This window comes from Lithobates pipiens, unplaced genomic scaffold (assembly GCF_037356315.1).
Source record: "Lithobates pipiens isolate NorthernLeopardFrog02 unplaced genomic scaffold, aLitPip1_a1.2 Scaffold_18, whole genome shotgun sequence".
Taxonomy (NCBI): Eukaryota; Metazoa; Chordata; class Amphibia; order Anura; family Ranidae; genus Lithobates; species Lithobates pipiens.
Window position 1 is genome coordinate 143261758 of NW_027507758.1, and position 144179 is coordinate 143405936.

Here is a 144179-nt window from a genome sequence, read left to right on the forward strand (position 1 = left end):
ACAGGTTGGTGGTCAAGTATGAACAGAGAGAACAGAGAGATCTTGTGTTCCAGCTAAGCAGTACAGTAAAGACCCTTTCACACAGGGCTGTCCGTTTTCATGAGCTCTGCTTACTAGCAGGAATCGATCCGTTGATCCCTGATGAGCCAGCAGATGACAGGTCCGTCTCTGCTCACCTGTCAGAGCCCTGCTCTCCTCTATCGGGAGACTAGGGTTTCCATCCGTCTGATGTTAGCGGATCGGATGTCAGCGGACATATTACCACTGACATCCGACACTCCATAGAGGCGAATAGAGCGTCCATTCAGGTCCGCCTGAAAAACTGACAGGCAGACCTGAACGGTCCGCATGTGTGAAAGGCCCCTTACAGTGCATATTTTTAGCACTGATCACTGTAATAATGTCACTGGTTTCCAAAAAAAAGAGTCAGTTAGTGTCCAATTTGTCCGCCGCAATACCGCAGTCCTGCTAAAAATCACTGATCACCACCATTACTATTAAAAAAATAAATAAAAATGCCCTAAAAATATCCCATCATTTGTACACGCTATAACTTTTGCGCAAACCCATCAATATATGCTTATTGGGATTTTTTTTTTACCAAAAATATGTAGCAAAATACATATTAGCCTAAATTGATAAAGAAATGTGTTTTTTACATTTTTTTTATTGGATGTGTTTCATAGCAGAAAGTAAAAAAAAATATTTTTTTCTTCAAAATTGTCACTCTTTTTTTGTTTATAGCGCAAAAAATAAAAAAAAAGCACAGATGATCAAATACCACCAAAAGAAAGCTCTATTTGTGGGGAAAAAAAAGGACATCAAATTTGTTTGTACAGTGCACAACCACACAATTGTCAGGTAAAGTAACGCAAAAAATGGTCTGGTCAGGAAAGGGGTAAGACCTTCCGGGGCTGAAGTGGTTAAAGTGGATGTAAACCCTCTCCTATACCAAGTGAAGTTAACAGCCTCAGATGATACACAGGGGTAAAACAAATCTCCCTTCATAAGTTTTACATGTATATCTGCTGTCTTCAGCTTTCTATTTTCTTTGGAAAGTGCACAGCATGTACTTCCTCTTTCAACAGTGGGAGTATAGTCTTAGCATACACTGTATGACAGCTGATTGGAGGAAAAGCACCTAATCTATTTATAGCACCCTCCCCTACACAAATGTCCAGCTGCTTTTATCTCCTGTGACAGAGAACTTGTCAGAAGTTATCATGCTGATAACAGAGATACGAAGCAACAGAAAGACACAGGGCTTGGGGCTTTGGAAAGAGATAAGTAAACACTACTGATATATGTGCCTAGGTCAAATTTCATGAATCGTGTTTACATCCACTTTAAAGAGGAGGTCCAGCCCCCCTCCCCCCCCCACCAAAAAATTAAAAGTCAGCAGCTACAAATACTGTAGTTGCTAACTTTTAATATCAAGACACTTACCTGTCCAGGGATCCCGTGATGTCGGCACCCCAGCCAATTTCCTGTGTCAGCTCTTGGGTGCTGCCGCTGCTATATATGGTAAGGCAAAGCGTCAGCGAAGCCTTTTCGGCTTCACAGCTAGTTCCCTACTGCGCTTACGTGAAGTGCTCTGCGCGTTCTAACTGACCCAGCGGTGCCTGAAGGAGGAGTGGGGCAGAACTTCCTGTGGCGAGGTCTGCCGCGAGGTCTTTCCCGGAAATGGGGTGAGGTACCTATCAAAAACTGTAACTCCCTCTGAAAGGTCAACCTGTTGGTCAGCCAATAGAAACAAGTCCTGTACCACCTTAGAGAACTGAGAGACAAAAAATGGTAGTTTATTTTGAAGGCTTTCCATAACAATTTCACACAAAAAGGCAAAATAATTATGTTGTTGTACACAAGGGTGGAAAGAAAATATAATTAATCAATGGACATTTTGAGGGAGGGGATTTTTGAAATTGCAATAATTGTAATGCCCAGCCATATCCCTGTCTTTTTAACAGTGCCACAGCAGCCTCATAACTGTGCACCTGTGAAGCATAGGTGTCAGCTTGCTGTCTCTGTGTTAAAAGGACAGGAATATGGGGGGCATTGCAATGAGTGTTAGGTTCACACTAGCCAAAGCTCTGAAAAGCAATCTGCAATGGATCACTTTTCAGAGTGCACTTGTGACAAGTGGCCAAATTACAGTTTATAATTGTGTTAATGCACCACAACCACAAGCCAAGTGTTTGGCTAGCAGTTAGTTGTGGTGCGCCCTCCTTTACTTTAATGGCTGATTTGGTTGATAGTCTACTCAAAATACATTTTTGTGGCTGTGACACAAAGTGCCACAGCCATGGCATGTGAGTAGCCTCCTCTAGCTGTATTTTAGAGGTGGGCGGGTGGCCAGGGGGCAGTAAATGTAGAGCTCCCTCACCTGTTTTTACTGTCCCCTTGGCATTCAGGTGAAGGAGGGCTTAAAGGAATCAAATTATTTGTAAGCACTGAACATTTTAAGACCAGTATATGATGACACAGCGCATTTTGTACTTTATGTACTCCTGACCCATGCTTTTTGTACCTTACTTACTTACTACAGCATGTGTGGGGAAAAGAGCTCTGTGCTGGAATGTGGGAAGGGGGTTGAGCTTTGTACTGGGGGAGTACTTAGGAGTACACAGCACATTCCTCAGCTCTGCACTCAGTACATAGCGCACCCCTTAACCCTGCACTCAGTATGTAGCCCACCCCTCAACCCTGCAATCAGTAAGTAGTGCACCCCTCAACCCTGCACTCTGTATGTGTCACACCCATCAACCCTGCACTCTGTATGTATCACACCCCTCAATCCTCACTCTGTACCTAGTGCACCTCTCAACCCTGCACTCTGTACATAGTTCACCTCTCAACCTTGTACTCTACACACAGCGCACCCCTTAACCCTGCATTCTGTATGTAGCTTACTCCTCAACCCTGCAATCTGTACGCAGCACATCCTTCAGCCCTGCACTCTGTACGTAGCACACTCTTCAACCCTGCATTCTGTACATAGCACGCCCCTCAATCCTGCACTCTTTATGTAGTGCACCCCTCAACCCTGCAATCCCACTGCTAAGAGTTTGGCCACACCCACATTACGCACATCGCAGGTCACTTCCTCCTTCAAGTGTCCCTCATTCTGAAGTTCAAAATTTGAGAGGTATGTCACTGAGCTATAGGGACAGTGGGGCTTGCTTATTCACCTTCATCCATCTTACAGGATTGGCCATTAGGGGGTGGACTGCTAAGTCAAAGGACAATGTGGACGCTAGGTTTGAGTGAGAGGCCCAGAGCATTGCTGGATACCTCCCACTTGGCTAGGACAGAGTATGCGTTTGATTACCATGAGGAGGACATCTGCAGTATCAGTGTGCTGAGGTTTCTACATGTCTGCTAGTCTCTCACTTGTAGTACATGTAAATAAAGCATAATTTTGGGTACACAGACTATGGCATATGTTACTATGTACACAGTGAGTAGAGTCAAGTTTTAAGTGCCTTCCACTGTTAGTGCAATTTGCAATACCCACAATCTGTCACAGCGTGGCAGGTTCACTTATTTTTGTCTTCTGAGTCCCCAAGACTGAACCCCCTGGCTGGTTATACTGAAGTCAATTGATGGATCGACTTCAGTACAACAAGCCTACCCATAGATGGATCCAATCTACGCTGGTCCCTGCTGAACCGGCCCAGATTTGATCCATCTATGGCCAGCTTCAGATAGTGGTTGTCACTGGAACATGAAGAGTTTACCTCACTTGTTCTGGTGACAACTCTGTAATTTTGGATCAACAATGTTCACCAGGACAAACCCAGAGGCAGAATCTCATACAAAGCAATAATACCTGACAGAGCATGCCTCCTCCTTCTCATGCCCCCGGGGTAGTTCCTGCAATCTGTGAGGACCAGAGGAGGCTGGGTGCTTTGTGTGGGATACTCTGACTGTCGCATGACCGGGACAGATTGTGATCCTGATGCAAAAATCATCACTGCAGCTTAGATTTAGGGAGTCACTAGGCAAATATAATGTTTAATAACATTCAATTACAATATGACTTATGTCACGAGTGTATATGGTATATTATTCTTTTTTTCATTTGCCATTTTTTTCCCATGAAAGTGGAGTAACCCTTTAAATAGTGAGTGAAGCTGGTGAATCAATGGCCTGACTAGGACTATTTGTTAAAGTGTGTCTAAACCCAAAACAAAACATGTAATATATTATATTTTAGCTTACCAATCCTTAGATATGGTGACTAAATTTGTTTTCATTTTTTTTTTCCTTTATTTTCATTTTATGATCTGGTGAGTAACTTGTTTTAGGATTTTCTTACCACTTGCTACCACCTAGTGGCTTTATAGCAAAACTACACCTTCCAAGAATCTCTTGACATGGAGTTATAAGTATTTTATTCCCATAAAACTACGTTTTTTAGAACACAACTTTTTGAATGCCAGTTGTTGTAACATAACCAGTAATTAATCCTGGGGCCTAAACATTAGGGTGAGATTAATTCCTCAGTTTTAAGCAATTTCACCTGCTAATTCAATAATTTTTGTAGTATGCAGACTTTTTATCTTTAGAGTTGAAGTTCAGGGAAGTATATAGATGCACACTAGCATAGAAACAATACAAGCTTTATTTAAGAAAAGATTAATAATAGTTCATACATCCAATGAACAAACAGGCGTTACCAGCAAAGGGCCCAACAAGAGTCTTAGTCGAATTATACATGTAGAACCGGTTATACAGTGCATCCGGAAAGTATTCACAGCGCTTCACTTTTTTCACATTTTGTTATGTTACACCCTTATTCAAAATTCATAATTTTCTTCAAAATTCTACAAACAATATCCCATAATAACAACGTGAAAAAAGTTTGTTTGAAATCTTTGCAAATTTATTAAAAATAAAAACCAAAATAAATCACATGTACATAAATATAAACCTTTGCCATTTCGCTCAAAATTTAGCTCAGGTACATTCAATGATCATCCTTGAGATGTTTCTACAACTAGATTGGAGTCCACCTGTGGTAAATTCAGTTGATTGGACATAATTTGGAAAGGCACACACCTGTTTATATAAGGTTCCACAGTTAACAGTGCATGTCAGAGCACAAAACAAGCCATGAAGTCCAAGTAATTGTCTGTAGACCTCAGAGACAGGATTGTATCTAAGCACAGATCTGGGGAAGGGTACAGAAAAATTTCTGCAGCATTGAAGGTTCCCATGAGTACAGTGGCCTCTATCATCCGTAAATGGAAAAAGTTTGGAACCACCAGGACTCTTCCTAGAGTGGGCTCCCCGGCCAAATTTAGCGATCAGGGGAGAAGGGCCTTAGTCAGGGAGGTGACCAAGTATCTGATGGTCACTCTGACAGAGCTCCAGCATTTCACTGTGGAGAGAGGAGAACCTTCCAGAAGAACAACCATCTCTGCAGCACTCCACCAATCAGGCCTGAATGGTAGAGTGACCAGACGGAAGCCACTTATCAGTAAAAAGCACATGACAGCCCACCTGAAGTTTTTTGAAAGGTACCCGAAGGATTCTTCGACCATGAAAAACAAAATTCTCTGGTCTGATGAAACAAAGATTGAACTGATCATCATCTAGCCAATACTTTTCTTACAGTGAAGCATTGTGGTGGCAGCATCATATTGTGGGGATGTTTTTCAGTGGCAGGAACTGGGAGAATAGACAGGATTGAGGGAAAAATAAATGCAGCAATGTACAGAGACATGTTTGATGAAAACCTGCTCAAGAGCTCTTTGGACATCAGACTGGGGCAAAGGTGCATCTTCCAACAGTTCTAAGCACACAGCCAAGATAACAAAGGAGTGGCTACGGATCAACTCTGTAAATGTCCTTGAGCCAGAGCCCAGCCTTGAACCTGATTGAATATCTCTGGAGAGATCTGGAGAGATCTGAAAATGGCTGTGTACTGGCGCTCCCCATCTAACCTGAAGGCGCTTGAGAGGTCCTGCAAAGGAAAAATGGGAGAAACTGCCTAAAAAATAGGTGTGCCAAGCTTGTAGCATCATACTCAAAAAGACTTGAGGTTGTAATTGGTGCCAAAGGTGCTTCAGCAAAGTATTGAGCAAAGGCCATGAATACTTATGTAAATGTGATTTTATTATTTGTAGGGATGAGCCGAACACCTGTTCGCACCAGAACATGCAAACAGGCAAAAAAATTGTTTGAACACGTAAAGTCTATGGGACAGGAACATGAAAAATCAAAAGTGCTAATTTTAAAGGCTTATATGTATGGTATTGTCTTAAAAAGTGTTTGGGGTCCTGGGTCCTGCCCCAGGGGACATGTATAAATGCAAAAAAAAAGTTTTTTTGGGAGCAGGGATTTTAATAATGCTTTGTGTGAAACAATAAAAGTGTAATATTCTTTAAATTTCGTACCTGGGGGGTGTCTATAGTATGCCTGTAAAGTGGCGCATGTTTCCCGTGTTTAGAACAGTGTGACACCAAAATTACATTTCAAAAAAAGAAAAAAAGTAATTTAAAACTACTCGCGGCTATAATAAATTGTTGGTCTGGCAATACACATAAATGTTCATTGATGAAAATGGCATGGAAATCCCCCACAGGGGAAACCCGAACCAAAATTTTTTAAAAAAATGCGTGGGGGTCCCCTCAAATTCCATACCAGGCCCTTCAGGTCTGGTATGGATATTAATGGGAACCCCGTGCCAAAATTGAAAAAAAAAATGGCGTGGGGTCCTCCCAAAAATCCATACCAGACCCTTATCCGAGCATGCAACCTGGCAGGCCACAGGAAAAGAGGGGGGGACGTGAGAACGCCCCCCCTCCTGAACTGTACCAGGCCACATGCCCTCAACATTTGGTGTGTGCTTTGGGGTAGCAGTCCCCCCAAAAGCACCTTGTCCCATGTTGATGGGGAGAAGGACCTCATCCCCACAACCCTTTCCGGTGGTTGTGGGGGTCTGCGGGCGGAGGGCTTATCAGAATCTGGAAGCCCCTTTAACAAGGGGACCCCCAGATCCCAGCCCCCCTGTGTAAAATGGTAACGAGGTACAAATGTACCCCTACTATTTCATAAAAATGTGTGAAAATTGTAAAAAAAAAAAAAAAAAGAGAATACATGCCTTGGGACAAGTCCTTTATTAAAAAATAAAAAAATAAAACTGTCCCACAGATCTTCTTCTTCTCGTGCTCCGACGGACCAAAAAAAAAAAGCAAGCAGCAAGCCGCCTACGATCTGCCTCCATAGGATGACGGGCCTTTCAGGTGACAGTTTGTTTATAACTGAGGGAGGGGCCACATGATGACATCACCGGGTGACCCCGCCCCCCCTCTGACGTACGGGGACAGCCCTGTGTCTTTCCTGTAGCCTCAGAGGGGGTGGGCCACCCAGTTACATAACCGAGTGACCCCGCCCCCTCTGACGCTACAGGAAAGCCATAAGGATATTCCCTGTGTATCAAAGGGGAGGGGTCATCCCGCAATGTCATCATGTGGCCCCGCCCTCAGTTATAAAAGAACTGTCACCTGAGAGGCCTGTCATTACGGCAGGTGCCTCCCATGGAGGTAGATTGTAGGTGGCTTGCGGCTTTTTTTTCTTTTTCGGTCCCTCGGAGCACGTAAAGGAGAAGAAGAAGACTTTGTGGAACAGTTTTATTTTATTTTTTTTCTAAATAAAGGACTTGTCCCAGTGCATGTATTGTCTTTTTTTTTACCATTTTCACACATTTTTTGTGAAATGGTAGAGGTATATTTGTACCCGTTACCATTTCACACGGGGGGGCCTGATCTGGGGGTCTCCTTGTTAAAGGGGGCCTCCAGATTCTGATAAGCCCCCCGCCCGCAGACCCCCACAACCACCGGCAAGGGTTGTGGGGAGGAGGCCCTTCTCCCCATCAACATGGGGACAAGGTGCATTGGGGGGGCCGCTACTCCAAAGCACCCTCCCAATGTTGAGGGAAAATGGCCTGGTACGGTTCGGGAGGGAACGTGCTCTCTCATCTCCCCTCTTTTCCTGCGACCTGCCAGGTTGCATGCTCGGATAAGGGTCTGGTATGGATTTTTGGGGGGACCCCACGCCATTTTTTTTATATTTTGGCACAGGGTTCCCCTTAATATCCATAGCAGACCTTTGGGGGGACCCCCGCGCATTTTTTTTACATTTTGGTTCAGGATTCCCCTGTGGAAACATGCCGTTTTTATTAATGAACTTTTATGTGTATTGCCGGACCGACAATTCATTAAAGCCACGAGTAGTTTTAAATTACTTTTTTTCCTTTAGAAATGTAATTTTGCTGTCAGACTGTTCTAAACATGGGAAACATGCGCCACTTTACAGGCAAACTATAGACACCCCCCAGGTACAAAATTTAAAGGAATATTACACCCGGCAAGGGTTGTGGGGATGAGGTCCTTCTCCCCATCAACATGGGACAAGGTGCTTTTGGGGGGACTGCTACCCCAAAGCACACACCAAATGTTGAGGGCATGTGGCCTGGTACAGTTCAGGAGGGGGGGGGGCATTCTCACGTCCCCCCCTCTTTTCCTGCGGCCTGCCAGGTTGCATGCTCGGATAAGGGTCTGGTATGGATTTTTGGGAGGACCCCACGCCATTTTTTTTCAATTTTGGCACGGGGTTCCCATTAATATCCATACCAGACCTGAAGGGCCTGGTATGGAATTTGAGGGGACCCCCACACATTTTTTTTTTAATTTTGGTTTGGGTTTCCCCTGTGGGGAATTTCCATGCCATTTTCATCAATGAACATTTATGTGTATTGCCAGACCAACAATTCATTATAGCCGCGAGTAGTTTTAAATTACTTTTTTTCTTTTAGAAATGTCATTTTGCTGTCACACTGTTCTAAACACGGGAAACATGCGCCACTTTACAGGCAAACTATAGACACTCCCCAGGTACAAAATTTAAAGGAATATTACACCTTTATTGTTTCACTCATCATTATTAAAATCACTGCTCCCGAAAAAAACTGCCATTTTTAAAACTTTTTTTGCATTGATACATGTCCCCTGGGGCAGGACCCAGGTCCCCAAACACTTTTTATGACAATACAATGCATATAAACCTTTAAAATTAGCACTATTGATTTCTCCCATAGACTATTAAAGGGTGTTTTCCGCGGCTTTCGAATTTGCTGCGAACACCCCAAATTGTTTGCTATTCGGCGAACCCGATGTTCGAGTCGAACTTACGTTCAACTCGAACATCAGGACCATCCCTAATTATTTGTAATAAATTTGCAAAGATTTCAAAGAAACTTCTTTCATGTTGTCATTATGGGGTATTGTTTGTAGAATATTGGAATACGGCTGTAATATAACAAAATGTGGAATACTTTCTGGATGCACTGTATACAGTTAAATAATAGCGATGCTTCCAGATAAATTTTGCAGCAAAGTCCAAATGCAGGTACCCCTGAGGATGCTCATGATGTGGCGTTCGTCTTGGTGTCGGAGACTTCAACAAAAACCACACCCAATCCTACTAGGTCTGTATATGTGAATTTCTAAACTTTAAATGGATGGGGAGCCCTTCACAAGTTACAAAATACTACAAGCACAAAAAAGATAAATGGATATGGGTTCTACCCCTTACCTAGCATATCAGTATAAGTATGGCCCTTCACACAGGATTTATTTGGCTCAAAGACTAAACTAACCCCATAACCTATCAAATATTAAGTATGACAGCTGGGAGGCAAACCACAACCTCTAACTACCAGAAGTGGCCATCGGGTGCCTAACCTGGCTCTAGCCTATGCTGGTTATTGAGCCCTGAGCTAAAACTAGCTATAGAATCCCAGACCTATATATACCCAGGGTGGGCCTGCTGGGGCAGGAGTTGTCGGGTGGAAGAACTGAGTGATGGACCTTTCTGGGGGGTGACCTTGGGTCGGGGCTCTGAGAGCTGGGAAGAAACCCCTCCATATAACCCAAACCAAGGGTGTCCTGAACAGGAGCAGGAGAAGGACAGCGGGGAATATTGCTGGGCAAGTCATCAGGAGAGATTCATCTGATGTCGGTAAGTGACAGGCACAGTGAGAAGATCTGGGAGAGACATTCCAGCAGTGGATGTAGAGCCAGAGGGAAAGACTGTGATATTGCTGGGCTTAGAGACAGGCTGTTGCAGCCAGGAGGGTTGCACAGGATTAACTGGGACCAGTAGTTCACCTAGAACACAGCTAGCACAAAAAGTCTCTTTTCAGTTGCTGTTGGTTGCTACACCAAAGACATATTGTACCGGATTCCGTGGGACCGTCCCTCAATTTAAAGTAAGTCCTGCGGATCTTGGCTGCAGTTCCAGATTCCCAGCTCCTGACAGCTCTACCCCCCCTCCGGCTCCAGTGTAGGACAGCTCTGCCCCCACCTTCGGCTCCAGTTTCCTGCCTGTCAGTGTCTCCTGCCTGGTAAGCGGTGCTGTGTAATATCTTTGTTAAACTGCAGTGTATGATAGCTTCGCCCCCACTTCCAGTGCAGGACAACTCTGTCTCCGCCTCCAGTGCAGGACAGCTCCACCTCGCCTCCAGTGTAGGATAGCTCTGCCCCCCCTCCAGTGAAGGATTGCTCCATGGCCGCCTTCAGTAATGGACCGCTCCACTGGTGTCTCCAGTGATGGACCACTCAACTAGTGCCTCCAGTGATGGACCATTCCACCACCGACTTCAGCTCCACTGAATGAAGGCTCCGGGCTCCAGGTAATGACCACTCCCGCCTCCGGCTTTACTGAAGGACAGCTCCGTCCTCTGGCTCTGGATTCCTGCCTGTCAGCAGCTCCTACCTGGTGTTTAACTGCGCTCCTTAAGCCCATCCCACTGGTTAGACTTTGGCCACACCCTCACTTTGCCATGGCACGTGTAGCAGGTCACTCCTTCCCTCAAGTGTCCCTCATTCTAAAGTTCAAATGTTGGTAGATATGGACAAAGGGGACTAGCAAATGGCGAATTCAGAACTGTTGGGCCTTATTCAGAGTGGGGCCTAACCATGTGCTAGCTGTGCTAGGAATCAAGCATTGTGCAGTAGAGGAAGCAAAGATGACTCATAAGTGATGTGCTGGAGGAGTATGGAGATTTAGAGACTGCAAATACAGATTCCAAATATCTTTCATTCATTTAAAGTCTATTATCTGGGCATCCCATGTTCCCTTTTCCCCATCCAAGTTAAATCCCCTCAATAAAACAACAAAAACAAGCTGATGGACTGTTCATTGTTCAGTGAGGAGTGACTGTAAGTGAGTGCTGGGCTGAGTAGGGTGACAGGTGGAACTATTACACTCTGTGACTCCACGGGGCACCGCTATGTTTGGAGGTCCCATTGTCAGGGGTAACCTGCTAGCTGTCACCCCTAGCAACAGAAGAGAGGGAGATTATGCTTTGTTTTGCCATCATTGGGGATTACACCCAGGGAAAGGACCGTTGTCCATAGCAACCACCAAGGACTGTCATTTAATTGCTGTTCCTGGTACCCAGTTACCCCAACCAGTGCTGGGACTGACACTTGTACCAATTCTGCAATTCAGTGACTGTTATCATGTTCCATCATCTGTGGCAACCACGGCGGGCGATCGCGCAAATGGATTACAAATATGTCCAACGCTTTGTACCCCGTGGACATTCTATACTAACTTACAGGAATCTTGAACTTTGCTACAAACTCCTGCTTAAAGACAGTGTCCTCAAATGCACTACACAAGGAATCATGTTTGTGAGTGCCAGTGCGTGTGTGGGCATATGCACGTTCGTGTCTGGGTGCCAGACAAGCTATTTAAACAGGGCTTGTAAACAGAGCCAGTGCTGTCTGATCTGCAGCTTTCCTGTGACCCCTGCTACCTGTAACCTGCTTTAGAGATCTGTTCCTGTGTTTGACCCGGCTTGCCTTTGAGTCTTCCTGCCTTCTGCCTGCATCCGACTCCGGCTTGTCCTTGACTTTAAACCTGCTACGCTATCCACCTGTTACCAACCTGGCCTTTACCCCGACCTGCCTTGGCCTCTGCACTTGTCCTGACATCTCAAGCCTATGTATGACCCAGTGTGCCTGTGCCTGTCTGTGCTCCATATCCCTCAGGGCTGATCTGCTGTGGGCTACCGCTAGCATCTAGGTGTGTGGTGTCCTGATATCTGCTGATACAGCTCCAAGACTACCTGCTGTCCTTACCTCTCATCTCACTGGTCCTCATCCCTGTGGCATCAAGAATCCGAGAGTAGCTCCTCTGACAACCAACCTGCCAGGCACTCATACCATTCTGCACTCTCGGGTCCCCTGTCTACTCTATCAGGGGCCATGAGTCAGATACGTAAGGGAGGCCTTCCTCTGCATTATCAGGCTCATTTACAAGGTACGTGAGAACGTGACAGACAGTAAAGTGTGCCTGAGAATGTCTACTGCTGCCCTGGGTTATAGGAAGCAACCTGAGGGTGCCTGCGGACGGGACTTTGTCAAGTCAGTTATTTACAGGGAGGCATTGGCTGTCATCTTTATTGTTGCCACAGGCAACCACTGAATAATTAATCTGCTGTCTGTGTTTGGTCGCTTGGGCGCGCTCGGCGCTGAGCGACATGTCTGGGCAAATCCTGCTAGCATCAGCACGTCTGCAAACTTCAGTCTATTAAATAAGGGATTACAGCAGCATGCACATGAAGGAGCCTGCTTATCAGTTCCACAGTTGCCTGGCCATCAGAGAGCTGTAGGGCAGAACCACGGTCTGGAGGAGGGTCCAGAATCACCCCAAAGATACAGTTGAGGCCTGGCGACTCCCCCATGAAAATAAGGGACATACTAGAAGGAGGGACTGCCGTGAACTGTGGCCTGACCAGGGGCCTGGTGACTGAATGTGCTGTTGTGCAGGAGCCGGATGACATCCCTGAAGAGCCGGCCAGCCATAAGTCCCTTGCTGCCCCTGTCCAGAAGGAGCCTATGCCAGAGGGAGGTAAACTGGACGAGGTAAGTGAGGGCCGGGTCATAGATTTGGGTTCACCCAGAGTGCAAGCAGAGTTTGGGTCCGTGGAGAAGATAACAGAATGGTTGTCCCCTGAGGAAAGTACAGAAGAGGAGTGGGAGACCGGGTATCCCAAGTCCTTGAGCTAGGAAATGGACCAATGCCAGTGGTGAGATCTAAGCAAGCTGCAGGAACCCTGATAGAGAGCAGGTAGTCTTCAGAACCCAAGCTCACCACTACCCAGACGGGGAACCTTCTCAGAGGCAGTGGGTCAGTCGGGCCCTTACTGCATGTGTCCTGTCCGGAAAGGGGAACCCGAAGGAGTTGCCTAGGTTCTCTAGATTCCAGTGGATGGTGCAGAGGAGGGTGGCTCTGGAATGAGGCTTGGACTTTCCGTATGTCCCCTCTCAGATCATGGAGGAAATCAAGAGCTCCTGGGGTGGATGGGAGGATGACATGGTCGGGGAGTATCTATCCCCAAGCTGTTACGGGTGCCAGGTGGTGCGGCCTGGGCCAGGTTCCTGGAGATTAAAGAGGAATGGAGACTTAGAAGGACCATCTACAAGGGACGGGTGCTGATATGCAGAGCGGGTTGGCCTGCACAAAATTATTCGGTCCCCAGGGACAAAGGAGAGAAAGACTGGAAGACTAATAGACCCACGGTACTATGCCTAAAATCAGGGTAAATTTAACTGTGGGAGAGGCAGCCTGTGCCCTTTCTTGCTTATTTCCCTGACTTGCAGGAACAGACCACCCTGTGTGCCTGACAGAGGGACTGTCTGTTTCATGGACACTTTGGATGTAATTGCTCCTGCCCACCTCTTTTGGAACCTGTTGTCCGGGGAGGGGCCCCTCCCATCAGGAGCAAAAGAGGAACTGTTCACTGTTTAAGTATGTATATTTTGTTGTTGTTAGGTTATAGTTCCCTTCTGACAGAACAAAGCAAGGAAAATGTATGTGTTTGCTCATTATTCTTTGCTGGGAGGATACTAACTCCTTCCACCAGAGGTTGTGCAGTGTAAATTGACTTGTAAGTGTAGGATGTGTTTTCTTTTTGTGTCTTCTTTTAGGATCTTCAGCGATTGGAACGGCTGCCCTTCTCCATCGCTCTGGAGGACAAGAATGCCAGTGAGTCAGTATCTTTCCTGAGGGAGAAATGCTCAGGCTTAAAAATGTATATGTGTTTTTAGCTGCAGGGACCTGTAGTTAGAAGTGTTTGATTATGTTGTACAGATGTAAATACTCACCAAAAATGTATATATATATACATATATATAACTATTTTTGTACGTAATTTATTTGTACAGTTCCCCATCAAAGTTGTTTCCCTTTCCCCCATCCAACTTATTTAATGGTATGCCTTTGCTCCTGGGCCCAGGAGCCATTTTTCAAATGTTCCCAGCTGGGACCATCTGATTTCTGGTGGAGGTGAGTATGGCACCCTTTACCTTAGGTAGGTGCTAGTGTTAATTTATTTTTTTTGATCTTGAGGCTGGGAGTGGTTTTAGAGATGCAGCAGGTGACTGATATGTGACTCCATCTCTCTGGCACCTCCCTCTGGTTTCCAGAAGGTTCTGGAAAAGAGAGGATTGGAGTGGCATTCGGTGTATATGGGAGCCCTGACCAATTCCCAACTAGAACTGGCAGGGTGCAGGCCTCCTCTATATACTCAGGGTCAGCCTGCTGGGGGAGGAGTTTTCGGGTGGAAGAACTGAGTGATTCAGTGTTAGGCTGTTGTGGTCTTTGAGGGAGCCCCCTTTTTAGGGGGGGTGACCTTGGGCCAGGGCTCGGAGAGCTGGGGAGGAACCCCTCCATACAACCCAAAAGAGGGGTGTCCTGAACAGGAGCAGGAGGAGGACAGCGGGGAACATTGCTGGGCAAGTCATCAAGAAGGATCCATCCGGGGTCAGTGAGTGACAGGCACAGTGACAAGATCTGGGAGAGACATGCCAGGAGTGGATGTAGAGCCAGAGGGAAAGACTGTGATGTTGCTGAGCTTAGAGACAGGCTGCTGCAGCCAGGATGTTGGCAGAGTCTGCACAGGACTGATTGGGACCAGTAGTCCACCTAGAACACAGCTAGCACAAAAATACTCTTTTCAGTTGCCATTGGTTGCTACACCAAAAGGCACTGCAGACCCCTGCCAACAAATGGCAAATTCAGAACTGTTGGGAATTATTCAGAGTGCAGCCCAGCCATCTGCTAGCTGTCCCAAGAATAAAGCATTGTGCAGTAGAAGAGGCAAAACTGACTCATAAGTGATGTGCTGGAGGAGTATGGAGCTATAGAGACTGCAAATACAGATTCCAAATATCTTTCATTCGTCTAAAGGTCAATTATTTGGGCATCCCATGTTCCCTTTTCCCCATCCAAGTTAAATCCCCTCAATAAAAAAACAAAAACAAGCTGATGGACTGGTCACTGTTCTGTGAGGAATGACTGGAAGTGAGTGCTGGGCTGAGCAGGGTGACAGGGGGAACTACTACACTCAGCGACCCCATGGGAACATTGCTACACCTATTAATCCCTTCTGGTTTAGATTTAGCAATAGCTTTCCCATGTACAGAACATGTGGTCTCAGACTTTCGCTTTCTTTACTCCCTCCCTCTGGGGTTTTCAACCCAGATACACAGAGACAGGAAGTGATGTACACAAGCAACTCTGTGAACATTAAGCAGCACTGCCACTTACAGACAGTAGGGAACAGCAGATCCCTACACACTCCCCCAGTAAAAACTTTAAGTCTCGGTCAGATGAGAGGTCTGCCTGATCTGAAGTGTCATCTGAGACATCTTCATCACTGACTTGAAGAATAGGCTGCAAACTATTTCTATGCCATGGTTTGATCCTGCCTTCAGGTCCCTTTATCTTGTTTACTGGGATCCCAGGCAATTGTTCACCACTGTGAAAATCTACCATCTGTCGGCCAGCTTGTGCTTTCCAGATGCTCTTAAAGGGGTTGTAAAGGTAAATGTTTTTTCACCTTAATGCATTCTATGCATTAGGGTGAAAAAACATCTGACAGTCCCGGCGCCCCCAGCCCCCCCCCCACTTTATTTACCTCACCCCTCGAAAGTCCAGCGCTCGTCCCCCGACGTCCTTTCCACCGTTCAGCCTGGTCGCTGATTGGCTGGAGTGGATGGATGGAAAGCAGCACAGCCATTGGCTCGTGCTGCTGTCAATCACATCCACTGACGCGGAGCTTCGGGGGGCGGGGCCGTGTGATACAGCGAGCGGCTATAGCCGCCGGCTGTATCACGGGAGCGTGCCCGCAGATGCTTCTCACCATGCGAGGGAGCTCGCATGAACGTGAGAAACATCTGCGGGAGGAAGCCGAGACAGCCGCCGAGGGACCCCAGAAGAGCCGGTTCGGGGCCACTCTGTGCAAAACGAGCTGCACAGTGGAGGTAAGTATAACATGTTTGTTATTTTAAAAAAATAAAAAAAATCACTTTACAATACCTTTAAGTTCCATAGCAAGACTTGGTCACCTGGATTCAAATCTCTGTATCTCACATGAAGCTCAAACCTTCTTTGGTTCTCTTCATTTATTTTAGCTTTTTTTTCTGCAGCTAAACCTTAAGCATGGTCTTTGAGAAGACAAATAACATCAGTGAAAACTAATAAACAGGTTAGTGGGCAATCTAGGCTCCCTGAACATCAGGGAATTGGGGAAGAATCCTAATGCCGCGTACACATGACCGGACTCTCCAGCAGACTAGGTTTGACGGAATCAGTCCGTCGGACAATCCGATCATGTGTGAGCTAATCCGATCGTTTTTCACATAAAAAAATCAGACGGACCTAGAAATAGAACCTGTTTCAAATCTGTCCGACGGACTCAATTCCTATCGGGAAAACTGTTTGTCTGTATGCTGGTCCGACGGACCAAATACAACGTAAGGGAAGCTATTGTCTACTGGCTATTGAACTTCCTTTTTTAGTCCCGTCTTACGTCATCACGTTTAAAATGAACAAACTTTCGAACAGACTTAGTCCGTTCGTGTGTGGGCAAGTCAGAAGGTCAGTCGGATATCCACTGAAAGTCAGTTGGGAAGACCATTGGACCTAGACTGCGGGAAAGTCCGGTTGTGTGTACGCGGTCATGTTTACTCTCATGCCTGGTGCTGTTATTAGCATGGACCAAGGCTTCAACTGTGCAGTTCTGAATATGCTTGTCGTCAGCCTGAAGGGTACCTAGCATATAAACAAGGTCCTGTTTAATCTCTCAGGGAGAGCATTATTTTCAGGGTGATAAGGGGTTGGTCAACTTTTGTGAACAGCTGAAATAGTTCTTTCATTAGCTTGTCGATTGTGCAGCTTATCCTGCAGCGTGGTGATCATTAGTGTGATGTGTCAGTCTGACACACCCCATCACCAATCTCAGTAAAGAGCCTCTGACATAGGCTCTTTACCATGTGATCAGCTGTGTCCAATCAGGAAGAGCCGTTTATCGGCTTTTCCTCCACTCGCACTGACAGACGCGAGTAGAGTAGAGGAGAGCCAATCGGCTGCTCTCCTAACAAGTGGGGTCTGCACTGATTGATTATCAGTGCAGCCCCCCCCCCAAGGATGCCTACCTCTGCCCACCCAGGACCACTAGGTATTCCCACCCATGACCACCAGGGATGCCAATCAGTGCCCATTAGAGGTGCCAAACAGTGTCCATTAGAGTTGCCAATCAGTGCCCATAAGTAATGCCTGCCAGTGCCTCCTCATCAGTTCTGCCTATCATAGCCATCTATCAGCGTCCATCAGTGCCACCTATCAGTGCCCATCAGTTCTGCCTATAAGTGCCCATCAGTGCTCCCTATAAGTGCCTGTCAGTGCCACCTATAAGTGCCATTCAGTGTTGCCTATCAGTGCCCATCAGTGCCACCTATAAATGCCCATCAGTGCTGCATATCAGTGCCGCCTATCAGTGCCCATCAGTGCTGCATATGAGTGCCTCTGAATCAGTGCCAATCAGTGCCACCTCATTGGTGCCGCTTATCAGTGCCCATCAGTGCAGCTTCATCAGTGCCCATCAGTGAAGGAGAAAACATACTTATTTACAATATTTTATAACAGAAACAAAGAAGAAAACATATTTTTCCAAGATTTTTGGTATTTTTTTTGTTGTTTAACAAGAAACAAAAACTCCAGAGGTGATATATACCACTAAAAGAAAGCTCTGTTTGTGCGAACAAAATGATAAAAATTTATTTTGGGTTCAGTGTTGCACGACCGCGCAATTGTCATTTAAAATGAGACAGCGCTGGAAATTTCCCTGGGCAGCAAGGGGGGAAGGTGACCTGTATTGAAGCGGATAAGCATTCAGTCAATAATGTTGACCTTCTGAAAGGCAAACTCCATGTTTACTTTTATTTTAAATAGTTAGTTTGGGCCAAGCTGACCCAAACAAACTACAGTATTTCCCTTACTAATTGAGCCTCATATTTTTATTGATTAACACACGGCTTCCTTTGATTGACTGAGGTAGAGATTGTGATGTCATTCACCCGCCACTCCACCTCAACCAAACAGAGGAAGCCTTCTGTTCATTTATAAAATACAAGGCTTCCTGTGAATGAAGCACTCAGATTTTGTTCTGGCAGCAGATGGGAAGTCCCCTACCACTACACTGTTGTATACTGTATGTGGATGATGCAGGGCCCAAAGAAGCTGCCTCATGCTTGCCAACTACCCTGGTGTAAATTCCCTCATCTGCCCTATTGTTGTGTACAGATGACTCACCTGCCAAACCCTGTGTTTACATGTAAATACCGGCATTCATATGTAAATAGCGGCGTGGCTGGCAGCATTGATATGTATATCATGCCCCCCGAGGCCATATCCACAATAATCTCTAGCAACCAATCAACAAGCAGAAATCATGTGCTGTAACTTCTAACAACTAATCAGTGAGCCGTAATGTGTGCTGTAACTTCTAGAAACCAGTCAGTGAGCGGTAATGATACTGTAACCTCTGGCAACCAATCGCAATAGCTGCCTGATCTGATTTAGTAAACTGATTTAGTAAACTGATTCTAGCTGCTATTTATTGTATGTCCCAGAGCAGGTAGAGAGCAAAACTGCATGGGGGGGGGGGGGGGGGAAGAAAAGTTTTGCCCAGGGTCCAATAAATATTAAAGACGGTCCTGAGATGATGCAACACAGAGTCTATACAGTACTAGATTTAGCAAACAATTAACTAACAAATAACTATTGTAGTATAGGGGGTGGGGGGCAACTGCCAGGGTGGATTTAGAAATTTTCCTGGAGTTGGGCTTTAAGATGTATACTTCTGATACTACTCTTGCCTGTTAAACAGTGAAGAGTGTTAAACAGCAGACTGATGAGATCATCTTTCTTCTCACTCTCCCCCATCTGCATGTTTCTTGTCTGCAGAGTTGCATGCAGCACACCTGATTGGATGTTAGTTATGCCCCTCTCCCTCCCAATATGAATATTACGTCATAGGGGACTGCAAGAAGCTGATACAAAGTCCAATTGGGGTATTTATATTTAAACATTACAAAAAAATACAGTTAATGATTTATTCATGAATACAGAGCTGGCTTCATTTGTGCCTTTTATATCCTGCATGGAGTTTGTGACTCAGCACAGGATAATGATAACCATCATTGTAGCCCAAGAAAAAGGGCAGCCCCATATGTCTCTCCAAACAGGTTTTATTTAATCAGGGGATATACTGTAACTACTCTACAGTGACTCCAGATGGCGCTGAAACCTAGTGAAAGAAATTAGCGTGAACCAGCAATATTCTCTATTAGCAATATGTAACTTGTATGACTATTTCCTTGTATAGCACCAGAATGACGGCACTAGCTAAGCCCTTGTACACACGGTCGGACATTCCGACAACAAAATCCATCGGATTTTGTCCGAAACTTGTGTTGCATACACATGGTCGGACAAAGTTGTCGGAAAATCCGATCGTATATAACGTGATGACGTTATTTCGTTACGATTGGACTACGTTTAGGCTAGTAGCCAATAGCTTTGGTCTAGGAATTTGATCTGAGCATGCGTGGCACTTTGTCCAATCGGAACTCTCTACACACAATCGGACAAAGTCCGATCGGATCATGTTGTCGGAAAGTTTTATAGCCCAGCTCTAAAACTTTGTCGGTCGGATATTCTGACGGAAACAGTCCGATGGAGCCCACACACAGTCAGATTATCTGACAACATGGTCTGATCGGACATTTTGCGTCGGAATGTCCGACCGTGTGTACAAGGGCTTAAGCAGTCATTCTCAACCTTTTCAACACAGAGAAGCCCTTGAAATAACTTTCTGGTCTCAGGGAACTCCTGCTAAAAATTACTATAATTTTTACCTCATAAGACATTAGCATGGTGGTCAGTGGGAGGAATGCTACTTACACCTGTGGTCATTGGGAAGAATTACCATGTTACCAAGTAGCACTTGGTTGGCCAGTATATGCCCTATATTACAGGATAACCTCCCCTCCATACAGAAGCAGCTTTATCTGCTCCTCAATGAAGGTGGATTGTTATCCTTCACTGTGATATATTAATGAGCAGATTGTTTGAACACCGGCATTGTTCCTCTCCACTGATGTCAGTATCAGAGCTTAGGGATGTAACATTCTTTTTACCGGTTTCTCTCCTTACTGCCCTTCTATTCTAATCTATGCACAGTTTCTCCTAGATTCCCCCAGTGTATTTGGCATATTTTGTATTTTCATTCCTACACCGAATGCAGGTAGGTGCATTTTGGGAACTTTCCATTTTGCCAGCACTGTGGGTGGCGATTTGGACTTTCCAAAATGGCCGCCGTGCGCGAGTGACGACGGTTTACGTCACGTCGCGCATGCGCGGTACACCCCTCGGCCACTTCCGAGACCCAGTGCGGAAATTATTTTCGCCCGCCCAGCGTTGGGCGTTCCCAGACGCCGCCGACATGGGAGGAGGGCTTTAAAAGGCAGCAGCTGTCTGCCCTTATCGTATTCAGTGGAGGACAGGATACTTACCAGTTTGTATGTGATATCAGGTATGTTGCTGGATTCTTCTTGTTATTGAGGTTAATCCCTATTTCAGATACTAAACTTTTACTTAGCAGTTTGCTATAACTAATCCTTGGCTTTGTTTGCTGGTTTGTTTCTCCCTTACATGCACACCAGATTCGATAGCCTTGTGGTAATTTCAAGCACGTTCCTACCTGGTATGCAGGTGGATAGGATGATATCTCCCATTGCTTATTCTGGACACCTTTGATTTATTTCTGGCAGTTCCTGCTCCATTGACATGGGTTCAGGTTCTCTATTGTGGATCTGATCAGGTAACTTATCTTAATTGTGATTTCATTACTGAAACTTAATTTTAACTCATGCAGCTCTTATTGTTGCAAAATATGAGTGACTTTGTGTAATGCTTCAGCATTGATTTCCCAATTCATATTGGAAATCCTTTTCCTTTCCCTCCTATAGCATATATGGTAAACTGCTATTCGAAGCACCTCCTTGCAGGCTTCTATAGACTGGGTGCCTTTTCTCCCATTTTTCCACTTTTATTGAAGATCTTCACATTTTACTACAATATTTGATTTCTTTGAGATGTGTGAATACATATTAGGTGAGTGTATGATCCCTCAGTCTCCTAAACTATTGAACAATATTATTGAATTACTCTCCTTCCGTCTATATAAATATATTATTCAATTGCAGCAGTCAGATTTAACTGTTTGTTTTTTGTTTCTCTATTAGTTTATTGTAATATAACGATACATGTTTTATTTAATCACTATTCTGTGTATATTTCTATCCATGCAGTTTTACACTTAACAAAATACCCAAAGCTCCTGAAGAAACTCGCTTTATGAGTGAAACATGTCGAGCACCTCACTACTGTGACTGAATGTATTAGTGATCTCTCCTGATCCGAATGTATTGTATGGATATAATCATGTATTAATTGTGTTGTTTTAACAAAATTTGATATATTTTTTGTATAATAAAAATTGTTTCTATATGAAATAACTATTTCTTTTCAAAAAAAATTTTTTTTGATTGATCGCTATCTGATTCATTTTCTGGTTAATATATGATACCGTTAAAAGTCCCACAGAGGTTGGTCACCTCCCCCTTCGTTTCTCTTTTTAAATATTTCCTTGTATAGCACCAGAATGACGGCACTAGCTAAGCCCTTGTACACACGGTCGGACATTCCGACAACAAAATCCATCGGATTTTGTCCGAAACTTGTGTTGCATACACATGGTCGGACAAAGTTGTCGGAAAATCCGATCGTATATAACGTGATGACGTTTTTTCGTTACGATTGGACTACGTTTAGGCTAGTAGCCAATAGCTTTGGTCTAGGAATTTGATCTGAGCATGCGTGGCACTTTGTCCGATCGGAACTCTCTACACACAATCGGACAAAGTCCGATCGGATCATGTTGTCGGAAAGTTTTATAGCCCAGCTCTAAAACTTTGTCGGTCGGATATTCTGACGGAAACAGTCCGATGGAGCCCACACACAGTCAGATTATCTGACAACATGGTCTGATCGGACATTTTGCGTCGGAATGTCCGACCGTGTGTACAAGGGCTTAAGCAGTCATTCTCAACCTTTTCAACACAGAGAAGCCCTTGAAATAACTTTCTGGTCTCAGGGAACTCCTGCTAAAAATTACTATAATTTTTACCTCATAAGACATTAGCATGGTGGTCAGTGGGAGGAATGCTACTTACACCTGTGGTCATTGGGAAGAATTACCGTGTTATAGATAGCTAAAAAGATCATTAGTGTCAGTGGGAACTTAACCCGAGAGGCAGAAATTGCTAATTTCTCAAGGAACCCCTAGCAACCTCTAGAGGAACACTAGGGTTCCATGGAACCCTGGTTGAGAAACCATGATCTAACCCAGTGTTTCTCAACCTTTTTCCAGCAAAGACATCCTTGGAAATGATAGACAATCTCAAGGAAACCTCTAATGCCGCGTACACACGATCGGAATTCCGGCCAGAAAAAGACCGATGAGAGCTTTTCATTGGAAAATGCGACCGTGTGTATGCTCCATCGGAATTTAGCTGTCCGAATTTCCGCTAGCCAAAAATTGATAGCATGTTCTCAATTTTCCAGACGGAAAAACTTCCGATCGTTTGTACGCCAAAAATCAGTCATTCTCAGATTCAACTACGAGACAGAAGCTATTGGCTACTGGCTACTGAACTTCCTTTTTCTAGTCCTGTCTGTACGTGTTGTACGTCACTGCGTTCTAAATGATCGGAATTTGGTGTGACCGCGTGTAGGCAAGACAGCTTGATCAGAATTCCGTTGGAAAAACCATCAGAGCTTCTTCCGACGAGAATTCCGATCGTGTGTACGCAACATAAAATGTATAAAACTAAACTAATAGTTTTACATATTGCAGCAACATCCACACATGTGTGACACCCAACATTAGAGGTAATTTCTACTTTTAAAGGAAATACACTTTTGCACACTGGTACTGACTAGAGTTCCAGCATTTCCTCTTCCTCAGTTTCTCTCCCTCACACAGCAGTGGCCCTCTGAGTGTGCCAAACATGGATACTGTGGAATCCTATAGTGTATACTACAAACAAAAATTGCCATGCACCGCTAAAGTGTTAGCATATTTGCATGTATTTGCGCGTTTGCATACAGCGGTTTCTGTTGTTTTTGAGTTTTGGGCTTTAGTGTTTTTTTTATTAGCCAATAGGAAAAATGATCATCTGTTTCATCATTTGTTGCTATGTTTTTAGATTTTGCCATCTGCTTCCTGCTCCAAAAATGGCCAAATCTGCCCAATTCGAGCGACAAAGAAAGGTCCAGAACTTGTTTGAGCTTCAGGCGTAGGTCTTCAGGCGACTTGGAGTGGAGATGTGAACCATCTCAATGGAGAATAATGGATTTTTTCCCCTCAAGCGTTTTGTAGCTTCAGGCTTCGAGCTACAAAATGCTCAGGTGAGAATGGGGCCTTACTGTCGTATCTGTGCAGTAATTCAGTGTGAAACTTTGCCTCTGTGCAGTAGCTTCCTGTAGTAAAGACCAGTCACTGCTCTTTCTCCTTGTGCAGGGTGTCTGGTCTTGGATCTGTTTCCATTCTGAAGTTTTCTGCAGGCAGACAGTAGTGGGAGAAGCCTAATGGGTCATCCGTCAGTTCTGTACAGACTACTGTATGCACAGCATGACGATGAGGTCACTGCTACTTTTACAAGGTAACATCTGGGTTTGCAATGGCGTTTGGTGCACATAAAGTGAATATATCCTTTGTTGATGTGGCAGAATATATTTAAATGAAAATGATTGTGCCTGGAATTAAGGTTCAAACAACCAGCTTCTCCTGTTTTGGTCATCCCTTCCCCCTTGAATATTTTAAGTTTTTTTTTTAATATACTAACCTTTTCCGAAATCTTCAGGCCAGTAAGGTGACACTACAATGTCCCTTTCATGTTTGCCTCTTCTTTGTGCTGATTAGTCCTTACTGTTGCAGAGAGCTGTGCTGACATGATAAAGTCAGCGCCACTCTCAGCCTACTATGAATGAAAGGAACAAAGTACATCCATCTATACTGTGTACTTGTCACCATCCAAAGTACTGAGTGTGATTTCTCTCTGCTGCCTCATTCTTCTGTAATCTGTGAGTCATTTCTGACAGTTTTTCCCAACTCCAAAAGATAATTGGTGATGAGGAATTGGAGCAACAGCACACAGCCTGCGATTGACAGCCACAGCTCTGCTTGTTCCTGTGTACTGTGAGAAGGTGGTGTGTGTCCCTTCCCTTCAATCAGGATTTGGACTATCCTCACTAAGCTTAGCAGTGTGAGACTTCAGGTTTCTGCCCCTTGCTTTTCAGAGCTGAGAGATGCTGTTTAAAATCTGTGTTTCGGAAAACTGTAGAGAAGAGAGGGTTGCACATAAATCGATACAACGTATTTAGGAGGATTTGTTTCATCTCTGTGTATCACCTGAGGCCAGTCACTTCACTGGGTATATGTAAGAGTTTATAATCACTTCTAAAGGCTAAGTTTAGTCAAAGCCCTTGTACACACGGTCGGAGATTCCGACAACCAAATCCGTCGGATTTTGTCCGACGGATCTTGTCCGAAACTGTTGCATACACACAGTCGGACAAAGTTGTCGGAAAATCCGATCGTTCAGAACGTGATGACGTAATTTCGTTACGATGGGACTACGTTCAGGCTAGTAGCCAATAGCTTTGATGTAGGAATTTGATCTGAGCATGCGTGGCACTTGGTCCGATCGGAATTCTCTACACATGATCGGAGTATGTCCGATCGGACCAGTTTGTCTGAAAATATTTCCAGCAAGTTGGAAAATTTGGTCCGACGGATTTCCGACGGAAACAGTCCGATGCATACCACACACAGTCGGATTATCTGACAAAACGGTCCGATAGGACACATTCCAACAGATTCTCCGACCGTGTGTACAAGGGCTAAGACAGCTTCTATGAATAAAGGGGAGGTAAGGGGTGAAAATCGGCACTCTTGACAAGTGCATATGACAGGTCCCTTGGCTGATATTAACTCCAGCAGCACTGGAAGATATTTAGGGCGGCAGTAGGGAGGGATTAGAGAACTAAAACCTCAGTCAGTTGCACAAGGGATGCTTATTATTGTTTGTAAGTAATGACCCTTGTGCTGATTTTTTTTTTTTTTTTTTTACTAAACTAATAAAATGTAAAATTAAATAAAATTCACAGCTATAAAGTGATTAAAATGTATATTTGACAAGATAATTGTGTGGTTTTACAACAGAATATAAAATAAGGATTTATACCTAGTGTACCATCATCCAAATTAAATGGTATATCATGTATATGATGTATATCATCTCTTTTCATTGTCTTAGTATACACCAATTACCTGGGGGGTCTTTGTTTTTTTGTTTTTGATTATTGGTTTTGGTTTTAATTTTCTGCCCATTTAGAATATTTTATTTATTCCATCCAGACACCAGCCTCCCTGTGTTTGTGTTTTTGCCTTCCCCAGTCGCCGCAGAAGGCTTTACCTAATGGCCTTTGGGCCCTGATGATGCTGGACTGGGGGAAAGCGGCCTACTGTGGTAAGAATATTTTGTCACTTTGTTCCCAATTTACATTGTTACTTAAATATATTAAGTTGTTTTTGTCTTATCATGTAATATTTATATCTTTTCAGATGTATTTACTCTATTTCCTGACGAAGCTGTTTACAGCGAAACTAGTTGAAATACTATACCATCTGCAATTTTAGATATCAGTTGTTGTTTTTGTATCAATAAACTTTGTTATATTTTTTTTACATATGTGTTGTATATATATTTGTTTGTTTACATACTTTACCTGTACCGAGATAGTCCACATCCTCTTTTTGTAGGCTCTGGTTGGGGACCAGACTCTCCAATTTCTATTCCGTATATTTGACAAGAATGTAGAACAAATCATAATTCATGCATATTTGGTTTATTTGTCAGATGTAATCGTGCTCTCGTGTTCTGTACATACAAAAACAATCTCTAATGCAGATGCTGTAGTCATTTTCAGATGCAATCCTTATTGAAATCTTGCTCATGTTGCACTGTAAAATATCCACACGCTTTCTAGTCTTGATATTTTGACAGTCAATTAAATACTGTGAAAGAATGTGAAAAAACTGCGCTAAGGTAAAAGAAAAAGTGTAAATTATATGTACTCTAAAGTGATACCTGTGGGAATGAACGTTTAGCTGCGGCTTTACTGTGTCACATAAATACAGAAAAAATGAAAAAATATACTACTAAGCCGCGCTTAACTTGTGTAGACAACTGATTGTGCACAAAAAATTATAAATTGAAAACACAATATAATAACCATATATAAATTAGTGAGCATGTGTGCATAATGTAAAGCACATATAAAGAACTTTGAACATAAAAATTAACCCTTACAACATAAATTACCGTTATGTGGGCCTCTATCGGCATAAAAGAAAATTAAACAAAAACATCCAGTATTTAAACAGTGAGTCCATATACATAAACCACAAAAACGATTATTATAAAGTGTGAAGATGAAGTCCTTCCAAAACTAAACCACCAGCATAAAAGAAAATTAAACAAAAACATCCAGTATTTAAACAGTGAGTCCATATACATAAACCACAAAAACGATTATTATAAAGTGTGAAGATGAAGTCCTTCCAAAACTAAACCACCAATTAAATACTGTGATCTAGATGAGAGACCATAGTTCAAAAAGGACACACCTACATTGTTTTTTGCAAGTGCCTGTGTTGACCGGCCTTTGTTTGCTTAACCACTTGACCACAGGGCACTTAAACCCCCTTCCTAACCAGACCAATTTTAGTGGTATTTAATTACTGCTGGGTTTTTTATTTTTTGTGCTATAAAAGAAAAAAAAGACTGAAAATTCTATAAAAAAATGAATTTTTCTTAGTTTTTGTTATAAAATTTAGCAAATTAGTAATTTTTCTTCATACATTTTGGCCAAAATTTATACTACTACATATCTTTGGTAAAAATAAGTACAAATTTGTGTATATTATTTGGTCTTTGTGAATAGAGTCCACAAGCTATGGTGCCATTATCTCAAAATTGATCACACCTAAAGTATTGATGGCAAAAAACCCTTTTTGGAAAGAAGACAGTCCAAGGTATTTAGTAAGAGGCAGGATGAGTTTTTTGAAGTTGTCATTTTTTCCCCACAATTCTTTGCAAAATCAAGATTTTTTTTTTCTTTTTTTTTCACAAAATTGTCATATTATCAGGTTATTTCTCACACACAGCATACGCATACCACAAATTACACCCCAAAACACATTCTGCTATTACTCCCGAGTATGGCGATACCAGATGTGTGAGACTTTTACACAGTGTGGCTACATACAGCGGCCCAACATGCAGGGAGCGCCATCAGGCGTTCTGGAGCACCCAGGCCAATTCTGACACGTCTCTCCTACATGTAAAAATCATCATTTATTTGCATGAAAATTACATAGAACCCCAAAACATTCTATATTTTTTTTAACAAAGACCCTAGAGAATACAATGGCAGTCATGGCAACTTTTTATCTCGCACAGTATTTGTGCATCAATTTTTAGAACCCATTTTTTTGGGAAAAAAAAACTGTTTTATGCTTTAAAAAAAACAAAACAGTAAAGTTAGCCCAATGTTTTTGCATAATGTGAAAGATGAAGTTACGCCGAGTAAATAGATACCTAACATGTCACCCTTCAAAATTGCATACGCTTGTGGAATGGTGCCAAACTTCGCAACTTAAAAATCCCCCTAGGCGACGCTTTAAAATGTTTTACTGGTTACATGTTTTGAGTTACAGAGGAGGTCTAGGGCCAATATTATTGCTCTTGCTCTAATGTTTGTAGCGATACCTCACATGTGTGGTTTGAACACTGTTTTCATATGTGGGCGGGACTTGCATATGCATTTGCTTCTGCATGCGAGTACATGGGGACGGGGCGCTTTAAAAAAAAAAAATGTATTGTTCATTTTACTTCATTTATTTTATTTTGACACTTTTTCCATCAAAAATACATTTTTTGATCACTTTATTTCTATTACAAGGAATGTAAACATCCCTTGTAATAGGAATATGGCATGACAGGTCCTCTTTACAGTGAGATATGGGGTTAATAAGACCCCACATCTCACCTCTAGGCTGGGAAGCCTGAAATATCATATTGGTGAGTCGGTAGAAACACTGGAGGGCTGCCGGGGGGGGGGGGGGGGGCTATGGCCCGGTCGGCATGTGGTTAAGGCCAGGTTCACACTGTCGTGACTTCAAAGTCACTACTTTCACAAGAAATCCCTGAATCTGACGTCCCTGCGTTACTTCATCATGGCTTGCATACGACTTCTTTAACAGAAGTCAATGCAAGTGGTATTGAAGTCACACCAAAAATAGTGCAGGAACCTTTTTCTAAGTCGGAGCGACTTAAGCCACACCGATTAGAAAGGTTCAATTGCAGTTAATTGAGCGTGCCTTGTCATGCGACTTTGAACTCTCAAATCGCATGACAGTGTGAACCAGGGCTTAAGTCGTTTTGCATCCCCATACAAATGTATAGAAATGCAAATTCTGCCTAACCACTCAAGGACTGGGAGGATTTGCCCCCTTAATGACCAGGCCATTTTTTGCGTTATGCACTGCGTCGCTTTAACTGACAATTGCGCGGTCGTGCAACGCTATACCCAAACAAAGTTGATGTCATCTCTCCTCTCCCGTCTGTGTGCGCGTTTGGGGAGGGGGGGGGGGTTGTTAGTGCAGGCTTTGGGCAGTGTGAAAGAGTGTTACAGACACTCTCAGCTTAGACAACTGCAGCAAGCAACACTGCTGGGAAGCCATTCTCTAGTCTAAATAATGTGTCTGGATTTCAGGCAGTCTGAAACCCCGGACGCATGGTTCCAAACCCGAACTGTCCGGGTGAATCCTGGACAGGTGGGAACCCTACTTGCAGTGCACTTCTAGTTCAAAGTGGATTTGCCTTTAGTGAATAACCCCCCATTGTCAACAGGTGAGGAAGTAAGGTGGAATCTTTCTAATGAAGAATAACAGTAAAAATAGGGTTTCTAACCCTTCATCCTTATATCCAAAACTAAAAAAATGTTTTGGTAGGACACAGACTTTAATACACTTTAAACCCAAAGGACACTGCCACAAAAATACAATTCCTGAAATACAAAAACAAGTATATACTGAGAATATATACTGATGCAGAACTGAAAATAGAAATGGCTTGTTCAGACTTTTTCTACAAGCAAAGTCACCAGTATTAATAAAGTGACAGTAAACAATATATTCTTATTTTTCAGAAATCATCTGTACACATCCACTACTTAAAAGGTCTGTAATAAACTTTTCATGAAATTGTTACATACTCAGTTTTTCTGTCTCCTTGTAACATCATCCATGGATTTGAAAACCTCTTCTTTTCTTCCTTACTTCTGTTTGTTGGAAATGAGCAGTTCAAAAAAAGCATTTGCCAGCCATGAAAAGGTTAATTGTATCCAGTCACCAGGGATATTCTAGCAATGAAACATTCATTGCTAAAAAATCCCTGATGACTGAACATGATTAACCTTTTCATGGCTGGCAAATGAGATCCCAGTTGGAAGTGAAGTGTATGATTAACCATTTCATTGCTGGCAGATAATTTGTGGAAATGCATGGTATTTCCACCAGTGATTTGTTAACAATGAAATGGTTAATCTTGGTTAATCATCTCTTGCTGGGTGCCCAGGGTTCCAGGTGCTGTGATCTGTGGCAGCTGGCATCTCCTTGACTCGGAGGGGTGTGGAGGTGAGAGGATAAGTGCTGGGGGCACTTTTGGAGCAGAGAGGACTTGTGCTAAGGTGGGTGTTGCTAGAGGGGGGGGGGGGGTGCACCCTCACCTTCTAGCACAAGTCCTATCCACTCCAAATGCACTTATCCTCTTACCCCCACACTCCCCAAAAACACTCTTCCAAGTATACATCTGTTAACTTGCCCCATCACTCCCCTTCCTGGTCATTGTGTCCCCCATCCCTGTAGTCTCCATACGTATTGTATTACTACAATATCAGCGCAGTGCATGGAGAGCAGTGTACCTCTGCCCTGGCTTCTCCCCCTCTCTGTGTATAGGAAAACATTGGAGTCGGGGAGCAAGGTACAGTGTATGACAGGCAGCCAGCGGAGAGAGATGCAGGCTGCCATATAAAGAAAGTATTGCTATGTGTGGGACTCAGTCTTGACTCGCTGGGACACTGGGATTTACATAAAATTTCAGGATCGTCCTAACAAATCCCTGACAGTTAGGAGGTATGCCCTTCCTGCTGTCTTGGGCCGCGGAACACCAGGGCCATGTTGTGACCCTGGTAGTTCCACCACTGCCTCTAGTCTATCTTTCCTACCTTTCTTACAGTGGGACCATGTAGAGTGAATGTAGCCTTCCACAAACAGATCACTACAGTAATAAAAATTTTTTTTGGAGATTTGGAGGGTACTTTTTGAGGTAAGAATAAATATTTAAAAGAATATATTTTTTAAATGCAGAATTTAGTGTCGCTTTAATACCCCTTCAAAATTAGACAACATTTCTCTTAAATTACTGGCACATTCCTCAGCCGACCCCAAGACTATATACTATATGTGTGAAGCCTAAGGATGGCAAAATGTTTAACCTCTTAGCAATATGCTTGATAAGTGATTAGCAACAGCTGGATAATTGATTAGCAACAATTGTCGCTCTAATGCAATGTCCTTGCGTAGCAGGTACACATGGGAGATGGAATGTTCTATAATCAGATTCCCCCTTGTGCCATCTCATAAGCTTTGTAGGGAACAGATCCCTTGTGTATTTTGAAGACAAGAGCTGATGACTTTTTTCAAGATCACAGGAAAAACCGTATGTGTGTCCATAAGATGAATGTTTCTATGGTCAGATGATAAGCTTTGGAGCCAGGTAGGCTCAGACTGGATTATTGGTGGATTACTGGTGGGTATCATGTGAACACCTTTTCTTTCCAGACAACAGGGATCTTGTGACCGTTTTCACAGAAGACACCCTTGTATCATCACAAATTAAGTTTCTTCAGTATAGGATCATACGGGTTGACCTTTTAGCTGTTACATAGCTAGCACTCATTCAGATGGTAAGTTGGCATAACATCTTTCATAGGTGAGGGTAAAAGTGACACCACACTCAATTCACAAAGCTTTAACAAAGGGATAAGGGTCTCTAATTTAGCCATGCTATTAACATTCAAATCTCATTGGCCTAAAAATACCTTTCACTTTTCAGAAAATAAGTATACTTATCCTATGATGTTAGCTTTGTGAATTGTGTCTAATGGGAAAACACTGAACAACAATGTGTAGTATAATGGTTTATTGGTTAGCATTGCTGTTTGTGCTATTAGAATTATTGGTTCAGTTCCTTTTGTAGGCAATACTTTCTACAGTTGTTATGTTGTTCCTTTGTTTGTATGACTTCACTCTCTTAAATGTATCTTTTTTTTTAAAGTTTTGGATAGAGTGTAGGCCATAAATTTCATTTCAGGTTTTTCATTTTGGATTTTTCCTCATCTACTGTCACGGGGACAGTAGATGAGGAAAAATAAAAAAAAATGTAATTACCAGAACAGGATTAGGGAGAAATCTATCAATAAGGACATTTGTTTGGGTGGAAAATTTCTAAAAGGGGACTGAAAAAGTTTTGAGATGCTTTTAAAAAAAAAGATACTGTTTTTTTTATTCGAATTCGTCTGTAAAAGCTGTCACATACAACAGTTTACTGACTGGTAAACTGTATGTGTATAGGTATGGATAAATTAGCTGCTCTATTCTTGGGAGTATGAAAAAACAACAGTCCCTCCTTGGTCTGCTCGGGTGGGTATTGCCCTGGCAGCACACCCTCTGTGCAGAAAAAATTCTTGTGCTTACAAAATTTTTTCCTAATACACAAGCTTCTTTTGTCCATCCTGCACGGGTGGCAGCTCCACATAGAGTTGTGTTCAAAAGTTTGCATAACCTGGCAGAAATTGTGAAATTTTGAAAATATGACTGATCATGCAAAAAAAAAAAACAACAGTCTTTTATTGAAGGATAGCAATCACATCAAGCCATTTATTAACACATCGTTTTTTTGGATCTTTTTTAAATCATAATGGTGACAGAAATCGCCCAAATGGACCTGATAAAAAAATGTACATACCCTGGAATGTTTGGCCTTGGTACAGACACAGAAGTTGTCACACACAGGTTAAAATTGCAATTAAAGGTTAATTTCCCACATCTGTGGCTTTTTAAATCATAATTAGTGTTTGTGTATAAATAGTCAATGAGTTTGTTAGCTCTCACATGGATGCACTAAGCAGGCTATACACTAAGCCATGAGGAGGTAGAAAAGAACAGTCAAAAAACCTGCATAACAAGGTAAGGTAATAAAAATTTACAAAGATGGAAAAGGATATAAAAATATACCCAAAGCCTTGAATATGCCAGTCAGTACTGTTCAATCACTTAATAAGAAGTGGAAAATTTGGGGATCTCTTGCTACCAAGCCAAGGTCAGGTAGATCAAGAAAGATTTCAGCCACAACTGCCACAGGAACTGTTTGGGATACAAAGAAAAACCCACAGGTAACCTCAAGAGCAGCCATTCTCAGCCAGGGTTCCGTGGAACCTTCAGGTTCCTCCAGAGGTGGCTAGGGGTTCCTTGAGATGTGGCTGATTTACCTCCTGTTTGATGATGCCTACATATTTCTGAGCCAATGCCACTTTGAGGAGCCAGTGGTATGACACCAATGATCTTTATAGCACTCTGTAAGGGGGCTATTCTTACACGGACCACCAAAGTAAGGGGCATTGTTCCCCCTTTACCCCGAGTGAATGTGTTTTATCAGGGTTTCCCCGAGACCTGAAAAAAATTTTAAGGGTTCCCCTAGGCTAAAAAGTTTGAGAAAGGCTGCTCAAGAGAAATACAGGCTGCTCTGGAAAAAGATGGCGTGGTTGTTTTTAAGGAGCACAATACGATGATACTTGAACAAAAAGAGCTGCATGGTCAAGTTGCCAGAAAGAAGCCTTTACTGTACGAGCTCCACAAAAAAGCCTGGTTACAACATGCCCAACAACACCTTGACATGCCTCATTGGCTTTTTTGTGGCATTGGCACAGTAAAGGCTTCCTTCTGGCAGCTCAACCATGCAGCTCTTTTTTGTAGAGCCTGTATTTCTCCTGCAGTTACCAGTGGGGTTTTCTTTGTATCCTGAGCAATTCTTCCACCAGTTGTGGCTGCTATCTTTCTTGGTCTACCTGACCTTGGCTTGGTTTTAAAAGAGCCCCTAATTTCCCACTTCCTAATAAGTGATTAAACAGTACTGACTGACAAATTCAAGGCTTTTGATATCTTTTTATATCCTTTTGCATCTTTGTAAAGTTTCATTACGTTGTTACACAGGTCTTTTGACTATTCTTTTCTACCTCCTCACGACTCCTTGTCTAGCCTGCTTAGTGCATCCATGTGAGAGCTAACAAACTCATTGACTATTTATACACAGACACTAATTGTGATTTAAAAAGGCGCAAATTGTGGGAAATTAACCTTTAATTGCCATTTTTTTTTTTTTTTAAACATATTTTATTAACATGCATCATAACAGTTACACAGCGTGGATCAATAGTTGGTGTGCAGGATTACAGAACATTTTGTGACAATGTATCAAGTACTTTGTATATACAACGGGTGTCAAGATCCGAGCAGTAAAGCAGAGTGGTCATGAAATGATACATTCAAAAATGCACAACAAATGTGTGAACTGGAAGAATATAAGGTAATAGACACTTAAGGACGAGGTAATGAACCTTCCTAAGTTTGTGGGTCAATCCCGGATAGGGATCGTCAGCTTGCGTGATAGACAATTTTCGGTGAGGGGGACATAATAGGGGTCGGGGAAGGAAGGAAAGAGGTGTGAAAGAGAGACTAGGAGGAACAGGGATGGGGAAGTGGAGTGAGGCAGGAGGGGTAGGGCTGGCCGGCGCGCCCGGGCACAGGGGTCCATAAAGAAAAAAGGTTCGGGCAGTATTGAACATGTTACAGTGGTGTGAAAAAGTGTTTGCCCCCTTCCTCATTTCCTGTTCCTTTGCATGTTTGTCACACTTAAGTGTTTCGGAACATCAAACCAATTTAAACAATAGTCAAGGACAACACAAGTAAACACAAAATGCAATTTGTAAATGAAGGTGTTTATTATTAAAGGTGAAAAAAAATCCAAACCATCATGGCCCTGTGTGAAAAAGTGATTGCCCCCTTGTTAAAACATACTATAACTGTGGTTGTCCCCACCTGAGTTCAATTTCTCTAGCCACACCCAGGCCTGATTATTGCCACACCTGTTCACAATCAAGGCATCACTTAAATAGGAGCTGCTTGACACAGTAAGGTCCACCAGAAGATCCTTAAAAGCTACACATCATGCTGAGACCCAAAGAAATTCAGGAACAATTGAGAAAGAAAGTAATTGAGATCTATCAGTCTGGAAAGGGTTATAAAGCCATTTCCAAAGCTTTGGGAATCCAGCGAACCACAGTGAGAGCCATTATCCACAAATGGCGAAGACATGGAACAGTGGTGAACCTTCCCAGGAGTGGCCGGCCGCCCAAAATTACCCCAAGAGCGCAGCGACGACTCATCCAAGAGGTCACAAAAGACCCCACAACAACGTCCAAGGAACTGCAGGCCTCACTTGCCTCAGTTAAGGTCAGCGTTCATGTCTCCACCATCAGGAAAAGACTGGGCAAAAATGGCCTGCATGGCAGAGTTCCAAGGAGAAAACCACTGCTGAGCAAAAAGAACATCAAAGCTCGTCTCAATTTCTCCACAACACATCTTGATGATCCCCAAGACTTTTGGGACAACATTCTGTGGACCGATGAGACAAAAGTGGAACTCTTTGGAAGGTGTGTGTCCAAGTATATCTGGCGTAGAAGGAACACTGCATTTCATAAAAAGAACATTATACCAACAGTAAAATATGGTGGTGGTAGTGTGATGGTCTGGGGCTGTTTTGCTGCTTCAGGACCTGGAAGACTTGCCGTGATAAAAGGAACTATGAATTCTGCTGTCTACCAAGAGATCCTGAAGGAGAATGTCCGACCATCTGTTCGTGTACTTCAACTGAAACGAACTTGGGTTCTGCAGCAGGACAATGATCCTAAACACACCAGCAAGTCCACCACCGAATGGCTGAAGAAAAACAAAATGAAGACTTTGGAGTGGCCTAGCCAAAGTCCTGACCTGAATCCTATTGAGATGTTGTGGTATGACCTTAAAAAGGCCGTTCATGCTCGAAAACCCTCTAATGTAACTGAATTAGGACAATTCTGCAAAGATGAGTGGGCCAAAATTCCTCCAGGACGATGTGAAAGCCTCATTGCACGTTATCACAAACGCTTGGTTGCAGTTGTTGCTGCTAAGGGTGGCCCAACCAGTTATTAGGTTTAGGGGGCAATCACTTTTTCACACAGGGCCATGATGGTTTGGATTTTTTTTCACCTTTAATAATAAACACCTTCATTTACAAATTGCATTTTGTGTTTACTTGTGTTGTCCTTGACTATTGTTTAAATTGGTTTGATGTTCCGAAACACTTAAGTGTGACAAACATGCAAAGGAACAGGAAATGAGGAAGGGGGCAAACACTTTTTCACACCACTGTATATCAGTAGTCTGATGTATCTAAATGGACATCAACAGGCAAAAAGTGATCGGCCCATGGTTGCCAGATTTTATTGTGCTTGGGGAGACGGTCTAAGAGTTTGGCTTCAGTCCTACTGTGAATCATGGCCTGTGTTACCCTATTTTTAACGGCAGACAGGGGTAAAGTTGGGGATTTCCAGGCGTGCGCTATGGTTTGTTTCGCTGCAGTGGTAAGCTGGAGAAAAAGTTTCAGTTGATTGCGAGTGCAACATTCGGGTGATTTATTAAGTAGAGCGAAGACAGGGTCTGGCTGTAAAGTGAGTTTAAATAAAGTGGATGCCATGTGGAAGACCGCTACCCAGAATTGCTGGGCTACCGGACACGTCCACCAAATGTGCAGGTGGGTGCCAACAGTGTTACAGCCCCTAAAACATAATGCCGAGTATCCTGGAACGTATTTGGCGATTCTAGCTGGAACTAGGTACCAACGCATTAATACTTTAAAATTGGCCTCTGAGGCGACAACATTTTGAGATGCGTTCTTGGTATTAGTCCAAATCTCGCCCCAGGTGTCAGCGTCTAGGTCTTTAGACAGATCAGTCGACCATCTTGTTGCGTATGGTGGGAGGGACGGGGGGGGGGAGATTAAGGTGAGCATATAGTTGCGATATGATACCTGGGGCATGTGGGTCTGAGTCGCATATTTTTTCAAAGAATGATATGTGGTGTTGGGTCGGGCTAGGCTTAGGAAGGGATTGTAGGAAATGCAATACCTGAAGGTAACGGAAGTATTCCGCACGGGGGAGGTGATACTGTTCATGGAGTTCGTGGAATGTTTTTGGCACTCCGCCCCTCAAGAGGTCTAGGACTCTGGTTATGCCTGCTCCGAACCAGGTTGTAAAGAGGCCTGGTTCAGTGAGAGCCGGGGGGAAGAGCGGGTTACCAAAAATAGATAATAGTGGGGTGTGCGAGGATATGAGTGCGGAGGATTTGCGAGAGGTGCCCCAAATTTTCAGGGAATGCGTAGTGACTGGGTTTGTAAGGGAGCCCCTCTTGGAACGGGGCAACCAGAGTAGGTTAGAAATGGCAATGGGGTGGACATCTACAGCTTCAAGGCTAACCCACAGGGGGATTTCCGACTTAGCGTGGTAAAGAGCTAGTTGAGCTACCTGAGCAGCTCTATAATACAGTAAAAAATTGGGCACCCCTAGGCCACCCTGTGTCTTGTGGCGGAAGAGAACAGATCTAGCAATTCTCGGTCTGGTCGGTTCCCAAATATATTTAAGTGTTTTATTTTGTATGATACGATGAAAGTATGGGGGAACCGTGATAGGGAGAACTCTATAGAGGTAGAGTAATTTAGGTAGAAGAGACATCTTGACCGCTGTATTTCTACCCAGCCACGAGACACAAAGCGGCTGCCATGAAGCCATGATGTTCGTAAATCTCTTGAGTAAGGGAAGGTAATTTGTACGGTAGAGGGAGGACGGGTCGTTCGTCAATTGGATGCCTAGGTAAGGGATGGATGATGTGGACCATAAGAAAGGAAAATTACTTTGTAGCCGTTTAAGGTCAGCTGTTGGCAGGGACACATTGAGGGCCTTGGACTTAGTTTGATTGACTTCTAGGCCTGATATTGCAGCAAAGCTATCTAAAAGTTTACAGAAGTTTGGTAAAGTAATGTGGGGGGTTGTGACGAAAAGTAGAGCGTCGTCGGCAAACAAGCATAACTTATGTGTTATTGAGGCTAGCTCGAGACCACGTATGTCGGGATGAGCTCTAATCAGAGCCGCCAGAGGTTCTATTGCTAACGCGAATAGGATGGGGGAGAGGGGGCATCCCTGTCTCGTCCCCCTTTGAATGGGAAAGGGCGATGAGCGTGAGCCAGCATATCTAACGTAGGCTTGGGGATAGGCATACAAAGCGTTTATCCAACTTAGAAAATGGGGGCCGAAACCCCAACGTTGTAAAATATAGTGAAGGTATTGCCAGGATACTGTGTCGAATGCTTTGCGTATGTCAAGCGAAAGCAAATGCATTGGGATGTTTCTCGATTTTGCTATATGCTGGATGAGGATCACACGACGGATATTGTCACTAGCTTGCCTCTGGGGGATGAATCCCACTTGGTCTTTATGTATCAATCCACCTATAAGCGGGTTTTTAATTGCCATTTTAAACGGTGTGTTCCACCTTCTGTGTCTGTACCAAGTCCAAACATTCCAGTGTATGTTAACTTTTTTTCAGGGCCATTTGGGTGATTTAATCGCCATTTTAAACGGTGTGTGCCACCTTCTGTGTCTGTACCAAGGCCAAACATTCCAGGGTATGTTAACTTTTTATCAGGGCCATTTGGGTGATTTCTGTTATCATTATGATTTGAAAAGGATCCACAAACTGTGATAATAAATGGCTTCATGTGATTGCTATCCTTAAATAAAAGAAAATTTTTTTTGGCATGATCCGTCATAGCTTCAATATTATTGCCAAAATTTCACAATTTCTGCCAGGGTATGCAAACATTTGAGCATGACTGTAAATCACATTTTCCATGTTTTTTTCACCTTAATCTTTCAAAATGTTATATTTGAAAAAGATACAATTTTTTTTTCAAAGTGGCAAAACACAAAGAATCAAAATCAAATCATATTTGCTTGACTTTATTTTACTTATAACATTTTATAATTTTGTCAGTTTTCAGTAATGTAAAATAATTTAGTTGAATTAAGCAGGTTGCATCACCATTCTGTACATGTCATACATTTAGAAATACAGATTGTAAAATTCCCCACATCACACAGTATTACTATCGCAGCAGGTGGATATCCTTGAAAGATGAACATATCAAAGCCAGCCTTACAACGTGGTAACCAAACATAGGAGGTACTACAGCAAAGGAACACGTTAGGACGTGTGGAAGAGTAGGAGTGTGTAGGTGTAGGAGTCTTTGGTTTCTACTGATCTCAGAGACATCAGCAAGCTTGTACGCAATAAAAGTGTTGAATAAATGTAGAATATATATATTCCTGAGCAGATATACATATTCCTGGCAGGAAACGCATATATCCAACTACAGTGATGGGCAGTATTCAGAATAGAAATGGGATATTGGCAATGCTTTAGCTACTCAAACATTCCTTCACTAATAGGAATTAAAGGTTAAGCCTCTAAAAACACAGGTAATATATATTATTTATAGAGTTGATGATTTTATTGACTTATTTAACAGTATAAAAACTGTCAAGAATGTTAAGTTATTATTAATGCTTTTGATGTCCTACAATGGTGAAATGGTATATAAATAACAGATGTCTAATTTCGACATTTACTTTTCTAAACTTTTCAACCACGAGGCTAGGTGGACATATATTGATTTTGAATCTTGCCAGCAGGTTATTCCTCATATAAGGTAACATTCAAAATATACTTTCAGTTAATGTACATTACAAATAGCTTTGCATTTGAAAAGCTTGCCTAGTACATATGACAGAGTTTTGTAAAATATAAAAAAAAACTGTACTGTAGTAAAATATTTAAACCAAGCTACTATACATATCATCCTAAGTGGAACTTAACCCCAAAAATAAACTTGTAAATGTCAATCAAAGGAATGCATACGAGAATCATGTGTGAGAATCATGGGAAATATGTGTTTCGGTGTGAGCGGTAATCCTTTTCGCAACATAGCTTGTGCCCATTGGAAGATTTTCCCTTACCTCCCATTCAGGCCACAGCTGAAAATTGTTGGTTAGTGTCTTGGTGACATGGGTGTATCTAAAACTAAAATGTTTTTTAGTTTTGGACAGAGTGATGAGAGGTTGGAACCACTTTTTTAATGCTATTTGAGTTTTCATTTTCACCAGACGAGAAAATTAGTGGAAAAAAGAACATTTTGCATTGTCCTTAGCCCTTGTACACGCGGTCAGAGATTCCGACGGAATGTGTCCTATCGGACCGTTTTGTCGGATATTCCGACTGTGTGTGGTCTCCATCGGACTGTTTCCATTGGAATATCCGACGGACCAACTTTTCCAACTTGCCGGTAAAATTTTCAGACAAAATGCTCCGATCGGACATACTCCGATCATTTGTAGCCTACTCCGACGGACAAAGTGCCACGCATGCTCAGATCAAATTCATAGACCAAAGCTATTGGCTTCTAGCCTCAACGTAGTCCCGTCCTAACGAAATAACGTCATCACGTTATGTACAATCGGATTTTCCCACCGTGTGTATGCAACATCACTTCCGGACCGCTTCCGGAATTAATCCGTCGGAATTACTCAGATGGATATGGTTGTCGGAATCTCCGACCGTGTGTACAAGGGCTTAGAGTAAGAATGGAGGAGATTTTTTTTTAGTGGGGACACTTGTTTAAATAGTAACTAAAAGGGATTCCCTTAATTTTGAAAAGATTCCTCTTAATTCCTGTCCTGTGTACAAGGCAGGACATGAACAAAAATTCCCCCTGAGATACAGATGGCAACATAAATTTACATGGGTTTAACCATTTCCTAATTTATCCACCCCTTTAAAAATGAAAAGTCAGCAGCTACACATACTGTACTGACTTTTAACATTAGGACACTTATCTGTCCTGATGTCCAGCAATGCCAGCACCGCAGCCTGGTTGAGTGCTGCCACCGCCATTACAGGTAAAGAAACCCGGCAGTGTAGCCTTTCGGCTTCACGGCCGGGTCCTTACTGCGCATGTGCAAAGCATGCTTTTCTCGGCAAAAGGGGAAAGAGGAGGAGGGGGGCTGAGCTGCTGACGTAATTCGCAACGGCCCGGTCTCCCAGAGGTGGGGACAGGGTACCTGTAAAAAACAGGTACCCGCTCCCCCCTCCTGCCGAAAGGTGCCAAGTGTGGCACCGAAGGGGGGAAGGAATCAGATAAGCGGAAGTTCCACTTTTGGGTGGAACTCCACTTTAAGATATACCCTATTCTACCCTAACAGAAACGCATTGCTGCCATATTGTGGTACTTCTGGATGTGTACTGTAATTTAATTTAAAATTCTCAATTTTGAGGCTTAGTTCCACCTGAAATAGTATTGCTACATTTGCAAGCTGTCTATGTTACTGGCACTGAATGGCTGTCTACATGTGATGACCTTCCAAGGATTTAATTTTGCCACTTGTTAGTTTTTGTGCCAGCTGATCGACTGTAAGGTCATCTTGGCTATGAAGCTCCCACTGTTTGTTCACTCCTAAACACAGAGAAAACAAATTGTTACCAATGTAAAATAGTACTTCCATAAATATTTAACAATATTAGATCATATAATTAGTTCATATCATAGAAAATAAATTGACTTCCTTCGTGCTAGAATGTGATACTTACCCATTGCTCTTTTACCTTTCTCTTATTGAATTACTGACAAGTCTTAATTACTTCTCCCAGGAAACCATTTGTCTTAATAATGGTAAATTAATAGAACATATTGCTTTCTGAGAGGTATTTTTTATTTATCATTGACTGTTATTCGAATTTCTCTGTGTTAGTATATCATTCCTTAAACAGCATACGCAAATGTTCTGTCAAAGACTAAAGAAGTCCTCCACTCAAGATGGGCCTCACTCCCTGGAATGTCCCTTTGTGTGCCTGACAATGGTCTCATAAGATATGACAAGACTTGGCTATAGGTACATTATCATTTTCTGATTGGTTAGCTTTATAATCCGTTGATTGGTCAATGTATGTGTATTGTCATTGGCCAATTTTAGTCAAATATATGTCCATCTAATGCTGTACTAAAAAACAAAACAAAAAAACAGCAGGATCATAAAAGGCTAAGCTTTGTGAATGACATAAGCAAGTAGAGGGGCATTGACACAACACTAGCATTGGTCTGTCTGGTAACCTGCTAGTTTGGGTGATTGGCTGAAAGTACAGCAGGAATTGTGCTATCCAAGGAAGAAAAAAGAGTGGCGTTTTCATAAGTCTATAAAAGGAGGATTTACCTAATTGCACCAAAGAAAGACTACAAAGGTCCTCAAAAGGTATGAAAAAGATTGTGTCGGAGTTACAATTTAGGTATATTATATTGTGCATGGTAGTGGGGAAAATTGCAGACAGCACATCCAAGATACATGAGGTTTCTTTGTTTATTTTAATTTGAAAACCCCATCAAATTATATGGCACAAAACATTTTGAGTACATTTAGGAGAAAAAACCCAGTGCAAGCTTAGGTTTCTATCTGCAGATTTCCTCTTAACTCATTGATATAGTGTATATGTCTATATCTTAGCTACTTGAAATAGTGTATATGTCTAATACTTGATACACTATATTACCAAAAGTATTGGTACGCCTGCCTCTACATGTACACAAACATTAATGGCATCCCAGTCTTAGTCCGGAGGGTTCAATATTCAGTTAGCCCATCCTGCAGTTATAACAGCTTCAACTCTTCTGGGAAGGCTGTCCGCAAGGTTTAGGAGTGTGTCTATGGGAATGTTTGACCATTCTCTCAGAAGCATATTTCTAAGGTCAGGCACTAATGTTGGATGAGAAGGCCTGGCTCCAAGTCTCTGCTTTAATTCATCCCAAAGGTGTTCTATCAGGTTGAAGTGAGGCCAGTGAAGTTCCTCCATGTCAAATTCGCTCACCTATGTCTTTATGGACCTCTTTTGTGCACTGGTTCAAATTATTTGGTGGCGGGGGGGATTATGGTGTGGAGTTGTTTTTCAGGGGTTGGGCTTGGCCCCTTAGTTGCAGTGAAGGGAACTCAAGGCGTCAGCATACCAAGACATTTTGGACAATTTCATGCTCCCAACCTTGTGGGAACAGTTTGGGGATGGCCCCCTCCTGCTCCAACATGACTGCATACCAGTGCACAAAGCAAGGTTCATAAAGACATGGATGAGCGAGTTTGTGGTGGAAGAACTTAAATGGCCTGCACAGAGTCCTGACCTCAACCTCCTTGTATCAGTGCTTGACCTTACAAATGCACCTCTGGAAGAACGGTCAAACATTCCACACTTCTAAACTTTGTGGACAGCCTTCCCAGAAGAGTTGGCCAACTCAATATTGAACCCTATGGACTAAGACTGGGGTGCCATTAAAGTTCATGTGAGTGTAAAGGCAGGCATCCCGATACTTTTGGTAATACAGTGTATTTCAGAGGTGAGTCATCAAGCATGGAAAGAAAATAAGAACTTGAGTTGTCCATAGCAAACAATCAAGACTCTACTTTTGTCCTCCAAGACTCCACTTTGTTTTTTGGATTATCAGACACTATGAGGGATTTGAACCAATGGTACCATGTTTGAGAACAATGTGAATACCAAAACTATAGAGAGCGTAAGGATCTTTCAACTTTTCGACTTTTCCTTGTTCAAGAAACCACTTAAACCACTTCCAACAACAAGGAAGGAATGGGGATGTTTTTTTTTGTCAATATATCTATTATATTTAGTCAGCTTTAAACTCTACCTTTATATTTTTGTTAGGTGAGTTCTCCCCTCACATTCTGTTATTTCTTACACCCAAGTGATGGAAAATCTCCCTCATGGAGGCAGTGATGACAATAAAAGCCTGACAGAGGATTTAAACATTATTCACTACACTAAAAAAAATGTTTTTATTAGACTCTGAGGATGATTTAGTAAACACAAATACACCCTGCAAGGGAATTTTCCAACAGAGCTTAATGAATGTGGTGGCAAGGAGTACCCAATCACATGCAAGAAAAAAAAACAGCATTTGTTTGCACATGATTAGACGATGGAAGTCAGAAGAGCTTTACCCCATTCATTAAGCTCTGAGGAACAATTCCAAATGCACTTGCAAAAAATTTTTTAATTTGAGTTGGGTTTTATGTATAATTATGACATCCAATGTAATCCGATTCCCCTTGTACCTGAGAATGCTTGTTTTAGGTAGGGTTTTGAGCTTGCAAATAATAGCTTCTCCTTAATAGGTGCATCTTCCGGAGCCCTGTAGATATATAAAATATATTACTTAATAATAATGACCTATAACATAAATGTCAGAAAATCTAAACATTGGTGAAAAGCAATGTTCAAACCATATGTGTCACCTGGCATCAAAATGTATGGTTTCCCATGCAGAGAAAAACCAGATCCTTTTTTCTTCTGTAACACCCTGTTACAAGTTTTCTACTCTTCCCTACTATAAAACTAAAAAAAAATGCCTGGAGTTTGGCTTTCAGCATACTGTCTGTATAGACACAAAGCATCTCAGACCTGGTGTCAGGTCACCTAAGACCAGGTGACAGATGCACTCCGTAGGAATCGGAAGTGCACCGCTACGATAGTGGACCCTAGGACTGACTGCTGCGGATTGTACCCAGGAAGGTTCAGGAAGCAGGTCTACTGGATCATTAACACAGATCCCAGTTGGAGCTAGAGCATAGATTCCCTAGGGCGCGGAGTCTAAGAGCCAGCAGGTGTTCACCAGTGCCTCTAGTGGTGAGGATGGATTGCGCTGCAGTCTGGCTCCAGGTCGTGGCCTCTAGGGTCTCACAGCTCATGCTCACAGTAGACTACAGGAGAAGGACACAGCAGGCTGGGACAACAAGGATAGTAAAGGGATAAGGCAGAAGTCAGGGCAACTAGCAGACAGGAACAACAGAGTAAAGACCAAAGTTTCAGGGTCACAGGCAGACAGGGATAGTCGGGGACATGCCAAAAGTTCAGGGTCACAAGCAGACAGGAATAGTCGAGAACACGCCAAGATCGGTAACAGAGACAAACTTAGAGCACACGGCAAGCAGGAAACAGGAAGCCAAACACAAAGTGAATACACAATGGTTGATCAGCACCGCTGGCTTGCAGTGCACAGGTTAATATAGGGTTCCCTGATAGGGCCTGGGGTGGAGCCATGCTTAGAGGAGAGGTTATAAAAACCACCAGGTAGAAGTGGCTGGCCTCTTAGTCTGAACACATGAGGAGAGGTAAGCAGACAGAGGAAGATTATTGCATAACCATGACATCTGGTGATTACCATACAGTGTAGTTCCAACATTAGTGCAGTGAAAATTCTTCACTACAAATCCAAACATGCCAAACTGCTATATTGAATTTACATTTTACAACTTTAAGAATCAAAATAAGTTTAGGATCACCCGAGTGATCAATTGAGATTAAAGATTGAGGCTCCATGCCCATTGGCTTAAAAAACGTTGCTTCTACAGGAGTTTTGTGTTCTGCCTCTAGAAGCAGCTCAATGTTATCCTATGTGTCCATACACATTAGGACGTTGAGAGGCATATTTTGAGTTTAACGTTTAAGCTTAATTTACAAGGGACATTTTTACAACCTCTCCTGAACGATTTGCCGTGTTTGTTTTTAGAAGCATTATTAAAATAGCTAAAAATGAAAAACACTTGTAAACGAAACGTGGCTAAACACGAGTTACCGCGTTTAGCCACATTTAGAAGAGTTTAGCGTGTGAAAAATGCCTCTAAACTCAGCATCTAAACTCATTGTTTTGCTTTCCAGAAAAGGACTCTAAACTCAACTGCCTAGAAACGACTATAAACAACCCCGTGTACATGTACTAATAAGATAACATAGAGGAGAGTTCAGGAGCAGTTGAAAAAAATGCCCAACTGCTCCTAAGAGCCCATTCACACAGGGGCAACACGACTTGTAGGCGACTTGAGTCAGGCAACTTGGACACGACTTGAGTTAAGATCACAGCGCGACTTGGGACGACTTCAAAACGACTTGTGATGACTTCAAGCCCGACTTGGGACGACTTACAAGTCGCCCCAGGCCAGGCGACTTTTGCCGTGGCCAAGCAGAGAATGAGCTCAAGGGGGAACTCCACGGCAAATTTCTGAAAAAAATTTGGCGTGGGTTCCCCCTCCGAGAGCATACCAGGCCCTTAGGTCTGGTATGGATTCCAAGGGGAACCCCCTACGCCGAAAAAACGGCGTGGGGGTCCCCCCCAGATCCACACCAGACCCTTATCCGAGCACGCTACCCGGCCGGCCAGGAAAGGGGGTGGGGACGAGCGGGCGGGGTCACCATGTGACATCAACCCATGTGACCAACCCATGTGACATCAACCCATGTGACACCGCCCCATTGTCCCTATATAAGTGGCAGCGCAGGGCGGCTCTGGCATTCCGGCCGGAGAGAGCGTCGTGTCAACATCTCCTGGAGAAGAAGAAGAAGAAGAACGGAAGGCGGCGGCGGCGGCGGCGGCGACGACAGAAGACCGGGCCACCGCCTGTAAAAGAGCTATAAGAAGGCGCGGTGGCCCGGCAGAAGAACCGAAGAGGGGGACAAGACCCCCGAAGTCGGGAGAAGAGGCTCTATAGGCTATTCAAATGTTAATGTCTGGGTTGGTAGGCAGGAGCACAGCATTTCCCCCAACTTGCTTCTATTACATGTAAGAGCACTGGCCACTACCAGTGACGGTCGGTGGTATATTTTGTTGGGGGGGCGGCAAACAGGGCACAGCCAGCCACCCCCCCTCCCCGGTCGGGTCACGTGCAACCAGGCGGGAAACGCTGCCTGGGGTAAGTGTTGCGGGTGACCGTCACCCGCAACGGTCACCCGCAACACTTACCCCGGGCAGCGTTTCCCGCCTGGAGACGGGCAGCCGGCTTCCCCTGCATCTCCTCCTGGGCATCACGGTGGTGTCCTCGCAGTGCGTCTCCCCCTTGGCCTCACGACGGTGTTCTTGCATTGCGTCTCCTCTTCGGGCATCATGGTGGTGTCCTCGCCGTGCGTCTCCTCCCTCCTCTTCCCACGGCTTCTTCTTTTGGCCAATTGGGAAACGGTTCTCAAAACCCAGGCAGAATCAGTATGACAATAGCGAATATTTATTCGCTATTGTCAAACAACTGGGTGGGCTCGGCAACTGGGTGGGCTCAGGGCGCAATGCTCTGTGCTTCGAGCCCGCCCTTTTTTGAAGCATATTAGAGCCTCTGGCTCTAATCATGTGCTTAAAAAAAAAATCCTCCATGGAATCCATGCGTTCGGCACCCTGCATGTAGGTCAGGGGGCCCGGCGCATGGATAGGGGGAAATGGGCCAATACCCAAAAGGTAATCTTTTTTTTTTGTTTCAAAATTTTTCAAAGGTAATCTTTTCAAGTCCCTAAAGCTCACTATGCATGTTAAAATCTTACTGTACAATAGTTGTATCAACTGCTTCACATTCACCAAATCAATGTAATGTTAGAACTTACCTAAACTAACCAATTAATTAGTATCCAATCAGGCAGACTCTAACACTACATAATTGTTGGTAGATATAAAGATTGTAACAAGCGTAATGACATGAGGGAAGGGGCTGCTCTAGGATCACCAGGAGGTGCACTGCATGTTCACCAGATTACAGGCAAATGAGAGTGGGGTGTACTGGGGCAGTACTGCAATGCCTGGATGAAAAGCCAAACCCTTACTAGCCCACAGGCTATGGTGGCTCTATGCATCTTAAAGCGGGAGTCCACTGGGACTCCGCGTTTTTTTTTTTTTTTTAAAAGCCAGCAGCTACAAATACTGCAGCTGCTGACTTTTAAAATAGTGACACTTACCTGTCCAGCGCGCCCACGATGTCGGCACCCGAAGCCGATCTCTAGATCGTCTGTAAGTTGCTGCCGCCGCCATCTTGGGTATGGGAATCAGGAAATGGAGCCTTTCGGCTTCATTTCCCGGTTCCCTACTGCGCATGTGCGAATCGCGCTGTAAGGACGGTCCCCGCTGCCTCTGGGATCTGTGTGTTTCCCAGCAGGCAGCGGGGCACTTGCGGAAAGGGGCGGGCACTTGCGGAAAGGAGCGTAATCTACGCCCCTTTCCGCAGAGAGCTATCCCGGAAGTGGGTGCAGAATACCTGTACTGTACAGGTATCTGCACCCCCCTCCCCCCTGAAAGGTGCCAATTGTGGCGCCGGAGGGGGGGAGGGTTCCGATGAGCGGAGGTCCACTTTAGGGTGGACCTCCGCTTTAACCTTTAATTGTTGACTAGTCTTTAATCTTTCCATGTCAGAATACAACTGTCAAAAGAGCATGACATTTCATCCACATTTGTCATCCACTGCATTATCTCATCCAGTGATGTCACTGGCACAGCAGTAGAGGTATACGTTATAAACTACTTATCCAATGGTTTTATTCAGGCTTTCTTCCTATGGGGGTAGGGCTGTGCTTTTTGCGATACAAATAGTGTACTGTGTTGCCAGGGTGAAGTGTGTGTTGTACTGTGTGTACTGTGTGCTGTACTGATTGGTTTGTGGGTGTAACTGAACTATTGAAGTAGTAAGGCGGGTGGATTCTACAATATGAAAACTGTGTGATGAATCACAGGGGTTATGTCCATACTCTCTGTGTACTCTTATAATATTACAGAAGTAAATATACAGAGTGGGGTACACTGGGTGACCACAGAAGGCACCATATCTTGACAGCCGAGGCAGATACTCTTGCTCAGATGGCTTAGAGAGCACTGAAGAGGCATCTGCGCAAGTTTGGCTTTGCAATAACTATTTTAACATCTCTGACAAGCCAACGTAAAGTGTTACTAAACCCACAACAGTAAAATCAGTCTGTATATGCAGTGAAGCATGGTTGTTATACTCACTGTGGAACCTAAGGGGTTAATCCTCTGCATTGTGTAAAAAGGCTGTTTGATCCTGTATGCACAGATACTCCTTTTCTTCCACTGACACCAAAACAGGTCTGGATAAGACAGAGTTACTGAAGTCAGGCTGCACATGCTCAGTTTGGTGTGTTTTGCTAGATTGTTTTTATCTTTCTTGGGAGAGTGCATGTGATCAGCACTGTCCAGACAGAGGGTCAGGGGTCCTGCATCCTGATAGGACAGCAAAAACTCCTACAAGTTTTAACCAGGCATTGATAGAAGTTGCAAGACTGCTATATACTGCTATTGAAACTGAATTGAGTATTTAGCAGTTTATATTTACTAAAATGATTGCATTTCCATGTTTTGTGTACTGTGGGAGACCAGATATAGTGAATGCAGGATCCTGGGTTTATCAACACTTTAAAGTGGATCTAGAGGTATGGTGGAAACCACCATATTAGTGGAGGTACAAGCTAACACTGGGCTGCTTTTAGTAGATCCTGCCCCATAATGACCCCATCAATGTAATTCAGTAATCACAGCAGAAGTGGACAGGATATGGCTCTGAATATGTCAAAGTTCTAACGGCCATCTGTGAGGCTAGGCAAACATGGATCTAAGCACTGTCACCTGTTGAAGTGCACTGCTACTGCTTATGTGGAATTACATGGTAAAAGACACACTTTTACTAATTGTGTTTTTATTTAGAAGAAACGGCATGACAATTCTGCTGCACAGGTACAGCATGCCCAGAGGTTACACTGAGTACAGTACAAGTTCAACTGTGTTCCTGAACCAAAAACAAGAAGTTTGTAAACCGAATATCTAATAAGTACATATTACTAAAAAATAAATCTACCTCGGTTTTTTTTTAAATCACATTTTGTGAGAGACTCAAGGGAATCATCACAGAACCCCAGTACAATGGGAGGGGGAGTGGTGGTGGTGGTGGGGTGGGGGGTTTGGGGTCCTGGCCAGATGCCTAGTGGTTTTACGCACCTCGAGAACTGGAAGGTGAAAGGATCATTCTTCGGAAGCTTATAGTGTTTGTTACTTATAAAAGAAATAAGAGTCCAGATTTTTCCTATTGCTCTTTCATGACCATGGTTAGGTTCTCCATTTGCTGCATTTCTACAATTCTGGTAAGCCAGTGTGTTTTGTTGGGTGGAACAGAAGGCTTTTGCTGCAGTAAGGAGTTGTTTCAATAAGTGAGTTTTTATACGTTTTGTTGTAGAGTGGTGTATCATGCAGGAGGAATGCTGCCCGGTTTCCCCAAAGAGACACTTCTGTGATGTTTTAATTGTTCTACCTTGGTCCAAAAGTCCCTCAGTCTGGGACACTCCCAGATAATAACCTTGCAGCCCTTATTATAACAAGAAGTTGAGTCTGCCAAGAAAACATCATCATTCATATGTACCTATGAGAGCATGAACTCCAAAAACAGACCTAGCCCATCATAAGAAAGAACACACATTGCATGCATACTAGTTCTAATAACTTACCACATTACAAATATCAGGTCCTGTTTCTTTGATTCCCCAGTAACATAATGAATATCCAACAAGGCGTAACAGCACTTGTTTTCAGGGAAGAGTGCTTTCAACCTCGGGAAAAAATTTGCACAGTCATCTGACAAGATTTCCTTCCCTTCTTGCACAATGATGTATTTTTCATCGCTGCTGAAGCCAAAGAAAACGGCTTTCTTTCCAGACTTCTTCAGCTTCATTTCTTGGAACAAGAGGGTAACCGAATTGTCAACCTGGACACCTGATGCCTGCGTAGAGAACAATGTGTACAGTCATTGGTAAGACCATGGCATATCCCTCTCTTGAGTTTCACATGAATTTAGGTTTTATTTGCTTGACATTATATGAGGGTAAAGTTGAGAAAGAAAAAACAATTCAAGTTTTTACCATATGAATATGTCACTTATGGCAGAAGCATTACTCATTACTTTCCAATGAAGAAAAAAGCGCTGGGACTTTGATATATAGTAAGTTCATACAAAGTAGTGAGAGGACAAAAACATTCTGAGAGCTCGCTAACTCAGGTTAAGCTACTCACAACAAAAAGGGCTACCCTCCTGCGGGTACCCAGCAAGCTGAGGTTACCAGCAAAAAATCATGCACCAATGGAAGGAGCACCAGACCAAAGAATAACAAAATTCTAAATAATTTATTTGTTTACACAAAAAAACAGCCAGACAAGTTTTGGGGGGCAGAAAAAACCCTTTGTCAGTGCTACATCAAAACACAATATAATATAATGTGATTGATAACAGTCTAATGTAGGGATCTACTGCTATCTACTGTTAGCTGCTAATATCACAGTTTTATGTGTAGTGCTACCCCCGCAGGAGCCGCTTGAAGATTGTTGGTTCCTTACTCTGCCTCTTCAACCCCAAGAACAGACTCAAACCCACTGGCACACCTGGCAACAATGTAGTGTAAATACCACAGTAAATGGACACAGGTCGTAGTGAATAGGTGTTACCTCCTTGTCATTTATGGACTTGAATCTCAATGGGACTCTGCTTTAGTTTTCTTTCACTTGATAAATTGACTAATATTTTCACTAGCACTGCATCTATTTTGCCTATTTTATCTGTTTGAGTTTTGGTATTAGACTTTAAGGTGCTGGCAGCTGTGTATATATAACCTTTTCTCATTTTGAGCGCAACATTGGCTTCAAGCTTCTTTTTTTCTACATGTAGTAAAAAATCAACTTAAGTACAATGAAAATTCTGAAAAGAAAAACAAACATAATAATTCTTAGAGTAGTTGTAAACCCTACATGAACAAGATTTTGTTTAGTTTTAGGATGTTTATCATCTTCACTTTCTGTTTTGGCGATTCTATTTCAAGTACATTGTGTATTTAGAAACTCTATTTAACCATTTTTAATATGTACTGTAATTTTTTTTTATATTCTGTAACAATAAAGTCTTTCTCTGTGACAATAAAGACTTTGTAAACTTTTTACACTATCCCAAGATACTTTTTATCTACTTAGAAATGACTTATTGCTGTTAAAGTCCCATTATGAGGGTTTTTACTATATGTACAAGATTTAGTTTTCCAAAGCATTGTGTATTAAAACTTTTTTTATCCTTTGCTGTATCTCAGTTCTGCTGATCTCCATAGTAAAGGCAGAATGTTTTTTATCTTAATGATTTCTATGCATTAAGATTAAAAAAAACTCCTGTGTGTGGCAGCCTCCCAGCACCCCCTAATTACTTATCTGAGCCCCATCTTTCTCCAGCAATGTCCACGATTGTCTTACTGTCCGGGATTCTCCTCCTGATTGGCTGAGATACAGCAGTGGCGCCATTGGCTCCCGCGGCTATCCATCAAAGTCAGTTAGCCAATCAGCGGAGAGAGGGGGTGGGGCCGGGTCGGGGCTCCGTGTCTGAATGGACACATGGAGCTTTGACTCAGCTCGGGTGCCCCCATAGCAAGCTGCTTGCTGTGGGGGTACTCGACAGGAGGGAGCGGCCAGGAGCAGGGAAGAGGGACCCGAGAAGAGGAGGATCAGGGCTGCTCTGTGCAAAACCAACTGTAACAGAGGAGGTAAGTACAACATGTTTGTTATTTATTTTTACTTTTTTTAAACAAGACTTTACAATCACTTTAACTACATGCACTCCATTGATTTGAATTGAAAATTGCAATAAGCATTTATTGATTGGATTTTGCAAAAGTTATAGCGTCTACAAAATAGGGGATAGTTTTATGGCATTTTTATTAATATTTTTTTTTTTTTACTAGTAATGGCAGCGATCAGCGATTTTTATCATGACTGCGACATTATGGTGGACACATCGGACACTTTTGGTGCTATTTTGGGACCATTCACATTTATACAGCGATCAGTGCGATTAAAAATGCACTGATTACTGAGTAAATGTGACAGGCAATGAAGGGGTTAACCAGGAGGGGGGGGGGGCGCTGCAGGGGTTATGTGTGCAGAACTGGGAAATGCTTGTTTACATTAGCATCTCCCTGTTCTTCCTCTCCATGAGATGATCGCGGGCATCCCCACGGACATTGAGTCCGCGGGAACTGCGTCATACTCACGGAGCTCATGGCAGGCACACGCGTGCCTGCTATCCAAGCCTTGCGAGATCACATAGAATAACGTGATTTTGCGCAGTGGAGTCAACCTGCTGCAGTAAAACTGTGTGTATAGTTATACTATTGTGCCTATTTTATAAGAAAAGAAAAGGGGTATATGGTATCCTCATCCTTAATATATTAACTACAGAAAGATTTTTTGGGGGGGAAAACGACAAGAGATTATACATGGAACATCATAACCATGATTCACCTACAAGTCACCCAACAGAATGATGGACTGTCTTGATACCAGTTTTATATAAAATACAAATATTTATTATTGATTATAAAAAGTTTTTTTTACCAAAGTACAAAGGTGGGGGGGAAAAAGAAAAAAAGGGGTTTTTTATACATGCATAAATAAATACATATATATTATAGCTATAACATAGACAAGGTTTGTTACAACAGTATTTTGTGTCCAATACGGTCGTTGGTTTCTCTACTAGTTTCGCGACCACTCTGTCGCTTCTTCAGGAGACCTTGTTTGTCTAGAATAGAATTTATCACTAATTATTCAACAATAACATAAATACAACACATATTTTTCAGGGTATTTGATGTATTTTTTACAGGAGGGTAGAGGTTTTTTACAAACACTAAGTGTGCAGCTCACCACCGTATGGATAACTCAGGACATCTGGAATTCGGGTAGTCCATGCCAAGCCAGGCAATGACCACCCTTTGGGGCGGACACGGGAGGTTTTAAAGTCAGCTACAAAACAACAATCAAGAGTGTCTAAGCGTTAGAAGTATATATATATATATATATATATGTAAATAGGTTATATTGCTGAGGCATAATTGTTTGTGTCACATTATAAATGTAGAACACTACATACCCGTATAGCCAAATGCCTTAGAGATGATGCAGCATAGGTAAATGTTGCGGTTCTTTCATTAAGTACTAAGGCTCAGGTAGTACGCCAGGAAACGCATTAGGAGAATATACATGTGCTGGATCCAATATGTATGGATATTACACCTCTTTCAGGAGGGGGTCCAAAGATTTTGCCCAGTCAATCCAGAGTGTATATTATTAGCCTAATGAGGAAATTATTACCATCAGCCGGCCATCTATATATATGTATTGCAACTAAAAATGCCCAGAATGTATAAAAGCTCATACCTATTAGTAGCTTTCATCTTGCGTTCCTCAGACCAGGCGATAGATCCGGTCAGAGGCTCTGTGTCCTCCGTTTTGTCCGCTGTAAAGGAGCGCCATGATGGCGCTCTTTTAACCTCCAACCCGGCGGCGTCAGAGATCCGGCGCTGGCGCCGGGCTATGACGTCGCCGGGTCCGCCGCTCCTACTGCGCGTGCGCCAACACCGTGGCGACGCACAACAGCGATGGTCACCAAGGAAACCTCAGTGACTCATCGCTAAAGCGGACCCGATCCCACCCATTGCTATGGGGGCCTATCAGGGCCGCCGGAGAGGCGCGTGCCCGCCCCTGGGAGTCTCCTCCCATCCTCCATATTGTGCCTGGACATCACACGGTTTAGATATTGCACACCTCGTTTTTAAATGTGGAACAATGCATATGAGCAGATAAATGAGCAGAAAAAAATAACTTTACAACTATAAACATTGGCTACATTTTTACACACATGTCATAATATATGTAAACTCTCACCATTACTTCAACTTATCTGTGGAAAGATACAAACAAGTTTAATAATAATTCAATATATAAATAGATCGCATGAGGTGCTTAAGGCAACAGGGACAATTGGTCCATATAGTATACCGTTAGCCTGCACCAAAAGAATTTTTTTATTATTTATTTTGGGATGTCAAGGACGGAAAGCACCGGGGTAGGCTCAAAGGGTACCTGACAGATTAGAGGACTAGGATGAGCAGTGGAACTTATATATAACTAAAAATGCAAAAGGCAAGTGAAAAAACAGTTTGTTTTCCATTTGTTTATTTTTTGTATATATTTCTTGTTTTTATTATTATTTGAGAAAGTATTTATATGTTTTTGTTTCATTCAATCCTGGCGGGACCAGAGCGTCTAAGCGTTCTATCCATAGGGTTTCTCGTTTTAAAATTTCTCTATCCCAGTCCCCACCTCGGGTGTCCTCATGGATCACTTCAAGTATAAAGAATTTTACCACTTGGGGCTGGTACCTATGGTGAATGCCTATATGGCGACCAACTGCGGTAAGCTTACCGCCCGATGAGTAGTAAAGATGGTCGCCTATACGTTGGCGAAACTCTCTAATGGTTTTGCCTACGTAAAATGCCCCACAAGCGCATATCATTATGTATACAACACATAATTTCACATAATTTCTTTACATTTAATGATCAAATTTATTTGCAAACTCAGGGCGTGGCCATGGGGACAGCTTGTGCACCCTCTTACGCAAACTTATATCTGGGCGGGTGGGAGCAATCAGTGTTTACTAATGAATCTCTACAAACTTATTTAGACTGTGTTCTTCTCTGGTACAGGTTTATAGATGATCTTCTAATTGTCTGGACAGGTACTGTCCAGACTTTGGAAACATTTGTGGAAAAACTGAATGTTAACACATTCAATTTAAAATTTACTTATGTATACCACTTAACCAGAATTGCCTTTTTGGATCTTAATATCACTAAAGACAACTCTGGAAGATTAATCACTGACCTCTATCGCAAGCCATCATCTGGAAACACTTTATTACACGCTAAAAGTTCGCATCCCCGCCCTCTAATACGTAGCATCCCATACGCTCAATATCTACGAGCAAGAAGAAATTGTACAACTGACCAAAATTTTCTTGTTCAAGCAAAGAATCTACAGGAGCGCCTCCTTAACAGAGGCTACTCACGATCTATTTTGAGAAAAGCATTCAATAAAGCCTATGGGCGCACACGGGAGTCTCTACTTTATGGCCCTCCCAGACCAACTCACCCCCCTACAGTTAAGATTATCACAAAATATTCTGCACATCACAATACCCTTAGAAACATCCTATCACAACATTGGCACTTTTTAACAGATCACCATACTCTGAACAAATATATCAGACAAACCCCAGAACTGGTTTTTAAAAGAGCAGCCACTCTTGGGGACAAACTTACTAAAAGCCACTATCAAACTTCCGTATCAAACCGGCAGGGTCCACGAGGTACTCATCCCTGTGGTGACTGTTCTAGATGTCCCTGGATCTTAGAGGCTACTACATATAGTCTCCCAAATGGAGAGGCTTTCACTCCAATGTTTCACGCCAGCTGTGACACAAAGGGTGTTGTATACATAATGATATGCGCTTGTGGGGCATTTTACGTAGGCAAAACCATTAGAGAGTTTCGCCAACGTATAGGCGACCATCTTTACTACTCATCGGGCGGTAAGCTTACCGCAGTTGGTCGCCATATAGGCATTCACCATAGGTACCAGCCCCAAGTGGTAAAATTCTTTATACTTGAAGTGATCCATGAGGACACCCGAGGTGGGGACTGGGATAGAGAAATTTTAAAACGAGAAACCCTATGGATAGAACGCTTAGACGCTCTGGTCCCGCCAGGATTGAATGAAACAAAAACATATAAATACTTTCTCAAATAATAATAAAAACAAGAAATATATACAAAAAATAAACAAATGGAAAACAAACTGTTTTTTCACTTGCCTTTTGCATTTTTAGTTATATATAAGTTCCACTGCTCATCCTAGTCCTCTAATCTGTCAGGTACCCTTTGAGCCTACCCCGGTGCTTTCCGTCCTTGACATCCCAAAATAAATAATAAAAAAATTCTTTTGGTGCAGGCTAACGGTATACTATATGGACCAATTGTCCCTGTTGCCTTAAGCACCTCATGCGATCTATTTATATATTGAATTATTATTAAACTTGTTTGTATCTTTCCACAGATAAGTTGAAGTAATGGTGAGAGTTTACATATATTATGACATGTGTGTAAAAATGTAGCCAATGTTTATAGTTGTAAAGTTATTTTTTTCTGCTCATTTATCTGCTCATATGCATTGTTCCACATTTAAAAACGAGGTGGGCAATATCTAAACCGTGTGATGTCCAGGCACAATATGGAGGATGGGAGGAGACTCCCAGGGGCGGGCACGCGCCTCTCCGGCGGCCCTGATAGGCCCCCATAGCAATGGGTGGGATCGGGTCCGCTTTAGCGATGAGTCACTGAGATTTCCTTGGTGACCATCGCTGTTGTGCGTCGCCACGGTGTTGGCGCACGCGCAGTAGGAGCGGCGGACCCGGCGACGTCATAGCCCGGCGCCAGCGCCGGATCTCTGACGCCGCCGGGTTGGAGGTTAAAAGAGCGCCATCATGGCGCTCCTTTACAGCGGACAAAACGGAGGACACAGAGCCTCTGACCGGATCTATCGCCTGGTCTGAGGAACGCAAGATGAAAGCTACTAATAGGTATGAGCTTTTATACATTCTGGGCATTTTTAGTTGCAATACATATATATAGATGGCCGGCTGATGGTAATAATTTCCTCATTAGGCTAATAATATACACTCTGGATTGACTGGGCAAAATCTTTGGACCCCCTCCTGAAAGAGGTGTAATATCCATACATATTGGATCCAGCACATGTATATTCTCCTAATGCGTTTCCTGGCGTACTACCTGAGCCTTAGTACTTAATGAAAGAACCGCAACATTTACCTATGCTGCATCATCTCTAAGGCATTTGGCTATACGGGTATGTAGTGTTCTACATTTATAATGTGACACAAACAATTATGCCTCAGCAATATAACCTATTTACATATATATATATATATATATATATATACTTCTAACGCTTAGACACTCTTGATTGTTGTTTTGTAGCTGACTTTAAAACCTCCCGTGTCCGCCCCAAAGGGTGGTCATTGCCTGGCTTGGCATGGACTACCCGAATTCCAGATGTCCTGAGTTATCCATACGGTGGTGAGCTGCACACTTAGTGTTTGTAAAAAACCTCTACCCTCCTGTAAAAAATACATCAAATACCCTGAAAAATATGTGTTGTATTTATGTTATTGTTGAATAATTAGTGATAAATTCTATTCTAGACAAACAAGGTCTCCTGAAGAAGCGACAGAGTGGTCGCGAAACTAGTAGAGAAACCAACGACCGTATTGGACACAAAATACTGTTGTAACAAACCTTGTCTATGTTATAGCTATAATATATATGTATTTATTTATGCATGTATAAAAAACCCCTTTTTTTCTTTTTCCCCCCCACCTTTGTACTTTGGTAAAAAAAACTTTTTATAATCAATAATAAATATTTGTATTTTATATAAAACTGGTATCAAGACAGTCCATCATTCTGTTGGGTGACTTGTAGGTGAATCATGGTTATGATGTTCCATGTATAATCTCTTGTCGTTTTCCCCCCCAAAAAATCTTTGTGCAGTAAAACTGTGGCGGCTGATCCGCAAGTGGTTAAAGCTTATAGTATAAGCCCTTGTACACACGGTCGGACATTCCGACAACAAAATCCATCAGATTTTGTCTGGCAGATTTTGTCCAAAACCGGTGTTGCATACACATGGTCGGACAAAGTTGTCGGAAAATCCAATCGTTCGTAACGTGATGACGTAATTTAGTTACAACAGGACTACGTTCAGGCTAGTAGCCAATAGCTTTGGTCTAGGAATTTGATCTGAGCATGCGTTGCACTTTGTCCGATCGGAATTCTCTACTAACGATCGGACAAAGTTCCATCTGATCATGTTGTCGGAAAATTGTATAGCTCAGCTCTAAAACTTTGTCGGTCGGATATTCCGACGGAAACAGTTCGATGGAGCCCACACATGGTCGGATTATCCGACAACACGGTCTGATCGGACATTTTCCATCGGAATGTCCGACCGTGTGTACAAGGGCTAAGATTGTAGAAACTCAGTTTAGAAATATTTTTTTATAACCAAAAACACAGTGCAAGTGCAAACAATAACAACACACTATAACATATCTAATTGTTCAGATGGCTGCAAACTGATAAAAGGCACCAGCTATGATCTGCTGTTTTTGCACTGCATCTAATTTCCCATAATAAGTGCTGATTTCAGAAAATAATACACAGTAAACCCTGTAAACTGGATTTTATTTTAGTGCTTATTTAACATCAAAGTTAATTTGATTAAGGTCATTAATAAAGCCAGAATAACTACAGAGAACATGAGACAGAAAAACGTTTTCACAAGGATTGAAGAGTAATTTAAAACCAACTGGCTGGGTCATTCTTTCTGAAAAGATTGAATGGTTTCCCAGGCTGTAGGCCAATGTTTTATTTTGCCTTGAATGGTATCACAGTGAATACCTTTGAAAGTTGGATTGCAAATACTGTATTTATATCTCCAGCACCGCTTTGGTAACATTTTCCCAAAGTTGCTTTGTTTTTTTTCCTTAAAGTGATTGTAAACCCTCACCTTGTAAAACAATCTATTCAGTTTAAAACAGAAATGAAAGGCAAAACATTTGTGTATAGATATAAAAACAAAAAATGTATACACACTTTTTCCCCCTTTGTATAAATGATCACATTCATGCTGTTCTCACCTGCAAAAGAACTGGGGGGAGGAGAAGCAGCAGCACACTGAGGTTCCCAGTAAAAGTCTGTGCAGGGGGCAGTGGGGAGTCAGGACAAGTCTAATCATTGGAGGAGAGCAGGCTGAGTTCCCAGCACAGATAGAGAACTGACTACAGTGTGTTCGCTTGCTTAGCGTGGTCAGTTTTTAATAGGAAATTAGAGGGACTGGCAGGAATACCAGAGATTTCACACAAAGGACGCAATACAAAGAGAACAGGATACATTCCCATATAAGTACATGGTACAGCAGGCACATATCAGGAATATGAAATGTTGGGTTTACAAACGCTTTAAATTCATAAACAGTTGATTAACATCTTATGCCCTGTACACGCGACCGTTTTTCCCATCGGAATAAACTCCAAAGGTTTTTCTGACGGAATTCCGCTGAAACTGTCTTGCGTACACACTATCACACCATAGTCCGATCGTCAAGAACGCGGTGACGTACAACACGTACGACGGGACTAGAAAAAGGAAGTTCAATAGCTAGTAGATAATATCTTAAATCTCGTACTTGTTTCAGAGCATGCATAGTTTTTGGTCCATCGGAACAGCATACAGACGAATGGTTCTCCAGATAGGAATTGGTTCCGTCAGAAATATTCTATCTGTTCTATTTCTAGGTCCATCAGAATTTTCAAAAAAAAAAAGTCAGATGAGGCATACACATGACTGGAATATACGATGAAAAGCTTCTGTCTGACTTTTTCTGTCGGTCATTCCGCTCGTGTGTACGCAGCATTAGTTCTGCTAAACGTGTGCATATTTTTCACACGCACTAATGAAACGCATATTACAAACTTGTATATTCATTAAAGTGATGTCTGGTTAATGTAATAAAAGCTTTGTACAATAGAAACCGCTAAATACTTACCTCTCCAGCAGGCAAATTTTGAACTCTGCTGTGTTTAAAGTCACTCTAAACTCTGGTATGAAAAAAATAAAATGCTATTCAATAATGTATTATTAAATCAAAAAGTACTTGTTCTCAGCCTCGTCCAAATCCCCTTATTAGAGCAGTGGTTGTCAACTTATGAGCTAAAAGGGGCCTCAAATGACATCACCAAATGTTCAATATACAGTATGCAATGCTTGAGAGGACTGTCAAAAACTGCAGACACAATAGAGAAAATGAAGATCATAGAGTCCCACACATGCTACATTTTTGGCCTGGGCATATGCACCAGAACACAGTATGAAATTGGGAACGTGTTACATGAGACTAGTAGAGATCAATGCTACTATCCTAATTAATGAAATTGTAGGCCACACACCCTCTCATCATAACCGCCACCCGGCTACTGCTAAATAACCAAACCACACATTTTGGCAAATATTTGGCCGCGGCACCTTTATTGGTTTAACATCTAAAACATCCAATTGCACTTACTTTTATTATCATAATAACTTTACCAAATTATTAAACTGCCCAGTTTTCAGACCTTCGGCAGCCAGTTAACAACCTTCTTTATATAACAAACAGTTCCCCCCCGGAAACCCAGGGTGACCAAACCACATAAGAGGTGCACGGGGGAGGGAGGGAGTACTTCTGCTGCTGGTCCAGTCCAGGGGGAAAAGGAAATAAGCCCCACCGCAGCTGCCCTTTATAGACGCTCTGGGCTTCCAGTACCTTCCCAGCAATCCCATTGGATCTTCTGAATCTGCAATACAGAACCCCTTAACCAGTTAAGGACCGCCGCATGTAAATATACGTTGGCACAATGGCACCGACAGGCACAAGCACGTACCGGTACGTGCTTGCCTTCCAGCGGGTGGGGGGTCCAATCGTACCCCCTCCCGCTGGCTGCGGCGGTCCGTTTCGCTTCAGGAGCGATCCAGGATGAGGGGATGGCCGTTGGTTTCTAGCCATCCCCTCTCGATCGCTCCTGGCGAATGAGAAGCTTCCCCCGCCTGTGTATTGTAAACACAGGCAGGGAGGAAGTGATGTCACTCTCCTCGTGGCGGTCTTTTTGACCGGACGGCGAGGAGAGAAGACATCTAAGTAAGTGCACCAACAGTCCACTGCCACATAGGTACACATAGGCACACTTTTCACCCCAGTCACCCCCGATCACCCCCCAGTCACAGTGTCACTGATTGCAGTGATCATTTATTTACTGATCACTGCATTTAGTGTCAGTTGTGACTGTAAAAAGTGTCAGGGCAGTTAGTGTTAGGCCCCTTTAGGTCCAGGGTAGCCCCCTACCACCCTAATAAAGGTTTAACCCCTTGATTGCCCCCCAGTTAACCCTTTCACCCCCTTTTACCAGTGTCACTAAGCGATCGTTTTTCTGATCGCTGCATTAGTGTCACTGGTGCGGCTAGGAAGCTAGTTATTTTTTAGGTTCACCGCCAGGTTTTTATAGTGTTAGGTACCCCCATATATAACCTAATAAAGGTTTTAACCCCCTGATTGCCCCTAGAGTTAACCCTTTCACCAGTGATCACTGTATAAGTGTCACTGGTGATGCTGGTTAGCCAGTTAGTTATTTAGTTATTTAGGTTCCCCGTCAGGTTTTTATATAGAGTCAGGTACCCCCATATAATACCTAATAAAGGTTTTAACCCCCTGATTGCCCCTAGTTAACCCTTTCACCAGTGATCACCGGCGGTGATATCAATTAGGTTTTAGGGTCAGATAGGGTCTGCGTCGCCCCAGGCAGCACTAGGTGAGTGCCAGTACCGCTAACACCCACGCGCAAAGCATACACCTCCCTTAGTGGTATAGAATCTGAACAGATCAATATCTGATCAGATCAGATCTATACTAGCGTCCCCAGCAGTTTAGGGTTCCAAAAAAACGCATTGTTAGCGGGATCAATCCAGATACCTGCTAGCACCTGCGTTTTGCCCCTCCGCCCAGCCCAGCCCAGCCCACCCAAGTGCAGTATCGATCGATCACTGTCACTTACAAAACAGAATACACATAACTGCAGCGTTCGCAGAGTCAGGCCTGATCCCTGCGATCGCTAACAGTTTTTTTTTGGTAGCGTTTTATACAGTCGCTGACAGCCTAGGTGTTTTTTTCCTGTGAGTCTCACTAGTGTACCTTCGCTTTGCCATTTTGGGCTCTAAATTTAGGAGTACACTAGTGAGACTCACTCACTCAGTGAAGAGGCCTACACGTTTCTGAGCATGACAGATAGTGAAGATGAAGTCACTGATCTGTCATATTCAGGCTCAGAATACGATCCTGTAGAGGACAGCGGCTCCATGACAGCTAGCTCTGATGACGAAGATGAGGTCCCTGCTAACGTCCGGTGTACCAGACCCCGATCTTCTGATGTTGTTGAGGTGCAAGAATCGCAGGTCCCTCGTATGGAGCAGAGAAGTACTAGAGCCGCTCATCCTTCTGGTGAACTGGCAAGCACCAGTGGCCTAGTACACCCTGGACGTACATCCAGCACTGCAGTATCACGTGGTGATGTGGCGAGTCCCATAAGTGCAGTTCAAGCTGGCGAGGTGGCAAGCACAAGTAGTGTCCTGCTGCCACCAAGAAGAAGACAAAGGCAGGCCCGTCGTTCCCATAGTGCCCTTCCTGCAGAATTCGCCAATCCTTATTGGGTGCCCGCCACTTCTGCAGCACCAGTACTTCCCCCATTCACTGGCCAACCCGGTATTCAGGTGGATACAGCTGATTTTACGCCACTTGATTTTTATTCGCTGTATTTCACGGAAGATCTCTATAGATCTATTGTGGACCAAACTAATTTATATGCTGGTCAACACATCGCCGCTAATCCCCAGTTGCCTTCCCTTGCCAGAGATTGGAAACCAGTTACGGTTTCCCGAATTTAAGACCTTTCTGGGCCTTTCCCTCAACATGGGCACACATAAATTCATGACGTTGCGGGCACATTGGTCCACACATCCGACTGACCACATGCCTGTGTTCTCTAACTCCATGTCCAGGAAATGATACGAGCAGATCTTGCGGTTCTTACACTTCAATGACAATGAACTTTGTCGTCCTCGTGGAGACCCTGAATACGATCGGCTCTACAAAATTCGGCCCCTCATAAACCACTTCAACCAACGTTTTGCAGACTTGTTTACTCCCCATCAAGTTGTCTGTGTTGATGAGTCCCTGATTAAGTTTTCTGGGCGCTTGTCATTCAAACAATACATTCCCAACAAGCGTACCAGATACGGGGTCAAGCTCTATAAGTTCTGTGACAGGGCCACAGGCTATACATGGAGCTTTATGGTTTATGAGGGTAAAGATAGTCACGCAGAGCCGGAGAACTGCCCTGACTACATAGGAAGCGCTGGCAAGATAGTGTGGAACTTGGTGTCACCCTTGTTCGGAAAGGGGTACCACTTGTACGTGGACAATTATTACACGAGCGTGCCACTGTTTAGTCATTTGTTTGATCATCAGATTGGAGCATGTGGCACCGTGCGACCTAATCGCCGGGGCTTTCCCCAGCGGCTTGTAGATTCCCGTCTTAGGCTGGGGGAGAGAGCCTGCTTGCGGTGTAATAATTTGCTGAAGTGGAGGGATAATAAGAATTTTTTTTGTTCTTACCTCCTTTCATGCAGACACGACGGTCCAAATTCATACGGCGAATGGTATTGTGGAGAAACCCCTCTGTGTCCACGAATATAACAAAAATATGGGAGGGGTGGACCTCAATGACCAGTTGTTGGCGCCGTATCTAGTTGCCCGTAAGGCCAGACGCTTGTACAAAAAAGTGTCTGTTTACTTATTTCAATTGGCTTTGCTGAATGCTTATGTGCTATACAAAGCTTCAGGCGGGACTTTAACCTTTCTTTTTTCCAGAGAGAGGTTGTCACAGACCTTCTGTATCCAGATGGTTCTGCACCTCACCATTCCCAACCAAATGCAGTAAGCCGGCTGCATGAGAGGCATTTTCCGTAATGCCCTCCCGAGTACCCCTACCCAACAAACCCCCCCAAAGAAGATGTCGTGTCTGTACCAAGCGCGGATATAGGCATGACACCCATTGTTATTGTCCACGTTGTCCTGGCAATCCTGGTCTTTGCCTTGGTGAATGTTTTGAACGCTACCATTCACTAGTGTAAGTATTAGCGTAGGGTACAGCATTTCACAGGCTAGGCACACTAACACAGGGTCTCCCAAGATGCCATCGCATTTTGAGAGACCCGAACCGTTACAGTTGTTACAGTTTACAGTTAAAAAAAAAAGTGTAAAAAAAAAAAAAAAAAAAGTAAAATAAAAAAAAATATATATATAAAATATAAAAATCAAAAATAGTTGTCATTTTATTGTTCTCTCTCTCTCTTCTCTCTATTTTTTTATACTTTACTGTTTACTGTGTTTTATTGTTAACCATTTTTTTTGTTTTCAGGTACGCCATTCAGCTGCAGCACGGATTTATTTATCTTGACAGCAATAGCGTTTGCTCCCACGATACATAAAGCCGTGACTCCAGTGCTGTAGGAGGTGATTTCACCACCACAGTTAAAAAAAAAAAAAAAGAGCATATATGCCGAACCATGGGGGCAGCAGGGGAGGAGGAGCAATTTTGCTCCTAATGCCGCGTATATACAGTCGAAATTCCGACGGAGGGCTTGCCCGTGGAAAAGTTTGACCGAGTGTACGTGGCATAACTTTTTTGTGGGAGGATGCCCCCATGCTTCGGCATATATAAATGGTGCATGTATGCCCATCATTAGAAGTGGGTGGATGAAGGGAGGTATTCTAATGGTGGGCATACCCACCGATCAATCTCTTTTTTTTCGTTCTGTGCTATTTTGGCATTTTATGGCCTTCAAAACTGTAATAGATAGTGAGGAGTGAAATCAAAAATTTGCGCCCTTAGAAATCCTGAAGGCGGTGCTTGGATTTCGGGGTCCCGTACGCGGCTAGGCTCCCAAAAAGTCCCACACATGTGGTATCCCCGTACTCGGGAGAAGCAGCAAAATGTATTTTGGGGTGCAATTCCACTTATAACCATGGCATGTGTGAGCAATATATCATTTAGTGACAACTTTGTGCAAAAAAAAAAAGTTTGTAATATTCCCACAACTTGTGCCAAATATAAAATATTCCATGGACTCAAAATGCCTCTCAGCAAATAGCTTGGGGTGTCTACTTTCCAAAATGGGGTCATTTGGGGGGGTTTTGTGCCATTTTGGCATTTTATGGCCTTCGAAACTGTAATAGGTAGTGAGGAGTGAAATCAAAAACTTGCGCCCTTAGAAATCCTGAAGGTGGTGATTGGTTTTCGGGGCCCCGTACGCAGCTAGGCTCCCAAAAAGTCCCACACATGGGGTATCCCCGCACTCGGGAGAAGCAGCAAAATGTATTTTGGGGTGCAATTCCACTTATAACCATGGCATGTGTGAGCAATATATAATTTAGTGACAACTTTTTGTAAAAAAAAATTATTTTTATTTTTTGTCATTATTCAATCCCTTGGGACAAAAAAAAAATTTTCAATGGTCTCAACATGCACCTCAGAAAATAGCTTGGGGTGTCTACTTTCCAACATGGGGGGGGGGGGTTTCTGCCATCTTGGCATTTTATGGCCTTCAAAACTGTGATAGGTAGTGATAGGTAGTGAGGAGTAAAAAAAAAAATTAATGCCCTTAGAAATCCTGAAGGCGGTGCTTGGATTTCGGGGTCCCGTACGCGGATAGGCTCCCAAAAAGTCCCACACATGTGGTATCCCCGTGAGAAGCAGCAGAATGTATTTTGGGGTGTAATTTCACATATGCCCATAGCATGTGTGAGCAATATATCATTTAGTGACAACTTTGAGCAAAAAAAAAAAAAGTTTGTAATATTCCCCCAACTTGCGGCAAAATATAAAATATTCCATAGACTCAACATGCCTCTCAGTAAATAGCTTGGGGTGTCTACTTTCCAAAATTGGGTCATTTTGGGGGGTTTTGTGCTATTTTGGCATTTTATGGCCTTCGAAACTGTGATAGGTAGTGAGGAGTGAAATCAAAAATTTTCACCCTTAGAAATCCTGAAGGTGGTGATTGGTTTTAGGGGTGCCGTACGCGGCTAGGCTCCCAAAAAGTCCCACACATGTGGTATCCCCGTACTCGGGAGAAGTAGCAGAATATATTTAGGGGTGCAATTCCACATATAACCATGGCATGTGTGAGCAATATATCATTTAGTGACAACTTTTTGTCATTATTCAATGGGCTCAACATGCCCCTCAGCAATTTCCTTGGGGTTTCTACTTTCCTAAATGGGGTCATTTGCAGGGGGGTTTGTACTGCCCAGCCATTTTAGCACCTCAAGAAATGAGATAGGCAGTCATAAATTAAAAGCTGTGTAAATTCCAGAAAATGTACTCTAGTTTGTAGACGCTATAACTTTTGCGCAAACCAATAAATATACGCTTATTGACATTTTTTTTTACTAAAGACATGTGGCTGAATACATTTTGCCCTAAATGTATGACTAAAATTGAGTTTATTCGATTTTTCTTATAACAAAAAGTAGAAAATATATTTTTTTCTTGAAATTTTCAGTCTTTTTCCATTTATATCGCAAAAAATAAAAATCGCAATCAAATACCATCAAAAGAAAGCTCTATTTGTGGGAAGAAAAGGACGCAAATTTCGTTTGGGTACAACATTGCATGACTGCGCAATTACCAGTTAAAGCAGTGCAGTGTGAAATTGTAAAAAGACCTCTGGTCCTTAGGCTGACAATTGGTCCGGGGCTTAAGTGGTTAAAGAGACAGTATCTAAACTTTCCTAACCATAACCACTACCTTAACCTAAACTATATGCCTAACATAGGTGTTCTGGCCACAATCTGACACAGGTGGGCCCCAATTAGTGCCCCCCTTTTACATATTCCCACTACATTCTGCGGTAGGAGTGCTGCACATCATATACCAAAGAGACCAAGGTATGGGTATGAGGGTGTTAGAGGTTGGCTACATTAGTTCTCCATGATTCCACTGTATGTAGGAACATATCCCCCACTCTCTTGTTGCTCCCAAGATGGACTAGGGACTATGGGCTTTGTAGTGTGCATTGAGCAGTGCACATGACCACAACTAACATGCACTGCTCATTCCAAACAAATAACACTGAGGCCGCGTACACACGGGCGGATTGTCTGTCCAACTTAGTCCGCTGAACAGTGTTTCAGCGGACAATCCGTTTGTGTGTGGGCTTCAGCTGACTTTTTCAGCGGACAATCTGACGAACAAAGTCTTACGGAATTTCCGTAAGACAGTCCGTTCAAACTTGGTTTCAGCGGACAGTCCGCTCGTGTGTAGGCAAGTTGGACGGACTAAGTATGGCGCATGCTCAGAAAGGATTTACACAGCCGAAGGTTGCATTGCAGTGTATAGGACGTCGTTTTTCTAGTCCCGTCGTACGTGCTGTAGACGTCATCGTGCACGCTTTCAGCGGACTGTCTGCTCATCGTGTGTGGTCAAGTCCGTTCATGCAAATTTTGAACGGACTGTCTGTGGGATTGTCTGCCGAACTTAGTTGGGCAGACAATCCGCCCGTGTGTACGCGGCCTTAGAAAGAAAATTAGAGGTTCAGGAGCTTACAGAGGATGTTACAAGGAGGCAGAAAAATATAGCAATATTTAATTTAATTACAAATTTAGGGCCTTTAAGTAGTGGATGTGCATGGATTATTTTGGGGCGATAAGGATACAACACAACACCCTCTGGCAGGATCTTCATATCTGACACATTTCTTTAGGGGTGTATCAAATTCTGCTTCTCCTCTGCATTCAGTGATTCCTCATGTCGGTCCCTATGCCACTAATGTGTCCTGTAGTGATGTGGGGTGGGCAGATGGAACCACAGAGCTGGTTGTTTAGGAGACAGCTATCCAACACTCCTGGAAGTGTTGAATGCTATTGGCTCTGCTAGTGCCTATATCATTTGAAGACAGCAAAGTTTGTTGTTAGAAAGTTAGAGTTTTCTATTGCAAGGAGCTTTTATTAGATTTTCTTTTTAAGAAACAGGGTCACTTTAAAGACCTAAACACACATGTAGCCCCTGGTCCACAGCATTGCTCTATCTGGCAGCAGGGACTGTGTAGACAGGTGCAGTTAGCTAGTTTTCCACTAGGTAGCTCTGTTCCAGAATAGTATTGGGTTACAGAAAGTAGTACCATCAGGTGCTAGGCCCCTTTTAGATCCCTTTTTAGAGCCCTCCTGCAGTGATGTCATGGGTGGAGCTAGGAGGAGCTCTAACTCGTTTTGAGCTTTGGAGCTACAGTAAATACCCCACACCAGCATGAATGTAATTAGCTTGTGTTGGCCTGAACGGGGCAGAAGGCCAGGGAGGAGTAGATCTGTACCCACGAAGACATGTAGAGTGGAGAGAGAAAGGGGGAGGACTGTTCCTGGGGTATAACAGTGGTGAGGAGAAAGTTGTGGGGAAGACAGTAGCTTGAAAGGTATTGCTGTTGTATATTGCAGCGGAAAGACTGACCCCAACCTACATTGCTGTGGATTATCATGAGGGACTTTTCCCTTTGCATTCCTGTCTGTGTGGGATACTCCTTGAAGCTGTTGTGATATGTACTATGCTGCTTTGGGACTATAAAGCTCAGCATGTCCACCCAAACTTGGACTGTACAAGCTGCAGTTCCAGATCTGTGGTTCCAGGCCTGTGGGATTGCAAGAACCCTTCCCCAATGTGAAGGGGGGAGTGTTCCAAAACAGGACCTGAGCTCTGATGTCAGCCAACGTAAATTAAGAACCACTGCTCAGTGGAGTAGGGATAGACATTATCTATGTCAGACTTTGTGGAGTGATCCCATTAGTTAGGGCCCTTCTTAGTCCAGAGATAACAGGGCTCTCAGAGAACAGAGTTTTGGCAGAAAAAACACTTGACACTTGTAAACTCGTGTAATCATTTATTTTGACCATTGAAATGAATTACCACTCAAGCGTTAAATGCACCTAGCGCCTAGGCACGTTTACATGCATTAAGGAGTGCCAAGCATTTTTTTTTCTGCCAAACTATGCTGCTCCTGGACGTACTAGCAATGTTTTTTTTTGCCTCTACATGTACCTGCCTCTAAACTCCTTTAAACCCCTATGTGTACATGGACAACATGCACAGCTAACATGCAATAACCCCTTTAACACTGGGGGTGGGGCCTTTTCAGGCATTAAAGTGCCAGTAAAGTGCCTGAAATGCACCTCTCAAGCCATCCCAGAGTGAAAGCCTGAGTGCTTTCACACTGGGGGGGGGGGGGGGGTGTGCTTGCAGGGTGGGAAAAAAAGTCCATCTTTGGGGCGATGTGGGAGCGATGTGCATGAGGCCTAAAACTGTATTAAGATATACATTATCTCACAAAAGTGAGTACACCTCTCACATTTTTGTAAATATTTTATTATATCTTTTCATGTGACAACACTGAAGAAATTAAATGTAAAATGTAAAGTAGTGAGTGTACAGCTTGTATAACAGTGTAAATTTGCTTTTCCCTCAAAATAACTCACACAGCCATTAATATCTAAACTGCTGACAACAAAAGTGAGTACATCCCTAAGTAAAAATGTCCAAATTGGGCCCAATTAGCCATTTTCCCTGTCATGTGACTGTGTTAATGTTACAAGGTCTCAGGTGTGAATGGGGAGCAGGTGTGTTAAATTTGGTGTTATCGCTCTCACTCTCTCATACTGGTCACTGGAAGTGCAACATGGTATCCCATGGCAAAGAACTCTCTGAGCATCTGAAAAAAAAGAATTGTTGATCTACATAAAGATAGCCTATGGTTATAAGAAGATTGCCAAGACCCTGAAACTGAGCTGCAGCACGGTGGGCAAGACCATACAGCGGTTTAACAGGACAGGTTCCACTAAGAACAGTCTTCACCATGGTCGACCAAAGAAGTTGACTACAAGTGCTCAGCGTCATATCCAGAGGTTGTCTTTGGGAAATAGACATATGAGTGCTGCCAGAATTGCTGCAGAGGTTGAGGGGGTGGCGGGGTCAGCCTGTCAGTGCTTAGACCATATGGCACACAGGGCATCAAATTAGTCTGCATGGCTGTCGTCCCAGAAGGAAGACTCTTTTAAAGATAATGTACAAGAAAGGCCGCAAACAGTTTGCTGAAGACAAGCAAACTAAGGACATGGATTACTGGAACCATGTCCTGTGGTCTGATGAGAGCAAGATAAACTTATTTGGTTCAGATGGTGTTAGGCGTGTGTGGTGGCAACCAAGTGAGAAGTACAAAGAAAAGTGTGTCCTACCTACAGTCAAGCATGGGGGTGGGAGTGTCCTTATCTGTGGCTGAATGAGTGCTGCCGGCACTGGGGAGCTACAGTTCATTGAGGGAACCATGAATGCCAACATGTACTGAAGCAGAGCATGATCCCCTCCCTTTGCAGGGCAGTATTCCAACATGATAACGACCCCAAACACACCTTCAAGATGACCACTGCCTTGATAAAGAAGCTGAGGGTAAAGGTGATGGACTGGCCAAGCATGTCTCCAGACCTAAACCCTATTGAACATCTGTGGGGTATCCTCAAATGGAAGGTGGAGGAGTGCAATGTCTCTAACATCCACCAGCTCTGTGATGTTGTCAGGGAGGAGTGGAAGAGGACTCCAGTGGCAACCTGTGAAGCTCTGGTGAACTCCATGCCCAAGAGAGTTAAGGCAGTTCTGGAAAATAATGGGGGCCACAAAAAATATTGACACTTTGGCCCCAATTTGGCCACTGGGGTGTACTCACTTTTGTTGCCAGTGGTTTAGACATTAATGGCTGTGTGCTGAGTTATTTTGAGGGGGACAGCAAATTTACACTGTTATACAAGCTACACTCACTATTTTACATTGTAGCAAAGTGTAATTTCTTCAGTGTTGTCACATGAAATGATATATTAAAATATTTACAAAATTTACAAATTCAAATATTTACAAAAATGTGAGGGGTGTACTCACCTATGTGAGATACTGTATGGGCTAACATTCTGCATACCCTGTATAGGTATGTTTCCATCTGCCATATGCAGCTGTATACTAGTCTATGGGCCATTTCATACTCCACTACAAACACATAGTAGCACAAAAAAATAGGACAATTGCATCTGGGGTCATAATTTTGGCTGTATTTTTTGCTGTGGACATGTAAATGTTTGTGTCAGCGTTTACATGCGGGCTGCGTACAGGGATCATATTGGCCACTGCCTGACTGACATGTCAAAATCAATAAAGTGTAATCACCAGTGCTTGTGCCACAGGTTACACACTGTCATCTGCACTGGCGTGTACAGACTATTGCATTAGGGTGTGCATCCCAAAGTGCAAACACATGCATATGTTTGTGTATGTATATATATTTATTGTAAAGTTTGGGGGGATTGTAGATCCACGGGACCAAGTGCAAAGCCATTAAACTTTTATTTTTTTTAGCAAGCAAATCAAAACAAGGCTTCAAGCAGCACACAAGCAAAAATATGAAATAAAGTCTGCTTATCTTCAGCACAAAGTAAAAGTAAAAAGGCACATACAGTTCATGGATGGGTCTTTGCCCCAAGAGTTTAACAGTCCTTGCAGGATTTTTTTTTAGCAGCCTCCAGCAGGAGGACAGCTCTTCGAGACGGGTGCATTCACCACCTCCTCCTCACCACCACACCTAGCGCTACTCCCTGTCTTTTAAGAGCGGCTTCCTCGAGGCTCTTAAACCTGTGTGTGCTGGAACCCCTGTAGTCAGGGGTGGAGGCTCTTTCCCACCCGAATGTCCCTTTAGATCCTCCGAAATTCAGGGTCCTAAATATCTCTCTATTAACACCGAGAGAACTGAAAGTCAGTCCTCTCCTGACTAAGGCTATTCCCGGGAATTCCTCACCCATCCTTGGTGACTCCTTGAATACAACCACACTTCCCTTAAAGGGATTATAACCCAAATATCGGTGCTATATAGCACCCGTCCAGGACCCAACCTTGGCGTCTTGTACAATATAGATATATTGTAGGGAAGTGGATGGCATCAGTTGAGCAGTGGGCGGTGCCAGTTGTTTTTATTTTTATTATTTTTTAAATTATTTTGTTTAGTTGTTTTAGGTTGTTTAGTGCTCTTAGTAAACCGGTGCTGCTAACTTTAAGATAATTTGATATGACTTTAACTTTTTTTAACCTTAATTTGTGCATGGGGGGGGGGGGGTACAGGGGCTGGGTAGGGGTTAACAACACCGTGCATAGTGCACAATGATGAAACATTAATGTTTGCAACATGCATTGGAATAATGACAATGGTTGTGGCACACCACAGATATACAATTATAGTTTTGATGTTGTGCTGATTCCTACAATCAGTGCTTATTAACAGCGTAAGGTTACTCATTGACTCCATCAGGAACACTCTGTCTGTCTTGGCACCTTTCCAGGCTCTGCAACTGCCAGGCAGCTCAGCAACAAAGACTTAGGACTCATCAGGACTCTGGACTCAAGCCTCGGGTCTAAGGCCTCAGCACTTTTCTGGATTCAGGACCCTGGACAATGGGTTCTGGACTCAGGTCCCTGGACTCTGCACACAGGACTCTGGAAATAGAGCAGAGGACCCTGAACTTGGAACACAGGACCAGGGCCATCTTTAATATTGATTGGACCCTGGGCAAAAATTTTATTGGGCCCCCCCATGCAATTTTACTCTTCACCTGCTCTGAGACATACAATAAATAGCAGCTAGACTTAACATCAGTTTACTGTATCAGATCAGGCAACAATTGTGATTGGTTGCCAGTGGTTACAGCATATCATTACTGCTTACTGACTGGTTGCTAGAGGTTACAGCACACATTACGGCTCACTGATTAGTTGCTAGAGGTTACAGCAAATGATTTCTGCTTGTTGATTGGTTGCTAGAGATTACTGTACAGTATTACTGCTCACTGGTTGGTTGCTAGAAGTTCCAGCACATCATCTCCTCACTGCAGGGGGGCATGATATACATATGAATGCCACCTTTATTTACATAATAATGCCACCAGCTGCAGCTATTTACTTATGAATTCCGGTTATTTACATGTAAACACAGGGTCTGCAGGTGAGTCACCTGTACACAACAATAAGGCAGAGCTGGGCAGCATTAGTAGCAGCACTTCACATTGAAATAATGGGACACAGAACATGACTAAAACTTCAAAGGACAAGGGAATTTAAACTGGGATAGTTAGCGAGTATGAGGCAGCTGCTTTGGGCGCCACAACAATGACAGGGCCCAGGGCAGCTTCCCCTTTTGCCCTGCCTTAAAGATGGCCCTGCACAGGACCCTGGATATAGGACCCTTAACTCTGGAATTAGAACACAGGACTCTGGGCAAAGGACACCCGATTCTGGACTTGAGACACAGGACTCTGGGCTTAGAACAGAGCACCCCAGACTCAAGACACCAGACTTAGGACCCTAGACTCTGGACACAGGGCACTGAATTTGGGTCACTGGACTCTGGACACTACACTCAGTACTCTCTACTCAGGACACAAAACTTAGTACATTAGATTCAGAACACAGGACTTGGTATAGCAGAGGTTAGGAGCGTATATACCACAAAATAATTAATTATGTATATTACACATGCATTAAGGCAGGCCTGTCAGTCAGCCAGTCCAGGATTCAAATTCAGGACTCAGAACAGTCCCTCTACCACCAGATTAAAAAAGGCAGCCTGTACTAAGAGGGGGAGGGCATATCCATACCTCCCAACTTTTTGAGATTGGAATGAGGGTTAGCAAAAGTATGTAGGGCACACCCCCTGCCATGCCCCCTTTAAAGGAGAATTATACCAAAAAAATGATTAGTTCAACCCACGAGTGCTTTTTTTAAACCACTACTATTCCATTATACTGACTTTTGAAGTTTACAAATGCAAGAATTTAGAAATTGGATTAAAGGTTTAGCACTGGGAAACACTTATTGAAAGATAAAAAGTGCATTTTATATACATCTATACAGATCAGACCAAAATGAGGGACACATGAGGAGGAAAGAGGGACAGAGGGACTGGGTTCCAAATCAGGGACAGTCTGGACTTGGGAGCTACAGTATGCATATTACTCCACTGAGGAATAATCAACATACTGTAGATATCATTAAGCTTTTGCAGCAATGCTTTTTGACACTACATGTCAATGATACCAGCTGGTACTGGTGCAGCTGAAAATATAAAAGAAGTGTCTGAAAATGGGGTTTCGAATTGGTCCGTGGACCAACACAGAAAGAAAAGTCAATATTTCCCCACTGCCACAGCATTTTTCCAACATAAAAAATAATTATTTTCACAACTCCTAAATGTGAAGTCCCAACGTTCTCTGCTGTCACAGTCTTTTTCATACAGTACTGCCACATACACCAGAAAATACACATACATCAGTTTGGGAAACACCAACCTTACAAATTTTCTCTGCTTAACAAGTGCTGAGATTTTACCCCCCGAAGGGGCTACACTGTTGAGAACGGAGATGCAGAGCTGGAGTATGCAGTGAGTAGATTTGACTGCTCCCATGCTTATATAGGTTATTACAAATTATACATATTAACAAGGTTTTTATAATAATTAAACACACATTGAAAAAACTAGTTACATTAAGCAAATCTATTCTATGTGTATATCTAAAAATAACAATTAAAAGCCATTTTCTTTATATGGCTTTAAAATCAAGTGCATTTTAACAATAAACACAATTCTACATTCCCAAAAATATTAACAAGTCTAGTTGTTAATAGTGAACAAAATGATGCCCCTTTATTCTAATCTTTCTAGTACAGTGCCTTTAAAAATATTCATACCCCTTGAAATTTTCCACATTTTGTCATGTTACAACCAAATACTTAAATGTATTTTACTGGGATTTTATGTGATAGACCAACACAAAGGGGCACATAATTGTGAAGTGGAAGGAAAATGATAAATGGTTTTCAAACATTTTTACAAATAAATAAATGTAGTTTGCATTAGTATTCAGCCCCCCTGAGTCAGTCCTTTGTAGAACCATCTTTTGCTGCAATTACAGCTGCAAGTCTTTTTGGGTATGTCTCTACCAGCTTTGCCCATCTAGAGAGTGAAATTTGTGCCCATTCTTCTTTTCAATATAGTTCAAGCTCTGTCAGATTGGATGGAGAGGGTCTGTGAACAACAATTTTAAAGTCTTGCCACAGATTCTGAATTGAATTTAGGTCTGTACTTTGACTGGGCAATTCTAACACATGAATATGCTTTAATGTAAACCATTCCATTATAGCTCTGGCTGTATGTTTAGGGTCGTTTTCCTGCTGGAAGTCGAACCTCTGCCCCAGTCTCAAGTCTTTTGCAGACTCTAACAGGTTTTCTTCTAAGATTGCCCTGCACTTGGCTCCATCCATCTTCCCCTCAACTCTGACCAGATTCCCTGTCCCTGTTGAAGAAAAGCATCCCCACAACATGATGCTATCACCCCCATGTTTCATAGTGGGGATGGTGTGTTCAGAGTGATGTGCAGTGTTAGCTTTCCCCCACATTGCTTTCTGCTTTTAGGCAAAAAAGTTAAATTTTGGTCTCATCTGAACAGAGCACCTTCTTCCACAGATTTTCTGTGTCCTCCCACATGGCTTCGCGCAAACTGAAAACTGGACTTCTTATGGCTTTCTTTCAACAATGGCTTTCTTCTTGCCACTCTTCCATAAAGACCAGATTTGTGGAGTGCACGACTAATAGTTGTCCTGTGGACAGATTCTTCCACCTGAGCTATGGATGTCTGCAGTTCCTCCAGAGTACCGTGTGCAAGAGGCCTAACAATGAATTTATCTTGTATGGTCCCCTTTGGTGTGTGAATTATACCATTGAAAGCGCTTTATTTCTGTTAACCACTTCATGCCCACCATATAGCAGAATGACGGCCGGAAAGTGGTTTTATTATCCTGACTGGGCGTCTTTTGACATCCGGCAGGACAAGCCACTATCTCCTGCCCACGGAGGCGCGAAGCGCGGCAATTGGTGGTGTTGTGTGTCAGTCTGACACATCGCATCTCCAATCCTGGTAAAGAGCCTATGACGTAGGCTCTTTACCATGTGATCAGCTGTGTCCAATCACAGCTGTTCACGTGGTAACCAGGAAGAGCCGTTTATTGGTCGCATTGACAGGCGGGAGTAGATGAGAACAGATCAGCCTGACAGGGGGAGTCTGCGCTGATAATCAGCGCATTGATTATCAGCGCAGACCCATTGAAGGATGCTCACTAGAGACCACCAGAGATGCCCACTGAAGACCACCAGGTGAGCCCACCAGGGATGCCAATCAGTGGCAATCAGTGCCCATTAGGATGGCACTCTATTGTTCTTGCTTAAAATCTTGTGAGCTGATGATTCCTGTGCTCTCTGCCTGTGCTGACATTGTTATTTGAGAAGGACTACAGAACCACATCCCCCTATGTTATGAACAATGAGAGAAAGGCTGGAGTCCGTGGTCCTAACTTATTTCAGTTGTCCTAATATGGAAGGACACGTAGATCGATTATAAGTGTGTTACTGTCAGAATCACAAGGTTAAAATAAAGGCAAATACACTTGAAACAAGAAAACAAATGCAGCCACCACATCTAAGGACTGGTAATCTGCATTATATTTATATTAAATGTTTGTCATTGTAGTTTAGGTATTTCTATCTATCTATAGATACTACCTGATCTGTAGGGATGTATTTGTGTGTTTTTCTTTTTTTTTCGTATTTAGAAGAAATATACTATTAGTGATTTTTTATGTAATAGCCCTTTCTAAGAGACATCATTCTATCCCTGCATATAGGTGCACAGAAACACAAACAAATGCATGCCATTTAAAAAAAAATACAAATTTAAACAAAAGAATATTAAAATGTTGTTTGTTTTTTTAACTGTATCTCATTATCCTACTGATAGACATATTTCTGTTGAAAGAATAATTTAAAGTCTAGCAGTAGTTTCCTATCCTGAGGGCCCATGTGCTGGTGAGATGCAGTGCCATTCACTCCGAATGTTATTAACCGCTCGACCTCCAGAAGATTTACCCCTCTTCATGACCAGGTCATTTTTTGCGATACAGCACTGTGTTATTTTAACTGACAATTGCGTGGACATGCGACGCTGTACCCAAATTATATTTATGTCCTTTTTTTCTCCACAAATAAAGCTTTCTTTTGGTGGCATTTTATCACATCTACGTTTATATATTTTTTGCGCTATCAGCAATAAAAAAGACTGACAATTTTGAAAAAAAAAACAATATTTTTTACTTTCTGCTATGAAACCTATCCAATAAAAAAATGTAAAAAAACAAAACAAATGTCTTCATTAACTTAGGTCAATATGTATTCTGCTACATTGATAGTAAATTATGGTGTTGCGCTCCCAGCATGAATGTGTCAATATTAAATATAAAGTGATGGATAAATAACAAAAAAATAAAAATTAATGTGAAAAAGAAAACAAGTCTCAAATATAAAGTGAATCGTGCTGTCCAAAAAATGCTACTATGCTAATAATAGCCCCAATAGAATAAAGTGCTGATGTGCTAAATCTTCACAGTGATCCACACATTATAATCGCAATTAAAAAAAGAAAAATTATCAGTATAAATAAAGAGTAATAATCACGTAATAATCAGTAAAAAATATTAATAAATAAATATACGTGAAAGACAGATTAAATGGATCAATAAAAAACAGTGGTATACAGATAAGAAATAGCCAGTGTCACTCAAAATGAAAGTCTATATAAAAGGTCGCATCCCAGTCGAAGTCACGTGACAGTGACGTAACGCGTAGGAAAGCAGACGGACACCGGAAGTGACGTTCGCACACGAGCGGGCCTCTCGTATTTGTTTACTGTGCAGTAGTCGTTGAAATAATGTGAGTAGTCTGTACTTTTAATAAAATTTTATATTACACAAACTGCTACACTATGGCAGGCTCCACTTTTATGTTTTGAGCATCTCTTTGAAGTCACCCTCGATATTGATTTTGAATTGAGAAGTGGTGTGGACAGGAGAAGAAGTGAGATACCGAAGCCCCCCCCCCCCCCCCCCTCTCTTTTCAGGAGTTCACATTTACGCTGTTCACCTTACAGCTGTAAGGTAATTACCTAGTGCATTCACGGGTTCGATGGACACCTGAAAATCACCACTATTGTTTGGAGATTGTTTGCCACATATGTGATGCTTCTTTCACTATCGTTTGGAGGACTTAATTCACCTTTTATATAGACTTTCTCTTTGAGTGACATTGGCTATTTCTTATCTGTATACCACCGTTTTTTTTTATTGATCCATTTGATCTGTCTTTCACGTATATTTATTTATTAATATTTTTTACTGAGATATTTTTAAGCGTGATTATTACTCTTTATTTATACTGGTAATTTTTCTTTTTTTAATTGCGATTATTATGTGTGGATCGCTGTGAAGATTTAGCACATCAGCACTTTATTCTATTGGGGCTATTAGTATAGTAACATTTTTTGGACAGCACGATTCACTTTATATTTGAGACTTGTTTTCTCTTTCACATACATTTTTATTTTGTTGTTATTTATCCATCACTTTATATTTCATATTGACACATTCATGCTGGGAGCGCAACACCATCATTTACTATCATTGTTTATTTATTTATGAGGCCGCTTGACTCATACGGTGTGTGCAGCATCCATTTAGACGTGTTTTTTTAATTTTCCATAACAGCGCAGGAGCTCATATATATTTATTCTGCTACATACCTTTGGTAAAAAAAAAAAATCCCAATAGGCGTACATTAATTCGTTTGTGCAAAAGTTATAGCATCTACAAACTATGGGATATTTTGGTTTATTTTTATTTATTTATTTTTTACTAGTAATGGCGGCGATCAGCAACCTGTAGCAGGACTGCAATATTGCGGCAGACATTTGGAAACTAGCTGACACTTTTGACACTTTTTGGGGACCAGTGCCACTAATACAGTGATCAGTGCTAAAAAATATACGCTGTCACTGTACTACTGACACTGGCGGCTGGGAAGGGGTTAACATCAGGGGTGATCAAAGAGCCACATCACGTATATATACGTAATCCAGCTCAGAGGTCCCGCCCTATAGCATTAAAACTACTATAGGGTGGCCCTTAAAGAGGAAGTAAACCCTGATGGGTTTACTTCCTCTTTCATTCCCTGCAAAGGCAAAGCATAATGGACTACTATGCATCGCATAGTAGCCCATTATGTGTCACTTACCTGACACAGGAGCCAGCGAAGTCACCGCTGTCCCCTGTAGTCCGGCGCATCCATCTTCTCGGTGGGGTCTCGCAGCTCCGCCGCTGTTATTCGGCGGAGCCGCGATGACGTCACTCCCGCGCATGTGCACGGGAGCCGACACGTGCGACAGCTCCATTATTGGAAATGTCGCGCTCAGTGCGCCTGCGCGCCGCTGTCTACGGCGCATGCGCCGTAGACAGCGGTGCCTGTCTTCGGGCAAATATCTCCTAAACCGTGTAGGTTTAGGAGATATTTCTTGGACCTACAGGTAAGCCTTAATCTAGGCTTACCTGTAGGTCAAAGTGGTTTGTAAGGGTTTACAACCACTTTAAGTGTTTAATTACTTTAATTCCTATATTATGGGAGAGGCGTACCCCAACGCACCTCCCTGATGGGTGTGCATTGTAGTGCACTGCGCTGCACTGCCAAAAAATTATACATGCACCTTTTTGGGGTATAGGCAGCCCATTAAAACGGATAGGCTTCCTTAGATTAATGGTCCCATAATATTATGAAAATGGCCTAAAAATTAGCAATTTCATCGTGTCACACTTCCTAAAGGAGTATGTGGAGAGGCAGAGCAAGTAATGGTATGCTATCCAGTAAGTGATAACATCACCTCTTACTCACTAGAAGGTTTCAAATAACTAGGAGTACCAATATTCCAACTCCCCAAAAAATGCAAAGGTAAACAGACGTTACCATAGCAATAAGAAAATTACATGATAGTCCTTGCATACAGAAACTTTTTTTGTGTGTTTGTACAGATATTACCATTTGTACAGATATTTACCATGTTGAAGCTCTATGACTAATGTATAACATAGAGTAAGGGAAAAGATGCATGCAGTTCTTGTGACCATTTTAAAGCATGTCTTTACTGTGACTGTATAGACCAGGTGTCAGCAAACTTTAACACATTAGGTTTCACTTTTTCAAACATTAGACAGCCAGTGTGCCCGTAAAAATAGTGTCCTGTAGTCATAGATTATTTACACTCATAGTTGTTCTGCTAATGGCAAGGTAAACGGAATCAATATTATATAATAATAGCCCCAATGCATCCACCTTCAGACCTCAGATCAACCTCAATGCATGGATCTTTAGACCTCCGATTATCCCCGAAGAATACACCTTCAGACCTCAGATCAATCTCAATGCATGGATCTTTAGACCTCCGATTATCCCCGAAGAATACACATTCAGACCTCACATCAACCTCAATGCATGGATCTTTAGATCTCAGATTATCCTCGAAGAATACACCTTCAGACCTCACATCAACCACAATGCATGGATCTTTAGACCTCAGATTATCCTCAAAGAATACACCTTCAGACCTCACATCAACCTCAATGCATGGATCTTTAGACTTCAGATTATCCTTGAAGAATACACCTTCAGACCTCAGATCAACATCAATGCATGGATCTTTAGACCTCAGATCATCCTCGAAGAATACACCTTCAGACCCCGGATCAGCCTCAGTACATGCACCCTTAGACCTCACAATGGCCTAAGTTAATGCATCTTTTGACCACAAAAAAATCCAATTTCTGCACCTTTAGGCTTCAGATTAGTCCCAATGTATGCACTTTCAGACCTCAGATCAGCCCCAAACCCTTCACTTTTAGACCCTAGATGAGCCCCAAACCCTACCCCTTTAGAATGCAGGAGTTTAGCATTCATGTGCCCACCTGAGCAATCATGAAAGAAGTTGCTGATGCCTAGTGTAGACCAGAAACTTCTATAGTGTACAGAAATTGCATAATTTGTGTACATCCATTTATAAGTAAACCCAGTCATTATAATGTTTAATGTTTTCAGTATTCTTAAATTTATTAGCATAATACTTGGTGATTCTATTATGAAAGTCCTTGTTCTTGCCCTTGGTGACAATGCTCTGTTTCTGTCTGCCATTTGTGCTCCTGCATTGCACATTGCACAGTTATGATCCACTGTTGTCACTATCAGAAAACCCACTGAGAAATGATGTGCTGCAGTTGTTGGATGTTGCATGTTGAGATGCAAAAAAAATTAAATAAAATAATATTTTATGATATACAAGGTTCACTAAAATGGATAAGTTATCAATAAGTTTTGCCTAAAAAAATAAAAAAATAAAAATATCACTAAGACGAGTACACTTTATTTTCCACAGGGAATGAACACTTATCACTTATTTGCTCATAAATAGTTATTTTAGTTTATGAATAGAGATGAGTTTGGGAGTATTTGGATGCTCTACCAAACCCACGTGGCCAAGACCGATAGGAAGCTGTCACCTGTAATAGCCCAATTATCTGTAAACAAGGCCTTGCCTGCTCCACAACCACACTTCTATCAAGACCCTTGATAGCTTCCTAGTGGCCTTAGCCACGTGGGTTTGGAAGAGCATCCAAACATAACCTAAGCTTATCTCTACTTTGAAGTGTTATTTCATCACCACCTCAAACATTTTTTCTTTTCTGCTTTCCTCTATAGCTACTGTAGCTAATAAAGTTCTCATGTATCACCAGTTGGCATTAGTCTAAGCAGTGATAGATATATGTACATACAGTACTTACATGTAAATATTTAATTAAGATTACACCCAGAGTTCGGTATTAGTCATTATTTTTTTTGGATATCATTTCCATGCTCCGTATACCTGGGGGTGTGGCAGTGGTGTATCCTTTTCCTAGATATTTGTATGTGCTAAAACGTGTCCCTTTTTCACATCTTAAACTGTTGGGAAGTACTGTGAAATTGTACAAAAAACAATCTTGTTTTTAAACACTTTTTTATGCATGAATTGGTAGTGGTAATAGGGGATTGTACTTTATGCATACACTCAGCCCTTTCTGTTTGCCATCAGTTTACATGCCAGCATGTAGATCTTGGGGTTAAATGTTTACATTTGTTGGAGGGTATTTAAGTGAAACTGGATGTGTTATTTTGTTGTTTTCTAGGGAATTTCAAGCAACAGTCAGGTTCAGCTTTATTCTACCTGCCTACCTAGGCTTGCTGATTGTTCCTTCCTGCCAGGATTTGCATTGCGATGCAGCCGAACCAGATATCAACACCACACATGCCTCGTTTCGGGCTAGATGTGGAGAGTGTGAAAGGGACAGTTTGCCCCTTCTGCATCACTATACCCAGATGTCTAGAAGAGCAGGAAAATACCTATTCTATTAATTGGGTTCTAGGTATATGTAGCCAAAGTGGGCCAAAGTTATTTACCACCACTATACTACTATGCCATCAACGCACATCCAAAAACTATACAGGGACAGGAGCGAAGACTTAACTGGAGTGCTGTTGTAGTCAGTAGTCTAAAACCGTTTATAATATATATGAATGTGTTATTATCAGCAATGTAATTTGTGGGTGTTTGCATATGGCTCAGCCCCTTAGACCACAGTCTATATTTGTGCAGCTTTCGTAACATGTTTGTATTATTCTGAATTGTAAGCATGCTCTTTGCTATCCTGAACCTGCTTTGCATTATTGCTTCTAAATTTGCACCTGTTTAGCAAACAGCAGATTACAATTACTCTCTTCCTTACTTACCCTGTTATATTGAAATACCTTTTTTTAATCAGTGTGTGTTGGGTCGGTGGGGCATACGGACATGAGACCGGAGCAGAGCTAGGAAGTATGGTGGGGAGATTTCAGCTCTAGGAAAATACAATATAAAGAGCCAGTGGAGATCTCAGTTCTACAGGATTCCACATAAGAACCAAATACGTTTAGGAGGATTGAAGCTTGAGATTATACTTTAAGAAGAACATATATTTCCTAGATGAAAGCAGATGACTGGAGCTTTGAGATGATCCCAAGAATGAGGGTGCACATCATTTATTAATGATGTAAGTACACTCGATGCCTTCTATAGAAAAAGCTGACTATTCCACTTAGCTTTGTCATTCTATAATACAGCTGTACTGAGTCATTCTCTTTTTCTTTAATCATTTGTGCGTTTCAACTACATAATCCATGTCATTTCTTAATACTACTGCTAAATATACAGTAAGTAACGCAAGTGTTTAAAGCTCTAAGAACTATAAAGCAAATTAAAAACATCAGGCTAAAAAAATAAAAAAATAAAGAAGAAAAGAAAACTCTTATGATAAACACAACATTCAAAGTTACGATGGACAGTATAGTATAGAAAAATATCTTGTGATTTTATTTTTTTTTTTTAAATTCCAATCTGCTTTTTCTATAATATCCTATAATTAAGGACAAATTATTAAAACAAAGTAAATTGTCAGGTAGACGTCTGCTTACATTGAATGATTTATTTACATAACTGCATACCATACACGCATTCAAAAGAAACAAAATCTACTTATTTGTATTAGAAAGACATTTGTTGTATGTAGATCCTTTAATTATTTATTTTTTGTTTTGTTTTATTCTGCTATTTTAGATTATTTTCAGTAAAAGCCTGTCACTGACTTAATACAATATAGCTGGTTAATAAATAGGAAATTAGCTATAGGCATTCAACAAAGAAGTATGCAATCGTGTTTTGAGATATATAATAACTTACCATCTTGGTAGAGTGCTTGGCTGTAGCTCAGGATAAGCTGGATGGAGATATCAGTAACTGGAGAAGCGGGGCCGTCCTTTGTGTGTGCACCTGCTGGAGCTGAGCTCTGCTGTGTAATATGTCTCACACTCCTACAGGTGAGGTGCTTTGCAAGGGCAGAGAATAGCAATGATGACAGCCTATCCTTGTGTTAGCTGGTAGTCATGCAGCAGTGGCACTGCCTTATAGGCTAGTCAAAAAAAGAAGAGGTGGGGCAGAGTAAAAAAAAAAAAGGCAGAAAGATATATTGTACAGTGCCTTGAAAAAGTATTCACACCCCTTGAAATTTTTCACATTTTGTCATGTGTCATGTTTTGTCAACCATACAAGCATTTGTATTCAGAAACCCCTGAGTTAGTACTTTGTAGAACCACCTTTCGCTGCAATTAGAGCTGTAAGCCCTTGTACACACGGTCAGAGATTCCGACGGAATGTGTCCTATCGGACCGTTTTGTCGTATATTTTCCGACTGTGTGGTCTCCATCTGACTGTTTCCGTCGGAAAATCCGACGGACCAACTTGACGGTAAAATTTTCTGACAAAATTGGACATACTCCGATCATGTGTAGCCTACTCCGACGGACAAAGTGCCATGCATGCTCAGATCAAATTCCTAGACCAAAGCTATTGGCTACTTGCCTGAATGTAGTCCCGTCGTAACGAAATAACGCCATCACGTTATGTACAATCAAATTTTCCGACAACTTTGTCCGACTGTGTGTATGCAACAGTTTCGGACAAAATCCGTCGGACAAAATCCGTCTGACAAAATCCGACGGATTTGGTTGTCAGAATGTCCGACCATGTGTACAAGGGCTTAGTCTTTTTGGGGATGTCTCTACCAGCTTTGCACATCTAGAGAGTGACATTTTTGCCCATTCTTCTTTGCAAAATAGCTCAAGCTCTGTTAGATTGGACAGAGAGCTTCTGTCAGGGATCAGTGGCAAGGAGACCAGACACATACTGTAGCTACACAAGAGAACTGAGGCCAAACAAATTATAGATCATTAAAGTGATATTTATTTACAGTGAAAGGCCCCTTTCACGTATATGGTCCATTCAGGTCTTCCTGCCAGTTTTTTAGGCGGACCTGAAAGGATGCTTCATTCACCGCTATGGAGCGACGGATGTCAGCGGTGATCCGCTAAATGCAGACAGATGGAAACCCTATTTTCCATCCGTCTTGCGGATCAGAGAAAAATGAACAAGCGGTCCGTTTTCATCCGATCCCCCATAGAGGAGAGCGGGGCTCTGACAGGTCCGTCCCTGCACAGTGTGGAGAGACAGACCTGTCGCTGGATCGATCCCTGCTGAGCAAGCAGAGTCTGTCAAAACAGACATATATGTGTGAAAGGGGCCAAATACACATCAGCAAGCAGTGAACATAAGCAAACCACAAAAGACCAATTAACAAATGAACCTAACTACTATCTATATGCAATATCTACAATAAAGGGACAAAGGTAACAGGGATGCAAGGAAGGGAAACATGACTGGGTACAGGAGCAGGAGCAAGGCAGAGGGGTGAGGATTGATCAGGATACAGGAAGCACAAGGTTCTCGTAGCAGGGGGGCAAACGACAGGATAGTGACGCGCTGGGGGAAGGGAGCAGCAGCCTTAGGCCTCTATCACACTACTGATCCATTCAGGTCTGCCTGTCAGTTTTTCAGGCAGACCTGAACGGATACTCCAGAGGTCTATGGAGCATCGGATGTCAGCAGTGACATGTCGGTGTATACACACGAGGTACTGTGCAAATACATTAGGCAGGTGTACAGAAATGCTATAAAGTAAGAATGCTTTCAAAATAAATTGTTTATATTTATCAATTTACAAAATGCAAAGTGAGCAACAAGAAGAAAAATCTAAATCAATTCAATATTTGGTGTCAGTACCCCTTGACTTCAAACGAGTAGCAATTCTTATATTTTGCACACTTGAGGATTTTGTAGGATTAGAGTCAGGTGTATGATTTACAAATTATACCAAGCAGGCCCTAATGATCATCAATTTAGTTTGAAACACATGAATCAGGTTGAAACACAGTCATTAACTGAAACAAAAACAGCTGTGTAGGAGGCTGTAAAACTGGTTGAGGAACAGTCAAACTCTGCTAATAAGGTGAGGTTGTGGAAGACAGTTTGTGGAAGACAGGTGTTATAAGACCATTTCATGTCACAGGTCATACACCATGGCAAGACTGAGCACAGCAACAAGAAATAAGGTACTTATAATACATCAACAAAGTATCACCCAGCCAAGATTTCAAAGCAGACTGGGTCTGTTCAAGCCCTTTTGAAGAAGCACAAAGAAATGTGTAATGCTGAGGACTAAGACACAGTGGTTGACTAAAGAAACCTAATGCAGCAGATGAAAGACACATCATGCTTACTTCACTTTGACATTGGAAGATGTCCAGTAGTGCCATCGCACAGAACTGGCAGAAGCCAGTGGGACCCAGGTGTACCCATCTACTAACCACAGAAGTCTGGCCAGAAGTGGTCTTTATGGAAAGAATCCAGCCAAACTAATCATACTGCTGATGTGGAGCATCATTAAATGTATTAAAACATAGAAACTGGGGTGCAGAAAAATGGCAGCAGGTGCTCTGGACTGAATCAAAATTTAGGCCGCGTACACACGGGCGGACTGTTCGCCCAACCTTGTTCGTCAAACAGTTTCATCAAACAGTCCGCTCAAAATTTGCATGAGCGGACTTGCCCACACACGAGCGGACTGTTTGACGAACAAGGTTGGGCAAACAGTTCGCTCAACTTTTGAAATGAACGGACTCGCCCACGTAAGGCGGAGGCAAATCCGCCCATTTCGAGCGCGTGTACAGGTAGGCGGGGCCCGCGAAGGAGACGTCCCGGGCTCCGCCGCCTGGAATGGGCTTAAAGGGGAACCCCAACGCCGAAAAAAATCGGCGTGGGGGTTCCCCCCAAGTCCACACCAGACCCTTGTCCGAGCACGCTACCCGGCCGGCCAGGAAAGGGGGGCGAGCGAGCGCGCCCCCCCTCCTGAGCCGTACCAGGCCGCGTGCCCTCAACATGGGGGGTGCCTTGGGGAAGGGGGGGCCGCGCGGCCCCCCCACCCCAAAGCACCTTGTCCCCATGTTGATGAGGACAAGGGCCTCTTCCCGACAACCCTGGCCGTTGGTTGTCGGGGTCTGCGGGCGGGGGGCTTATCGGAATCCGGGAGCCCCCTTTAAGAAGGGGGCCCCCGGATACCGGCCCCCCACCCTATGTGAATGAGTATGGGGTACAATGTACCCCTACCCATTCACCTGTGAACTAAAGTACAATAAAAAACACAACACAGAGAAAAAATATTTTATTGCACAGCTCCGGGGGTCTTCGGGGGTCTTCTCGCCGGACTCCTCCGCTATGTGTGTGTAGCTCTTTTGCTAGCGGAGGAGTCCGGCTTTCTTCCTCCCCGCCGCCGGCCTCTTCTCCCGACTTCGGGGGTCTTGTCCCCCTCTTCGGTTCTTCTGCCGGGCCACCGCGCCTGGTCCGGTGGCCCGGTCTTCTGTCGCCGTCTTCCGTTCTTCTGTCGCCGCCTTCGGTTCTTCTGCCGGGCCACCGCGCCTTCTTGTAGCTCTTTTACAGGCGGTGGCCCGGTCTTCTGTCGCCGCTGTCGTCGCCGCCGCCGCCGCCTTCCGTTCTTGTTCTTCTTCTTGTTCTTCTTCTTCTTCTCCTGGAGATGTTGACTCGACGATCTCTCCGGCCGGAATGCCAGGGACACGCTCCGCTGCCACTTATATAGTGACAATGGGGCGGTGTCACATGGTATATGTCACATGGGTTGGTCACATGGTGACCCCGCCCCCTTACGATGTCATAGTCCCCATGTGACATCAACCCATGTGACCAACCCATGTGACATATACCATGTGACACCGCCCCATTGTCACTATATAAGTGGCAGCGGAGCGTGTCCCTGGCATTCCGGCCGGAGAGATCGTCGAGTCAACATCTCCAGGAGAAGAAGAAGAAGAACAAGAAGAAGAACAAGAACGGAAGGCGGCGGCGGCGGCGACGACAGCGGCGACAGAAGACCGGGCCACCGCCTGTAAAAGAGCTACAAGAAGGCGCGGTGGCCCGGCAGAAGAACCGAAGGCGGCGACAGAAGAACGGAAGACGGCGACAGAAGACCGGGCCACCGGACCAGGCGCGGTGGCCCGGCAGAAGAACCGAAGAGGGGGACAAGACCCCCGAAGTCGGGAGAAGAGGCCGGCGGCGGGGAGGAAGAAAGCCGGACTCCTCCGCTAGCAAAAGAGCTACACACACATAGCGGAGGAGTCCGGCGAGAAGACCCCCGGAGCTGTGCAATAAAATATTTTTTCTCTGTGTTGTGTTTTTTATTGTACTTTAGTTCACAGGTGAATGGGTAGGGGTACATTGTACCCCATACTCATTCACATAGGGTGGGGGGCCGGTATCCGGGGGCCCCCTTCTTAAAGGGGGCTCCCGGATTCCGATAAGCCCCCCGCCCGCAGACCCCGACAACCAACGGCCAGGGTTGTCGGGAAGAGGCCCTTGTCCTCATCAACATGGGGACAAGGTGCTTTGGGGTGGGGGGGCATGGGCATAGTAGAAGTCCAGTCCGAAGTAATGGCTTTGAAAACTCAGATATCACAGATGATGGAGTTGATGACATCTCTGTCTGCCAGAATTGCCATACCAGACGGGGGAAAGACATTGAAACCAACCAGGGCAGAGGCAATACAGAATGTTCCTGCTGGAGAGCCCTTTAGTTCAGTGGTCTGCTATAACTGTGGGGGTATTGGTCACTATCAACGTGACTGTCCCAGCTCACCAAAGCCACGAAGAGTACATCATAAGCCGGCGGGAAACTCCAGAGGGCCCTGGTGAGGGAGCCAGCCGGGTGCCCATCTAAGTCAACTCGCTCCAGTTCACAAGTCTTAAATGAAGGGCGGGTAAGGCCTAAACCTTTGTACCAATCCTCACCCAAAGCCTCAGTTAGGCTGCCCAAGCTCAGCTCAGAGTTGGGTCCCGGATCACGAGAGATCGGTGCACACCACAACCAAAACTGTCAGTCCAGACGACAACGGAAACGGGCCCAGGCCAAAAGAGGGATTCAACCCCAAACAGCCAAGCAAGCTGCATCAAAACAACCAAGCAAGTTGCCTGACAAGCTGGTGGGTCCTCCTCCTATAGTGCCAGTTCAGGTGGAAGGTGTATACACAAAAGCCCTTCTAGACTCTGGTACCCAAGTGACTCTAATTTACCGTGATTTCTATGATAAACACCTGAAACACCTGCCCTTGCAGAAGTTAGAAAGTCTAGAGATCTTGGGTATAGGAACTAAGAAGCTCCCCTATGACGGATATCTTCCAGTCAAGCTTGAATTTGGCCCATCTGTTGTAGGGCAGAAAGAGACTTCCGACACATTGGCCATTGTATGTCCCCGCCCCCCGGGGGCTAATCGGAGTTCCTTGATTGTGGGGACGAACACAGACTTGGTTCGTTGGTTACTTACTCCTCAGGTCTCAGAGGGTGAAGATGCAGCTAAAAGTGTACATCCGATGTTGCGCTCAGTGTACCAGCGACTGGTCCATGAACAAAAGGCCCCAACAGAAGGAGTGGGAAAATTGTGGAAGTTGGACAAGATGGAAAAGGTCTTGCAGCCAGGTGAAGTAACATGTTTGCGGGCTTCAGTCAAACTGAATTGGGACCAACCTGGTCCTTATGTTATCCTTGAAGGTGACCCACAGAAGACAAATTCAGGTTTGGAACTGATTCCGGAAGTAATCTCTATGAAGGCCTTACAGAGAACCCATGGAAAAGTTCTTGTCAGTGTTCGTAATGTTACTGATTCTCCAGTGAAGCTTCGGACCCGAATTATGATAGGGCAGGTAAATCCAGCCACACCCATCACACAACACAGTGTAGTGGGGGAAGCCAAGGAAGAGTTACCAGAGGAGTATTTCTATCCAAAAGGCTCTCCTATGACATCTGAATGGAAAGAATGGGCAAAAACACAACTCTTAAATTGGAGGAAAATTTTCTCTAAAAATGAGTTTGACGTGGGATGCGCAGAGAGTACACAGCATCATATTCGTCTACAAGAGGATAGGCCATTTCGGGAAAGGTCTCGACGAATCCCATTAGCTGATTTAGATGACCTTAGAGAACATATTGCAGAGTTGAAGAGGACGGGAATTATTCGGGAGTCCCGAAGTCCCTATGCTTCTCCCATTGTGGTGGTGAGGAAGAAAAATGGGTCATTACAGCTCTGTATTGATTATCGCACTCTTAACAAAAGAACCATTCCAGACCAGTACACCACTCCATGAATAGAAGATGCCCTGCAATGCCTTTCAGGAGCCAAATGGTTCAGCGTGTTAGATCTGAGAAGTGGGTACCATCAGATCCCGATGCATCCAGATGACCGGGAGAAAACCGCTTTCATCTGCCCAGTGTCCCTTGAGAAGTGCCAGTTCTACCAGTCAACAGTCACCTACCTTGGGCATGTTGTCTCAGCGGAGGGAGTGGCCACTGACCCCAAGAAGTTGGAAGCCGTTACCACTTGGCCCAGGCCCAGAAATGAGCAAGAGCTGAGATCTTTTCTTGGGTTCTGCTCCTACTACAGGAGGTTTGTGGAGGGATTTGCCAAAATAGCCAGACCTCTCACTGAGCTTTTGCGGGCTGGAGATGATGGAGAGCAAGAGGTCCCAGAAGTAGTCCGGCAAATTAGTGCAGCGAGAAAGTCTTGGGAGTCCATAAAGGGAGAGTGGTCTGATCAGTGCGAACAAGCTTTAATTCAGTTGAAACAGAGCTTGACCAATGCACCAGTTTTAGCTTACGCTGACAATCGCAAGCCCTATGAGCTCCATGTTGATGCCAGCAGAGAAGGACTAGGTGGTGTGTTGTACCAAGAACATGATGGACGTCTGAGACCTGTTGCTTATGTGAGTCGAAGCCTTACTCTATCTGAGAGAAATGACCTTACCCACAAGTTGGAATTTTTGGCGTTAAAATGGGCTGTTGTGGACAAGCTTAAAGAATACCTGTATGGTGCAGAATTTGAAATCAAAACAGATAACAACCCACTCACATATGTCCTTACCACGGCCAAGCTGGATTCCACGGGACATCGATGGTTGGCAGCACTTTCTAGTTTCCGTTTTAGCTTGAAGTACCGACCTGGAGTTGTTAATAGGGATGCCGATGCTCTGTCAAGGAGACCCTATGATCCCCTAACTCATACAGAAGGGTGGACTCAACTGACGACAGAAGGCATTCAGGCTTTATGTCAAGGGATTGAGTACCGAGCCAGAGGAGCGACAGGGGCCGAAGCCATTGGAGTCACCACTGTTGGGTTCCCAAAGCTCTATTGTGACTTGACCCAAGTGAGGGATAAGGGACTGCCTACCCTTTCCAAGAAAGACTTGAGGAAGGATCAAACAGAAGATCCCCTTTGTTCTCTGACTTTGAAAGCCTTGGAGAGTGGTTGCCCAGAACTTCTACTCAACACAGACTCCCCAAAGGAGGCTCGATTGGTTCACAAGGAGTGGAATCGACTGCAGCTCTCAGATGGGGTGGTCTACTGAAGGGGCCCCTCGGATGATCCAGAGGAGAGTTGGCAGCTGTTCCTCCTGGAGAAGCATAGGGGGACAGTGCTGAATGCATTACATGATCAACATGGACACTTGGGACCCGATAGAGCATTTAAGTTAGTTAGGGATCGTTTCTACTGGCCGTGTATGCGAACTGAAATTGAAAGTTACTATCACTCCTGCCTTCGCTGCATCCAGAGAAAGACTTTGCCTTCCAGAGCTGCCCCAATGGGTCATCTACAGAGTCAAAGTCCTATGGATCTGGTGTGCATCGATTTCCTGTGTCTGGAACCCGACACGAGTGGTCAAGGGAATGTGTTGGTAGTGACTGATCATTTCACCCGTTATGCCCAGGCTTATTCAACAAGAGATCAACGAGCTGTCACAGTTGCCGAAGTGTTAGTGGAGAAATTCTTTGTTCATTATGGATTACCTCAGAGAATTCACTCTGACCAAGAAAGGGACTTTGAAAGCAGGCTCATTAAACAGCTTTTGGATCTTCTGAGTATCAAAAAATCAAGAACGACACCTTACCACCCTCAAGGGGATCCTCAACCAGAGAGGTTTAATCGTACCCTCCTTGACATGCTTGGAACCCTTCCATCTGACAGAAAGCAGCATTGGAGCAGGCACATTTCCACTGTGGTTCATGCCTATAACAGTACTGAAAATGACGCAACGGGTTACTCACCATATAGACTGATGTTTGGAAGAGAAGCTCGTCTGCCAGTGGACTTGGCCTTCGGTGTCTCAATAGACAGAACTTCCACTACATCTTACAGGGGCTATGTGGATAGGCTCAGAAAGAACCTAAAGAAAGCCTATGAGAAGGCACAAGAAGCTTCTGGTGTTAGAGGTCAGCGGAACAGTAAGAATTATGATTTGAAAGTTAGGATTCATGATTTACAGCAGGGTGACAAGGTGTTGCTGAGGAATCTAGGTCTTTCTGGAAAGCATAAGTTAAATGACCGTTGAAGTTCTCAACAATATGTTTTCTGTAAGCAACTGCCTGGTCTTCCTGTATACCAAATTCGGCCTGATGGAAAAACGGGTCCCCTGAAGACCTGGCATCGAAATAATTTACTGCCTCTGAGTGAAACCATCAGGGTACCTGTGAGAACTGACACTTCATTACCCAAACCATCTTCTTTCAGGCAAGTTCCAGTTACTAGGTCTCAACCTCTACTGCCAGATGAGGCCACAACAATAGAAGATGACAGTGATGATGAGCTTGAGGTAGGATGGTTGTGGTCATCTGAGCCCATGGATGCCACTCCCTCCACATCAACTGCTAATCAGCCCTCAAGTGTGCTCCGGCCTGATGCATCAGAATTTGTGCCCCAGGTGCAAGGAAATTCAGAGCTAGTAGAGCAAGCTTACCAGTTAGTCCATGAACCTGATGAAGGGTTTCCGGATGGGAGTTCCTCTGAACTTGAAGAAGAACTGTTTGAGGAAAGCCACCTTGAACCGGATGGAGAATCTTGTGTCTTCAGCCCAAAGAACAGAGAGCTAAGAGAACAGTGAGACCCCCACTTAGATTAACATATGACACCCCTGGAACAAGCTCAGAAGAAGCTATTCCCACAGTTCACAGACTTCCTGATTCTCAGGCACATTCTATGGTGGTACCAGTGACCGATGTCCCCAATCCATCACCTAACACACTTTGGTGGCAGGTCCCATTACCTAATGCATTTGTTAGGAAATGTCATAAAATCAGCCTAAGATCATAGGCCTAATTTGTTGGTCCATGTGTAAGGTTACTGTACAAATGCTATGTTATTATTAAATGCACTCATCTCTCTCTTTGGGGTACCAAAGATTTTTTTAGAAGGGAGTGGATGTAGCACAGGCTTAGTATTGCCTCTGTAATATATGCAGAATATTTCTCTCTGAAACATTGCATTGCATTTTCTGGCTAAACTGATAGCTGCAGGATTGACGGCAGATTGGGTCCTGCTGTAGCTAAGAAAGAAGCCCACCCCTAACAACAAAAACAATGAAAGACAGGATTGGATAGCTGCCCAGAAGAACTGTGATTGGGGGAGAGAGAGAAGGACACAGGAGGAGAGACAGACTGGCATTGTGGCAGGCAGATAGAAAAAAGTATCCCATGTGTTTATCTCTTGAGCACTTCCAGAGCCTGTGACTCTCCTAAGGAAGGTGCACACTTGAGAGGGGAGTTTGCAGTGTGTTATTCTGCCTGATTACTGAAGATGTGCTAACAGTGCAGAGAAATCTAGAGACCAATTTCAGTGCTGCAGCAATCATGATCATTATCCTTTTTGGAGGTTTCTGTGGCATGTGTTGCTCCCATCACCATCCAGTCAACTGAGACAGCGATCAATCTACCAATTGCTGGAAGGAAGATATATCAAGTGCATCTAATGGTGAGAGATCTTCTGTCATCCTTGTGTATGTGGATCTAGCTGCTAGGTCCTATTTACTGTTAATGCAGCTTTATCTGAAGGTGGATCTCCACATCTGTTAATCATTTTGACACTTTGTGAAGATACCCCTTTCCATTCTGTGGATTACAAATATTACTTCACAAAAGTCTGAGTACTCAAACACAGGATTTAAAGGGCCCCAACGCTGGCAGATTCTGTGTGTGTTTGTGTGAATAGAATTCCCACTGGCCAGTGGTTAGCTAGAACCTACAAGATCTAAGTAGGATCTCATAGTCAGTAATATCACTTTTGGGAAATTGTTGAACATTATTCTTTGTATTGTATTGTACAGTTTTGTTCACCACTTGTTCAGTGCATTTCAGGCAAGGCCTCCCACTGGCGGTTAAAGTGAATGAACACAAATCCTGTTTTCCTTTACTGAGAAGTTGTAGTATATTATTGCACTTAATATTTTTATTCTGTTAATCAGTTTATCTCTTTTCAGGGCTTTTTGCTAGTTCTAATAAAGCCCAGCTAAAAGTTTAAACTGTGTTTTGGTGTTACTGAGATCCTGGGGAGGGTGAGTCATCACTGGTGTGGGACAGAAGACCCGTATATTACAGTGGCCCTTGCGGGGGTGGCGCTACACATACCTTAAATTGTATTCAGTAAACCTGGCTTCCATGCACAGTTCCTGCCTTAGGCCATGCCCACTGACATGTTTCACCCTGTTTGAGCTTATTTGCAGAGTCTACGAAAAAGCCCATTCAGGGTGAAATGCGTTTGAGGGGTGTGGCCTAAAGCAGGGACTCTGCTTGAAAGTCCCTGATTTAATCTTAACTTTAGCCTCGAGCTGCAGTTGCATGCTTACCTCCTTACATATAATGCAGGGATAATAGTCCTACACTATTTGTGATGATGCAAAGAGACCGCCCACAACCTAGAGATTGAGAACAGCACAGAAGCATGCTGGAGCGAGGAAGAGGCTAGACTAGACTAAACAAGTATTTAGCCCTTGCAGGGTGAGGGGGTGCCACTGCAAGGGTAAAGTTTGTCTCTTCCCTGTAGTTCAGCTTTAAAGCTTAAGTTTAGTCAAAAAAAGATTAACACAATCAGAATTACTTACAGTCAATTCAATATGTCCCTTGTGAAATCAGCCTGGGTTCACACTGGTACGACAAATGCTCCGACATCGGGAGCTCATGTCGCATGATGTGTGAAAATCAATGTTTCCCTGTGGGAGCCATCTTAACTGGTCCGACACATGTCAGTCCGACTTTGAAAATCCTCCCTGCACTACTTTGGCTTGACTTTGATCCAACTTCAGTCATTGAATATCACTGAAGTCGGATCAAAGTCTGATCGCTGTCTTGACTGATCCGACTTTGGCATGCGACATGTGCTCAGATTATCTTGAAGGGGAACTCCACGCCAAATTGAAAAACAAACAAAAAAAACGGCATGGGTTTCCCCTCCAAGAACATACCAGGCCCTTTGGTCTGGCATGGATTTTAAGGGGAACCCCCTAAAATCCATACCAAACCCTTATCCGAGCACACAGCCTGGCGGGTCAGGAAAAGGGCTGGGGACGATTGAGCGCCCTCCTCCTGAACTGTATCAGGCCGCAAGCCCTCAACATGGGGGAGTGGGTGCTTTGGGGCAGGGGCGCCCTGCGCCTCCCCTACTCCAAAGACGGGAGTCTGAGCATAGCAGTCCGCCTGGACTTTAAATTAGCAATTGCAGAATAAAGTAATATATTTGACATTTACTATGGATTAAAACAAAATACTTTTCAACACTTATTGATCCTAAAGATTAGTGATGGACGAACTTCCGACGGGACGTTTCGCGAATGCGATCCACGAACGTGCCCAAATGTTCGCGAACCGCAAGGTTCGCAGCGAACCTCATTCACTTTAATGGCAGGCGAACCTTAAAAACCTGCAAGGCCATATTTTCAGCAACAAAATACTTACTAGCTGTGCACACATAGTCCCACAACATGGACACTGACATAACAAAAGTATTAAGTGAATCTGGGATCGACAATGACAAGCATTCTTTTTTTATCTGTGAAATTTTGTCAATTCAGGGGCGCATGAAGGCCATGGAGGAGAGGGAAGGTCAGACCAGGCTATGAAGGGGGTGCAGGAAATGATCAGTGCCACAGTCAGGGCAGCGCAGTCCTGTGCCAGTGTCCCAGTGTGCCAACCTGTGCTTGAGCTCCTCCCTCTGCCCGGCCCTTACCCCCACCTATGCAGGGCTCCACTGCGGTGGTCCGGAGGTGCCAGTCCAGTGCTGATCCTCAGCCATGGTGCTGGTACTGCTTGCGATTGGCTTCTCCGCTGCTATCTCCCTCTCTGTCTGAAACCAGCACCGCGATAGAGACTGAGCACTGACACCAGCACCATGATAGAGAGCACTGACACCAGCACCGAGATAGAGAGCACTGACACCACACCAGCACCGAGATAGAGAGCACTGACACCACACCAGCACCGAGATAAAAACCACTGACACCAGCATCGTGATAGAGAGCACTGACACCAGCACCGTGATAGAGAGCACTGACACCAGCACCGTGATAGAGAGCACTGACACCAGCACCGAGATAGAGAGCACTGACACCAGCACCGTGATAGAGGGCACTGATAGCAGCACCGTGATAGAGAGCACTGACACCACACCAGCACCGTGATAGAGAACACTGACACCAGCACCAAGATAAAGAGCACTGATACCACACCAGCACCGAGATAGAGAGCACTGACACCAGCACTGATACCAGCAACTCGCTACGGGACCCAAAAATATGACACTGCTCAACCTCTTCAAACAGGAGGGTACGGGCATATAGTACGGTGTGCTTTTTTTGTACAAGTGAGAAAAAGGTAGAAAAAAGGTCAGTGTGCTAGATTATATAAATCGTTTATAGAGTTATGCATATACATGGTCTACCGGTCACATGTATTGAATTCCTCTGAGATCCATTCCTCATTAATTTTTATAAATGTGAGGTAGTCAACATTGTCGTGAGTTAGGCGACTACGCTTATTGGTCACGACCCCCCCTGCTGTGCTGAACGTCCTTTCGGAAAGGACACTGGATGAGGGGCAAGCCAACAGTTCCATTGCAAATTGTGCAAGCTGTGGCCAGAGGTCAAGCCTGCCCACCCAGTAGTCCAGGGGTTCATCACTTCTCAGAGCGTCCACATCAGCTGTTAACCCCATGTAGTTGGACACCTGTCGGTCTAGGCGTTCCCTGATGCTGGATCTGGATGACACCCGTCGATGGGTCGGCTGAAAGAATGATCTCATATCAGAAGTAACCAACACATCTTCAAACTGCCCTCTTCTTGCAGGCACTGTTGGATTGGTACCTGCAGCTCTTTCTCTGGGAGTGGGAATTCCTCTGCCAGCGCACACAAAAGCAGAATGTAGCATTTCTCTAAGCAAGGCCTGAAAGTGCTCCATTCTGACAGCCCTCTGTGATGGTGGTAACATTTCTGCCATTTTATGTTTGTACCGGGGGTCTAAGTACGTTGACACCCAGTACTGGTCCTTGACCTTTATGCTTTTTATACGGGGGTCCCTGTTAAAACACTGGATCATGAAGGCCCCCATTTGCACTAAACTGGAAGTGGTGTGGTGGCCTGGCTCCTGCTCATCATCCAGGATAATGTCGTCCTCCTCGTTCTACTCTCCCCATCCACGGACAACAACAGGGATCCCAGAAAGTTTTAAAGCATGCTCTTCTTGTTCCTCCTCATCCGCCCCGGCACCATCCTCCTCTGACTCCTCTTCAGACTCCTGTTGTTGACATGTCTCAGATAGAGTAGCCCCCCCTGGGAATTCATCCAGCATTGCGACTTCCTCATCTTCCTGCTCCTGCTCCTCCATGGCTTTATCAATGACACAACGCAATTCACGCTCCATAAAGAAGGCATAAGGTACGATGTCACTGATGGCGCCATGGCTGCGACTGACCAGTTTGGTGATCTCATTAAATGGCCTCTGAAGTCTGCATGAGTCGCGCATGAGTAGCTACTGGCGCGGGGAAAGAAATCCAAGCTCCCCAGAACCTGTTCTGCCGCAGAGTTCGTACAGGTAGTCGTTAACTGTATGTTTCTGCTGGAGCAGCCTATCAAGCATATAGAAGGTTGAGTTCCATCGCATCGGGCAATCGCTTGCTCCATGATGGTGGCTTGCATGTGGATTTTGTGAACATAAGTGGATTTTTTGAACTAAAGTGCAGAGTTAATAACCAGGAGTTGAAAACAGGAGTTAAGACAGGAGTCTCTAACCTCTATCCTACCTCCATCCTCCCCTCCATTTTAAAGATCCCACTGCAAGGGGCAACCAGACAGCTCTCCAGAAACATCAGGCTGACAGCAAGCCAGATTCAGTGGAACCAGAGTGTTTAACGGGGACCACCGCAGCCAGGTAAGCTCGCACCTCCACTCCCCCCCCCTTAGTGATTGTTCCAGGGACTCCGTCCGACCGCCTACGGGGGTCAGGAAGGAATTTTTGCCCCACTGGTGTGTTTGGCTGCTACTGCCAGGGGTTTTTTTTTGCCTTCCTCTGGAACAATCAGGAACAACCATAGGTTAGCATACCCCTACCTCCGGCCTCCATTCCATTTTTAACGCTATCCTAGGACGACTACTCCAGATCACAGCCAGGCTTCTTTTCTGAGCGGAGACCTTCACCTCAAGTAAAGGTAGCCGGAACAGCCAGCAACCGAATACAACAACTCCTTCCGCATCCATATAGGCATCCCCTGATCAACTTGCGCGCTAATAGCCTCAAGCACGGCGGCAAGTCTGATACCTAGCCCCTCCTCAGGATCAATACCCTGATCAGGATCATCATCTTAGGCCCATAGTAGGAAGGAACATCAACACCACATTGCCATCTTCCATACAAAAAATACTTTAAAGAGAACAACTATTAAAAACCAGACGACAAGCAGCTCCCAACCACAGGAAGACATCTATTCGACCACTACAATTAGATTGTGCCTTGATTAACGCCAGGTCTGCAGTCAAACATAGACTGGAAGTACACGACTTCATCATCGAGAACAATGTAGACTGCCTCTTCATCACCAAAAGCTGGTTAACCTCTGACTGCAACACCATCCTCACCGAATTGGTGCCGGAAAACTACAGGATCCTAACCGAACACCGGATAGGGAAAAAAGGAGGAGGCCTAGCAGTGATCTTTAAAGTTCACCTGGATCTCACTAAACCATCATCTCAGAACCCAGTGCCTTTTATGGAAACCCTGACACTACATCTTCAACAAACACCCCATGACACCACTCATATTCTACTGTGCTACAGACCACCGGGACCAAAGTCCAATCATCTTTCACCCCTCACGGAATCCTTTGCAATGCACACCCTAAAATTCAAAAATTTCCTGGCACTCTGAGATTTCAACCTTTAGGCAAACGAGCCCAAAGACCCCATTGCGACTGCCTGCATCAATCAACTAGAAGAACTGGGTCTTCAGCAACTGATAAAGACTCCCACGCATGGGTCAGGCACACCCTGGACCTCATTTTCAAACAGAACATTGATGTCAACATACTCGACAACATAACATTGCCATGGACGGATCACCACGCCATCAAATTCAAAATAGCTACCAACATCACCAACGAAAAACGGAATCCTGTAACAACAACGCACTGGACCAGATTGCATAAAAAACTGTACTCCGAATCCTTCAAATCCACTCTGTCCAACAAGATAACTACAATAACCTTAAACCACTCTACGGCGGAAACACTCAACTCCCTGAACAGGGCATTGCTGCAATCAGCAGACTCAGTAGCACCAAAACGCAGGGCTCTCATCAGGAAGAAAAACTCTGGATGGTTTAATAGCTTCCTCGCCGTACTAAAGCAAGAACGCAGAAGAGCGGAAAGAACATGGAGAAGAAATACCACAGAGGAAAACCACTTTAACTACAAAGGTCTCACAGAGAATTATCGGAAAGCAATCTTCAAAGCCAAAAAGGACCACTTCTCATATACAATCTCAACGGCCGCAAACCATCCACGGTAACTGTTTAAACTGGTTAATCAATCAATGAATCCAGTGTGCCTAGAACCCCCAGAAAGTGAATCCCAGGATTACTGTGACAAACTGTCGGATTTTTTCATCGATAAAGTCAAAACCATCAGGGAAACAATTTGTCAGAAGAAAACATCCAACCTCAGCCAGAAAATACATAAAGAAGATGTCTGCACCAACATACCGCAGCCGCCGAAATTTTCACTATCCCCAATTACCGTAGACACCGCAAAAAACATCATTAATAAACTGTATGACAGTACCTCACCTATTGACATCATCCCCACAAAACTACTGAAAGAATGCTCCGACATCGTGGCTCCAACCATAACCCACCTCATAAACCGATCATTCCACGAAGGGATTGTTCCCAGCATCCTCAAACAAGGCATCATCAAACCTCTACTCAAGAAACCAAACCTGGACCCTCAGGATCCAAACAACCGTAGGCCAATTACGAGCCTCAACACCATTTCTAAGATCATGGAGAAAGCTGTAGTACATCAGCTACAACTTCACCTGGATACACACAAACTCCTGGACCCGCTGCAATCAGGCTTCCGCCCAGGTCATGGAACAGATACAGCTCTCCTCAAGATTTGGGATGATGCCCTCGAAGCAGCAGATGACGGAGAGCCGTGTCTTCTCGTACTGCTAGACCTAAGTGCAGTGTTTGATACAGTAGATCACAATACTCTACTCGTCCCCCTCACAGAAGTATCCGGAGTCCAAGACATAGATCTCCAATGGTTCGCGTCCTTCCTAGGAAATCAATCACAGACAGTGAAACTAGGAAAATTCCTCTCCGAAACTCGGGCAGTCACCTGCGGAGTCCCTCAAGGCTCTCCTTCTCTTCAACATTTACATTCGCCCACTCCTTCAAATCATCAGATGCTCAGATCTTTGCTTCCACTCTTACGCTGACGACACGCAACTTTATTTCCGGATCAATGGAAAAAAAGATCACCAACAACAACTTGAAAACTGCCTCAAATCAATAGAGGACTGGATGACCACTAACTCCCTCCAGCTGAACGAATCAAAGACAGAGCTTCTTATCTTACACCCAAATCATAAGCCCGCAACCAAAACCTCCTGGTCTCCACCAACCGTCTTTGGGCAGACTATCTCCCCAAAGACCAAAGCGAAGAGTCTCGGGGTTATTTTAGATGCACAAATGTCAATGGATGCGCAAATAGGATCTGTAGTTAGTGGATCTCACCATCTGCTGCGCATGCTTCGCAGACTCATCCCTTTTATCCCAAAGAATGACAAAGCAGTGGTAGTTGGAACAATCATTAATTCACGACTGGACTACGCAAACTCGCTTTACATAGGATTACCACAATATCAACTTGCGTGATTACAACTGATCCAAAACACGGCGGCAAGGCTGATAACAGGAAAAAAACCCTGGGAAGCCATCTCTCCTTCGCTGAGGAGCCTACATTGGCTAACCGTAAAAAATCTGATCATGTTCAAGACCCTTTGCCTCACCCACAAATGCGTGCATAGAGAAGCTCCGCAATACCTAATGGAGAAAATAAATCATTACACACCAAACCGCAGTCTTCGATCAGCCAACAAAAACCTTCTCCTCATGCCCAAAGCCCGGTACAAATCTAAGGGGGATCGGAGATTTGCTGTCCAAGGTTATGGAATGCTCTACCAGTCGACATCCGCCTGGAAGAAAATCACCTGGCTTTTAGGAAAAAAACTCAAGACCTTCCTCTTTTAGCAGATGATCAAAGCTTGCCACAGCGCCTAGAGGCAATTCAGTTCACATTGTGCGCTATACAAGTATTTCATTCATTCATTCATCGCAAGTAAGACGTCTGACCGGCAGATTGTGAATGTCAGCAAGGCGAGCCATGGCCGTGTAAGATCTTCTGAAATGGGCCGCTATTTTCCTTGCCTGCTGCAAGATGTCCCGGACCCCAGGGTATTTGACAACGAATCGCTGCACAACCAAGTTTAAGACGTGTGCCATGCATGGCACGTGTGTAATTTTGCCCTGTTTCAATGCGCTAAGCAGATTGGCACCGTTCTCACACACCACTTTACCAACTGTCAAATTGAGTGGTGTTAGCCACTGATCTGCCTGTGAAAGCAAAGCTGAAAGGAGTGCAGGGCCAGTGTGGCTCTTGGCTTCCAGGCACAACAGACGCAGCACAGCATGGCAACATCTCACCTGGCATGTCGAATAGGTTCTGGGGAGCTTGGGTGGCACAACGGAAGAGATGCTAGCAGCGGAAAAGGAGGAGTCAGCCGAGGAGGAGAGGGAGGAGGATGGAGTAGGAGGAGGACAAGAAGAGGCAGGCCTGCATGCAATCCGTGGCGGTAAAACCAAATCTACACAGGTGCCACGGGTTACATGCTTGACGGCTGTCAGAAGGTTCACCCAGTGGGCAGTAAAAGTTATATACCTTCCCTGCCCATGTTTGCTAGACCACGTGTCTGTGGCCAGATGTATCTTGGCACCGACACTGTGTGCCAGAGATACATTCACTTGCCGCTGAACATGGCCATATAGCTCTGGGATGCCCTTCTGTGAGAAATACTTCCTTCCTGGGACCTTCCATTGTGGTGTTCCAATGGTCACAAATTTTCGAAAGGCCTCCGAGTCCACCAGTTTTTATGGCAGTAGTTGGCGGGCTAATAGTTCTGACAAGCCAGCGGTCAACTGTTGGGCAAGACGGTTATCCGGCGTCATTATTTTTTTACGCTCGAACATTTGGCCCACGGAAGCCTGCCTTTTTCCAGAAAAACTTGAGGACGGCATGATGGAAGGTGGAGTGGAGGACAATTCTGAGGAGAGAGGAGAAGGAGAAGTAGAAGAGGCTCCACACAGCATCCTTTCCCTACACTGACAAAAAACAGAATGTAAAATAGCCGCCAGATCAGGTCTATTTAAAAGGTAGGGGGTATGTCCATGTTCTGAAATGTCTCAATTGGCTGGCTTGTACCCCATGATGGATGTGTCATGTGTTCTTCACAATGTAAAGGAATATATCCGCCGCGAACAGCGACAGAAGTCCACCGGTTTGGCGAATCACGAACGAGCAAAGTTCGCCGCGAAACCGACCGCCGGGCAAACCGCAAGGCCATCTCTACTAAAGATGTCATCTAATATGAAAATCTTACATGCTTTATATACTGTAACTGCTGGTTTAAAGTCAAGGATTGTCTCGTGTGTGATTTAGATAAATTAGTTGTTTATTCAGAGATGCTTAGTGAAAAAAATGTCCTGAAAAATACATTTATTTTTATTTTTTATCTTTTTAATACTTCTATAAGAAAACAATGAGAATGCAAGAGCAGTCAAACTCTGTGGACATAGATACACCCTTCAATATGCGTTTATAGACAGTAAGGGAAATAATAACCCAGAAAAGCTGGTATTACCTATCTTCCTGTCTACCTATGACATGACATGATTAGACTGTGTTCACTGTGTTGCTTAAGCTACAGATCTATTTGTCTCCTGTGTCTCTAGGGATGACTTCACTAACTACGCACATATGATTAATATTTGAAGAGCAATACTGAATTCATTCTGGCTGGCACAATGAATGACTAAGGGGTCTAGACACAAGAGAACATTATGAGGCACAATGCATACAAAGAAGATGCTTTAGGAACTTCTTTTGGAAAGTACACAATGTCAACTTGGCTCCATGCTCTTCACTGCCCACTTATCACAAATTTGTTTACATGTTTGCTCAATCATGTGAGAAACGAGCGTTTCTAAAAGTAACTAATGAATCTACAAATTAAATAGTTATTCAGATTGTATAAACGACTCAAAACGATCAATGAACATGTATGTAGCACCCTTTACCAACAAGTAGGTGCTAGTAAGGGTTTTTTACTAAGGACAGTCAGCATAGGCACATTTAGGCAGGCCTATGCTGCAAGCTAGGCCTGTCTGTTTTGATCTGGGGTCTGGGAGTGGTCAGAGTAGCAGTGGGTGTGTGGGCAACAAAATAAAACTGGTATCAATGCTGCACACAAAAGAGAATTTTCTAGCTTAAAGGGGTTGTAAAGGTAAATGTTTTTTCACCTTAATGCATTCTTTGCATTAAGGTGAAAAACATCTGACAGTCCTGGCGCCCCCAGCCCCCCCGTTTTACTTACCTCACCCCTCGAAAGTCCTGCGCTCATCCCCCAACGCCCTTTCCACCATTCAGCCTGGCCGCTGATTGGCTGGAGTGGATGGATGGAAAACAGCACAGCCATTGGCTCGCGCTGCGGTCAATCACATCCACTGATGCAGAGCGCCGGGGGGCGGGGCTGTGTGATACAGCAAGCGGCTATAGCCGCCGGCTGTATCACGGGAGCGCGCCCGCAGATGCTTCTCACCATGCGAGGGAGCTCATATGAACGTGAGAAGCACCTGCAGGAGGAAGCCGAGACAGCCGCCGAGGGACCCCAGAAGACCAGGTTTGGGGCCACTCTGTGCAAAACGAGCTGCACAGTGGAGGTAAGTATAACATGTTTGTTATTTAAAAAAAAAAAATTCACTTTACAATCCCTTTAAGCTTGATTTTTAGATATCATCTATATAACGCATCTCTAGAAATAAGGACCACTGACACATAAGGTCCTATTAAAAAAAAATCCATTCTGTATAGAACATGTATCTTTCAATGCTTTTCTTTACATTGTACTGTAAGTTACTCTAGATACAAATATAAAACCATAATATTTTACTAATCACTGTAATTGCGAATAAGCTACATTGAGTGCTAAAGCGAAGTTTATATATTGATAGAGAGGTGCATACATATGTCATGTAAAAGCTCATTTGGATATCTAATTACAAGAACTGAGAGACCAATGAAACCTAACAATATAAGAACCTTACCCCACGAGCTACATTACATTTTGTACATACTCATCTATTTCCAAATAATATTTTGGACTGGCTGTACAGTGACTGGTGCTGTTAAAGCTTCAGGCAGAAGTTGGTCAGTCAGATCCAAGGAAGCTGCCATCTGATCTACAGTTGTCATGATGCTGCACATGCAATCAGCTGACACCAGCTCGATGGCTCGACAAGACATCATTCCTATATTGAGTTTGGTTGTGCATTGATCTCTGGGAAACATGGTGGTAAGGTGCCTGAGAGAAGATGGAGGTCTTGTGCAGTGTAAACTAAGTCTTTATTGGGGGGTCATCTGATTTTCGGTAAGGCCCCAGCTTTTCAAACACTGAGGTGGGTTGCGGTCTTATTCCTGGGAAGCTTAGAGGCTGTTGGGATTCACATCTGCTCTCCTCTTGTCACACAGAGAAGATTGCTTAACCTACCATCTGGCTTTTCATTGGGACTTTTGGTTTATCACTTTTATGCACTTTTATCTAATTATTTTATTGTATGTACATTTTTATTATTTGAATGGAGCACTAATATGTTTTCTATAGTGCTGCACTTCTGTTTTCTATAGTTTGTGTATACCATGTATTAGGGTATTGTGCTAGCTGCTATTAATTATTACATATTTTGGATTCCTAGCGTGGTTTTAAGTTTACAATATTTTCAATATATTCTTTATTTTTTTATAAACGTGAAACCAACGCAATGGTCAATAAATGTCCGTCTCTCAGTTAAAGAATTAAATTGTGTAGATGTCCGGGCTATCACTAACTAAGCTTAAAATTGCTCCCACCCCCTTCTAAAACCTATACTAACTAACCTGTAGAAGAAAAATGCATATACTTACCTATTATCACACCGCTCCAGTCAGGTCACATGATGGGTCCCCTGTGTCATCCAGTGGCCAGCTTCAGGGGAAAGAAGGGAGCAGCAACAACAGATGGCCAATAGTAAGCCTAGGGGTGATGTCACCCATCAGGCTTTCAAGTCAATGTCAGATTGCTCTCTCTCCTCCCCTGTAGCTGGCGCTGGCTGGCACAGAAGATATCACGTCAGTGGGCCGGAGCATGAAAATAGATAAGGATATGCATTTTTCTCCTACAGGTGAGTTAAGCCCCATACACACAGACAGAATGTCGGGAAACAATTGCTGATACAAAAAATACCGGCCAAAATTCTGCCCATGTATATGTCTGTCTGTCTGACAGAAACCAGCCGTTTGACCGTCTGCTGTCAGACGTGCATGCTGGAAAATGAGCAGCTGACTGGCTCCCAATCAGCACTCTCAGCCAATGGCAGAGAATGCTGATCGGAGTGTTCTGTGTGGTGCCATCCCCCTGTCAGAACACAACAGCTCAGCAGGGGAGATCTCGGCACTAGGCTTGCATAGTTAGTAGAGTGTCTTCAACCAAAGCTGACAGCTTTTTTCCCATGCAACCAGCTGGGTTGCACGAAAAAAACAAAAAACAAATTGTGTGTACCCAGCTTTAGTATATGTGTTAGAAAGGGGTTTTTTCAGAGCCGTTTTAAGATTATTTAATGATAGCCAGGAATTCCACATGAAAGAGTATCTATGGGCAAAATTAGATAATCTCTGTAAGTATTATCAACTCTGCCCAATTCTTTCCTGAACGACTATAGAATTCTTCCATCCTCCCATGTTATAGAGATGATGAGAGGAGAGGGTGTTCTATAGTCCAGCATATAAGAACTTGGCAGCACTCTTACGGTAGGCAGTGATGAGTTGAGTGTGTTTTTGCCCTGATTTTACTAGGTATTTTTACAGCATTGCTCCCATGTAATGCCAAGATGTACTTAAATTTTGCCCTGACATACACTTTAAAAGCAACTAGTTCTAGTTTACAGCAGGCATTTTATTCCGGGCAGAGAAATGTAAATGTAGGCAACCCAGAATCTTTTAACTAAGTAATGCAATTTTCTATCTTCAACCATTGGATTTCTTTCTCTCTGAATAAAAATAAATGTGCCAAATGTATACAGCACAGACTACAGAGACCTTTAGTAAGAAATGAATTTTTTGGGTGTGTCATACCATGCACACCTTTTGTTCTCAAAGGCTTTATAAGTTAATTAAAGATATTGCCTGTTGCAAAAAAAATAGTATATCACAATCTGACAAGTTCCCCTGGTAAACCAAACCAAAATGTTTTTATTGAGAACAAAAAAAAGTATAAGCCATAAAAGAACAAATGTTTCCTAAAAAAGTATGATATAGACATCTATTTGCTCTCTTATTTCATCTACTGTGCACTAGAAATTCGATGCAATATTACAGAGAAGTGCGGGTGAGCCCAAAGCTTCCGGCCTTGTTACATAATACATATAAAAAAAAATTACAAAAAGGGTTATTATAGAAACTTCAATTTGTTACATGGTTTTCATTTAGGATGCTTTCAGTGAAACCTGCTGTCATATAATTATGTATAATTATGTATGCATAACAGCTGAGTCTGTTTCTATGGTGAATAGGATAAGTGCCATTTCTAGTAAGCTACTCTAAATTATTGTTTTCTCCAGTTCATCAGACACACCTGCACTGAGAGCTGGCTAACATGTCGACTTCCAGCTTCTACTATTACACCTGGTGCTTACTTCATGTTGCGGATTCCAACTGTCTCACAGCTGAATTATTTATTCACTTTGAAGCCTTTTGTTCATGTAATTGCAACAGAAAACTACAATGCAGATGTCATCCTTATCCTTTATATTTAGGTATGATCCTACTTCTAATTGTAAAAGACAAAATTAAAGGTAAATGGTACAATTATACATTTTACAATAGGTTTAAAATACACATTTTTTGCATATACAGAACAAACTGTTACTAATTTATAGCAGAATACTTTTGTGGAATAAAAGAGTATACATGCAGTTACAATAGAAACCAAGATCGTACACCGATCAATGATAACATTATGACCATCACAACCCATCGTAGCATGGACTCCACTAGCCCTCTGAAAGTATATTGTGGTATCTGCCACCAAGCATTCAGTAGCAGATACTTTAGGTCAGGGGGCAAGTCCTGGGGAAAAAAGTGTGGGAACTCCCACCCAAGATCCACACCCCCACCAAAAAAAAAAAAAAATGATACGCTCATATGCACGAACGCTTCAAAAGTGGTATTTTTCATCCATTTTTTGTATTGTTTATATGAAGCTTAACTGTTAGTACATAAAAAAAAAACAATCCTCAAGAAACATAAATATGGCAATTCTCTGAATAATCAGCATTCATTCAATTGTGCTTCCATGCAAATGTGAACATCAAGTTCTGATCTTTATTGGGGAATTTTATTTTGTATATAGAGTGTTTATGTGGTGAGTTTACACTTTTCATTGAACAGAGTTTGGATAACACAGGGTTAAACGGAAAGATCATAAATGAACTGAACATTATCTGGACAGAATGCTTGGGGAGATGGTGATGTGTTCCTGCTTAGGAGATGTATGTTAGCTTGGGGGGCTGCAAACTCTGCAGGGGTCCAACACACACTCGCTGCTATTCCAACCCTTCACATATTTCCACATAAACTTCCCTTCTGGCATTAAACTTTGCCAGGTATTGTGCTCAGCTTACCACCCCAAACTGATGTTCCTCCCTCAGCTCACCTCTCTCCCTGCATGTCCTGTGAGCAGAATGGCTGATCTACCCATCAGCTAGACCTAGACCTGATCTACCCATCAGCTAGCTGTGATTGACAGGTAGATTGAAGCGGAAACTGTCATGGGGCCACCTACTGGCAAAGCCTGAATGGTCAGGTGTGCGGCACTTACTATTGCGAGCTGTGTCGGCAGCTGCTGTTGTAGCACCTGCCACACAGCTCGCATACTTCAAAGTCTTGCAGGACATGGCTGCTAACGGGAACTGGGTTCCTGTTGTGGAAAAAGTACAGGAACTCAGTTCTCATGCGTTCCCGCAGGACTTGAGCCCTGCTTTAGGTCCTTAAAGTGATTGTAAAGGTTTTTTTTTTTTTTAAATAACCAATATGCCCATACTTACCTGCTCTGTGCAAGGGTTTTGCACAGAGCGTCCCGATCCTCCTTTTCTGGGGTCCCCCGGTGGCGCTCCTCCACCGCATTGAGAGCCCTCATGGTGAGCCACTTTCCCTGGGGCTACTCGGCGGGCGTGCCCTCGAGTCCTACTGCTGCGTCCATTGACACAGAAAGCAGGACTCGGCCCCACCCCTTGGCTCCTGTGTCACTGGATTTGATTGACAGCAGCGGGAGCCAATGGCTCCTGCTGATATCAGTCTATGCAACGAGGACCCAAGACAGTGGCTGGAGCTGCTGGGCTCCTTTTCGTCACTGGAAAGACCTGGTTCAGGTAAGTAAAAGGGGGGCTCTGGGGGGCAGCTGCACCACAAAAGGTTTTTCACTTTAATGCATAGAATGCATTAAGGTGAAAAACCTTGAGGCTTTACAACTCCTTTAAGTCTTTAAATAAGTTATGAGGTGGAGCCTCTATGGATTGGACTTGTTTTTCCAGCACATCCTAATTGAACTGAGTATTGAAAAATTTGGAGGCAGCACTTTGAACACTTGGCTGTGTTCCTCAAAACACTCTTAAATTAATCAGACCAGGCCAACTTCTTTCATTGCTCTGTGGTCCAGATCTGATGCCCATGTGCCCATTGTAGGCGCTTTTAGCTGTGAACATGGGTCAACATGGGAACTCTGACCAGACTGCAGCTCCACAGCTTCATACATAACAAATTGCAATTCGCTGTATGATCTGATACCTTTATATTGGAACTAGCATTGGCTTTTTCAGCAATTTCAGCTACAGTAGGTTTTCTATTAGATCAGACCACATGGGCCAGCCTTTATTCTTCACAATCAATCAGCCCTGGGCATCCATGACCCTGTCACTGGAGTTTCTATTTCAGACTACTTTTGGTAATTCTTGAACACGGTAGACTGGGAACATCCAACAAGAGCTGCAGTTTTGGAGATACTCTCACCCAGTTATCTAGCCATTACAATTTGTGCTTGTCAAACTCGCTCAAATCCTTACACTTGACCATTTTTTTTTTTGCTTTCAGCACATGAGTGTCAGAGACAACATGTTCAATTGCTGCCTAATACTGTATATCCCATCCATATCAGACCCTTATCCGAGCATGCAGCCCGGCTGGTCAGGAAAGGAGGTGGGGACGAGCGAGCGCCCCTCCCTCCTGAGCCATACCAGGCCGCATGCCCTCAACATGGGGGGTGCTTTGGGGAAGGGGGGCCGTGCGGCCCCCCACCCCAAAGTACCTTGTCCCCTTGTTGATGAGGACAAGGGCCTCTTCCAGACAACCCTGGCCATTGGTTGTCGGGGTCTGCAGGGGGCTCATTGGAATCCGGGAGCCCCCTTTAATAAGGGGGCCCCCACCCTATGTGAATGAGTATTGGGGTACAATGTACCCCTACCCATTCACCTGGTGAAAAAAATGTAAATAAAACACAACACAAGGTTTCAAAATAATTTATTGCACAGCTCCGGGGGTCTTCTTCCATCTTGGGGGTCTTCCCGCCGGACTTCTATCTTCTGCTAGCTCTTTTACTAGCGGAGGAGCACAGCTTTCTTCTTCATCGCCACCCGGCGGTCTTCTTCTGACTTTGGGGGTCTTGTCCCCCTCTTTGGGGTCTTGTCCCCCTCTTGGGTTCTTCTTGCCGGGCCTCCGCTTTCTTCCTTTAGCTCTTTTACTAGCGGTGGCCCGGTCTTCTGTCGCTGCCGCCTCTTCTTCTGACTTCGGGGGTCTTGTCCCCCTCTTCGGTTCTTCTTGCCGGGCCTCCACTCCGTCTTCCAGCTCTTTTACTAGCGGTGGCCTGGTCTTCTGTTGCTGCAGCCGCTGCCTTCTCTTCTTCTTGTTCTTCATCTTGTTCTTCTTCTTCGAGATGTTGACTCGACGTTCTCTCTGGCCGCAATGACAGGGACGCGGTGTGCGGTGACTTATATAGGGACAATGGGCGGGGTCACCGGGTGATGTCCCGCCCCTTATGATGCCACAGTCCCAGAGGATGCTTTATTTGTTTTATTTATATTTTTGGTAGGGATACATTGTACCCCAATACTCATTCACATAGGGTTATTATTAAAGGGGGCTCCCGGATTCCGATGAGCCCCCCACCCTGGCCGTTGGTTGTCGGGATGAGGCCCTTGTCTTCATCAACATGGGGACAAGGTGCTTTGGGGTGGGGAGGCGTTACGCCCCCCTTCCTCAAAGCACCCCCCCATGTTGAGGGCACACGGCCTGGTTCGGCTCAGGAGGGGGGGCGCTCGCTCGTCCCCACCCCCTTTCCTGACCGGCCGGGCTGTGTGCTCGGATAAGGGTCTGATATGGACTTGGGGGGGACCCCCACGCTGTTTTTTCGGCGTAGGGCTTCCCCTTTAAGTCCATACCAGGTGACAGGGCCAGCGACATGCCAATCTCGCCGCCGAAGGCGGCGACATTGATTTCCTTCACTAGTCCCGTCTACCTGGAGCCGCGTACAAAATGAACAGACTTTCCTCCGTGTGTGGGCAAGTCTGTTCATTTGAAAATGAACGGTCATGTGTGGGCAGGTCCGCTAGTTCGGCAGGTCCGCGCGAAAGTCCGGCGGACCTAAGGTTCAAAGTCTGGAGGTTTGTCCGCCGGACTAAGACCACCGGATAGTCCGATCGTGTGTCTACGTGGCATTACAGTCATTGCGTTATATACATGTACATCACTTCCTGTCCCTGCTAGCTTGGTCAGAAACCCCAGATTGGAGGACTTTGATATCTTTATAAAGGGGAGTTTCCAGGAATTAAATTGAGAGAGAACAGAGCCACATGCCCTATCCATTGAGTTGCTGCTGTTGTATTTTCACCAAGGCCAGAAACTGGAGTGTATATCTAACTGTTTGTGACAGACAGAATATCTCTGCCCTGTCTTTGTTATTATTTCACATGCAGAGTGCCAGATAGCTAGGTCTGTGCTACTGTATGAATGTTGTGGTCACCTTGCTGCATATTAGTAAGTGGGCCTCTTTATTGCAAAAGAGTTTATAATCCACTCTTGTTACGTTTGAAACTACTAGGGAGGGACTCAATAGCAGAGTAGATAGGCTGACTCTGAGTTCCAATGCCCTACTACAGTTCTTACAGTTAAAAAAAAAACATTCTGGGCTGGTCAGACAACAGTTGGAGGATACCTTTGTGACTGGTGATCTTGTCTTCAGGTCTCTGACACAAAGACAGACACAGCATAATCTTCAGGGACCCTGCAACTAGACTTGCAAAATTCATCTGGAGGTATCTATCTTCTTTTACCTGTTCACAGAGGACCTGTCCTGGGTGGAGGCACTGCCATAATTATATGAAACCCACTCTTCCATTTAAAAAAGGTTCTAGTTCTCTTATTTACCTACAAGTTTAGTGCAATCTCTTGTTTTGGGGTTTTCATATATTTATTAGGGTATTTGGTCTGTATTTATGTTGATTTGCTGGAAGGTTCCCCTTAATAAAGTGGGTATATGTTTCAGGGATGGTATTTTGGCGTTATCCTTTTTTTGTGTTTTTTTTTTTAATCTTTATTTTATGTTAGTAGGGTCGTTTTTATGTTTTTTGTACTCAATGGGGAGCATTCACTTGATATTTACCATCTATTCTTGGGGCTTCCCCCCACCTTTTTTTGTCTGCCCACACTCCAATCCCTGGCACTGTGCCTCGGAAAAGGAAAGTGGGGGCCGGAAATTTAAAGTCCAGCAGCCTCAGATCCATCTGGATGAGAGGTGTTGACTGCCAAGGGGTGAGTGAACTCACCATCCATCCATCCGTCTGTGACTGAAGTCTTCCCCTTCTTTCTCTTGCCTCTGAGTAAGTACATGTGACAGTGGGGTCACTTTGGGACACAGGGTGAATAAAAGAAACCCCCGATATGGTCTGTGATAGCCATATTCAAGGCTGTATAATACATTGTATACTGTATGTGGGGGTTAAGTGTCATTGTTGTGAGGAATTAAGTTGTTTTGCATTTCTATTGTTCATTTAAGTCTATCCTTGTGTGTAGTGTAAAGTGCCAGACAGACTGGCTGCTAACCCTTTGTGAAAAGATGTGTATTGGGTGGGATCGTTTGAAGCATAGCAGACGTCTTGGGATGCTGGGCTCTTGTTCATGTTAAAGCATGTGCCTTAGAATTGTGTATAAAAATACAATGTTGGTTTTTAATAAAGTCATTCCTACTTCAGCAGAGTCAGAGTGCGTCTCGTCTTTTTGCCAGAGGGATCAGCTCCTATAGGAAAGGGTCGTTTAACTGTGGATATTGGTACCGATTGGATGTGTGTCTCGGAGAGGGAACATCGCAAACGGCGTTAACCCCCTTTATATTAGGGGAGCCGTTACATTGGTGGCAGCAGCGGGATCTTCCCTCCAGTTACTGGGACACTTCAAACCACCACAGTAAATGACCAGCTATGCAGCCTGCAGGAAAGCCGCACTGAAAGACTTACTTGAGAGCCGTGGAGGGACCAGTGGGACAAAGAACAAGGCCACCTTGATCAGGGAACTAACCGTGATGGATCAGAGGGATGGTGATGCAGGACCCCGGTCAGTTGAAGACTTGTTTCAGCAACGAGTTCGACAGCGGCTGGCATTATATGGTGCTAACCCATCAGAAACCGCCATACAGAATGCCATTAGAGACATCCAGCTGCAGGATGAGCGACAGGAGAGAGAACTAGAGCGGCAACATGAACAGAGAATGGCAGAAATACGGCAATCGGAGACAACACTTAAAAATGCAGCGCCTGTCTGTAAGTTGCCCTTTCGGGCGTTCAAACTATTTAAGGAGGGAGAGGAGGAAATTGAAGCATTCCTGCAGGACTTTGAGAGACTATGCCAGATACATGAAGTACTGCCCAAAGATTGGGTCGTCTTACTGGCAAGTAATTTAACTGGCAGAGCGGCGGATGCGTATCGGGCCCTGGAGGATGAGGACGCTAAAGACTATGATCGGGTAAAAGAAGCTCTGCTAGCCCGATTTGCCATTACACCCGAAGCCAGCCGGATTAAGTTTAGAGAATCTCAGAAACAAACCCACATAACATACGTGGATTGGGCACATCGTCTGCAGCGAGACCTTAAGGGCTGGATCCAGGGAAGCCACGCTCATACCATAGAGGACATCACCCAACTAGTACTCTTAGAACAGTTCTTTAACCACACCCCTCCGGTACTACGGGATTGGGTACGAGATAAGCAACCACGGACTGTACAGCAAGCGGCTACTTTGGCCGATGAATATCTGGACTCTCGAAGGTCAGGCGGAAGCGAGCGCTATCCACCATCTCGGCCCAGTTTATCAGCCTCTAACACAGCTTCAGCACCAACCCCAGCGGCCACTTATCCTCAGCAGCCCAGGTTCAACGCCCAGGACTATGCACAACCCATCAGGTGTTTCGGATGTAAACAGCTAGGGCACAAAAAGCCAGACTGTCCATTAAATCCAGCCATCCAGTCCCAGTCATGGAGACAACCAGCAAGGGGGAGCCCCCGCACACCCATGCCTGCGGCCCACTGCGTTGAGGGGGAAGAACATTGGGGCGTCCTGCACGAGGCTGATCCAATACAAGCAGCTAACCGGGACAACAGGCAACAACACAGGCAGACGGTCCGGGTTAATGGAACGGTAGCCAATGGCTTACGTGATAGCGGCGCTACCATGACCCTACTACGGAAGAACCTCATCCCAGAGAGCCAACACACCGGAGACACTGTAGCCGTAAGAGTAGCGGGAGGTACCATCTTCCGGCTACCCGTGGCCCGTGTTCACCTGGATTGGGGGGTTGGTTCGGGACACGTGAATGTGGGGGTGATGAAGGACTTGCCTGCGGATGTACTACTGGGGAATGATTTGGCCCCCATGTTTTCTGCTTACACCCCGATGGGCCCCGATGAAGTCAACCCTGTGACTACCCGTGCACAGACACGTACTGCTGGAACCGGCCCACTTGCTGCAGAGACCCAGGTGAGACTATCCTCCCCGACACGTACCTTAGATCAGGCGCGCCTAGGCTGGGATACCCCAGAAGCATTCGGGAGGGAAACTCGGGAGGACCCGACCTTACACAAGTATAGGGCTAAGGCAGATACTCAGGAAAGGGGAATAGATGGGGAGCTGTTTGAATGGGATGGGGATAGACTGTATAGGATCCCTAAGCCATCTCAGAGAAGTAAGGCCCCTTCGCAGAAACGACAGCTGGTGGTACCTAAGAAATACCAGCTGGAGATTCTGCGAATCGGGCATGATGTGCCGCTAGCGGGACATCTAGGGTTCCGTCGCACGGCCCATAGGATCACACAGAATTTCTTCTGGCCCAATTTTAGCCAGGATGTGCGACAATACTGCAAAACGTGTGACACATGTCAACGGATAGGGAAGAGGGGGGACCACCCTAAGGCTAAACTCACGTCCATGCCTATTATTGGGGAGCCCTTTTACCGCATAGCCGTTGACATTGTGGGTCCCCTTGCCCGGCCTAGTCCATCCGGAAAGAAGTATATTCTCACCGTGGTGGACTACGCCACCCGTTACCCAGAGGCAGTAGCTATGTCCAACATTGAAGCAGAGACAGTAGCTGATGCCCTGGTTAAGATTTTTACCAGAGTGGGGTTCCCTAAAGAGATTCTCTCTGACCAGGGAACCCAGTTTACCGCGGTACTCACCCGGCAGTTGTGGAAGGTGTGCAATATTAAGCCCTTACTGAGCTCCCCCTACCACCCCCAGACTAATGGTCTCTGCGAACGCTTTAACGGGACCCTCAAGCAAATGCTGAGGACCTTTTCGGACTCTTGCAGAGACTGGGAGAGATTCCTGCCTCACCTGTTATTTGCGTACAGAGAGGTACCCCAGGAATCTACTGGGTTCTCGCCCTTCGAGTTACTCTATGGGAGAAGGGTCCGTGGACCCCTCGATCTCATCAGAGGACACTGGGAGGGAGAGACAGAGCAAGAAGGGACCCCCATAGTACCCTATGTTCTGGAACTCAGGGACCACATGGAGCAACTGTCTCTGATGGTAAGAGAGAATCTCCAGGCGGCCCAGGGAAGACAGAAGAGATGGTACGACCGGGGGGCCCGACAGCGGGTCTTCCAGGTTGGGCAGAAGGTCTTAGTGCTCAAGCCTGTGAAGACTGACAAGATGCAGGCATCTTGGCAGGGCCCGTATAAAGTAGTAGCCCAGGTATGTGATACTACCTATGTCATTGCCAGCTGTGCAGATGAAAGAATCCAGCGAACCTTTCATGTGAACATGCTGAAGGAGTATCAGGAACGGCAGGAGGATGTTGCGGCAGTATGTGCCCCTGCTGCGGACGACTCAGAAGGTTTACCCCTCCCTGACTTACTAGAGAGAGAGCCCCAGACCGACCTCATTAGCCTTGTACAGCTAGGAGACCGGTTAAGCCCCACAAAGAAGGAACAGGCTAAGCGGCTTCTGTGGGAGAAACAGGCGACGTTCTCCCAAAGACCGGGCTATACGACCTTGGCTGTACATAAGGTAGAGACCCCTGGACAAGCACCCCTCCGCCAGTCCCCCTACCGTATCCCTGAAGCAGTCCGAGTGGAAATGCGGAAGGAGATACAGGAGATGATTCAGTTAGGAGTCATTGAGCCTTCTGACAGCCCTTGGGCCTCGCCTGTAGTCCTGGTGCCTAAGAAAGACGGGACTCCCCGGTTCTGCGTGGACTACAGGCGACTCAACGAGAAGACCACCACCGATGCCTACCCGATGCCCAGGGTAGACGAACTACTAGATCGTATAGCCAGGGGACGTTATTTAACTACAATAGACCTGTGTAAAGGTTATTGGCAGATTCCCCTGGCCGAGGATGCTATCCCCAAGTCGGCATTTGTTACCCCATTTGGCCTGTACCAGTCTAAGGTCATGCCATTTGGAATGAAAAATGCCCCGGCGACCTTCCAACGTATGGTAGATAGGCTCCTCGATGGCATCCAGGATTTTGCATGTGCATATCTGGATGACATTGCGATCTACAGTGGGTCTTGGGAGGAGCACCTGGTTCACGTAGGAGTGGTTCTGGACAAAATTCGGGCCGCAGGCCTGACCTTGAAACCAGACAAGTGCCATCTAGGGATGGCGGAGGTGCAGTACCTGGAACACCGAGTGGGGTGTGGGAACCAGCGACCCGAGCCAGCCAAGGTAGAGGCAGTAGCTAACTGGCCCACGCCCCGTACTAAGACCCAGGTATTGGCCTTCTTGGGAACTGCAGGGTACTACCGACGTTTTGTCCCTAATTATAGTGCTATCGCCAAACCCCTGACTGACCTGACGAAAAATAATTTACCTAGGCAAGTCCTCTGGTCTCCAGCTTGTGAATCCGCGTTTCTAGCCCTCAAGCAAGCACTTGTAAATGCCCCTGTCTTGGCTGCCCCAGTACCTAACAAACGTTTTCTTGTCCACACGGATGCTTCCATGTTTGGACTGGGGGCGGTGCTGAGCCAAGTTGGGGAGGATGGAGGAGAACACCCTGTCGCATACCTGAGTAGAAAACTATTACCCCGGGAAGTGAGCTATGCGGCAGTGGAGAAGGAGTGTTTGGCCCTGGTCTGGGCCCTTAAAAAGCTGAACCCTTACTTATACGGACAGGAATTTTCACTGGTCACCGACCACAACCCATTGGTCTGGCTTAACCGGGTCTCCGGAGATAATGGCAGGTTGTTGCGGTGGAGCTTAGCCCTACAACCTTACAACTTCACCATCAGCTACCGACCCGGTAAGCAAAATGGCAATGCTGATGGGTTGTCCCGGCAAACCGACGCCCTCCCGGGCTCCTAGTGCAATGTTGATGGGTTATCCAGTATTGGAAGAATGGACCCATGGACTAACTGCGGAGTCAACCCGTCTGGGGTCCCCTCCTCTGTTAGTCTCCTGCCGAAAGGGGAGATGTGTGACAGTGGGGTCACTTTGGGACACAGGGTGAATAAAAGAAACCCCCGATATGGTCTGTGATAGCCATATTCAAGGCTGTATAATACATTGTATACTGTATGTGGGGGTTAAGTGTCATTGTTGTGAGGAATTAAGTTGTTTTGCATTTCTATTGTTCATTTAAGTCTATCCTTGTGTGTAGTGTAAAGTGCCAGACAGACTGGCTGCTAACCCTTTGTGAAAAGATGTGTATTGGGTGGGATCGTTTGAAGCATAGCAGACATCTTGGGATGCTGGGCTCTTGTTCATGTTAAAGCATGTGCCTTAGAATTGTGTATAAAAATACAATGTTGGTTTTTAATAAAGTCATTCCTACTTCAGCAGAGTCAGAGTGCGTCTCGTCTTTTTGCCAGAGGGATCAGCTCCTATAGGAAAGGGTCGTTTAACTGTGGATATTGGTACCGATTGGATGTGTGTCTCGGAGAGGGAACATCGCAAACGGCGTTAACCCCCTTTATATTAGGGGAGCCGTTACAGTACACTAAGGAAAATCAGGGTTCTCAGAGCACCCCTTACATCAGAGTTCCCCTTTACACCAGAGGCCACAGTGTTTCCCCTTATATCAGAATCTTCTCCGTACATCAGAGTTCTCAGTGTACACCCTCAGTATTCCCAGAGCATCCCTTATGTCAGAGTCCCCTGAGTTCTTCTTTACATCAGAGTCTGCAGAGTCCCCCCTTACAGTGAAAGGGAACTCTGCAAGTTCAAAAGTAAAAGGGGAACTATGTGGACTCTGATGTAAAGGGGGACTCTTGTTATTAACTTCATATGATTAGAAATGTTATTTAGTAGCAAAATATATGTGTTCGGGTTTGACTTGAAGAAAAGGTGGCAACCCTACCTTTCGCGGCCGCTAGCGGGGGTAAAAGCACCCCGCTAGTGGCCGAAATGCGCAGCAAATTCGGCGGTAAAACGCCGCTAAAAATAGCAGCGTTTTACCGCCCACGCTATCGGCGGTGTGGTGTGAAAGGGGTCTTAAAGGATAAGTTCACCTTTGGAAAAATGTTACACGTTCCCCTCGTTTTTAGGGTGGAACATGTAACTGCCTCTAGTGGCAGCCAGCGAGGGATCTTCACCCCCACCCCGCTGTCCCTGTTTTAAAAAAAAATTCTCTGCCCGCTGGGCTGCTTCATTCATTCACAGAGTTCTGTGAATACAAGAAACGACAGTCTTTGCCGCGGTCAACTTGTAGTTCTCAGTGAATTACCATGCCACTGTTGAGTGCTCTAGCAGTGCATTGTCTCTTCCTGTCAATGTGTATCTGCCTTCCTGTATGAGGTACGAGCAGACAGATACACTGATAGATCTCTTGTAGTCCTGAATGGCACCTGTGAATGGCTCCAAGTAAAAAAAAAAAAAAAAAAAATTTCATTTTTTTTTACCTGCAAAAAGATGTGCATTTATTATTTTTTTAAAGTTAAACCTTTCCTTTAATTCTTGCAATGAAATACCTACCTGTAAATTTTTTACATTTTTTTGCTCCAGAACATATCAGCCAATCCTCCTTTATTCAAAATATCAGGTTTCTGGACAGTTTTACACTGGTGTATCGAGTGGCAATTCTCCAGCAGCAGGACAGTTTTGATCCACTGAGAACAGGGGCAGTCCTTGTCAAAGCTGGTCTATGACTGTTTAATGAAACGGTATATGTTACTGCTAAAGCTACCCGAAAAAAAGCTTTTTTCTAACCCCTAACTGAAAAGAATCAGATTGGAATGCTGCTGTTGTATATAAAGCCAAGCTAATTTTAACAGAAACAACTTAATACCAGAGCCAAATATATGCTGCCAGTGTAAGATGGTGCTGGGATTGTACTATTCTGTAACACCAGATACAGCTTTAAAGCATCCCCAAGCATGTAATTTACAATATTTGAGCATTTTCAGTGTTGCCCTTGAAGCTGCATGAAAAGACCCTCTTCCTACTTTAGGGTATATTTTTCATTGGCACAGGCATATTGCATATTATCCCTAAATTGCCAGAATTTAACACCAAGACTCTCCCCTCATAGATTTCAATCAGATTTGTCTTTCTGCTTAGGTTTGCTAAATTTTGAATAAAATTTTTCTGAACTCTTGGAGATTCCAACCCAAGCAGATTCACCTCTCTATCTACGGTATCAGGCCTCATGCACACAGGGTATGCTCTTGGGCATTAATCTATTTAATTGGCCAGAATAAATCATGTTTTCTGGCCATTGAAATTAATTCATGCTCAAGCACTAGCGTTTAGCAGCTTCTAGTAGCTTTTAGTAGCGTTGAGTGTTTTATCGGCCCAATCTCTGCTGTTCCTGGATGCACTGGCGGTGTTTTTTTCCCTGCCTCTAAAAGCTCCTGCCACTAAATGCTGTTAAAAGCTTATGTGGAGGGGCGTTTAGAAGCAGGAAAAAAAACCCACCTAGAAGCAGTAGTAAAAACATCCAGTGTGCTCGAGGACTCGTACTAATTCTCTGTTCCACCTACAAAATCCCCCTTGTACTGGTCCTCTTCTTCACCTACAGCACCCCCTTGCACTGCCCCTTTCCTCTGCCTCCTACTGCTCTTCACTTCTACTTCTAGAGTCACTGCTGTGCTGCTCCTCTTCCTACTCCCGCACTTCCCTGTGCTTCTCTTCTCCTTCACTGCTATTGTCCCTGTTTTACCTTCTCTTATCTGCCCCACCACCCCCTTCCCATTTCTTTTCTCCTGTGCTGCTCCTCTTATCAATCTCCATTGCTATCCCCCATACCGCTACTTTTATCTGCCTCCAGTGTCCCTTCTATGTTCCACCACTAGTGTCTGCTCTCTACTGCTCCTCTTTTAGCGCCCTCTGTACTGAGCCTCTCCTCCTTGTTCCATGCTCCTCCTGAACTGCTCCCTTTATCCACACCCCCAGTGTTTCACCATGTTCTATTCCTTACCTCCATTTTTCTTCTTCTACCACTCTTCTTTTTCACCTTAAACATTTTTGCTAATAATTCTGTAAAAAAAAATAACATGATGATGGCAGTTCAAACTATGAGAATGTAAGAATATAAAAAAAAAACATAAAACCGTAATGTAACAATCACTACAGTTGCTCATTAAGCTATACAAGGTGAATACACCAAAAAAGAACAGCGCCAATCTATCTATGGCTAATATTCGTACATACTTCATTATATTTTTTTCCTACAAAAGTAAATGCAAACAGACTAAGTACGATAGTTCCAAAAAATTACAATTTGGATTCCAGGTATGCCATCATGCCATCACTTAGCTAAAGTATTTGTAGCCTGCTTGCAATACCACTGTCAAGGCAGCCACATGGCCCGGACTGTCACACAGCCATCCCTACTGCAATGACTTTTCTCCCTCTTCCCTTTCTTGATTGTGTGGTGTGACTTCACAGGGAAAGAGGAGAAGGGGCAGCTGGAATATAAACAGGGGGGCAGTGATAGGCTGCCTTCATTTGAGAAAGGACTACTGGGAGGTGTAGTACCCTGAAAGCATCCCCTGTCCAGGAAGAACTTTGTCTGATCTGAAGAAGTGAAAGTGAATCAGTGGTCTTGCGTGGAGCTGCTGGTAGGCTTCTGACCCTTCTGACTCTGCTGAGGCTGTGGTGCAGCGTAATGCCAATGCTACCCTATGTTTTGCTGAATCAAGAGTGAACTGTTGCAACAGCTAGAGATCATTGCTGTTGCTGAAGAATCCAATGGGCTGCAGGATAGGACTGTTGCACCTGGAGTGCCTGCAGCTTCACCTGGGATCATTGCTACAGTATCCAGAGTTGCCACCATTACCCTTGGAGACCACAGGAATCAGACTATCATGTGTTCAGAGTTCCAAAAGCCTACAAGAAGGAGGAGACTTCATGGGGAACTGTTGAGTAGTGAGAGGTGGCTGGCCACCATCTTTGTAACTCTTCCCTTAACCACTTAAGGACCAGGCCTCTTTTTCAGATTTGGTGTTTATATGTTTAAAACAGTTTTTTTTGCTAGAAAATTACTTAGAACCCCCAAACATTATATTTAGTTTTTTTTCTAACACCCTAGAGAATAAAATGGCGGTCATTGCAATACTTTTTTTTCACACCGTATTTGAGCAGTGGTCTTACAAGCACACTTTTTTTTGGAAAAAAAAATCAGTTTTTTGAATAAAAAAAAAAGACAACAGTAAAATTAGCCCATTTTTTTTATATTGTGAAAGATAATGTTACCCAACATGTGATGCATCAAAATTGCGCCCACTTGTGGAATGGCGTCAAACTTTTACCCTCAAAAATCTCCATAAGCGACATTTTAAAAATTCTGCAGGTTGCATGTTTTGCATACAGAGGAGGTCTAGGGCTAGAATTATCGCTCTCGCTCTACCGATCATGGCGATACCTCACATGTGTGGTTTGACTGCCGTTTTCATATACGGGCGCTACTCAGTATGCGTTCGCTTCTGTGCGCGAGCTCGTCGGGACGGGGGGGGGGGGGGTTTAAAATAAATGTATTTATTTTTTCTTATTTATTTTGCTTGATTTTAGTTTTTTTTACACTTTAAAAATAAATAAATGAGTGGATCACTTTTATTCCTATTACAAGGAATGTAAACATCCCTTGTAATAGAAAAAAGCATGACAGGTCCTCTTAAATATCAGATCTGGGGTCAAAAAGTCCTCAGATCTCATATTTGCACTTAAATGCAATAAAAAAAAAATGTAATTTTAAAAAATGACATTGAAAAAATATACCTTTAAGAGGTATGGGCAAAAGTGACGTTTTGACATCGCTTCCGCCCTCCTATGGTATAGAGACGAGTGGGGGCCATCTTAGCCTCTCTCGTCTCCATACCCAGCCATCGGTAGGACCTGATCGCCTCCGCTGTTACGAAGGCTTCGGTAAGTGGTGGAGGCCGCGGGAGAGTGGCAGGAGGGGGGGTGGCACCTCTCCCGCCGCCGATAACGGGGATCTCACGGTGAACCCGCCGCGGAGACCACCGTTATCGCACACACACGACCGGCACCTGAAGAGATGGATATCTCGGTTGTGGCAGCAGCTGCTGCCATTATCGAGGTATCCCTCTTCAAAAATAGGATGTACCTCGGTGTGCGCTGGTCGTTAAGTGGTTAAAGAGACAGTACCCCTTCAATGTGGGACCCCCTGGAATTTAGTTTGAGGAGTATTCCCTTATTTCCATTGGGATTACAAAAACTCTAGGAGTGCTCCAATGCAGGCCATCGTCACGTTATGTGTGAGTATATCCTGTATTCATGGCTCCCCTATTACACAGGTACGCAAGGATTTTACCTCCTTTAAGCCAGGTTTTGGGTACCTTGTGAAATTGTGTTTAAATAGCACTAAAGGCAAAACCTTTTTTTCATGGATAGAGCAAGAGAGGATTACAAAACCTGTCAGATTTTTTCGCCATCTTTGTCCAATTGCTGGAGATTTCCATTTACTTCCTGTTCCATAGCCAAACAGGAAGTTAAAGGAAATCCCTGAAAATTAAGGGAATTACTTGGGCTCTCCCAGGTCACCAGAATTAGTGTCCCCATTGGAAGATTTCCCCTCTATTACTTTTCTGGGGACAACCCAAAATTTTGCATTTTCTTTTACTTTCACTTTCAATAATAATGGTAAACAGGACACATAGAGTGGGTGAATCTCCTTAACAGGAGCACAGACAGTAATAAAAACTGACAGGGGGTTCTAATCCCTCTCCACCCTATCCAAAACTAAAAAAAAAGTTTTGTCTTTAGTTATACTTTAATGATACTCTGTTAGTAAATTGTTATTATTGCAACTGAAGGCCTCTTAAGCCCCCATAGGGAAAGAGAGTTTTGGTTGATGGGGGCATGGCCAGGTGCCAGACAAGGGGGTTGATGGTCACAGATGATTGGGGGAAACATGGGGGATGGGATGGGCCTGAGCTCAGATAACGTGTGCCCCATGGAATTTAAAGTTCATGTAATGGGCTATGCCCTTGGTGAAAAATTGGAAGTAGGCTGTCTGTCCAGCACTTATGGTAAGGACAGGCCCCACCCCACCCCCCCTTTTGGAATTGAGTGCTCACAGTACGACTGTGACTGGCACTGGTTAAATGTGTTGACATGTTATATGTTGGAATTTAATAAAGCTGTGGCCTTGCCCTTCCCAACCTAATGGTTGTAAGTGTTTTATTTAATGGGGTGAAAGGGCAAGGGTGGTGGGGGTTTTGATCTCATTGTGTTACATTTCATTTGTACCTAGGCCCATTGCGCCTCAGCAGTCATGATAGTTGCCCCTTTGCTGTTGTTGTCACTAGGGATCCTGCAATGTCAGCACCCCAGGCCCAAACTTACTTGCATTGCAAATAACAGAAACTTGCAGCCAGTTTCCTACTGTGCATGCGCGAGTTGCGCTGCACTTTCTGAATGGTCCCGCTGTCTTCTGAGACACAAACAGGGTTGTGCGGCAATCTTACCAGGAAGTGGGAGCAGGTACCTGTCAAAAACAGGTACCCCCTCCCCCCAAAAAAGTGCCAAATATGGCAGTGGAGGGGGGGGGGGGGTGCCAACAAGTCCTTTATGGCTGGAGCTTCACTTTAACTCCAACAGGGAGTTGTAGTTGCTGCTGTTTTTTGAGTGCCTTATGGGGTCTGAAATCCTATGTTAGGGCCACAAAAATTCCAAGGTGGCATCGTGGGATTGTGATCCCTTGCCATTCCCTTTTAGTTTAGCCTATATTAAGTTTAGGCTGTTTCTAGGAAATTTCCTTGCATTTGGCAGTTTCTGGCTCTAATTGTATTTGGAAGATTCTGACTCTTTCGTCTGTTTCAGGTCACCCCTTGTTACCTGTCCCAAGGCAGAAGTGTCTAAACTGCAGCCACTGGGTAGATCTGTCAGTCTTTTATCATTTCGGATTGGCCCTGGACTTCCAGAGGGAAAACCTGGTAACCAGTCATGAATCCGCCTCACCTTTAAATATTCTTGATTCTGAGACCCCTATCAACAGATGGGTCTTCAATCAAGCTGAACAGCCCCACCCTTCCTCTCATAGTGGTGGCTATCCTTTGTTGGGTATCGTTACCCAGTGGCAGCTCCCGTCCATAGGGGGCCCCGGGCACCGCCCCCCCTTCTGTGTAGTCACAAAAAAAAAGTAAAAAAAAAAAAAAAGTTCTTTAAGGAAGTGCACTGTGTTCGAGCGCCAGACACAGTGCACTATGGGAACCGCCACGTCAATGCAATCATGAGATTGCAGACATGGCGCTTCATTTGCGGGCGTTTAGCCCGCCTTGGGGCGCTTTCTGAAGCGCTGAGTAGTTTCCGCCCGGCGCTGTAGTATGTATTACTACGGCCGGGCAGTTTGATTGACATCTGACTCAGATGTCAGTTCCTGTCTTCTCTCTCCCATTGCACCTGAGAGAGGAAACAGGAAGTAAGAGGAGTAGAGCACACCGCAGGAGAGGAGCGGAGAACACCGGAGAGGAGCACACAGTCATCAAGGTAAGTGCTGATGCTGTGCTCCCATGGAGAAGGGCGGTGGAGGGGGACAGTTTAGGTGGAAGTGTCAGTGTTCTCTCTCTCTCCCTCTCACCCTCTCTCCCTCACTCTCTCTCTATCTATCTATCTATCTGTATGTATGTATATCTATCTAGCTATCTATATGTATATCTGTCTGTCTATCTATCTATCTGTATATTTATCTATCTGTCTGTCTATCTATCTATATGTATATCTATCTGTCTGTCTGTCTAATTATCTATCTATCTGTATATCTATCTATCTATCTGTATATCTATCTATCTATCTGTCTGTATATCTATCTGTCTATCTGTCTATCTGTCTGTCTGTTTATCTATCTATCTATCTATCTATCTATCTGTATGTATATCTATCTATCTATCTATCTGTATGTATATCTATCTATCTATCTATCTATATCTATCTATCTATCTATATCTATCTATATCTATATCTATATCTATATCTATATCTATATATCTATCTATCTATCTATCTATCTATCTATCTATCTGTGTGTATATCTATCTATCTATCTATCTATCTACCTATCTATCTATCTATCTATCTATCTGTATGTATATCTATCTATCTGTATGTATATCTATCTATCTATCTGTATGTATATCTATCTATCTATCTGTATGTCTATCTATCTATCTATCTATCTATCTATCTATCTATCTATCTATCTATCTATATCTATATGTCTATCTATCTATCTGTATGTAAATCTATCTATCTGTATGTAAATCTATCTATCTGTATGTATATCTATCTATCTATCTATCTATCTATCTATCTGTATGTATATCTATCTATCTATCTGTATGTATATCTATCTATCTATCTGTATGTATATCTATCTATCTATCTGTATGTATATCTATCTATCTATCTATCTGTATGTATATCTATCTATCTATCTGTATGTATATCTATCTTTTCTATCTGTATGTCTATCTATCTATCTATCTATCTATCTATCTATCTATCTATCTATCTATCTATCTATCTATCTATCTATCTGTCTGTCTGTCTGTATATCTATCTGTCTGTCTGTATATCTATCTGTTTATCTATCTGTATATCTATCTATCTATCTATCTATCTATCTATCTATCTATCTATCTATCTATCTATCTATCTCTATCTGTCTGTCTATATGTATATCTGTCTATTTGTATATCTGTATGTCTATCTATCTATCTGTATGTATATCTATCTGTCTATCTATCTGTCTATCTATCTATCTGTCTATCTATCTCTCTATCTATCTCTCTATCTACCTATCTATCTGTATATCTATCTATCTCTATGTATATTTATCTATCTATCCATCCGTCCGTCTGTCTGTATATCTATCTATGCATATCTATTTATCGGTTTAACTGCATATCTATCTATCTATCTATCTATCTATATCTATATGTCTATCTATCTATCTGTATGTAAATCTATCTATCTGTATGTAAATCTATCTATCTGTATGTAAATCTATCTATCTGTATGTATGTATATCTATCTATCTATCTATCTATCTATCTATCTATCTATCTATCTATCTATCTGTATGTATATCTATCTATCTATCTATCTGTATGTATATCTATCTATCTATCTGTATGTATATCTATCTTTTCTATCTGTATGTCTATCTATCTATCTATCTATCTATCTATCTATCTATCTATCTATCTATCTATCTATCTATCTATCTATCTATCTCTATGTATATCTATATGTCTATCTATCTATCTGTATGTAAATCTATCTATCTGTATGTAAATCTATCTATCTGTATGTAAATCTATCTATCTGTATGTAAATCTATCTATCTGTATGTATATCTATCTATCTATCTGTATGTATATCTATCTATCTATCTGTATGTATATCTATCTTTTCTATCTGTATGTCTATCTATCTATCTATCTATCTATCTATCTATCTATCTATCTATCTATCTATCTATCTATCTATCTGTCTGTCTGTCTGTCTGTATATCTATCTGTCTGTCTGTATATCTATCTGTTTATCTATCTGTATATCTATCTATCTATCTATCTATCTATCTATCTATCTATCTATCTATCTATCTATCTATCTATCTATCTATCTATCTCTATCTGTCTGTCTATATGTATATCTGTCTATTTGTATATCTGTATGTCTATCTATCTATCTGTATGTATATCTATCTGTCTATCTATCTGTCTATCTATCTATCTGTCTATCTATCTCTCTATCTATCTCTCTATCTACCTATCTATCTGTATATCTATCTATCTCTATGTATATTTATCTATCTATCCATCCGTCCGTCTGTCTGTATATCTATCTATGCATATCTATTTATCGGTTTAACTGCATATCTATCTATCTATCTATCTATCTATCTATCTATATCTATATGTCTATCTATCTATCTGTATGTAAATCTATCTATCTGTATGTAAATCTATCTATCTGTATGTAAATCTATCTATCTGTATGTATATCTATCTATCTGTATATCTATCTATCTATCTATCTATCTATCTATCTATCTATCTATCTATCTATCTGTATGTATATCTATCTATCTATCTGTATGTATATCTATCTATCTATCTGTATGTATATCTATCTTTTCTATCTGTATGTCTATCTATCTATCTATCTATCTATCTATCTATCTATCTATCTATCTATCTATCTATCTCTATGTATATCTATATGTCTATCTATCTATCTGTATGTAAATCTATCTATCTGTATGTAAATCTATCTATCTGTATGTAAATCTATCTATCTGTATGTAAATCTATCTATCTGTATGTATATCTATCTATCTATCTGTATGTATATCTATCTATCTATCTATCTATCTATCTATCTATCTATCTATCTATCTATCTATCTATCTATCTGTATGTAAATCTATCTATCTGTATATCTATCTATCTATCTATCTATCTATCTATCTATCTATCTATCTATCTATCTATCTATCTATCTCTATCTGTCTGTCTATATGTATATCTGTCTATTTGTATATCTGTATGTCTATCTATCTATCTGTATGTATATCTATCTGTCTATCTATCTGTCTATCTATCTGTCTATCTATCTATCTATCTCTCTATCTATCTCTCTATCTATCTCTCTATCTATCTCTCTATCTATCTCTCTATCTACCTATCTATCTGTATATCTATCTATCTCTATGTATATTTATCTATCTATCCATCCGTCCGTCTGTCTGTATATCTATCTATGCATATCTATTTATCGGTTTAACTGCATATCTACCTGTCTGTATGTCTATCTTATGTATATCTGTCTATTTGTCTATCTGTCTGTCCTATCCAATCTATCCCTCTGTCTTTCTGTCTATAGGCCCCATCACGGCAAGTGACGTTGGGGGGGGGGGGGGTTGGTTTTGGGTTTTTTGCGCCCCCCTAAAAAAATGGAGCACCAGTCGCCACTGACCTGGTCTCATCCACTGTGATGATGGTTCTCAGAACGTATGGATTCTGGACACACATGGTACTGAAATCTCCAGTGGTTTCCATCCGTTTTGCTTTCTGTACAGTGGCGGCCCGTCCATAGGGGGCGCCCGGGCAAAGCCCCCCCCCCCCCCCCCAGTGTAAAAATAAATAAATAAATAAATAAGTTAAAAAAAAAAAAAAAAAAAAACGGGCCCTTTAAGACATTAAAAAAAATGTCATTTAACAATTTAACATAGTGTACTGTGGCACCGGTCGCAGTACACTATGAGAAGCGCCACGTCAATGCAATCACAAGATTGCATCCATGGTGCTTCATTTGCGGGTTAAAAACCCGCCTTGCGGCGCACTGTAGAACGCCGACTAGCTTCCGCCCGTAAAATCACTGTGATTCTACGGGCAGGAGCATTGTCATTCATAGACAGGCAGGTCACTTTCGGCTGCTTCACGAAACCCGGAAGTGACGTCGGCAGCTCTGTTCCTCAGCCTGAGCGGAGCTGCAAGAACGGTGAGTGGCATAATTGACTCTGTGGAAAAAATTAAATAATGAAGTAAATAATAATTAATTACCAAATGCACCCCGGCCGGCCTAAGGCTCGGTTCACACAGGACGACTTTGTGAGGCAACTTGGAGACAACTTGAACACGACTTAGACACGACCTGGGGCGACTTACAACACGACTTTGAAGTCACCCCAGGCCAGGCGACTTTTGCCGTGGCCAATCAGAGAATGAGCTCTCAAGAGGGAACTCCATGCCATATTTATGAAAAAAAATTTGCGTGGGTTCTCCCTCCGAGAGCATACCAGGCCCTTAGGTCTGGTATGGATTCTAAGGGGAACCCCCTACGCCGAAAAAACGTCCATACCAGACCCTTATCCGAGCACGCTACCTGGCCGGCCAGGAAAGGGGTGGGGGCGAGCGAGCACACCCCCCCTCCTGAGCCGTACCACCCCAAAGCACCTTGTCCCCATGTTGATGAGGACAAGGGCCTCTTCTCGACAACCCTGGCCGTTGGTTGTCGGGGTCTGCGGGCGGGGGGCTTATCGGAATCCGGGAGCCCCCTTTAATAAGGGGACCCCCGGATACCGCCCCCCCACCCTATGTGAATGAGTATGGGGTACAATGTACCCCTACCCATTCACCTGTGGGAAAAAAGTAAAAATAAAACACAACACAGGGTTAAAATAGTTTATTGCACAACTCCGGGGGTCTTCCGTCTTCGGGGGTCTTCTCGCCGGACTCCTCCGCTATCTTCTGCTCTTTTGCTAGCTCTTTTGCTAGCGGAGGAGCCCGACTTTCTTCTTCGCTGCCGCCCTCTTCTTCCGACTTCGGGGGTCTTGTCCCCCTCTTCGGTTCTTCTTGCCGGGCCACCGCTTCTTCTTCGAGCTCTTTTACTAGCGGTGGCCCGGTCTTCTGTCGCCGCCGTCGCCGCTGCCGCCTTCCGTTCTTCTTCTGGAGATGTTGACTCGACGTTCTCTCCGGCCGCAATGCCAGGGACGCGGTGCGCGGAGACTTATATAGGGACAGGGGGCGTGGTCACCGGTTGATGTCACATGGTGACCCCGCCCCCTTACGATGTCACAGTCCCAGCATCCTCCGGGACTGTGACATCATAAGGGGGTGGGGTCACCATGTGACATCAACCGGTGACTCCGCCCCTTGTCCCTATATAAGTCGCTGCGCACCGCGTCCCTGGCATTGCGGCCAGAGAGAGCGTTGAGTCAACATCTCCAGAAGAAGAAGAAGAAGAACGGAAGGCGGCAGCGGCGACGGCGGTGACAGAAGACCGGGCCACCGCTAGTAAAAGAGCTGGAAGAAGAAGCGGTGGCCTGGCAAGAAGAACCGAAGAGGGGGACAAGACCCCCGAAGTCGGAAGAAGAGGGCCGGTGGTGAAGAAGAAAGTCGGGCTCCTCCGCTAGCAAAAGAGCTAGCAAAAGAGCAGAAGATAGCGGAGGAGTCCGGCGAGAAGACCCCCGGAGCTGTGCAATAAACTATTTTAACCCTGTGTTGTGTTTTATTTTAACTTTTTTCCACAGGTGAATGGGTAGGGGTACATTGTACCCCATACTCATTCACATAGGGTGGGGGGCCGGTATCCGGGGGCCCCCTTATTAAAGGGGGCTCCCGGATTCCGATAAGCCCCCCACCTGCAGACCGGGAAGAGGCCCTTGTACTCATCAACATGGGGACAAGGTGCTTTGGGGTGGGGGGGCCGTGTGGCCCCCCCTTCCCCAAGGCATCCCCCCATGTTGAGGGCACGCGGCCTGGTACGGCTCAGGAGGGGAGGTGCGCTCGCTCGTCCCCCACCCCTTTCCTGGCCGGCCGGGTAGCGTGCTCGAATAAGGGTCTGGTATGGATCTGGGGGGGACCCCACGCCGTTTTTCCGGTGTAGGGGGTTCCCCTTAGAATCCATACCAGACCTAAGGGCCTGGTATGCTCTAGGAGGGGGAACCCACGCCAATTTTTTTTCATAAATTTGGCGTGGAGTTCCCTCTTGAGAGCTGATAATTCTGTCAGAGTCGCCTCCGTATAGATGGAGATCCGACTTGGAGGCAACCTCCATTGAAATCAATGGGTACCAGTCGCCTACAAGTCGGATTGAAGTAGTACAGGAACTTTTTCTGAAGTCGGAGCGACTTCAGTAGCGTGCATTAAGACGGCTCTCATTCACTTACATTGATTTTTAAATGTTGTCCGACCTAAGGCGACTAGGGGCGACCTGAAGTCGGATCTGAGTCGCCCCTGTGTGAACCGAGCCTTTTTGTTGTTTGTTGTACAATAAAGTTTGTTTGCTGTTGTAAAAAAAAAAAAATCACTGATTCGTGGTACTTTTATTGCATTCTTTAACAGTTGGTTTAAACATTGACATTTTCAATATTTTATCCAGATATATAATCTGTCCTGTGATTCTGGGGCTGTATACTCTGTCCTGTGATCTGAGCTGCATACTCGTGACACTATGGGTGGAAGGAAGTGGAATACAGGGGACGGATTAGGTGGATTACATAAGGGGTGTGGTTTATGAGAAGTGGGAGTGGCCAGAAATTATGGGCAGGCCCCCCCATCCAAAAACTTCACCAGCCGCCACTGTCGTTACCCACATTTGTATGAGGACAGTGTGATAAAATACATTAACAGACTGGTTATGCTTAGTTCGAATTTTGGTTACTGAGCTTTTGGTGTTTGGTTATCCATTTTAGACATTTGGATTATGGTTATTAATCACTTCAATACCAGGCACTTTTACCCACTTCCTGCCCTGGCCAATTTGCAGCTTTCATCACTGTTACACTGCGAATGACAATTGCGCGGTTATGCAACTCTGTACCCAATCTACAGTTTTATCACTTTGTTCACACAAATAGAGCTTTTTTTTTGGTGGTATTTAATCACCACTGGGGTTTTTTGTTAAACAAAAAAAAGACAAACATTTTTGAAAGAATCTAACATTTTTCTTAATTTCTGTTATAAAATTTTGCAAATAAACAATGGTTCTTCATAAATTTAGTTCAAAATGTTTTCTGCTACATTTCTTTGGTGAAAAACGCAACCACGTGCAAGGAAAATGAAAAAAAAAAATTAATTTTTGCTTGCACATTAGATGATAGATGTCAGCAGAGCTTCTGCTCATTTAAGCTCTGGAACAATGCAAATGACCCCTTTTTGGAAAATACAGTCCAAGGCATTTAGTAGGAGGCGTGACAGGTTTTTTGAACTTTTAATTTTTTAGTCATAATTCTTTGGAAAATTAAGAATTAAAGAAAATATATTTCGCACAGTTTTTTTTTTTACATACTGTCACCAGTGCAGTACAGCGTCATCATATAACTGATGTGGCATTGATCAGGGACACTGACCGGTTGACAGTATGACATTTTTTGGTTTTTTTTTATTACATTTTTTACTTTTTTAAACACACTGTTACCAAGCAATATAATATAAGACATGCAGGTAGGTTAATTGGCTTCTGTCCAAAATTGGCCCTAGTATATGAATGGGGACCTTGGATTGTGGGCTCCTTGAGGGTAGGGACCGATGTGAGTGTACAAGGATAGGGACAATTGTAGACACTCACTCAGGTTGAACTGGATGGACTGGTGTCTTTATTCAACCTAACTATGAAACTATGAATATTACCGTAGTAACACTGTACTGCTCTGGGGAAGTGATCAGGATTTTTTTTTACACATTATGTTTGCTTATAGCAGTGCATTACATTGCATATGCATAACACAAATTACACCCCAAAACACATTCTGCTATTACTCCTGAGTAATGCGATACCACATGTGTGAGACTTTTACACAGCGTGGCCACATACAGAGGCCCAACATGCAGGGAGTAGGGATGAGCTTCGAGCTCGAGTCAAACTCATGTTTGACTCGAACATTGCCTGTTCGCCTGTTCAGCGAACAGTGAACAATTTGGGCTGTTTGTGGCAAATTCGAAAAGCCGGAACACCATGTACAAGTCTATGGGAGAAATCTAAAGCGCTAATTTTAAAGGCTAATATGCAAGTTACTGTCCTAAAAAGTGTTTGGGGACCTGGGTCCTGCCCCAGGGGACATGGATCAATGCAAAAAAAAAGTTTTAAAAACTGCAGTTTTTTCAGGAGCAGTGATATTAATAATGATTAAAGTGAAACAATAAAAGTGTAATATTCCTTTAAATTTCGTACCTGGGGGGTGTCTATAGTATGCCTGTGAAGGGGAGCATGTTTCCCCTGCTTAGAACTGTCCCTGCACAACGTGTCATTTCTGCAGGAAAAAAAGTCTTTTAACCACTTGCAGACCGGACCATTTTGCTGGTCAAAGACGAGACCACTTTTTGCGATTCGGCACTGCGTCACTTTAACTGACAATTGCGCGGTCGTGCGACGTGGCTCCCAAACAAAATTGACGTCCTTTTTTTCCAAAATATAGAGCTTTCTTTTGGTGGTATTCGATCACCCCTGCGGTTTTTATTTTTTGCGCTATAAACAAAAATAGAGTGACAATTTAAAAAAAAAAAACGCATTATTTTTTACTTTTTGTTATAATAAATATCCCCCAAAAATATATAAAAAAACATTTTTTTCCCTCAGTTTAGGCCGATGCGTATTCTTCTACATATTTTTGGTAAAAAAATCGCAATAAGCGAGTATTGATTGGTTTGCGCAAAAGTTATAGCGTTTACAAAATAGGGATAGTTTTATAGCATTTTTATTAATAATTTTTTATTATTTTTTTTTTTACTTGTAATGGCGGCGATCAGAGATTTTTATTGTGACTGCGACATTGTGGGGGACCCATCGGACATTTTTGGGACCTTTGTCATTTATACAGTAATCACTGCTATATAAATGCAGTGATTCCTGTGTAAATGACACTGACAGTGAAGGGGTTAACCAGTGGGTGGCAGTGTAGGGGTTAAGTGTTCCTAGGGGTGTGTTACTAACTGTGGGGGGGTTGGGCTTTCATTTAGTGAACACTGATCTCTGCTCCAATCACATGGAGCAGAGATCAGCGTCACTAGTTGCTAGGCAGAATGGAGAAATGCTGTTTACACGGTATTTCCTCCATTCGGCCGCTCCGTGAGACGATCGCAGGGATGCCCGCGGCGATCGAGTCCGCAGGTCCCGCGACCGGACTCACGGGGGTCCCGACCAGCGCGGGAGCGCGCCGCCGCCAGCGCGCTCCCGATGGCAGGGCGGCATTGAATATTGGACGTACCTGTACGCCAATATGCCTGCCCGTGCCATTCTGTCGACGTACATCGTCGTGCGCTGGTCGGGAAGTGGTTAAAATCACTTGCGGCTATAGTGAATTGTCGGCTCCCGTAATACAGAGAACACTCAATTCCGTTACATCGGGGGTGGGGGCGGGTCACCCATACGTCATACCCCTGGCTTCCCTCACTAGTGTCAGAGGGGGCGGGGTCAGGTGACGGGTGGCCCCGCCACCCGTCACGACAGTTTTTAAAACTTTTTTTTGCATTGATCCATGTCCCCTGGGGCAGGACCCAGGTCCCCAAACACTTTTTAGGACAGTAACTTGCATATTAGCCTTTAAAATTAGCACTTTAGATTTTGAACATTCGAGTCCCATAGACTTTAATAGGGTTCTAAAGTTCACACGAAGTATAGGTCTGTTCACAGGTTCTGGTGCGAACCGAACAGGGGGGTGTTCGGCTCATCCTTAGCAGGGAGCACCATCAGGCGATCTGGAGCACCCAGGCCAATTCTGATATTTCTCTCCTACATGTAAATATCATAATTTATTTACTAGAAAATTACATAGCACCCCAAAACATTATATAAGTGTTTTTAGCAAAGACCCTAGAGAATACAATGGCAGTCATTACAACTTTTTATCTTGCACGGTATTTGCGCAGCAATTTTTCGAACGCCTTTAAAAAAAAGAACAAAACTGTTTTGTGTTTTAAAAAAACAAAACAGCAAAGTTAGCCCAATGTTTTTGCATAATGTGAAAGATGAAGTTACGCCAAGTAAATAGATACCTAACATGTCACCCTTCAAAATTGCACACACTCGTGGAATGGTGACAAACTTCGCTACTTAAAAATCCCCATAGGCGACGCTTTCAATTTTTTTACTGGTTACATGTTTTGAGTTACAGAGGAGGTGTAGGGCCAAAATTATGGCTCTCGCTCTAACGTTTGCAGCGATACCTCACGTGTGTGCTTTGAACACCGGTTTCATATGTGGGCGGGACTTATGTATGCATTCGCTTCTGCATGTGAGCACACGGGGACAGGGGCTCGGTGGTCACGGATGTTCTCGAGTGCGCACCCCAGGGGGCGCGCGAGATCGGAATTCTGGGAGGACGTCATAGTACATCCTCCCAGGGTTAAGCAAACGCCCTGTAGCTGTTATTCGGTTGTTAAGCGGTTAATAATGTCCTCATTATCAGAAATGTATATACAGCAGTCAGTGTGAAATGCCTTACACATCCCACCTTGAGCTGCAGTGAGATAATTTAGCATTAATCTGTGCTCTAATACTACTTTTTTAAGGTGAGCCATTTCTTCACTTAATAAACCAATATCAGTGGTAGTAAGATTAATAATCACATCTACAATTCTAGTGTAATTTTTTTTTTCATTGCTTCAATTCCCCATCCTGTCCAGGAAGGTAACCATGACCATGCCATGTCACCTTCAGTGAGCAGCTCTCTTCTGAACACTAAAGGGTATTCCGGACTTTGATCTGCTCGCACTGTATCTTTGCGAACAGCCAAAGCAGGTGCTAACTTCCCAATATAACATGTACCTGTAACATTAGTAGGAAGCGAGACGTAAGCTTTATTTCCACATATATAATATAACCCTGTCAGGAAAGGCTGGCTGGGGACAGTGGTCCGTCACCTGTCTGTGCGCGGCTGCGGGTGCCTGGTGTGCGTGTTCGCGGTTTCGCAGTTGCGCGCGATCGCGGCCGCGCGGCTGTGCGCGTTGCGGTCTTGCGGGTGCGCGGTTACCGGCGCCAGGCGGGCTATTTAAACCCAGTTCTCCCTTCAGATCTTGCTGCTTGATCTACAGCGTTCCTGAGACTACTACCCGAATCTGATCTGTTGTGTATTTGACCTGGCCTGACCTGTGACCTTCCCTGCCTTCTGCCTGCCTCTGACCTCCGGCTTGTCTACGACTCTGAACCTGTCTCATCCTCTGGTCCATCCGTGCTCATCCGTTACCGACCCGGCCTGTTCCACGTTCCTGTCTCTGCCTGTTGCATCTGTTCCTGTACTGACTGTTTGGTTTGACCCGGCTTGCCTGACTCTTCTGCGTGCCTGCCCCTGAGTGACCCACCTGTTCCTGTTGGTCTCCTGCTGTCTACTGGTTCCTGTCCGCTGCCACTGGGGCCTGCTTGTCCAGCTACAGTTCCTGAAGTCAGCCTGATCCATCCACCGGCTGTTGATCCTGCCAGGCACTCGTGCTACCTTTGACTCCCGTGCCTCCTGTCACCATCATCAGGGGCCGTGAGTCGGGGATGCAAGAGAGGTCTCCTTCTGCATTCCGGGCTCAGCACTAGGTACGTGACAAACCCTCTACGTATGGGTGGTATACCTGCTCCTAAAAAAAACTGGAAGCAATAACATGGAATCTCAGGTAATCAATATTTTCACATATTTGGAACTGTGAGTAATTTGTACTATAAAGGGTTTCTGTTTAGTTCTGGATCTGGGATATAATAATATTGACTATAGTTTCCTCCATAAACTGTAATATTTGCTCCAATGCAATCTGAATTGCCCAACCGTGTACATTTAGTGTTAAATGGCCATGTAATGTTTAAACAAATCTGTGGAGTGTCTATCTGTTTTGAGACCATCAAAGTTACCAATCTGTGCTCATTAGCTGTGGAGACTATGTATGAGCCATTTATTCTGGTCCTGTTTAGATCAGTGAAGTTGAGAGGCATTGCTATCATAGGTATTGTTCCTGTTTGGGGATGTAAGTGAGAACACACCCAGCAGTTACTAGCGTTGCTATGTGTTGCATACAATTTTAACATTTGGATGAAAGGATTATTTTTCCATGTCTCAGTTCTCACAAACAACAAAAAGAAAAGAAACATCATCAGAATTTTTTCAAAGGATATCATCACTTCAGGATTTTCTTGCAGTGACTGGCGTGAATTCAGGTGGGCTTTCCTTCCAACTTGACAGCAGAACCGGTTGTCAAAAGCAGCAAATGTGGTCCATCAAATTTTGGTTCTAGCAGCTTTATGATGTTTCACTTGACCACTACCCAGTCACCGTGTGAATACTCGAAAGAGAATCTGGGCCAGGGATAGATTTATAAACACCTTCATGTATTTTATTCAATGTTCTTTGCAAAATCTGAACATATTCTAACAGACTAGAGTGAGAAACCTGCAAATGTTGGGAAAAATATAGTCCTGGTTTGGGTGTCCCTCCAAATAAAATATCATAGGGGGACAGCCCATGTGGTTATTTAGGGGTAGTTTGTACAGAATATAGGGCTAATGGCAAAGTTTCCATCCATCCTTTTCTTGTATCTGCTTTCATTTTTGCACATCTGTTTTTCCAAATTCCATTAAGTCTTCAACTTTAACACTACTTTGTGGATGATAAGGTGTATGGAAAGCTTGCTGCATGTGAAGGGCTTCCATTACCTCTTTGATTACTTCCCCAGTGAAATGGATTCCTCTGTCACTCTCAATAGTTTCAGGAACTCCATATCTACAAACTATTTAATTCAAAATTTTCTTTGCTGTTGTTTTTGCATTTGCTTTAGCTACCGGCCAGCACTCAGGCCAACCTGAGAACATGCCAACACACACAAAAGCGTACTCATAGGTGGCTTTTCTGGGAATCTGAATGTAGTCTATTTTAATTATTTGGAAAAGGAAATCTGGCTTAGGAGAATGCTTTTGGGGAACATGGTCAGGCCACCCTGCATTGTACAGAGCTCAAGTGAGACATGAAGCACAAAACCTGGCTGCAAATGCACTAAATCCAGGTGCTATCCAATAGCAGTCAGTAAGTGCCACCATCGTGCCCTTAGCAAGATGACTGACGCCATGTGCCAATTGTGCTAAAACTAGGTACAAACTCCTGAGTAGACACCACCTGTTGTCAGCACTCCACCGGCCCTGCTGATTTTGAGTAGCATTACATTCGATCCATTTATTCTTCTCTTCATCAGGGGCTTGGTTCTGCCACTGAATTAAAGATCCGAGAACTACAGATCAGACAGCTAAGATAAGAGAACTACAGAATAAGGCCAGAGATATTGCTCTTCCTGGGCTACAGCATTTCACATGGAATTCATCACCTAACCCCAGATCGCGTTAAGACTCTATAAAAATTAAAAAAGCCAAGAAATGTATGGCAACTACATGCCTTGCTGGAGTTAGTGGGATACTGTAGGGACTGGATTCCAAATGCATCTGAACTTATGGCTCCTCTATATGAGGCTACCACTAGAAACCCTTTCAAACTCACATGGGACAATGAATTGCAGATGAAGGAGCTTATTAAAATGTTGTCTGAAGCTCCCACCATTGAACTTCCTGACTATACGAAGATTTTCTCATTGTTTTGTCATGAAGTCAATGGATTTGCTGCAGGTGTACTCACCCAGCTACATGGAGACAAACAGAGGCCTGTGATATATGTATCACTCCCGTGAGACGCTGTCTTTAAATGCTCCCCCAGTTGTATGTGAGCCATAGCAGCCTGCATTTTGCTGCTAGACAAAGTAACGGAGCTTGTACTAGATTCTGCTCTGATCCTGTATATACCACATGCAGTACAGGAAATCATGAATCAAGTAAATACCAAACATGCGTCTGCCAGTAGATTGGACAAGTACCAGTCTGCTCTTTTTGCTACATCGAATTTAACAATCAAACAATGTGCTACTTTAAATCCGACTACTCTTCTTCCTATAATTGATGAGGAAGATGCAACAAATGGTACTAATGAAGAAGCTGAGAGTTTTTCTCATAATTGTATGGCTCTGATCAGCAAAACTAGATCTCTCTGAACTTAGGGCTTTGGCCAGAGAAAGAGAGATGGCACCCAGTTCAGCTCTCATTTCTTGGGTACTAAAAGGTACATGCCATTTAATTTGAGACTTACTGTCAACAGCATTACCTTCAAAAACGAATTGGGTTCTGACAGGATATACTGCAACAGATTGCTTTGTGCCAGGGGAAGAAGGGTTGGCCTCTCCCTTCCTTCTCTCTTCATCTTACTGCCACAATTTGGAAATTAGGGTTTGCTCCTAAAGTTCAGACTCTATCTCTCTTTCTCCGGCCAAAGTCTTAAGTTCAGAGATATCTAGTTTTGCATATGTGGATTTTTGATTTATGCCAATCATTTGTTTCTAGGATACGAGCCAAATCCCTCTTTGTAGGTTGATCTGGGGCTGTTAAACCTCTGCTCTCTACTATATTGCCCAGTAAGGATGAGCCAAACACCCCCCGATTCGGTTCGCACCAGAACCTGCGAACAGACCTAAACTTCGTGTGAACTTTAGAACCCTAATAAAGTCTATGGGACTCGAACGTTCAAAATCTAAAGTGCTAATTTTAAAGGCTAATATGCAAGTCAGGCCGCGTACACACGCGGGGACTGTTCGCCCAACTTTGTCCGCCAAACAGTTTCGGCAAACAGTCCGCTCAAAATTAGCATGGACGGACATGGCCACACACGACGAACGAACAGTTTGCTGAAACCGTGCGCGATGACGTGAACGGCACATACGGCGGGACGAAAAATACGACGTCCTATACACTGCATTATAACTTTCGGCGTGTAAATCCTTTCTGAGCATGCGCGGAACTTAGTTTGACGAACAAGCCTACACACGAGGGGACTGTTCGCTGAAACAAAGTTTCAGCGGACAGTTTTTCGGAATTTCCGAAAAACCTTGTTCAGCGGACTGTTTGCTGAAACTGTCCGCTGAAAGCCCGCACACGAGCGGACTGTTTGCCGAAACACTGTTCAGCGGACAAAGTTGGGCGAACAGTCCCCGCGTGTGTACGCGGCCTTACTGTCCTAAAAAGTGTTTGGGGACCTGGGTCCTGTATCATGTATCAATGCAAAAAAAGTTTTAAAAACGTTTGTTTTTTTTTGGGAGCAGTAATTTTAATAATTATTAAAGTGAAACAATAAAAGTGTAATATTCCTTTAAATTTTGTACCTGGGGGTGTCTATAGTATGCCTGTAAAGGGGTGCATGTTTCCCGTGTTTGTCTTATTTAACAATTTTTTACACTTTCTTTGTGAAATGGTAGGGGTACTTTTGTACCCCTTACCATTTCAAACAGGGGGGGGGCGGGATCTGGAGGTCCCCTTGTTAAAGGGGGCTTCCAGATTCTGATAAGCCCCCTGCCCGCAGACCCCCACAACCACCGGCCAGGGTTGTGGGGATGAGGCCCTTGTCCTCATCAACATGGGGACATGGTGCTTTGGGGGGGACCCCAAAGCATCCTTCCAATGTTGAGGGCATGTGGCCTGGTACAGTTCAGGAGGGGGGTCACTCCCTCGTTCCCCCCCTCTTTTCCCACGGCCTGCCAGGTTGCGTGCTAGGATAAAGGGTCTGGTATGGATTTTTAGGGGGAACCCCACGTCATTTTTTGCGCCCCTTTACAGGCATACTATAGACACCCCCCAGGTACGAAATTTAAAGGAATATTACACTTTTATTGTTTCACTTTAATCATTATTAAATCACTGCTCCTGAAAAAACGTCAGTTTTTAAAACTTTTTTTGCATTGATACATGTCCCCTGGGGCAGGACCCAGGTCCCGAAACACTTTTTAGGACAGTAACTTGCATATTAGCCTTTAAAATTAGCACTTTGAATTTCTCCCATAGACTTGTACAGGGTGTTCTGCGGCTTTTCGAATTTGCCACGAACACCCCAAATTGTTCACTGTTCGCCGAACAGGTGAATAGGCAATGTTCGAGTCGAACATGAGTTTGACTCGAACTCGAAGCTCACCCCTATTGCCCAGCTCATCTGTTGTCTGTTCCATGTAATCTAATGCTTGGGCTTTTGTGCGTGGACCCCTTAAAGCCAAACTGACAGCCAGATAAGGTGGGGGGTCCTCCTCTACAGAGTCAACTGGCCAAACGTAGTAAATTTGGGCAGTACTTTTATTAAACGTCTCAGTCAAGCCTATTTGATTTGCTACTTTAACTTCTGCCTCCCATGTGCAAGCTATTCTCTACGTCCCTTCACTGCACAGTAGAGGGCCATAATCGTGTAGAAAAGTTTGCCATACTTGTAAATCAAAAGTCCCTTCAGATTTTAAAGGTTTAGCTGTTCCCTTTGTCCATTCTACCCATTTATCTAGGGGCTCAGTATAGGCGGAACCATACCTTTGGTTTATATATTGAACAGCGCTCATCTTGCGCTGGGCATTTTCTGAAGGCTTCTCATCCCTTCCTTCCCTTAATTAATTTAATGCCCATAATGACTGGCCAGTCTTCTCTACTTGTGCCTATACCCTCTTGCCTCTAAAACAAATAGTATAGCAAATCTGAATATTTACAAGAATAGTCTCCACTAGGGATGGCCGAACGGTTCGCCCAGCGGGCGTTTCGCTGCGAATTTCGGCTGTTCGCCGTCCGCCCGATCGGCAGACTATTGCTGCCGTTCGCCCGGCGGACTTCCGTGTTTACTATGTAAAAGAACTTTGACCTATGATGACACATCAATCATGGGGTACAGGACAGCCAATTGAGACATTACAGCACATGGACACTTGGACATTCCCCCTAACTTATAAATAGACCCGATCCGGCGGCCATTTTACATTCTTTCTTCTGTCACTATAGGGAGAGGTTGCTGTGTGGAGCAGGGAGAGACTGCAGTGACCCAAATCGCTAGCTATTTGGTCCACAAAAGTTATTTTCAGGACTGGTATAGGTGTTAGGTATAGTAAAGGATATAGGTTTGAGGTACTGCTGTGCTACTGATTTTTGCAGCAGCCTGTCTTTTGTCAGTGTAGAGAGAGGGACAGGACGCTGTGTGCTGCAGGGACAGTCAGTTTAATCATTAGCTGTAACTATTAGGTCCACAAAAGTGCTATTCAAGTTATTGTTCCATCAGCCTCTGTTTTATCAGTTTAAATAGGGACAGGCACGAAGCCGTGTGTGAGGCAGTGAGGGACAGTCAGTTTAATCAGTAGCTGTTACTATTAGGTCCACAAAGGTTCTTTTCAGGACTGGTATGGTAATAGGCTTGTACACGTATAATATTCTTTCTTCCAAATATAGAAAGAATATTATGCTTGACTGCTGCCCTTCTGCTGCAGCAGTCCTTTATCAGTATAGGGACTGAGGTACAGTCTGCTAATCATTCACAACCTACTTGTTCCACAAAGGTCCTTATAAGGACTGGTAAGGTATAGGGTACTACAGTACATAGGGTTGGGTGAGGTACAGTCTGCTATTCCTTAAGGACTGGTATAGGTCCACAATACATAGGGTTGAGGTGCACTACTGCTGACTGCTGCCCTATACTGCAGCAGTCTTTTATGAGTATAGGGACTGAGGTACAGTCTGCTAATCATTCACAACCTACTAGTTCCACAAAGGTCCCTATAAGGACTGGTAAGGTCTAGGGTACTACAGTACATAGGGTTGAGTGAGGTACAGTCTGCTATTCCTTAAGGACTGGTATAGGTCCACAATATATAGGGTTGAGGTGCACTACTGCTGACTGCTGCCCTTCTGCTGCAGTAGTCCTTTATCAGTCTAGGGACTGAGGTACAGTCTGCTAATCATTCACAACCTACTAGTTCCACAAAGGTCCTTATAAGGACTGGTAAGGTATAGGGTACTACAGTACATAGGGTTGAGTGAGGTACAGTCTGCTATTCCTTAAGGACTGGTATAGGTCCACAATATATAGGGTTGAGGTGCACTACTGCTGACTGCTGCCCTATACTGCAGCAGTCCTTTATCAGTATAGGGACTGAGGTACAGTCTGCTAATCATTCACAACCTACTAGTTCCACAAAGGTCCTTATAAGGACTGGTAAGGTATAGGGTACTACAGTACATATCGTTGAGTGAGGTACAGTCTGCTATTTCTTAAGGACTGGTATAGGTCCACAATATATAGGGTTGAGGTGCACTACTGCTGACTGCTGCCCTATTCTGCAGTAGTCCTTTATCAGTATAGGGACTGAGAGTTTTGTCACAGGGTCATTTAAAAAATGACAGGCAGAGGAAGAGGCAGGCCCTTCCGCAGGGGTGGTAGGGGTAGGGCAGGAGCAACAGGCTTGAGCCAAAGTGGGAAGTTTCAGAAGGTGCGTTCAATTACTTTACAGGACGCACCAGACTTGGTTGAGTGGCTCACTCAGCCTTAGTCTTCTGCACCCTCCTCATCCTCTCGATCTGCACCCTCTTCTTCACTCTCTGCTATGTGCACTCCCAAAGACACTACCACCAACAACACCACCACCACCACCACATACCTTCCGTTTGAGTCACAGGAATTATTTTCCGATCCATATCAAGACATTTCTGATGCGCAGCCACTCTTGGCATTGGATCAGGATGAGGAGGTAGCAAGAACCGCCACTCAGCAGTCTGACGACAGTAACCAGATCAGCCCAAGGAGGAGGTTGGTCCCCTGTGTTGCTGCCTACTCCGAGATCTCTACTCATAGCGGTGGGGAAGGTGACGTCGATGATGACGTGTCTAGTGATGTCACGTGGGTGCC

At 43.8% G+C, this 144179-nt stretch overlaps 1 protein-coding gene across 1 annotated transcript; it reads right to left on the reverse strand.

The window, feature by feature from the left end:
• Positions 1-38768: 38768 nt before the first annotated feature.
• On the reverse strand, positions 38769-84281 carry LOC143987476 (cofilin-2-like). The gene is made up of 4 exons (XM_077486212.1): positions 84084-84281; positions 50189-50460; positions 43990-44066; positions 38769-41333 (listed from the first exon to the last, which is right to left on the reverse strand). Exons 1-4 carry the CDS (start codon positions 84084-84086, stop codon positions 41224-41226), a joined length of 462 nt encoding a protein of 153 aa, XP_077342338.1. The 5' UTR covers positions 84087-84281; the 3' UTR covers positions 38769-41223.
• Between the last annotated feature and the right edge of the window lie 59898 nt (positions 84282-144179).

Bases quoted from the DNA above. Each gene is read 5' to 3' on its own strand.
- LOC143987476 (XM_077486212.1), bottom strand. The intron at 44,067-50,188 runs GTAAGTTATTAG...ATATATCTACAG, and splicing joins GACCTGATATTTGTAATGTG to GGCTCCGGAAGATGCACCTA. The intron at 41,334-43,989 runs GTACAAGGGGAA...CTCTGTGTTTAG, and splicing joins CCTAAAACAAGCATTCTCAG to GAGTGAACAAACAGTGGGAG.